The sequence below is a fragment of the Carassius carassius genome, chromosome 3 (genome assembly GCF_963082965.1).
Source record: "Carassius carassius chromosome 3, fCarCar2.1, whole genome shotgun sequence".
Lineage (NCBI taxonomy): Eukaryota > Metazoa > Chordata > Actinopteri > Cypriniformes > Cyprinidae > Carassius > Carassius carassius.
The window spans coordinates 30,638,633-30,777,750 of record NC_081757.1 but is presented as its reverse complement, the minus strand read 5'-3'; the positions used below and the strand labels follow the sequence as shown (position 1 = coordinate 30,777,750).

At 38.4% G+C, this 139,118-nt stretch overlaps 1 protein-coding gene across 5 annotated transcripts; it reads right to left on the bottom strand.

Annotated features, from left to right (window-relative positions):
- Nucleotides 1–40,154: 40,154 nt before the first annotated feature.
- Nucleotides 40,155–129,401, bottom strand: LOC132124895 (nuclear factor 1 B-type-like). Of its 5 annotated transcripts, none has more exons than XM_059536049.1 (12): nucleotides 129,270–129,401; nucleotides 110,590–111,121; nucleotides 67,885–67,938; nucleotides 66,555–66,623; nucleotides 64,410–64,530; nucleotides 64,070–64,182; nucleotides 60,432–60,566; nucleotides 59,419–59,594; nucleotides 56,260–56,398; nucleotides 55,981–56,063; nucleotides 48,857–48,936; nucleotides 40,155–41,110 (listed from the first exon to the last, which is right to left on the bottom strand). In XM_059536049.1, the coding sequence occupies exons 1-12, from the start codon at nucleotides 129,363–129,365 to the stop codon at nucleotides 40,981–40,983; spliced, it is 1,728 nt and encodes a 575-aa protein (XP_059392032.1). In that variant the 5' UTR covers nucleotides 129,366–129,401; the 3' UTR covers nucleotides 40,155–40,980. The 5 variants fall into 5 exon arrangements, with proteins under 5 accessions (XP_059392032.1, XP_059392048.1, XP_059392040.1 ...); XM_059536065.1 differs by lacking the exon at nucleotides 129,270–129,401 and adding an exon at nucleotides 116,726–117,069; XM_059536057.1 differs by lacking the exon at nucleotides 129,270–129,401 and adding an exon at nucleotides 114,652–115,150.
- Between the last annotated feature and the right edge of the window lie 9,717 nt (nucleotides 129,402–139,118).

Here is a 139,118-nt window from a genome sequence, read left to right as displayed (position 1 = left end):
CTCCCAGACTTGAGCGAGTTCATGAGTGGACTCTAAGTGAAGTGATAAAGTGAAAGTGATGTGACATACAGCCAAGTATGATGATCCATACTCAGAATTTGTGCTCTGCATTTAACCCATCCAAAGTGCAAACACACAGTGGTGAACACACACCCGGAGCAGTGGGCAGCCATTTATGCTGTGGCGCCCGGGGAGCCGTTGGGGGTTCGATGCCTTGCTCAAGGGTTCTGAAGTCGTAGTATTGCCGGATCAAGACTCGAACCCACAACCCTAGGGTTAGGAGTCAAACTCTCTAACCACTAGGCCACAACTTAAGGGGTCACTCTTTGGAGTGTTACAAGCTCTTGGTGTATGAAGAAGATCTGTGAAGTTGCAAAGACTAAAGTCTCAAATCTAAAGAAATATTCTTTATTAAAGTTAAGAGTCAACCACACCCACCTAAAATGCCTCATTCTAACATGCCCCCACATGTCTATGTCACGATGTGGGAAGATTTGCATAACACCACCCAAATGTGCATGCAAAGAAAGAAGGCGTAACTTCATTGTTGCCATCGCCATGTTGCGAATATGGTGTGTGTTTCATTGTGAATGCAAACTACTTTGTTTGGCATTCCAAAAGTGGCTAAAAATATTCAGATGATCGCAGCACATTTTATGGAGGATGAGGACGATTTCCTGAACCAGTTGCCTACAATGCCAGTGTCTGTTTCTATAAAGTGTGGCAATTCCAACTTTGCAAGTACAGTCTGGCGCATCTGACTAACAGCCTGTAAGTACATTTCATATTTAAAGAATTTGCCACTGATGATCCAAACACAAGTTTTAAGCAGTGTAGAGTACTGCTTGTTGTTTGTTTTTTCTCAGATCACAGCTGCAGACATGGTTGTATGTTAACGTAGCATGATACACAACGCAACGTGTAAAAAGACAGTATAAGTCATTATCAGTAATTATGTCCCCACTGGATGCAACAAATGCCAGGTTTGTAATGGATTTTATTGGTTTTGTCTCGTCGCGCCGGGACACACGGCATGACAGTATAGTAAGGGGCAGAACATTTCCGTCACAAACTTGAGATATTCGGCCAATCACAAAGCACTGGATAGCTGGCCAATCAGACCACACTTCACTTTTCAGAATGATGAGCTTTGTAAAAAACCAACTCGTTTCAGAAAGGCGGGGCATAGAGGAGAAACAATAATGAACATTATGGGGAAAAAAACATGTTTTTTAACCTTATACTGCATAAACACATTGCATTACACCAAATACATGAAATTATTTTAGCAACTTCATATTATCCCTTTAAATCAGGGGTCTCAAACTCAATTTACCTGGGGGCCGCTGGAGGTAGAGTCTGGGTCAGGCTGTGTCGCATCAAGTATTTCACGATAAAGGAGCATAACTGATCCAAGCATCTCAATCTTTATTATTAACAGTTCTTCAACATTAACGTTTCTTCCAAACATGAACTGTTCCTCTGAATTTGAACATTCCTTTCTGAACGTTTTTTTTCATGAACATGAACGGTTCTTCGGAACATAGGCTTCTCTTGCCTACCTGGCAGCGCTTCCTCTCACACAGCTGAGACACATTTGGCTTGAGGGAGGAAACAGTTGAAACCCTCAGTATGGCTTGAAGATGCTTATCAGTAAGTCTGGACCTGTACTTTGACTTATTGAAGTTCATGGTGGAGAAGAGCTTTTCACATAGATAGGTGCTACCAAAAAGGCACATGGTCCGCTTGAACATCCTGGAGAGCTCAGAGAAGGTGGGTGGCAATTCTCTTAAAAACTGTCCAAGCTTGTCTGTGTTTCCACTCACATCCCTGAACTTGACTTTGAGTTCAGAATTGCACTGCAGGTCAATGAACTCATTGATGTCATTGATGACGTCTGATGTTATATTCCTTATACACAGCAACTTTCTCTGTACATATGCGACACGTAGGGGTGCCCCTGTGCTCAACAAAAAAATATTCAGTCTCCCACTTTCCTGAAATTGCCTGTGCTCGTCACCAACCTTTCTCTTCACAGCACATTTTGAGAGCGACATGACTGGAACTGGGTGATAGCATATATTTTCCGTTCACTTGGTGTCACACACGTTTCAACAAGTGATGGGTCGTTCACGAATGAACCGGCTGGTAGATGAATGTTGCGAGCTGGCTCGCATATCTGAAGAGTTGACTCTTTTTAAAAAAAATAATCATGTAATAAATGAAATAATTAGTTTTTTTTATTCTATTTAAAATAATATACTTATCGAAGAACAATAATACAAATAATTATATAGGCCTAAAGGTGCTATATAAGATCCAGCGTTGTCAACCAATTATACTGCATATACTCACACACACTTTATTCAATACAGTGGCTAAATTAACGAAACATAAAGCCTCAACAAGTGTTGACATTTCCCAACACCACAGCAGTAATGACTTTATGAACTACTTTACTTCTAAAATTGATACTATTAGAGATAAAATTGCAACCATTCAGCCGTCAGCTACAGTATCGCATCAGACAGTGCACTATAGACCCCCTCGGGAACAGTTCCACTCATTCTCTACTATAGGAGAGGAAGAATTGTATAAACTTGTTAAATCATTTAAACCAACAACATGTATGTTAGACCCTATACCATCTAAGCTCCTAAAAGAGGTGCTTCCTGAAATCATAGATACTCTTCTGACTATTATTAATTCCTCATTGTCATAAGGATATGTCCCCAAAACCTTCAAACTGGCTGTTATTAAGCCTCTCATCAAAAAACCACAGCTTGGACTTCCGGTTTCGACATGAGAGAGTAGTACACACTTCACGACGACTCTGTATATTTTTTTTATATAACTTCGTCAGAACATCTCTTTAATAATTGTTAACACTAATAAATTACAGTCCCGCATCCTGCAAACTACTAGCTGACTTTAGGATTCAGTTTATTCAGTTTTCTAAACATGCCGGGCAAATCTCGAAAAGCTCCAGACCAGGCCTTGACATCCCCCGACACCAATGTGGAGGAAACGCCTGAGAAAGACACTCCAAAGTCCGATAATTCAGCTATCCTCAATGCGATCTCCTCTCTTCGCGTGGAACTTCTTTTAATCAAATCTGACATTGGGGAAATTATTGACTCAAAAATCGAGCAGCTCGCTGTCACTATCCGAGGGGAATTGTCGACATTCAAAAACGAGGCCAACGCGGCAATTTCGGAGATTAAAGTTACGGTGGACGATCATGCCGCGAAATTAATGAGCCTGGAAAATCATGCTTCCACCTCCTCTGATACGATGGTTAAGATGGAACAAGATTTGGGAAAGCTAAAGCTTACAGTGGAGCAACTCACAGAAAAATGCACTGACCTCGAGAGCCGCAGCATAAGACAAAACATCCGCATATTGAACGTTAAAGAGGGTGCTGAATCCGGAGTTAAACCTAGAGATTTCGCTGCCCAACTCCTTGCTGAAGCCCTGTCACTAGACAAACCACCGCACATGGACCGCGCCCACCGAGCTCTACGTGCCCGTTCTGGAAGTGATGAACCACCACGGGCCTTCATCCTGCATTTGCATTACGTCCATGAGATGGAAGAAATAATGCAAAAAGCTGCAAGGTTGCAACAGATTTTCTTTAAAGGCCAAAGAGTTAACATTTTCCCAGACTATCCGCCTGCTGTGGTAAAGCGACGCGCACTCTTCAAACGTGCGAAGGAGTTGTTGAAGGATAAACCCGGAGTTAAGTACGGACTGCAATATCCAGCGAAACTGAGAGTCTCGCACAACGGCAAAGAGTATTTCTTCATCGACCCGGACAAAGCGGTCAAGTTTGCTGAACGTAACTTTGAAATTCCAGGACCAGTCTAAGGGATGCTGTTGGACTGATCAAGTAAGATCAACATAACGTAACTGACGAAAATGTATTGACTGTTTAAACTTTACATGAGGTTTATAAAACTCATGTCGTGTTATTTACATTGAGATGTTCACCTGAACTTTATTACGGAGTTGTGCTGATACGAGTTTTTTTTTCTGTGTGTGGAAGTTTAAGGTATGTTTCCATCTTGGAGGTATTTGTTAGGTTTTATTTGACTATCTCGGTTTATTCTTTGTCATTATATCCAATTTGTTTTGTAATTCCGTGTCGCGCCGCGAGTTCAGTAGTCGGTCAGATGACAGGATTAATGTTTGAGTTTTGGGGAATGGGGGGTGGGGGCCTGTTTAAAATGGTGCAAGGTACGAAACAAGCAGTGATGATGACTAGCCTGATTTTCAATCACGTAAAGAACAATGACTACTCAAAGTAACAGAAGGGGTCTCAAATTTACATCGTGGAATTTAAAAGGATTAAACCATCTGGTTAAGAGAAGCAAGATATTATCACATCTAAAATCTCTCTCCTCAGATATAATCTTTCTGCAGGAAACTCATCTCAAAGTGGACTCTAAAGACAAATTAAAATCCAGATGGATAGGACAGATCTATCAATCTAATTTTTTATATAAATCTAGGGGGGTAGCTATCTTATTACGAAAGGGGGTCCCATTTAAACAAAAAGCCCTGCGTACCGATCGGGACGGTCGTTATGTTATTCTATCTGGTGAGGTTTATGGCTTCCCGATTACGTTGATAAATGTATACGGCCCAAATTCTGATGAACCAGACTTTTTTAGAAAGGTATTTTCTCTTATTCCCAATATATCTCAAACAAATCTTGTTATAGGCGGGGACTTTAATTGTGTCCTTGACGCATATCTCGATAGATCATCGTTTAAAATTTCCCCGCAATCTAATTCAAGAATTTTTTTTTAATGCATTCATTAATAATTCTAATTTAGTAGACATATGGAGACTTATGCATCCAACCGAAAAAAATTATACATTTCATTCGCATGTACATAATGTATATACTCGTATTGATTATTTCTTGGTGGACAACAATCTTATCTCTAATATCCTAAATTCTAAAATTCATGATATACTGATTTCAGACCACGCCCCAGTTTCATTTGAAGCTGTCCTTGATCAAACATCTTCCATCTGCCCTCTATGGAGGATGGACCCTCAACTTATTGAAGACCCTAAGTTCATTGACTTCATGAGTTCACAACTGGAAATTTTTTTTGATAGCAACGATAAGCCAGAGACATCACCAGGACTGCTCTGGGAAACTTTAAAAGCTTATATAAGAGGTTGTGTTATATCATATCAGGGGTCCCGAAATAAACTATACAAAATGAAACTAATTGAATGAATTAGTTTCATTAATTCAATGAAAACGCACTAAACCCCTCACCAGATACTCATAAGAAAATTTTACAGTTAAGGTTTGAATACAATAAAATAGTCTCTACTAAAATAAATAAAACGTTTCATTTTGTCACACAGAAATACTTTGAATTTGGGGAGAAGCCCCAGAAATTATTAGCCAGACAATTACGAAAAATAGATAGTGAAAGAACAATTCATAAAATAAAGACAAAATGTGGGACACAGTGTATCGCAAATAAAGAGATAAACCAATGTTTTAAGGAATTTTACTCAAAGTTATACTCTTCAGAAACTGATTTGGACCCACAAACAATGGATGAATTTTTACGTAAATGTACTCTTCCCACTCTATCTCCAGATGATCGGGCATCTCTTAATAAAGATATCTCTTTAGAGGAATTGAAGAGCACAATAAACTCTTTAAAGAGCATGAAAACCCCTGGCCCAGACGGGTTACCAGCCGAACTATATAAAAAATTCAGCGACATCCTTACTCCTTATTTGCTTAAAACTTATCAGCAAGCACTAACAACTGGACTACCGCCGACTTTTTCTGAAGCCATTATCACAGTAATTTCTAAAAAAGGTAAAAATCCTGAAGAAGTTGAGGGATACAGACCTATCTCCCTTATTAATGTTGATCAAAAAATATTATCCAAGACACTTGCTAATAGACTTGGCAAATTAATTACCAAACTGGTTAACACAGATCAGAATGGATTTATCCCAGGAAGAAGTACTATACATAATACTAGACGCCTGTTTAATGTAATTTATCATCCCAAGGCAATCCGAGACAATTTGGTTGTAATCTCATTAGATGCCGAAAAGGCATTCGACCGAGTGGAGTGGCGTTATTTGTTTGCTATCCTTGAGAAATTTAATATGGGGGATGAGTTTATAAAATGGATTAAAATTTTGTACAGTAATCCATCAGCACGGGTTTTAACAAATAAAACAATATCGGACTCCTTCTATCTTCAAAGAGGAACCAGACAGGGCTGCCCCCTCTCACCCCTTTTGTTCGCTTTAATAGTAGAGCCCCTGGCAGAAACCATTCGATGTAACCCATGCATACATGGCTTTAACACTTCAAACACTGTTAACAAAATATCACTCATATCACACATACGCGGATGATATTTTGCTTTATATTACCCAACCTCAGGCGAGCCTTCCTGTTGTACTCGAAACTATTACTAACTCTGGCTTTAGAGTAAATTTTGAAAAAAGTGAACTCATGCCCATTGGTTTAAAGGATTTATCTGTAATACACTCCTCCCCATTTAAAGTTTCCACGGAAAAAATTACATATTTAGGAATAGTGGTTACTTTTTAATATAATTTACTCCTCAAAACTAATTTCAACCCCTTACTATCCAAGTTACAAACCTGTATACACTATTGGAAAACTCTCCCGATCTCCTTAATTGGCAGAATAAATGCGATAAAAATGATATTTCTACCTCAAATATTATATTTATTTCGTAATATTGCAATACTTTTGCCCAAGTCCTTCTTTAAACACCTTGATTCGATTGTTCTTCCTTTTCTATGGAACTACAATGGTCACAGAATAAAAAAAATACACCTTTGTAAACCTAAACATGAGGGGGGGTTGGCCCTTCCGGATTTTCGCCTTTATTATTGGGCCACTCACTTACAAGTTTTTGCACTATGGTTGGAACAGTCGGCTAATGCCCCAGAATGGCTTCAGATGGAGCGGGATTATTGCCATCCCTATGATCTTGGAGCAGTGCTGCTTTCTCCAGTGATATTAGGCCAAACTGTAGTTAATGGTTTAGTCATAAAAAGTCAGTTACGTATTTGGAGACAGATAAGAGATTACCAGTCAAGGACCTTTATTTGGATGGGGCGTTAGCTTCCTTTACGCAACTACAACAGAAATACAACTTTCCAAAAAATAATTTTTCAGATTTTTACAGATAAGGAATTACTTGAGTACACATAATGTCGCCCTGGATGAGGTCCGGCCCTCAATCAGTGATGATTGTCTCACTCAGTTTAGAGGAAATAAAAATCAGTTATCTTTAATTTATGGAAAGTTACAAGCAGCTACTTCTCCCTCTACAAGCCTGATTAGAGAGGAATGGGAACAAGAGATGGGGATTGGAATCTCGGAAGAGATTTGGCAGAATGGTTTAGAGGATATTGACAAACAATCGGTCAATACAAGATTATGCCTCATTTAATTTAAGGTCTTACATAGATTACATTTCTCAAAAAAGAAATTACATAGGATTTTTCCCAATGTCTCGCCTCTTTGTGACAAGTGCAAATCAGAAGATGCTGATTTAGCTCATAGTTTTATTTTCTGCCATAAAATACAGGGATTCTGGTGTGAGGTTTTTAAAATGCTTTCAGATGTACTTAATGTAAACTTGGAACCAGACCCAGTGCTCATTATATTAGGACATTCTAACCATATATATTCGTTGAACAGTGCTCAACAGAAATTTCTCAAATATTGTCTGATAACAGCCAAGAAACAGTTACTTCTGTTTTGGAAAAAGGTTTACCCTCCTGATGCTAAATTATGGCTTGAGGAATTGACGTCTACTCTACACCTGGAACGAACTAGATACCTTTGGAAAGGCAACATCGGACAACTCCACAAGATTTGGGACCCTTTCATCTGCTACCTTAATAGGAATGTTACTCCTTAATGCAATGTATTGTAGGCTGTCTTAAGTGCTGTGTATTAATGTCACGGGATTAGATATTAACAGGTGGGGGATGGGGTGTTGGTTATAGTTTTATTTGTTTTTATTATTTATATATATATTTTATTATTATTATTATTATTATTTATTTATTTATTTTTTTGCATATAAGAAAATTAATCCTGGAACCTGTAATTATTTCAAGGTCATTTGTTATTTGAATAAAAAACCCATTTGACAAAAAAAAAAAAAAAAAAACCACAGCTTGACCCCAGAGAACTAGTTAATTATAGACCAATCTCGAATCTCCCTTTTCTGTCCAAGATACTAGAAAAGGTGGTATCCTCACAAATATATTCCTTGTTAGAGAAAAATGGTATATGTGAGGATTTCCAGTCATGATTTAGACCGTATCATGGTACTGAGACTGCTCTCCTTCTATCATTTTTGCATTATTGACACTGTTTTCCTAATGAATGTTGTTCAGTTGCTTTGACGCAATGTATTTTGTTTAAAGCGCTATATAAATAAAGGTGACTTTGACTTTGACTTAGAGTTACAAATGATCTACTCTTATCATCTGATCGTGGGTGTATTTCTCTATTAGTTTTATTGGATCTTAGTGCTGCGTTTGACACAATTGACCACAACATTCTTTTGCATAGACTTGAACACTTTGTTGGCATTAATGGAAGTGCATTAGCATGGTTTAAATCGTACTTATATGACCGCCATCAATTCGTAGCAGTGAATGAAGATGTATCATATCGATCACAAGTGCAGTATGGAGTACCTCAAGTCTCAGTACTAGGGCCGCTACTCTTCACGCTTTATATGTTACCCTTGGGAAATATCATCAGGAAACATGGTGTTAGCTTTCACTGTTATGCTGATGACACTCAGCTCTATATTTCTTCACAGCCCGGTGAAACACACCAATTTGAAAAATTAATGGGATGCATAGTCGATATAAAAAACTGGATGACGAGTAATTTCTTACTGCTAAATTCTGAAAAAACAGAGGTGTTAATTATAGGACCTAAAAGCTCTGCTTGTAATAACCTAGAACACTGTCTTAGACTTGATGGTTGCTCTGTCAATTCTTCGTCATCAGTTAGGAACCTAGGTGTGCTATTTGATCGCAATCTTTCCTTAGAAAGCCACGTTTCTAGCATTTGTAAAACTGCATTTTTCCATCTCAAAAATATATCTAAATTACGGCCTATGCTCTCAATGTCAAATGCAGAAATGTTAATCCATGCGTTTATGACCTCAAGGTTAGATTATTGTAATGCTTTATTGGGTGGTCGTTCTGCACGCTTAGTAAACAAACTACAGCTAGTCCAAAATGCAGCAGCAAGAGTTCTTACTAGAACCAGGAAGTATGACCATATTAGCCCGGTCCTGTCAACACTGCACTAGCTCCCTATCAAACATCGTATAGATTTTAAAATATTGCTTATTACTTATAAAGCCCTGAATGGTTTAGCACCTCAGTATTTGAATGAGCTCCTTTTACATTATAATCCTCTATGTCCGCTACATTCTCAAAACTCAGGCAATTTGATAATACCTAGAATATTAAAATCAACTGCGGGCGGCAGATCCTTTTCCTATTTGGCGCCTAAACTCTGGAGTAACCTACCTAACATAGTTCAGGAGGCAGACACACTCTTGCAGTTTAAATCTAGATTAAAGACCCATCTCTTTAACCTGGCTTACACATAACATACTAATATGCTTTTAATATCCAAATCCGTTAAAGGATTTTTAGGCTGCATTAATTAGGTAAACCGGACCTGGAAACACTTCACATAAGTCCCTATGAACTTGCTACATCATTAGAAGAATGGCATCTACGCTAATATTTGTCTGTTTCTCTCTTATTCCAAGGTCACCGTAGCCACCAGATCCAGTCTGTATCCAGATCAGAGGGTCACTGCAGTCACCAGGATCCAGTACGTATCCAGACCAGATGGTGGATCAGCACCTAGAAAGGACCTCTACTGCCCTGAAAGACAGCGGAGACCAGGACAACTAGAGCCCCAGATACAGATCCCCTGTAAAGACCTTGTCTCAGAGGACCACCAGGACAAGACCACAGGAAACAGATGATTCTTCTGCACAATCTGACTTTGCTGCAGCCTGGAATTGAACTACTGGTTTCGTCTGGTCAGAGAAGAACTGGCCCCACAACTGAGCCTGGTTTCTCCCAAGGTTTTTTTCTCCATTCTGTCACCGATGGAGTTTCGGTTCCTTGCCGCTGTTGCCTCTGGCTTGCTTAGTTGGGGTCACTTCATCTACAGCGATATCGTTGACTTGATTGCAAATAAATGCACAGACACTATTTAACTGAACAGAGATGACATCACTGAATTCAATGATGAACTGCCTTTAACTGTCATTTTGCATTATTGACACACTGTTTTCCTAATGAATGTTGTTCAGTTGCTTTGACACAATGTATTTTGTTTAAAGCGCTATATAAATAAAGGTGACTTGACTTGACTTGACTCAGCCAACTCACACAAAGTGTAATTTCTGAATGCAAATATCTCATAAAATAAAAATAAGGTCAGCATTGTGTGTGTGTGTGTGTGCGTGCGCACATGTGTGTGCTAGTTATTATACATAACTAGTGACATGCATAACATGCATGCTGGTTATAACATGGAAGAGAGAAAAAGAGGGATCAGTTTAATTTATTTTTCTTTAATATGGGTTCTATTATGTTGTTCAGATTCAGATTGCATTTGTTTTGAATGTTGCTTCTATACATTAAAAAGTTGTAATTTAAATGCAAATGTTTAATAGGATTCTTTTTTCATAACAAATCAATGCATTTTTCAAGATTTTGTGAGACATTGTGAGTATGAGTTCATTTAATAATTTAATTAGAATTGTTTTCACACCTGTCATAGTCAAAGTCATAGTTAAAACATTTATTTTTTAAAGGGCCATTTGTGAGCTGAAAGAGCCGGGTCTTTTCAGCGAGCTGAGTCAAATGAGCCGGCTCACGAAAAAGAGCTGGAATGTCCAAGTACTTCGCGGTTGGCTTGACAACCGTTGACAATAAACGCCGCCGAAAGCTATCACAAGATCTATGGTAGCCCATAAATGATAACAAAATAAAATAAAAGTGCGGTGAGCGCGGCATATGCAACGACTCAGCAAAAAGGTGCGTTTCAGAATAACTTGCGGGCCGCACTAACACTACACTTTGATGTCAAGTGGGGGGGCCACAAAATATCATCCGCTAGTTTGAGACCCCTGCTTTAAATCCTTTCCCCTTTCACATATCAAGCCATTTTCAGATGCCTGTCTGTGTGACGTCACACAGACCGAGGCCCCTCCCATGATTGTTGATTGAAACTAGTGTTTTACCTACCCTGAGTGATCTGTTATAAGTCTGCCATTGTTTCGACTCCAGAGCTGGAGTAGACAAGAATGTCTCAGAATCTATTAAGGTGTTCTGTTGTAGGATGTAATAATGAACATAGCAGTCGTCATTTACTCCTGACATCTGAGCCACTGAAGTTGCAGTGGATTACCCTTGTTTTTGAAAAGGAATGCACCTCCCGATCTATCTAAATGTGTTTATGTTCACACAAATCATTCATGATCAAGCCTCACCTACAGAAGAAGTGAGTAGAAGGTTATTTTCTGTATCTTTGCAAATTGCCTTTCCTAATAGCGTGCTAGTTAGCAAGTCCCGCAGCTAAAGTAAATAGTTACATGAGAACCCCACCCCTTGTCAAAATCAGTTCTGTTTTCAGCAACTCATTTTAGTGCATTAAAATATTGCTTATTACTTATAAAGCCCTGAATGGTTTAGCACCTCAGTATTTGAATGAGCTCCTGTTACATTATAACCCTCCACATCCGCTACTTTCTCAAAACTCAGGCAATTTGATAATACCTAGAATATCAAAATCAACTGCGGGCGGCAGATCCTTTTCTTATTTGGCGCTTAAACTCTGGAATAACCTACCTAACATTGTTCGGGAGGCAGACACACTCTTGCAGTTTAAATCTAGATTAAAGACCCATCTCTTTAACCTGGCTTACACATAACATACTAATACGCTTTTAATATCCAAATCTGTTAAAGGATTGTTAGACTGCATTAATTAGGTAAACCGGAACCGGGAACACTTCCTATAACACCCAAAGTACTTGCTACATCATTAGAAGATTGGCATCTACGCTAATATTAGTCTGTTCCTCTCTTTTTCCAAGGTCACCGCAGCCACCAGATCCAGTTATTATCCAGATCAGAGGGTCACTGCAGTCACCCAGATCCAGTACGTATCCAGACCAGATGGATCAGCACCTAGAAAGGACTTCTACATCCCTAAAAGACAGCAGACACCAGGACAACTAGAGCCACCGATACAGATCCCCTGTAAAGACCTTGTTTCAGATGACCACCAGGACAAGATCACGGGAAACAGATGATTCTTCTGCACAATCTGACTGCAGCCTGGAATTGAACTGCTGGTTTCGTCTGGTCAGAGAAGAACTGGCCCCCCAACTGAGCCTGGTTTCTCCCAAGGTTTTTTTCTCCATTTTTATCACCGATGGAGTTTAGGTTCCTTGCCGCCGTCGCCTCTGGCTTGCTTAGATGGGGTCACTTCATCTACAGCCATATTGTTGACTTGATTGCAAATAAATGCAAAGACACTATTTAAACTGAACAGAGATGACATCACTGAATTCAATGATGAACTGCCTTTAACTGTCATTTTGCATTATTGACAACACTTTGTTTTCCTAATGAATGTTGTTCAGTTGCTTTGACGCAATGTATTTTGTTTAAAGCGCTTTATATATAAATAAAGGTGACTTGACTTGACCCTAAAGATTCATATCAACTTGTGGAAAATGGGCATCCGATTACCCCTTTAACCCTTTATATATACTAAACTGTATATGTGTATATTAGAATAGTTTAAGTGTTTAATAAATAAAGTCTTGGTTGTATTACAAAGGTTGTTCAATGTTTTGCTCATAAAAAAGTCCCTAATCATGACAATCAGAGGTACTGTCACGACTGACTCAAAGCCCTGACAAAAGATTTGAGGACATGGTCAGGTTGGTTTTAGCAGAGATATTTATTAACATAGATAAGAAGGCAAATAATCAAAATGTATTTCTGTCAGATCCATGATCAAACAAGGCATCAGGCAGATCCAAGTTTAAAGTAACAACAAAGTCCAAAATCCAAATGCAAACCATCTGAATCAAGCCAAGCGGAGCAAGCCCTCAGAGCAGCCACCTTGGAACAAACCAAGCCTAAGCTTTATAGAGGGCAGAACAGGTACAGATTGTTCACTTGATCCGAAAAACTGATGCAACCGGTTCTTGACTCATGAACGACTCAATGTTTAATTCATTATCTGGCTCGACTCGGTATTCATCTTCTGTTCTCTCTTCACAGCGGTTCAGTCAGTGTACTGTTTGAGTAAATGAATTACTCCAGGATATTGGTTTGTTTGAACTCAGAGGGAGTGTCAGCCACATTCAAAAAGTTAACAGCTTAAGTCATTTATGGATTAATGCGTATTGGAGATGCGAACCGTTTAAAACGATTCAGTTCAATTGGGTGAACTGGTTCAAAAAGATCCGGTTACATCGAATGATTCGTTCGCGAACCGGATAACACAAACTGCTTAGTTTTGAACTCTCTCATAACAGACACGGAAGAGAAGTGAAGTGACATACAACCAAGTATGGTGACCCATACTCAGAATTTGTGCTCTGCATTTAACCCATCCAAAGTGCACACACACAGAGCAGTGAACACACACACTGTGAACATACACCCGGAGCAGTGGGCAGCCATTTTTTGCTGCAGCGCCCGGGGAGCAGTTGGGGGTTCGATGCCTTGCTCAAGGGCACCTAAGTCGTGGTATTGTCAGCCCGAGATTCGAACCCACAACCCTACGGTTAGGAGTCAAACTCTCTAACCACTGTGTCCAGGTTCGGCCCTCCCTAATATCAGCTAAATAATGTGCTGTAAAATCTGTTTGTTGTTCATGACAACTCGGTTCTGTTGGCATGAGTGGTTTGTTTTCAGCCAATCACAAATGTTATGTGCAACACTCTAGAGCGCTAAATGGCTGATGGCACCACAAAAATGTGCACAGCCTCACACCCATCTTTTTGTTGAAAAACAACACTGCAGACCACATAACGGTCCAAATTTTAATCACTAACAAGCTTGCCCTATTTTTATTTATTTTTAAACATTTCATTGAATTTCACTAGCTTTATACTTCACTTGTTTTACGTCAAGAACATTGACCGAACACTAACATTGATGCATACATACAGTACAAACTTCTGGCATGAAACTCTAGATTGTGCAGTCCTATAGGTCTAACTCAATCTGAAATGTAATGTTATGCCCCTAACCATACTTTGATGCAAAATGAGACAAAAACAATAAAACATAATACCATGTTAGAAAGGTAAAACAACAAGCCCTACTCTTTATTGCTCAAAATTTGTGTTTGAATAATCAGTGGCTAATTTTAATATGTAACGTACTTACAGGCTGTGAGTCAAAAGTGCCAGACTGTCCTTGCAAAGTTGGAACTGCCCCTCTTTATAGATTTAGCCTTTGTGTGTAGACGGCATTGTAGGCTACTCTCCCAGGTTCAGGAAACAGTCCGTAAAATACGCTGTACACATCTGAATGCCTTTTTTCTTTGCGTGAACATTTGTGCAGTGTTATGCAAATCTTCTCACACAGTTACATAGACATGTGGGGGAGCGTATAAATGAGGTGTTTTAGGAAGGCATGGTCTTGTCTTAACTTTTATAAAGAACATTTCTTTGGGTTTGAGACTTTAGTCTTTGCAATTATAGGGGTCTTGTCTATGTACAAACAGCTTGTACCACTCCAAAGAGAAAGGAAAATGTCTCCAGGTTATGCATGTAACCATGGTTCCTTGAGGGAACTAGACACTGTGTCAAAATGCTTTGGGAACACCTTCAGCATGACGATGGTCTGAATTACATGTGTAATCCGTCCAATAGATGGGCTAAACATCATGAGCGGGGTGACGTAGTGACCAGGAAGCTTAAATGCATGTGCTGTGAAACCGGAGTCAGTTTCTAGAAATGAAGCAAGTGCTGGCAGAGAAGCTGGAAGTCTGGCTTTGAGATGCAGCGTCTCATTCTTCTTCAGGAACTCGAGCTGTGTCGAAATGCTTTGGGAACGAGAATGCCAATGCCGCCAGAATGAAATAATCTCTGCCTAGTGTGTGAAGGAGCACAGCTAGGGCGAGAGAAAAAAGAGCCTGGAGTGGTGTACATATCTGACATAGGTGAGGTTTGTGGACTGATGGGTAGAGAGACCCTCGACCCCCAAAGTTGAGGGGAGATCATAGGACTCAAACACAAAGAGGAGCATCCACTATTCACTGACTGAGGGACTGCTTGTAGCAGGAAGACCCCTCTTAGGCGACCATATCACACTAGCAGTTGGTTCACCCTTTCCACAGGGCAGATCTGTGGATGTAAGCATTTAAGCTTCTTTTGGTCAGGCTCCCCTAAGGGAGGAGGACTGATGGCCTGGGGTACGACAGCCAGAATCGGAGGTGGTTATTCAATATTTCACGATATTCCATGCGGAGGTGGAATATCGTGCCCTCTACCTGTGAGAAGATGTCCCTCCTGAGGGGAATCTCCCGTTAAGAGCTGTCAAGAAGGAAAATCAGGTTCAAGAACCATACTCAGCCTGACCAGAATGGGGCTACTAACAACAGATGGGCCCCGTCCCGGCTCACTCTCCAGAACTCCCGGGAGCAGAGTAATCAGGAGAAAAGCATACAGACGAAGCCTCTGCCAAGTCTGCACCATAGTGTCCAGTCCGAGAGGAGCTGGATGAGTCAGAGAAACCCAGAGTGCACAGTGCGATGTCATCTTAGTCACAAACAGGTCCACCTAAGCCTGGCCAAAATTTCTACACATCTGCTTCACCACCTTGGGAAGAAGCCTCCATTCCCGGGCCTCGGCCCCTTGATTCAACAGGATATCTGCTCCCATATTAAGATGCCCTGGGATGTAAACCGCTCTTAGGGAAAGGAGCTTTCCTTGGGCCCACACAAGGATCTGGTGCACCAGCTTGTTTGAAGGCTGTGAAAACAAGAACCAAGGTTTATTTCACATGTCTAAGGCACGTAGGCACCTCCACATGACCTTAAGCATGCAGAGTGGGTTTCCCTTCGGGGAGAACCCCTTGGTCTGAGGTCCCGTTGTAGGGGTCTCATGTATACCAGGTCAAAAGTAACTACATTGGACACAGCTGCCATCAGACCCAGCAGTGATAGGCCTTCTTTTACTCTCTTGACTGCTGACAAGATCGACTCGATCCAAACATGGGACAAACATGCCTGCATCGTGGTTGACCCACACCACAGATAAGTGATCCTCTGTAATGAAGAAAGCACACCTTTCTTGGCATTTAGTCTTAACCCCCAGCTCTTTCATGAAAGCAAGAATGACATCTCGATGTCAAACCGCCATCCACTCTAATTGAGCTAATGTCAACCAGTCATTGTTGTGGTTGAGTATGCGGATGCCCTGGAATCACGGAGGAGCCAGAGCAGCATCCACACACTTGGATCATCCACTAGATTGATCGTGCCAAACCAGTCCTGGGATTTTATCGGAGACATGACTTGTTTGAGTGCAAGCGTGCTGAACTTGGACTGAGTGGTTCAAATGATGCAGATCTAAAATAGGATGCCATCCTCCATACATTCTCAGAACAGTGAAGTACCGGCTGTGGAACCTGTGGACTCTGCTACTTGAGGAAGACCACATCGATGGCCTCTTTCCTCAAAAATGTAACTACTTCTGTTCCATGGCCAGAACCTGCTTGGGACCCACCATAGTGGGGATGATCCTGTTAAACTGAGATGGTGGAGAACTGGATTCTATAGACTCACTCTACAGAATGCAGGACCCAGTGTACAGTGTATCTCAAGACTGACCTCTGTTGTAACTGAGAGCAGCTAGCTCGTTGCCCTGAAGCAGCACACTGGCAGGGAACGGGCAAACTACAGTAGCTGCTCTAGAGACCTCCATGGAAGCAGCAAGCCTCTTAGTACTGCTATATTTCCGGGTGGTAATTGAAAGAAGCGCTCACAGGAGACCGCTGTGCCCTGGAACACTGGCAGGGTTGGCAGATCAATCTCCTGATTGCAGAGAGATGAGCTCTGTGTAATTCAGTTAATGAACTCCGCTCTACCCCAGAGGGGCCTGCCCTCCAAGGTCCTGAGCCACAGCATCAAGACTCTCATAGCTGAAGTCTCCTATTGAAAACGACAGCCCTCAGACCTGCGAAATCTGCTAGGAAGATTAGACCAGAGCCTGCTCGGGGGAAGACCCAATGAGGCATGCTTGGCGGGTGCTCCAACACCGCCAGGTGTCCTACTAAGGCAGCACTTCTCAATTCCAGTCCTCGCGCCCTACTGCTCTCCACATATTGTATGTCTCTCTTTGTTAACACACCTGATTCAGATAATCAGCTCGTTGGAAGTGAGCTCTATGCATGAACTGTGTTCCAACTGACATGGTCTCTACACAGTATTTACTGCTCCCTACTCCCTGAGCAGGGGAAATCTGTTGAAGTTTACTTCACTTCAGAACATTCATTCACGGATTGCGTTGCACAACGTCTGTCTGCACACACAGACAAGTGTGACATATACCTCTGTAAATCAATACAATTTAAATTCATGTCTCGCACACTTTAATGCACTTTGAATGGAACATATACGTTCGCTTTGAACTGGAATCATGGCGGAATATCCTTTGATGTCCTCTTCGCAGGGCACTTATGTTCGAACAGAACAAACGTCTGAAGCAATAAGAGAAATGTACAAAATGTGCAGAGCAGTGGGGCGTGAGGACTGGAATTGAGAACCATTGTACTAAGGGGAACAGTCTCTTGACACTGGCCCCTGGTGTAATTGAAGCTCTAGAGACCTCCGTGGAGGCGGCAAGCCTTTTAGTTCCACTACTTTTCTGGGCGGTTACTGAGAAAAGCTCCACTGGAGACCGCTGCACCTTGGAACATCAGCAGAGTTGGGAGATCAATCTTCTGAGGGCACTGAGGAGAGATGGGCACCATGTGATGTGCTGTACACTGCTCATCCCCAGAGGGGCTGGCCATCAAAATTTTTTTAAACAAAGACTTTCCAGCGCACATGCTTTTAAGCTTCCTGATCACTAAGTCACCCCACCCATAACATCTTGCCCATCCATTTGACTGAATACACATGTGATTCATCAAGTGGTCACACCGAAGGCATTCCCAAAGCATTTTGATGCAGCTCAAGTTCCTGAAGAGGAACTTGAAATCGCATCATATGACCCCTTTAAGAACTACATGGCCTTCAGATATTACAAAAAAATGTTATACATTAAATCATTAAGAGCCTGATGAACTGTTAAGGAGTAAGAAATAAACAGTATCAGTATAACAAACTGTTAAGATAGACTGACTTCCCATGGCATGTTGAATCAGAACATTCTGTCAAACTATAGCCTATACGTACCTAAATAATATATATATATATATATATATATATATAGAGAGAGAGAGAGAGAGAGAGAGAGAGAGAATGAGAGCTTTTAACAATACAGATTGTGTCAAAGCAACAGAACAGAATTAAATAGGAAAATAGTGTGTCAATAATGCAAAAAGGCAGTTCATCATTGAATTCAGTGATGTCATCATCCAGCTCAGTTCAGTTTAAATAGTATCTGTACAATCAAGTCGACAATATTGCTGGAAATTAAGTGTCCCCAACTAAGCAAGTCAGAGGTGACAATGAACGTAACCTCGAACATAACCTCGGTTCCCTGAGATACGGAATGAGTACTGCGAATGGGGAAAAGCTCCTTTTTTCCTTGATACTGAAGCCTTTTTTCAATAACACAGTGCAACTGCACTGCCATTGGTTTAATTTGTAAACTTTTTGAAACCAATGACAGCGCTGTGTAGCTGTGCAAACCTGTGGCAATGCAGCATGCCAAAGCCCACCAAAATGGGTGGGGCAAATGGCTATATAAGCAGGCAAATTGCCAGAGGAAATCAGGTCATACGACTGAAGCGATGACACTGAAGCCGCAGCCTCGTGGCACGGCATATAACGCAGTACTCGTTCCGTATCTCAGGGAACCAAGGTTACGTTTGTAACTGAGTACGTTCCCTTTCAATACTTCACTCATACTGCGTATGGGGAAGGAATTCAACCGCGCCTTGCCACGGTAGGGAACGACAAGACTTATCTTGAACACCTTGAGGTCCAGTGGATAAGTGAGAGGGCTGGAGCCATCAAACCCTTGACGCTACACTGCTAGAGGGAGCTATCTCCCTGGAGGTGACATGATGACGGAGTCTGATAGAGGCCCTCGTATCGAACCGAAAGAACCCGATGTTGCAAGGTCGGGATGTCCAGGTTATAGAATCTGACAAAAGTGGACAGCGAGGACCAGCCGGCATCCTCACAGATGTCCTTGATAGAGACACCACTAAACCAGGCCCACGAAGAGGCCATCCCTCTAGTGGAGTGGGCTCTTATTCCTATGGGGCACTCAAGGCCCATAGAGGAGTAACATAGAGCGATAGCGTCGACTATCCAACGTGAGAGGCATTGCTTTGAGACCGAAACCCCTTGGTGCGGCCACCAATGCAGACAAAAAGCTGGTCAGATTGCCTGAAAAGCTGTGACCGCTCAATGTATATCCTCAAAGCCCTCACTGGGCAGAGTAAATCCAGCTCTCGCTCACCTGACAATGGAGGCAGAGCTAAGAGGGAAATTACCTGTGCTCTGAGTAGCAATGAGGGCACTTTAGGGACGTAGCCATGAATGGGTTTTAAAATGACCTTCGAGTCATTGGGCCCAAACTCAAGGCATGCAGGGCTTACCGAGAGGGCCTGCAAATACCCAACACGCTTGACCGATGCTATAGCATGTAGCAGAGCATTTTTCAGCATTAGGGCCGAAGGTCAGTTGAGCAGCGGCTCAAAGGGAGGTCCTTTGAGTGCTCCAAGGACCGTGTGAAGGTCCCAAGTGGGAACGGTGAGAGGATATGGGGTTTCAACCACCTGGAACCTCTCAGGAAATGCACAATGAGGCTGTTTTGACCCACTGATTGTCCAGCGATAGGAGCATGAAATGCTGCGATGGCTGCTACGTACACCTTGAGCATGGAAGGTGTGAGACCCTTGTCTAGACGCTCTTGGAGAAATCACAGTATCTGAGATACGTCACACTCAACAGGGTCTTCGTTTTGTGCTGAGCACCAGTCAACGAAGACTGACCATTTCTGGGCGTAGAGGCATCTTGTAGACGGAGCTCTCGCCTGAGCAATGGTGTGTAGCATGTTCCCAGGGAGGCTTAGAGGCTCCCATTGAGGGACCATACATGCAGAGCCCAGAGTTCTGGCTGTGGATGCCAGATTGTCCTGTTCGCCTGAGAGAGGACTCTAAGTGGTTCAGGAGCATTGATCTGTGGTGGTCTAGCTCGGTTCGTGACTGGGCTAGAATGAGCCAGTCGTCGAGATAATTCAGAATGTGGATTCCCATCTGTTTCAGAGGGGAAAGCACCTCGTTCATGCACTTTGTGAAAGTGTGGGGAGCTAGAAACAGCCCGAAGGGAAGGACTGTATATTGGTAAGCCACACCCTCGAACACGAATCTCAAGAATCGTCTGTGATGGGGGCTATCTGGATGTGAAAGTAAGCGTCTTTCAGGTCCAGCGAGAAGAACCAGTCCTCGGGACAAATCTCCCTGAGGATCTGCTTCAATGTCAACATCCTGAACTTCCGTTTCATGAGGGAGAGGTTCAGGAGTCTAAGATGGGTCTGAGACCGTCATCTTTCTTGGGGACAAGGAAATAATGGCTGTAAAACCCAAAACTGCTTTCTGAGGGAGGAATTATTTCTATAGCTCCCTTCCTTATCAGCATCATCACTTCGGTGCAGAGGAACTGAGCGTCGTCCGGTTCTACCAAAGTGGGAATCACTTTGGTCTTCGGGCGAACTGCAGTGAGTAGCCGTGTTTTATTATCCCCAACACCTACTTGGACACTACGGGGATGGCCTGCCATGCCTCAGCCTGTGTGACAAGAGGCTGGATAGCGTCGGATGGCAGGCCGCTATTAGGGGCCTGAACACTGACGAGTGTGGAAGAGGAAAAACTCTGTCTTTTTTAAAATATGAAACATTTGTGTTCGTCATAATAGCGGCGCTTTGTGTGGACGCAACAACAGTGGGCCAAGGTCGCAAAGCAGGCAGGCGAGAGAGCTTCTGGGGTGGTCCGGCCGTGGCGGGACTTTGCCCCTCCCTCTTTCTTCCCCCACGATCAGAGATGAGCAGCCAAGGCCTCGTCCAGGGCTCATAGCCCTTCTCCTGAGAGCCGTCTACTGAGGTGAGAGCTGCAGAGGAAGTGCATAGGCGGGCCGAGTAGCGGGTGAACCATGACTTGGTGAGCTCGTCATGAACCTCAAGGCGTTCAGTCGGGATCCAGCAAAGTGAAGTCAATGTCAATGTCAATGTCACCTTTTATTTATATAGCGCTTTAAACAAAATACACTGCGTCAAAGCAACTGAACAACATTTATTAGGAAAACAGTGTCAATAATGCAAAAATGATAGTTAAATGCAGTTCATCATTGGATTCAGTTATGTCATCTCTGTTCAGTTAAATAGTGTATGTGCATTTATTTGCAATCAATTCAACGATATCGCTGTAGATGAAGTGTCCCCAACTAAGCAAGCCAGAGGCGACAGCGGCAAGGAACCGAAACTCCATCAGTGACAGAATGGAGAAAAAAACCTTGGGAGAAACCAGGCTCAGTTGGGGGGCCAGTTCTCCTCTGACCAGACGAAACCAGTAGTTCAATTCCAGGCTGCAGCAAAGTCAGATTGTGCAGAAGAATCATCTGTTTCCTGTGGTCTTGTCCTGGTGGTCCTCTGAGACAAGGTCTTTACAGGGGATCTGTATCTGGGGCTCTAGTTGTCCTGGTCTCCACTGTCTTTCAGGGATGTAGAGGTCCTTTCTAGGTGCTGATCCAGCATCTGGTCTGGATACGAACTGGATCCGGGTGACTGCAGTGACCCTCTGATCTGGACACAGACTGGATCTGGTGGCCACGGTGACCTCGGAACAAGAGAGAAACAGACAAATATTAGCGTAGATGCCATTCTTCTAATGATGTAGCAAGTACATAGGGTGTTATGGGAAGTGTTTCCGGTTCCGGTTTACCTAATTAATGCAGCCTAAAAATCCTTTAACGGATTTGGATAATAAAAGCATATTAGTATGTTATGTGTATGCCAGGTTAAAGAGATGGGTCTTTAATCTAGATTTAAACTGCAAGAGTGTGTCTGTCTCCCGAACAATGTTAGGTAGGTTATTCCAGAGTTTGGGCGCCAAATAGGAAAAGGATCTGCCGCCTGCAGTTGATTTTGATATTCTAGGTATTATCAAATTGCCTGAGTTTTGAGAACGTAGCGGACGTAGAGGATTATAACGTAAAAGGAGCTCATTCAAATACTGAGGTGCTAAACCATTCAGGGCTTTATAAGTAACAAGCAATATTTTAAAATCTATGCGATGCTTGATAGGGAGCCAGTGCAGTGTTGACAGGACCGGGCTAATATGGTCATATTTCCTGGTTCTAGTAAGAACTCTTGCTGCTGCATTTTGGACTAGCTGTAGTTTGTTTACTAAGCGTGCAGAACAACCACCCAATAAAGCATTACAATAATCTAACCTTGAGGTCATAAATGCATGGATTAACATTTCTGCATTTGACATTGAGAGCATAGGCCGTAATTTAAATATATTTTTGAGATGGAAAAATGCAGTTTTACAAATGCTAGAAACGTGGCTTTCTAAGGAAAGATTGCGATCAAATAGCACACCTAGGTTCCTAACTGATGACGAAGAATTGACAGAGCAACCATCAAGTCTTAGACAGTGTTCTAGGTTATTACAAGCAGAGTTTTTAGGTCCTATAATTAACACCTCTGTTTTTTCAGAATTTAGCAGTAAGAAATTACTCGTCATCCAGTTTTTTATATCGACTATGCAATCCATTAGTTTTTCAAATTGGTGTGTTTCACCGGGCTGCGAAGAAATATAGAGCTGAGTATCATCAGCATAACAGTGAAAGCTAACACCATGTTTCCTGATGATATCTCCCAAGGGTAACATATAAAGCGTGAAGAGTAGCGGCCCTAGTACTGAGCCTTGAGGTACTCCATACTGCACTTGTGATCGATAGGATACATCTTCATTCACTGCTACGAACTGGTGGCGGTCATATAAGTACGATTTAAACCATGCTAATGCACTTCCACTGATGCCAACAAAGTGTTCAAGTCTATGCAAAAGAATGTTGTGGTCAATTGTGTCAAACGCAGCACTAAGATCCAATAAAACTAATAGAGAGATACACCCACGATCAGATGATAAGAGCAGATAATTTGTAACTCTAACGAGAGCAGTCTCAGTACTATGATACGGTCTAAATCCTGACGGGAAATCCTCACATATACCATTTTTCTCTAAGAAGGAATATAATTGTGTGAATACCACCTTTTCTAGTATATTGGACAGAAAAGGGAGATTCGAGATTGGTCTATAATTAACTAGTTCTTTGGGGTCAAGTTGTGGTTTTTTGATGAGAGGCTTAATAACAGCCAGTTTGAAGGTTTTGGGGACATATCCTAATGACAATGAGGAATTAATAATAGTCAGAAGAGGATCTATGATTTCTGAAAGCACCTCTTTTAGGAGCTTAGATGGTATAGGGTCTAACATACATGTTGTTGGTTTAGATGGTTTAACAAGTTTATACAATTCTTCCTCTCCTATGGTAGAGAATGAGTGGAACTGTTCCTCAGGGGGTCTATAGTGCACTGTCTGATGTGATACTGTAGCTGACGGCTGAATGGTTGCAATTTTATCTCTAATAGTATCGATTTTAGAAGTAAAGTAGTTCATAAAGTCATTACTGCTGTGGTGTTGGGAAATGTCAACACTTGTTGAGACGTAGCTGAAGGAGTGAGATCTGATTTCCACTGGTGATTTGCCTGCTTTTATAGCCATTCGCGCTGCCCATTTTGGCGGGTTTTGGCGCACTGCATCGCCACAGGCTCGCGCATCTATGCAGCACTGCCATTGGTTTAAAAAAGTTTACAGATTAAACCAATGGCAGTGCAGTTGCACTGCGTTATTGAAAAAAGGCTTCAGTATCGAGGAAAAAAGGGGCTTTTCCCTATACGCAGTATGAGTGAAGTATCGGAAAGGGAACTCCATCTGTGACAGAATGGGAAATGGGTTCTAGTAACAACTCTAGCTGCTGCACTTTGGACTAGCTGGAGTTTGTTTATTAAGCATGCAGAACAACCACCCAATAAAGCATTACAATAATCTAACCTTGAGGTCATGAACGCATGAATGAATGTTTCTGCATTTGACATTGAGAGAATATGTCATAATTTAGATTTTTGAGATGCAAAAATGCAGTTTTACAAGTGCTAAAAATTTGTCTTTCAAAGGAAAGATTATATTGACTACGCCTTCCATTAATTTTTCAAACTGGTATGTTTCTCCGGGCCGGGAAGAAATATAAAGCTGAGTATCATTAACATAACAGTGAAAGCTAACACTGTTCTTCCTGATGATATCTCACAAGGGTAACATGCAAAGCATGAAAAGTAATGGCCCTCGTACTGAGCCTTGAGGTACTCCATATTGCACTTGTGATCAATATGATACCTCTTCATTCACTGCAACGAATTGATTGCAGTCAGATAAGTAAGATTTGAACCTTGTTAATGTATTTTCGCTAATGCCAGCAAAGTTTCAGCTATAATTTTCCACTGATCATTTACAAAAAAGTGCTTTCGTAGAAAGGGATCTGATACTCAATAAGCCAAGCTTTATCATTTGTTTATCCTCATTACATCTGTTTTTTTTTATTGTATATCAATTAAATTGTTACTCTTAAATTTGTTTGGACGCTTTTTGTATTTTCTAGTTTGGGGAACAAACACAATCTCTATAGTGTGATATCTACTGTAGGTGATAGTGTCTCTATGTGCTGAGAAGACTATGTGCCATATTTCTAGAGATAAGAGCGGCACCACCCCAGTAGGGATGAAAACCATCCCTTTTCAACAGGTCAGGTCTACCCCAAAAACTTGTCCAAATGTCTATAAAACCTATGTTATTCTGCGGGCACCACTAAGACATCCAGCCATTGAATGATGACAGTCTGCGATGTATCTCATCACCACGGTAAGCAGACAGGGAACCAGAGCATATTACAGTGTCTAATATCGCACTTGCAAGTTCACACACCTCTTTAATGTTATTTTTAGTGATCTCCAACTGGCGAAGTTGAACATCATTAGCGCCAGTGTAATAACAATCTTACTGAATTTATGTTTAGCATTAGCCAGCACATTTAAATTAGCCAAAATGTCAGGCGCTCTACAGTAAACAGTGGACCATATGGTGGCTGGTGACTCTATTTTAACGTTCCATACAATAGAATCACCCATGAGTAGAGCATTTTCATAAGGTTTTTCAGTGGGTGCGTCCCTGAGTGGGAAGAAGTCACCCAATTGCCCTGCTGCGTGGGCCCAGTTACCAGAACCAAACAATGTACAGGAATCCCTGAGCTAGTCACATCCAAAGCTGTATCTACAGCCCTCATATTCTTACTGTCCTCAATTAAAGTTTAGATGTGTGTCTCTAATTCTGAAACCTTCTCTATCAACCCAACTATTACCCTGCATTTATCACATGTGAATTTCTCATTGTTGACAGAGAGAGCTAAACTGTACATATATGGCAAGCTGTCCAAACAACAATAGCAGGAAAAGAAGCCATTACTCATTGTGATTGAAGAATGATTCTGACTTACCACTGTTGTTTGAAGAACTCATGAAAAACAGCAAGAGAGAGAAAAGAAACTAGGCAAAAGAAAAAAGAAAACGGTAATAGACGCTAATAGAATCACGGATGGAAACATGAACCGGCTAACGAATGTTATCACGCTGTAGGCCAGCTGCACTCAAGATTTAAAATTTAAATCAAATGGTCAGATTAGTCAAATTAGTTTGATAGATAATATCGGATATATGGTGGGAATTACATTTATATTTTATCACTTTAGACAACAGAGAGTGATAGTAAGAAAAGCAGGAGCTACAATCAAAAACCACTGTGCAGCACACAGACCTGAACCACACACAACGTGTGTGTGTGTGTGTGTGTGTGTGTGAGAGAGAGAGAGAGAGAGAGAGAGAGAGTGTGTGTATAAACAAGTCATTGTTAACAATGTGTTACTTTATTGCAGTTCTGTTATCAACCAACTTTGCATAGATGCTAGCACAAAATACAAAATACCCAGTACTCTCCTACAGGGGCGTCGCACCCGTCCACACTTTTCCCTGTGAGAGGGTTCAACACCCGCACGTTTTCTGCAGTTTTTCCGCAGTTTTGCACAAACGCCTTACTACAGTCGCTCCTCCATTTCTCTGGCCGCTCTGTGTCTGCGCTCGCTGCGGCTGCCTCCTCTCCCCCTCCCTCTCAAACATGACACCGGCTTTGAGTGTGACCGGCTGATGATTGGCTGTTCTGCCTTAAGTCCCGTCACTCTTGGGGTGTTATCGGTCAGCTCGTGCTGAGGAGGCGGGAACTTAGGCGGGAAGAGTTTGGGAAGATGTTCTGTTATCGTTTTGTTGACATGTCGAGTTTTTTCCGGTATTATAATTCTTTTTTAGACTAATGCTAATTGCTATTATTGGGATATTGTTCAGCAGCTAGCTAAATTCGGTTATGTAACGTTATGTGGCATGCAATGTATAACATAACTGTGATGAAGAAGGCAGGGAATTGACGAGGAGGGGGGACAAACTGCCATTGTTAAGCAGTGTATTTATGGGTTCATTGCCAGTGCAACTGATTTTGATATTTTGAGCATTGTTTGTTGATTAGCTGAATACTTTTGTGGATACTTACCTGTTGTGTTTGATTGTAACGTTACCTGTTGAGGAGAAAAAAATGAGAAATGATGACATTGTTTGCATACCTGTTGAAGAACTATGAAAGAAAAGTGTATATTATTTTAATGTTTAAAAACAGTAAATTGTTACATTATTTATACCACCAGAGAAAAAGCTTTGTGTGGGCGTTTTTTTTCTCCCCTTTTCTGATTTTTTTTTTTTAAATCTAGGATTATTTTTTTCCCAGCCAAACACTGCAAGCTTGAAATCCGGCACGGTGCCGGAGAACTTTAAGCCCTGCATTTTGTACCCCTCTGTCACTGTATTCATCGTTTTTATTGTTTATAAACAAACCACATCCATCCCCCACACTTTTGAAAAGCTTGCTACGCCCCTGCTCTCCTAAAACAGTTCACACTTCAACCCCCAATGTTCACACCAAATCTATGCCCTTGGATTTATGTATGCAATATGGGGATTATTTCATGTATGTTATTTGTGCAGCACAAGTTATTATTTCATGCTCACAGCAGCATGTTGTGGATGTATTAGCAAGTCTTGGTATTGCTTTCCCAAAGTAGCAGCAGCAATAGTGTAGCAGATCTATTCCACCAAGACCAACACCAATCCCTCCGAGAGTTGTCCTGACAGAACTAACATTGTAGAGTTACACTAAATACTATATATCATGAAATAACATTTACTGATCCATATTTTTGCTAGACTGCTGTTTTGTTTGTAAATTTGAATTAAATAATATTTACCTATTGATAGTTGCCTTAGTTAAACAAACTACTTATGTTAATGAATACATATCCAGGATGGATTACTGTTAATAACATTGCTGTTGTGAGACAAAATATTTCTTAAATTATACAATCTGTTTATTGTTTAAAAGTTTATTGATTACTTGATGATACACACTGGTTGCTAATAAAATGCAACATCCACAACAGCAAAATTTAATGTGCACTTCTGCCAAAATGGTCATCACGTCAGCATTACAATGATAAAAAGCAATCATCCGCTGCCTGCCTTGTACATCCTCCATATTTTTTCCCTAAAGATGCAGTGAGCCACAAAACCAGGACAATAAGCTTCCAGAGAATCACTGTTCTTCAGCACTGCAATAACAGACTCTGTGGTGACATCTGCTTTAACTTAGACCCAAACAGCCCAGCACTTAATAAACCAGCAGCAGTTTTGTATTGGGGATGAGAAAAAGAATGTGTGTTGGAAGGAGTGGGGGAGGAATTCCTTTTCCCTTCACCATGTGAACTGTCTTGAAGAAGATCTCTCAGATGTGGAAAAGAAGAGTGAGAGTCACAGTGCTGCTTCTTTTACATTTGTTAGTAGATGAGAATCTACAACAAATCAAAATAGCCAAAAAGCCCTAGACAAAAAGCCCTTTGCTACTCATCCCCTACACAAAAATAATTGAAAGATCAGCCATGTATTTCTGTTGTTGCAGTCACAAGCAGGTGGTTGTCTGGTTTTGGCTCTCACATACATTTGTTTTGGAGTTCTAAACTCAGCATTGACATTTCTGATCTAGGCTTATTTAGCCTGGCTAAGTGGCTAAGATGTACTGTAGCAAAATATGGTAATAACAGGATTTACCCAGGTTTAGTCAGTCTACTGATATTTGTACCACAATTTAACACCCAGAAAAGCCTGTCTTAACCATTTTTGTTTTGTTTTTTGTTACTAGTAGATTACATACTTGATTATTCTTGCCTCTGCTTGTTTGTGACCCTAACTTTATTTGTGCTACATTTTGTAGATTGGAGCAGTTCACTCCCATTGGCACTTTTATGGGATTGAGCTCTCACTCTGATTGCCTTGTTTAGTAAATCTGGCCCTTAAACTGAAAATATTGTGAATAAAAGTTTGGGGTGGGTTGATTTTATTCTTATGTTTTAAAAGAAGTCTCTTATTCGATCAATAGAGTAAAAGAGCAACATTGTAAAGCATCACTTTAATTTGAAATTATTAATTTATATGATTAATATTAAATTATTAACGTCTTATTAATAATTACTAATAATATATTTAAACATAATATATTATTATCAGTGTTGAAGGAAAATCATATGATAGCTCTAAATGACTAGTGGCACGACATAATGTGCCCAGAACTACTTTTTAAGAATTGTTTTGATAAAAAAAAAAAAAAAAAAATCTTTAAAAAATTCTTACTGACCCCAAACATTTGCTTGATTGATTAATTGATTGACTGACTGAATCAAGAACTCAAGAACACAGGTTTAAAGCCACATGATGGTGAAAAAAAATTATTATAGAATATTCATTTTTAGCAAACTACCTCATTAAAATAATTCCTTATAGACTTTGTATGTCTTCATGTCAAAATAATGTTTCGCTGAGAGGTACAGTGCAATCTGAAACTTTTCTGTTTTTGTAGTTTAGTCATTATTGGTAAGAAGCTTAATTTTTAATTGAAATCTTTTTCTTTTGGCAAGAAATCATAATCCTTTTGCACTGAGACATAAGCCATTTGCCAGCACACCCCAGCTGCCTGCTTTCCCCTTCCTTGTCATCACAATGATCCCTGTCCGGGTCCATTTAGAATGTGATTTATGAGCTAAGATGGCCGTTCTGATTTGCAACTGTAAATATAGCATGTACTGGGTTTTTGGGACTAAGTAAGTAGATTGGGCAGTGAACTGTAGAAATGTAACTGCACCACTGTGTATTTAATTTTGAATTTAATTAATGCTCTTTATTATAGGCCTACTAATGCTTTTAATTAAAGGGATAGTTCACCAAAATTTTAATTCTGTCATCATTTACTCACACTCATGTTGAACTAAACCTCTTTGACTCACTAAAATGTCCATATAATGGAAGTCAGTGATTCAGCTGAAAGCAAGGTCTCTGGGTTTTGGAAGAATGTGGGTTATAGTTAACTTACCTGATGTAATTTGTAGTTTGTGTGTAGTTTAATTTTCAGATAGAGACAAAGATGTTAGTAGCAACAAAACAAGGTGTGCATTTGGAAACTGCTCCCAATAGATGTATTAATTTTCAATTTTCACTGCAGATGTTGCTATACTTATAGACTATGGAGGTACTATAGACAGCCAACACAATTATCTGGTAAAAACCTCAAAATCTATCAATTTATATCAAATTTCTCTCCTCCTTGTGATTGCTATATTTATCCATTTTCAATGTGAATTATTCCCTAATCTGTTGTTCATTGCTCAGATGAAATCCCACAGAGATTTGGATCAACATAAGGCCCCTTGTATATATATATACAGTGGCTCATGACAGCTGCATAAGTGAATCTAGTCATTGGCATCGAGAGCAATACCCTTGCTCCACCAACAGCAAAATGTTTTAAACTGAGGCAATGGCATGTCTTAAGAATCATAAATCAAGGCCTTGATAATGTAATGTTATAGTAAAGTGGATTTTACAGTAAAGTGGCTCTGTTTATAAGTTACTAAACAGTTCAGGGATATACTTTTTAAAGGGGAGGGACAATTTGAATTAAGTGATAATTTGAGAACATCCTTCTTTCTTGTCACTTCGACCACTGCAGACAAGAGATCTGATCCAGATCCCGGCAGTAGATAATTACTGAGATCATCGTGAGGATGCACACTTCTTTCCGTGTCAGCATCTGCTGCCTTTCATCTGCAGATCACTCACTGTGCTACACCTTAAGCAGACACACACCATATAGAAATCCCCTTCCCAACAAAGCATCCCTGCTTGTTGCAGGAGAAACCCAAGGCTGTGTGAGAATAATGCTGTGGGAGTGGGTGAACTCTATTTAACAGGCAGTCACGGCTCAATATGAAGTTTGTTTGTTGCCTCCCTTGTCTGTGGCATATGCAAATCACCTGAGTTGGAGGGGTGCGTGTGTGTGTTTAGTGGTGTCGGTCTGTGGGAAAGTGAAGGAGCTAATCCTGAGTGTTTCACAGGGGAGGAGAGGACCATTCAGTCACCCGTCCCTCCTAAGAGCCCACCCCACCACTACAACTCACTGCATGTCACTTCTCAAGACAAGGACGTTGTGTTTTCTCTTTGTATCAAAGTCCCCTCTCACCCCACCCCCTGTACACACACAAACACATTAATGCTGAACACCTGTTTCTGTACACACACATCCCGCTGATGCAGAGACATGATAAAATCCCACGCTCCGATCTACCATGGACCCTTCACAAAACAGACAAGTTATTCAGCACATTAATGACTAAAATATTCAAGTTAATCTGGCATCAAATAGGTATCAAAAGTGTTGCACTGCAGTCTTATTTATTTCTGAAATAAATTCATAAGGCATTTCATGACTGATAGGCATATGTATAGGCATATTGATGATATATATATATATATATATATATATATATATATATATATATATATATACAGGCGTGCTATATTTTTTTCAGCCTGGTTCTCATAAGAGAACCTGGAGATTTGGTTTGGTCCTCACACTGCATGTAGCGTGACCCATTAAATGCAACTATAAAAAATGAATTAATAATAGTTATACTATTATTACACTTTATTTATTTAGTTTTTTTTTATTAAATATTAGTAAATAAACTAAATAATAGTGTGTGATAATATTATTAAAATGAAAAGCAGTCCTAGTATTAAATACAAATGCATTTATTTTATAGTAAATAAACTTAAGAATAAAATGCTAATATTTACTACTACTATTGTTTGCCTCTTTAAGAAGAATCGCTTTATGTATTCCCCAATTTTAAGTCGCTTTGGAAAAAAGTGTCTAAAAATAAATAAACAAAAGCGTTTTCATCATATTCAAACTTAAAATCAGCAGGCTTTTATTTTGGCGGGTTGCCGGCAAGTAAGTATACGCGCTTCCGGATTTAGCGCTGCTGATTAAAGAGCGTCAGTGGATGAATGTCACAGTTTTGTATTGTGCTTTGAAACGGTAGGTATAGCCTATATTTATGCTTTCATGTTGAAAATAAAACTTATATAGTACATTTTGTGATCTAAAATGGTAATTGTGCATTAACAAACTGTCAACCATGTCCGTAAGCAAATGTGCTGTCAGAACATATTTATATTACGCATTTTTTATTTTGGTCGCGCATGCAGACCTGCGGACCACTCATGTGCACCCCTGTATATATATATATATATATATATATATATATATATATATATATATATATATATATATATATATATATATATATATATATACACACACACACACAGATTCATATCCACTGATCAAGCAACTTCTCGATCAAAAATCAATCAAGATTTCTTGCATTGTATGTGACAAAAGCTAATTTTGCATAAAGCTAATTTTGAAAGGGGAGTTATCAACTTTATTTAAGTTATTAATTTTAATGCTTTGTTTAAAAAAGTTTTCAGTTTTTAAATGTCAAATGATTCTTCATAAATCATTCTAATATGCTGGTTTGGTGCTTAAATTACAGTCGTGGCCAAATGTTTTGAGAATTACATAAATATTGGAAATTGGAGAAGTTGCTGCTTAAGTTTTTATAATAGCAATTTGCATATACTCTAGAATGTTATGAAGAGTGATCAGATGAATTGCATAGTCCTTCTTTGCCATGAAAATTAACTTAATCCCAAAAAAAACTTTCCACTGCATTTCATTGCTGTCCTTAAAGGACCTGCTGAGATCATTTCAGTAATCATCTTGTTAACTCAGGTGAGAATGTTGACGAGCACAAGGCTGGAGATCATTATGTCAGGCTGACTGGGTTAGAATGGCAGACTTGACATGTTAAAAGGAGGGTGATGCTTGAAATCATTGTTCTTCCATTGTTAACCATGGTGACCTGCAAAGAAACGCGTGCAGCCATCATTGCATTTTTATAAAAATGGCTTCACAGGCAAGGATATTGTGGCTACTAAGATTGCACCTAAATCAACAATTTATAGGATCATCAAGAACTTCAAGGAAAGAGGTTCAATTCTTGTAAAGAAGACTTCAGGGCATCCAAAGAGGATTCAGCTGCGGGATCGGAGTGCCACCAGTGCAGAGCTTGCTCAGGAATGGCAGCAGGCAGGTGTGAGCGCATCTGCACGCACATTGAGGCGAAGACTTTTGGAAGATGGCCTGGTGTCAAGAAGGGCAGCAAAGAAGCCACTTCTCTCCAAAAAAAACATCAGGGACAAGATTGATCTTCTGCAGAAAGTATAGTGAATGGACTGCTGAGGACTGGGGCAAAGTCATATTCTCCGATGAAGCCCCTTTCCGATTGTTTGGGGCATCTGGAAAAAGGCTTGTGCGGAGAAGAAAAGGTGAGCGCTACCATCAGTCCTGTGTCATGCCAACAGTAAAGCATCCTGACACCATTCATGTGTTGGATTGCTTCTCATCCAAGGGAGTGGGCTCACTCACAATTCTGCCCAAAAAGACAGCCATGAATAAAGAATGGTACCAAAACACCCTCCAACAGCAACTTCTTCCAACAATCCAACAACAGTTTTGTGAAAAACAATGCATTTTCCAGCATGATGGAGGACCGTGCCATAAGGCAAAAGTGATAACTAAGTGGCTCGGGGACCAGAATGTTGAAATTTTGGGTCCATGGCCTGGGAACTCCCCAGATCTTAATTCCATTGAGAACTTGTGGTCAATCCTCAAGAGGCGGGTGGACAAACAAAAACCCACTAATTCTGACAAACTCCAAGAAGTGATTATGAAAGAATGGGTTGCTATCAGTCAGAATTTGGCCCAGAAGTTGATTGAGAGCATGCCCAGTCGAATTGCAGAGGTCCTGAAAAAGAAGGGCCAACACTGCAAATACTTACTCTTTGCATAAATGTCATGTAATTGTCGATAAAAGCCTTTGAAACGTATGAAGTGCTTGTAATTATATTTCAGTACATCACAGAAACAACTGAAACAAAGATCTAAAAGCAGTTTAGCAGCAAACTTTTTGAAAACTAATATTTATGTAATTCTCAAAACTTTTGGCCATGACTGTACATTCCTTATTGTTATCAATGTTGAAAAAAGTTGTTCTATATAGTTTGTTGTGGAAATTGTTATAGTTTTTTTTCTGGATTCTTTGATCATTAGAAAGTTCAAAAGAATGGCATTTATTTATTTGAAATTGTAAATGTGTATTGTTTTGTAACAATGTAAAAGTCTTCATCTTTTTTTATCAATTTAATGCATTCTTACAGCATAGGCTAATAATTAAATATGAAAATGATGTTGAGAATTAAGTTGACTTTAACAAACTGGAAGTTAGATTTAAAAAAAATAAATAAAAAAGAGGGAGAGAGAGACTGAGACTATCTCAAATGACAAGTCTTGGCAGTTTATGCACCTGGTCCCCTGGATGTCTTCATGGCCATTCTGTACCTTCAGTGTTTCATGACGGGACTACACGGAAAAACTTCAGCTGCCCCTCTCTCTGCAAAGCCAATCACCCAGAATTCTGCTGTGCCTATGCCCTACCAAAGATTATCGGTCATCAACATCATCAGATCACCAACAGCAGGCCTTGATATAAAAAAGAAGCCTTGGGAAATATGTAGGACACTCTGAGAGCCAGAACCCTACAGACTTCAGCCGCACTATTGAAGCCAGATGTTTACTTAACTGGCTAATTTTGATAAATGGTGTAATGGTAACCATTATGCATTGGGGTAATTTTATATCAGCACAGCACCACATTGTTTTTCTTTTGCAGCCAAACAAACTCTGTTTGTGCCCACGTCCAGGTGCTGGTTTTGACCTAATTGATAAGCAGACAGCAGGACCATGATTTTCATGTTCTTTCAACATGACATCCACCAAGGCCTAAACTGTCTTATTCTCAGGCCTCAGTGAACTATAGCATTAGAGATGCTGTGCTATGATACAAAGTGTACTTGGTGCTTATAGCTTATCTAGGGGACACAGTGGTGGGTATTAGCTGTTTTATTGGGTGTAATCAGTCTAGCTTTCGTGTGCACATCTTCCTATCCATAAAAACTTGAACACTGGTTAGTATATATACATATACTGTAGTCTTTGCCCAAAATACCAAGATTTGCCTGAGGCTTCCATTGAGTTGTTTGATGATTTGGTTTAAAGAAAACCACAGAAGGAATGATTTCAGTGTGATTATATTTCCCTCTTGGAGCAATGTGGGACATTTTATTTCACCTACAAACAATACTCTAGTTTCATATCTGGTCATTGATATATTACTTCTTCAAGAAAAACATACTGAAGCACAGCAATGAAAAAGCAATGAGTCCAAACAACAGTTGCTTTGTAGCAGAGCTCATTTTATTGTTTAAACAGTTTTGCATAGGAAATATATCCACTTCCAGTAATTGACTGCAGTAAAAACAGCTGCTAGCAGTATAGGCTGGATATAACAGTAACAATCACAAAAAAAGTCAAGTGTTATTTACACTCATTTGTAATCTTGTGGCATTTTTAGCCCCTGCAACAACTGCAACCAGCTCAAAGGCAAGGCAGTGCCTACTGTTCATAGCTGTGAAAATGGAAAGGCTTGAAATCAACTGAAAAAAAAAGGCCTTCACTATACAGCTTCTTGAAGGACACCTGTTTTTCTTAAACTGTGAGTAAAAGCACAAAACCTTGATAAAGTGATTCTATAATGTACATTCAGAACATACATCAATATTTGCATACAATGCTGTGTTTCCATAATCACTACTAATAACCGTTATGACTTTATAACATTTGTTGGTGTTAGTGTTGTTGACATGCTATAAACTCACCTACCATAATACCATTGAATTTGCAATGGGCATAAAAGTGTCACAAGACCCCATCCCCTTAAAAAAAAAACAACAACAACAAAAAAAAACTCTGCTGTGGAGCTGGCAATCTTTTTTTTTTTTTTTTTTTACCTGACATTTTTGTCATCAACTATTGTACTAAGTTTAGTCTAGGAAACACACTGCCAAACTATTACTGGATCTCTGTTAAATAGAGACTGGGGTTTACCATTTTACAAAATTATCCAAAATTGAACAAAGCACAAAAAAAAACGAAAAAAAAAAAAAAACCGAACGAAGACCCAACATTTTTAAATAAACACTAAAAAGCAGAAATGTTTGGGGGGTTAAAACATGGGAAGAGGAATCCCATAAATTCTGCTGACTGCATTTTTTGTATTCCCTAAAGAAATTTCCATGTTTTCATATTTACAATGGAAAGTCCACTGAGACTTTGAGCTGAAACAGGCACTGCTTGAAATATTTTTCTTTCTTTCTTTCTTTCCTTTCCTTTTTTTTTTTTTTTTTTTGGTAAACATTTCATAATATGCTGGTTTTTATATTACTGTTATGTCAATGATCACTCATGCTGTTGTAAATGCCCTAGAAATGGAAATATGAGAATAGATGTGGACCAAAATTTTGTCCTGTCATTTGCCTGCACTGACGCACAGAAGAGCTGAAAATACACATTGAATGAGTTCCACTGGTCCTCCTTGCATAAGTTACTTCCATGTGGCTTCTCATGAGCCATGACCTTGGCTTTTACAGCTTTACCAGGCCATTGCCTTACTGCTTTTAAAAACTGAATTCTGCAACAAAGACTATTTTCTAAAAGATCAGCCCTTTGAAAAAAGAAACTGCTCTATATCGCTACTATGGTGAGGGGAAGTGCTCCAAGCTACTTTGACAACATTCAGATCAACTAGATACAAACACTCAGGCTAATCAGAGCATCATCACTAGCTAGACGTAATCCAAACAACAAACAATGTGCCAATGAAAGGGGTAGTGGGAACTGCAGAAAGTGCAAATGCTCATCTGTTTTCCTCCCGTGATGGCAACATGAAAAAGACATCTGTTGGTCCACACAAAGGCTTCTTGGAGTACAGAGTCTGCCTGAAAAGTATGCAGCATTCATTCTAACATGTTTATCGCTGCCCATGGCAGACATATGTAAGCAGAATGGCAGAAAAATCTCTGTACATGGTCTGGTGGGTCAGCATCTATTGACGGGGAAAATAATGCACGTTTTATTTTGCACAAGACAGCAGAACAATCTGTGAAGTTGTGTAGCAACATTACCCTGGTACTTTTTTTTTTTTTTTGGGGGGGGGAACTCAAATCAGGTGACTTTATACTAAAGTGACTAGGAGTTCCCCAACGGATCAAAACAACAACAAAACAAAATTAAAAAAAGATAATTAAAAAAAATAATAATAATGACCCTACAAATTTTAACATTATTTATCTTTTCCTGTTTTCAATATCACATAATCACATCACACACACACACACTCTATGGCCACACTAACAAAACAACACTTCAAACATTTATGAAATGTCTCAAGGATCTAAGTTACTCAACACGAAAAACAACAAAAGACCTTCATCATTTTGTTTTAAACATTTACAGTCCAATACAGGAATTCACTCCACTTTATAAGTAAAAAAAAAAAAAAAAAAAGATTTACATATTCAACCTTTTTATGTACTGTATCGGACAGCTGTTGAGTTGTAACACGAATTTAAAGTCAAAACAGTATTGTATTTTTTAATGTTTTTGTGTTTCACTAAAAAATATGGACATCACTTAAATTCACGAATATATGTCAAATGTTTTTCTTTTTACAAACTGGGAAAGAGAAATTTACAGTGTACACACTTTTGTCAACAAGGAAGTAATTTCAATAGAAAGAGCCTCATGTACTCTCCTCTCGTAGTGTCAGAATCATCTTGAAACACACACTGACGTATCCATCTACAAACAGTGCACAAAGCTGCCAGAACAGATTTTCAACCCATACCGACTACTACTGAAAACTATTGCTATTGCCAATCTATTACAATGGCCATCAAGATGACCCCTACCTATGGCCTCCTTCACGGCTTACAGCATGAGAATGACTCTTTGACTCTGACACTCCCACCACTCCAGGAGGAAATGCACTTCAGTTGCACTGCCAAATTTTTGCAAATTAACAACAACAAAAAGCTGAAACAGTGCACATTGAATGGGGTGGCTTTTTTTCTAGCTTAATCACATACATGACAAAAAAAAAAAAAAAAAAAAATATCTCGGTGAAGGAGGAGAGATTCAGCTTGACTTGAGGTACCAGAAACAGACTGAATAGTGATTTAAGGCCTACAATTTAAAACCATAGTGATGAGGAATGTTATTATAAAGAGGCCATCTATTAATTGATGCTGGTAATGCCGTTAAGCAAAACGCCTGAGGTTTTTTTTTTTTTTTTCTGTTTTTTTTTGTTTAACTGAAAGACACTATGGGTGGATGATTGCCTGTATGCTGTAGGTGCAAAACCATTGTTATTTTTTTTTTATCCTTTTGATCCTTTTTTTGACCATAAGAGCATTAAGTTATTCCCTTTCACCTAATATTGAAAATAACAATATATAACTTGAGATAAATTTAAAAAATTGATTTTCCCCATGGGGGTATTTGTCTATGGACTATGATGTCAATAAGGCTGTAAATTTGAACACTTCAAAGGGAAGAATAAAAATCTGTGAAATTTACTGATTGTGACAGATCTAACACGCAGTAACTTGCGTGACATTGATTGTAGCGCATTTTATAACAAGTCACTTGTTTGTAAAAATTTAAGGCATTTACTTGGGAATTGCATATAGCTACATTGTTAACCGGACAAGGTGAACAGGGTAGGGAAGATATCTGATAATAAAAAAAGAAAAAAAAATGCCAGCATTTAACGCTTTACCCTAGTGTGCATAATTTCGCCAGTGATTGTCACTCTCAAGTCAAGCTGTCTCCCCTAAGAAAGTCATCTTCTTCTGAAGGTCAAACTAGCATCCCAGGTGGGAAGTTTGAAGGAGTTTGTTAGTCACAGTAGACAAATCAGTGACTTTGCAGCCATGTTAGACCAAATGGTGCCCTCTTTGCAGACATGCTTCAAAGTGTAGAAAAAATTCTTCCCCTTACAGAGAATACAAACAAACGCATCTCTCACGCACCTCTCTGCCTTTAGGTACACTCAAGGGGAAAAAAGACCTTGTCACATACTGCATAGAAAGCAGTTCCCACTTTGGTCAAATACCATTAAAAAAAAGGAGAGGAAAAAAAAGAAAGGAAAATAACAACATCATCAACAACAACATAGAAATAGAAATTAAATGTTTAAACTGTTTATTTCTGTACTAGCTTCTAATAATCTACATAGCTAAAAGCACTACCTATATAGGCAAAACTTGGTATTGCATAATTCTTATAAATCTGGACCCGCCCTCCCCAATAATGACTGGAAGATGGAAAAACAAACTACACATGATTCAAACAAAATAAAAAAATGACAACCACCAAAATACTGAGGAAAAAAAAGAAAATGATAATAATAATGCTGGTTGATTATAAACTTTAGAACGGTAACTATACAGCCTTGATACGCACTGTAAATGTGAGATAAAGTAGTAAATGAAGCTAAAAATCAATGTCACAATTTCATCCAGAGTACAAAATATTTCTTATCATAAAAATGTTACTTTTTTCCCCTAAAACGGTAATAAATGCAGCAAAAACAAGTGTAGTGATGTTTTCTATAGTCGAACGCAAGGCACGTAATGTGGACTATATATTTTCGTGCAAATTAAGATTATTGGAAAGATTAATTATATAAATATGTCTGATTGGAGAGGCAATGGCATTGCAAATGCCAGAAGCAATCATCGATTTCTGGGGACCGCGACAGTTGAAACTACCAAAGTGTGTTTGAAATAAGCACCTTGAGACCTTGCCTCAACCTGCAAGTTAGTGTTGAAATGTGTACAGCTTTACACATACACATCACCAGCCTGCAATCCTCTTGTTTTATCATGATATCAAATGTAAACAGTAGCTTTACAAGCCAACATCTGAATAAACATGCATACTAGATTGGTGAGTAATATGTAAAAAAAAAAAGCCATTTTATACACGCTGTGTGTTTGAGTCTTTTTTTCATCGACTTTATGTTTTAATCTTAATAAATAAATTTAAAAAAAAACTACCCGCATGTTTGGGTACGGCTCAAAGTAAGTGCTGTCTTGTTCGTGTTCAGTTATGCTCACGTACACGTTCACTGTCAATCCCACTTTCCTCTTCTACCCTCAGCTTTCCCTAGTGTCCCGAATCAAGGATGCAATTTTATTTTTTTATTGATTGAGGTTCACTTAAATTATTTTTTATTAAAATTTTTTGTTAAGTTAACATTTACTCCCCGTTCCTTTAGAGTCTTAGGGCAGACAGACTGTGATAGCTTCCCTTCAGTAAAATCATTTAAATTGCACTTGCCTCTTGTGAGATATTGACTTATTTTTCTCAAAATTGTTTTCGAAGTAAATTAAAAAAAGGGTAGTATTTCTTACCTAGTTATTCAGGCATTTTCTTTCCTTGAAGGAAAACAAAGTTTTTAGAGTTCTTAACTCTGGATAGGAAAATCCAACCTTTACCTTAAAAGAACATTAGTACAGGATTTACATGATTACATATTAAAAAGATTTTGCACCATGGGCAAATTAAATTCTGAGGGTAATATGAAAATAGAAACAGTGTTCATTGAAAATTGTTCCTATGGTTATGTAACGAATACGATGAGCCTTTGTTTGAAGATAGTTCATTTCAATTGCAGCCTGCTTTACAAACCATCCAATCAGCCAGCCCTTGTGTGATTGCCCCCTTCTAAATCATTTTGTAAAACTAGTAATCGTGACATGAGAACAAGAGAAACACTAACAAGAGAATGTCATGCATATACAGTAAGGCATCTAAAGTTTGTATGGTAAAGATCACAGTATCTCAGTTCAGGGACTTTCTTACACAATGACTGACTGGCGTGGAGTGGCTCATATCAGAAGAGAACACTTTGACCCAACTCACTCTACTGCACTATGCCAATGTTCTTGAGAGCCTGGGACAAAGGTTCATGTCGATTGTATAAGTGCTGCTTGCTGGTTTGTCCGAGGACCTGTATCTCCTGGGTCCAGTTTCAGGCCCCCTTTAATTGCTTGATTCTGCCTGGAGGAGGGGCTCACCAATGATGTTTATGCTGTAATTCTGGACATTTGTTGGCAGAATCGGAGTCCCGTTCGACACTTGGAATGGAATTAAGCTCGCCCAGGTACCAGGACTGCAGACACACAGGGGAAAGACAGATTATGAGGGTTATTAAAAAAGAAATCAAATATATTGCACAAGATAAATTCATTAGACTGATCACAACTAATCACAAACAATACTTACAGTATTTATTATAAATATATATTATAAATATATATTATAAATAGAGTTACAAAGTAACTCTAGATGCCTTACTGTGGGCATGACACATACATAGTTTTAAAATACAGTTACATTACTACATTAAATGTTTATTTATAGTTATCATTAAACATTAAATTAATTAAATCTGAAATGGTTAATGAAAAAGCCATGTCAAATCTATACTTTTTTTCCACCCTCTTTTGAAAAATACCCTTTTCCATTAAACACACACATGGACACACACACAAATAATATGAGTTCAGGATTGTGTCAGAGAACAGGATATCCCAGAGAAACAAAGCACCCATAATGCAAATGCATGGGGGAAGTTTCCCCAAGAACATGCTCCCATCTCAGCCCCCTGCAGCTGACACCCACTTTCAGATCAATAGGGTTAAGTCAGCGAGACTGTCTACAGAACTTTTCTATCTGCATTCAGCATGTTAACGACACAACAACATGAGACTGTTTATTGTGAGCCGTGGTGCGAATCTCGGCTGCAAAAGCACTAGGGTGGACAAACAGCATGTTGTTCCCTGGGGGGAGGACAGGGGAGCTGAATGGTGCGTACATGTGTCGAATAATTAGACAGGCCAGAATCCAGAGCCCTGGTATTCCCCCCTTCTTTACCCCAGCCCTGGTCTGAAATACCTGTCTCACCCAATCGCCTAACAAAATCTTTCTGCTCACAGATTACAGGCTGTACTCCTGCTCTGTCAACAGTGCCTGGTGCACATAGTCACCTCTTTGTCGTCGCCCTCCCCCACCAACCCCCCTACCCCCCACCATCCAACTGGTGTCTTTTTTGCCCCTGAAAAAGAAAAGGGACAGGCCTGGGGAGGGGTGGAGTGCGGTTGGCTGATTGAAGGAGAAGGAAGGAGACTGTTGTGTGCAAAGACTTTTCCCTGGGTTCATTGCTTTGGATGCAGGTGCAAAGCTTTGTGTGCTTTTCTTTGGGAGTTTGTTGTTTGTTTTCTGAGGGGGAGACAAGGGCTAAAACCAGTGGCTGGTGAAGGATAGGGACCCAGCGGATGTGGAACAGTGACTTTATTCTTCCTGAGGTAGCCCGGGGTTATACGGCTGACTGTCACCCTGAAAGCAGCTAAGGCTTCAGTCTGAGATTTACACAAATCACTTGCAGCCAATGCCTAAAATCTTGTTTAAATAACAGAGCTTCAAATTATGATTTCAGCGCACATTTTGTCAGACTTTAAGGAGAAAGAGTCACAAAGAGATTCACAAATTTGTATCAACGGAAACCAAATCAAATGTGGACTAAACTCTCTTTAAAAATGTTTAAATATATTACAACAAGGACTAACTGGGTTCTGTCTCTCTTCTTTCCTGCAGCCCCTCTGCTGTCCTAGCTTGCTAGAAATCATGCATCAGGAAACAAGAGATTAAGTGTTTTAGAGATGTGGCCAGAAGAGTCAGGCTCAAATCAGACTTAAATCACTGTTTGGATTTATGACTTGACTTGCTAAGTATTAAAGTACTTAAGGCTTGATTTTGACTTTGTTACAATTACATGTGACTTGAGCTGATGACTAGAGTCTCGTCATTTCCTATGAAAAAATCCAATGGCATTACAATTACGCACTGCATTTAAAAAACATATTTATATATATTATATTTTCCTCCAATTACTTCCAGACAGAAAAAATAAAGTAGTATGTAGCAGCTAGTGATATTAGTTATCAATAGCCTATATAGTAATGAAATTTTATATTTGCCATCACAGAAATAAATTACAACCTTTGTGAGATTAAGAGTTTTCTTTCTGTTAAAACTTTATGTTAAATATGTAGTATTTAATTTCTTTCTTTAATACAATTAATGTAATTTTTTTTTTTTACATATGATTTTTAATTTAATTATTTATTTATTTATTTATTGAAAGAATTCTGACTTTCGAATTTAAGAAGCTGGTTCATGTATAATCCCACAACACAACATAGTGGTCTCTTAGGCAGGGAAAGTTAGCACAAAGAAATAAAAGCATCCGGGAAAAGGATCACTAATAGGCCAGAAAAAAACAGACTACCACCCATCAAGCTTGTAAACTGTCTCATGCACTAGTGCCCTAAACTTTGCCTTTGCAGAGCATCAATAAACAGTGTCTGATGGATTGCCATGGAGTGGGATACTACCCCTTGTTTCCCAAGTTCAAGGTTCAGCCTGGTGTTACCTACTGTCTGGTTTCCCCGGCTACCAGACAAGCGCAGATGTGATGGGCCCCTTTCACATGGGAGAATGGTGTTATGTGGGATAAAAGGGAGAACAAACATCTTTCCTTCCTTATCAGATTCTTATTCTTCACGAATCACTTATTGGTCTCTCATCTCAAAAGTCCACCCTCCTGCAGGAGCAAAGCATGGGCCTGCTTCATTTTGGAATCAGACACTCAATTAGATTATCTAATGCCATTTTAATGGATTGCTGACCCAATTCCTACAGGATGGCAACAAGCAAGTCTGGCTTGAATTCAATTTGTGTTGAGCTGTGGACTGGCATGCATCACACTGCGACACTGCAGCTTTGCTAGTCCATGTAACTGACAAATCACATTTCCAATGTCAATGACCTGAAGTCATCTCTTCAGCTGCATTAGTCTTCATCTGAAATACACAGCACACATTCTGCCTTTGTTTTTTGCAGTTGAAAGAAACATGATAATTAGTCAACTTTTATTGAATATTTTAAATGTAACATCTGTGCATTTTTTTTCAATGCTCATTAAATGTTAGCCATAAAAAATAAATTAAAAAAATCTTAAAAGGATGAGCCACTGCTACGGAACATTTTTTCCCCTCGTACTCCGTGTGGTCTATTAGGAGGCCAGAAAGGGGGCTGGAAAGAAAGCAGGGGCCTGTAACCCTGATGCCTAGAGAAGGAAGTGAGAGTGTGTTCTGTGTGACTTTGCTTTTCCACAGAGCTACTGCAGTGAGGAAGTTGCTGAGCAAGTCATTTCCCACAGCAGAGACCTGGAGAGACTGCAAAAGTGGAAGAAAGAGGATATAGTTCAGGGACATATTGCTCACATTAAGCCCACCTTACACTAAAATTTGATCGCATATAGCAGAAGTGATTACTCTAAAAATGAATGGCTTTCCCTTAAAATCTCATAAATATGTGGCATGATATATGCTATAATATATGAATAACAAAATATATAGGCACAATATATTTGTGTGTGTGTGTATGGTATATATATTATATTATATATATTCCAAAAAAAGTAGTAGTAAAGTCAGTAGTAAATATCAGTTTACATTTCCAAACATTATTTTTTGCCACTAATTGTAATAATCCAGTATGATTTGTGTTTGCACAGGGAGTCGGACAATAGCCAGTGCTCCACACAGAGATCTGATCTCACCATCATTCAGTCTGTCTGGAATAACATGAAGAAACAGAACAAACTGAGACAGACTAAATCCAGAAGAACTCTGGCAATGTCTCCAAGACACTTCAAGAAACCTACCTGCAAAGCTACCCGAAAAACAATGTGCAAGTGCACCTAGGACAAAGCTTTTTTTAACGCATAGTGTGGTCACACCAAATGTTGATTTAATTTAGTTTAGTTAATAGAAGTTAATTTATACAAATCTATTTATGCCATTATTTTTGATGGCATCCTTATTTTACAGCATTTTTATACAAGTGCCTAAAACTTTGCACAGTACTGATGGTGATGACCTGCTTCAAGTCGAACAAGCCTAATGATTCAATGAACCATTCATAAAGAGCCATTTACTTCACTCCTGAAAGAATTTGAAAGCCATTTGAATGAATCAAATAAATGAATAAATGACTCGATGACATAGGACCCTATTTTAACGATCTAAATGCAAAGTGTAAAGCGCACTGCGCAGGTGCACTCAGGGCGTGTCCAAATCCACTTTTGCTATTTTAACTATAAATGTAAATATAAATATATATTTAGCCAAAAAAATCTTATGCATTGCAATCCTTCAATTGTTTTATATTTGGCTTGTTTGTGTGCTGCTGTGCGTCCCTGTGTTTAATAAGCAGCGTATACGCTCTTAAAATAACAAAGAAAAAACATTGCCCCAGAGTTTAGACCAGGTTTGAGCTGGTCTGTGGGGCAGTCTATTTTCAGCTCCTTAAAATAGTATTGCGCCAGCAATGCGCCTGGACACGCCTCTTTTTTAGACCAGCATGCCCATGGGCGCAAAAATGAGTGCAAATGCATTTGCTAATTAAGCGATGTGGTGCTGGATGGGAAAATGCGAATGGCGCCGGACTGAAACTAGCATATACTGCATGTTATAATGCTTACAGTGGGTTCCAACAGACATTCACCCTAAGCACACAATAAGTTATCACAAATTAGTTTTTTACTTTGGAGAGTGTAGACTGATATGGACAATATATATATATATATATATATATATATATATATATATATATATATATATATATATATATATATATATATATATATATATTTATTTAATTAGCCTAAGGCAGCAACATAAAATGTGTGAGCTCTGTAAAATGCATTATCTCTGAAGAAGGGATTCAAGAAATATTATTAGTATTATTAATATTATTTTTTTCTTTAATTGATCTTGATTTCAATTTAAAATTATTTTAGTGTTTTTAGGCATTTATTTAAAAAACAAACAAGATCAGTGCAAAGCTTTAATGCAGAAGGGCAGATGAGGTTATTAACCAGAGTAAACAGTCTTCACTGCCTCAGCTTTGAAAACCCAAGCTTAGCAGTGACCTTTGCAAATATGCAGCTCTCTCCTGTCAGTGAGCCTTAGACAGATGCTGCTGCACTAAAGCTGGAATTCTGCTCTTTCCCGGTAGTAATCATCTTTCTAACTTCCTGACTTTCAGGAAGGTAAGGATGTTAATCATTCATTTCTTTGATTAATGAACTCATCAACTGTTCTTCTTTTTAACTACAGTACAGGTGCTGGTCATATAATTAGAATATCATCAAAAAGTTGATTTATTTCACTAATTCCATTCAAAAAGTGAAACTTGTATATTATATTCATTCATTACACACACACTGATATATTTCAAGTGTTTATTTCATTTACATTTATGTTTATAACTGATAACTAAGGAAAATCCCAAATTCAGTATCTCAGAAAATTAGAATATTGTGAAAAGGTTCAATATTGAAGACACTTGGTGCCACACTCTAATCAGCTAATTAACTCAAAACACCTGCAAAGCCTTTAAATGGTCTTTTAGTCTAGTTCTGTAGGCTACACAATCATGGGGAAGACCGCTGACTTGACAGTTGTCAAAAAGATGACCATTGACACCTTGCACAAGGAGTGCAAGTCACAAAAGTTAATTGCAAAAGAGACTGGCTGTTCACAGAGCTCTGTGTACAAGCACATTAATAGAGAGGCGAAGGGAAGGAAAAGTTGTGGTAGAAAAAAAGTGTACAAGCAATGGGGATAACCACACCCTGGAAAGGATTGTGAAACAAAACCCATTAAAAAATGTGGGGGAGATTCACAAAGAGTGGACTGCAGCTGGTGTCAGTGCTTCAAGAACCACTATGCACAGACATATGCAAGACATGGGTTTCAGCTGTTGCATTCTTTGTGTCAAGCCACTCTTGAACAACAGACAGCGTCAGAAGCATCTAAAGACAAAAAAGACTGGACTGCTGCTGAGTTGTTCAAAGTTATGTTCTCTGATGAAAGTAAATTTTGCATTTCCAATTGGAAATCAGGGTCCCAGAGTCTGGAGGAAGAGAGGACAGGCACACAATCCACGTTGCATGAGGTCCAGTTTAAAGTTTCCACAGTCAGTGATGGTTTGCGGTGCCATGTCATCTGCTGGTGTTGGTCCACTGTGTTTTCTGAGGTCCAAGGTCAACGCAGCTGTATACCAGGAAGTTTTAGAGCACTTCATGCTTCTTGCTGCTGAGCAACTTTATGGAGATGCAGATTTCATTTTCCAACAGGACTTGGCACCTGCACACAGTGCCACAGTTACCGGTACCTGGTTTAAGGACCATCGTATCCCTGTTCTTAATTGGCCAGCAAACTTGCCTGACCTTAACCCCATAGAAAACCTATGGGGTATTGTGAAGAGGAAGATGCGATATGCCAGACCCAAGAATGCAGAAGAGCTGAAGGCCACTATCAGAGCAACCTGGGCTCTCATAACACCTGAGCAGTGCCACAGACGGATCGACTCCATGCCACGCTGCATTGCTGCAGTAATTCAGGCAAAAAGAATCATTCTTTTTATGTTGATACTTTTCAGTTGGGCAAGATTTCTAAAAATCCTTTCTTTGTATTGGCCTTATGTTATATTCTTATTTTCTGAGATACTGAATTTGGGATTTTCCTTAGTTGTCAGTTATAATCATCAAAATGTAAAGAAATAAACATTTGAAATATATCAGTCTGTGTGTAATGAATGAATATGATATACAAGTTTCACTTTTTGAATGGAATTAGTGAAATAAATAAACTTTTTGATGATATTCTAATTATATCACCAGCACCTGTACATAGATATATACTTTAGTTATAAAGAAGAACAGTTGATGAATATAGCCTGCTTCCAGAAGTCTGACAACAAATGTAAAGGAGGCTGACCAAGTGTGACTTTCCATTATATTTCCATTTCATTAATTCATTGATTCCATTGATTCCATTAATCATAAACAATATTGTCTATGATGGGCAGATGGAACATAAAGTGTCAGAAAGCAACTCTTGCCTCTGAGACCCATTTGTAACGAATGCTGTCTGTCACTAACAGTCAGTGAATGACAAAAGCATTTAAATAGTTTTATGATAGTTTTTAACACAGGATAAATTCATATCTTAGTGAAGTTATGTCTTATGACAATTTTGAAATCAGGATGACTGGCTATAGTCATCCAACCTCAGTAATTTTATCTAATTAGTTTATGTTAATATAGCTTTTGCTAAAATATTTTTTAGAAGTATTTGGTGAATAAATCAGAAGATTAAACTTAAAGATGGTTCTAGTGTGCTGTGTTTTAGCATGCTAACAATAACTGCTTTATGCAAGTATAGCAAAGCCATTGAAAAGCTGCATCTCTAAATGCATCCACATGTAGCACCTACAACCACCAAATCCACCAATTTCAGCGAATAATTCTCTCATGTTATTTCACTGTGAAGTTCCTATGAATTTGGCCGCAGATTGTTCATCCAGATGTTCACAGTCTTGAAACAGCGTGAAAAAGGTTTGTGAAGTTCTCTTTATGACACTTTGAGAAACCAAAGTTTAATGAAGGGCAAATGAGATGGACCTAAAACATTTGGAAATATAGTTAGAAGTCAAAATGCAAATAAGTACATTCAATTTTCTATCATGTCTGCACATCTTTATCTTATGACCTTAAACACGAATACATGAACAAAATTAATCACAAATACACTTCTGCTTTTGTCTGTATTTCTCTTTCTTTTTCTCTATTTCTTTTTTTTCTTTTTTTGTGATGAGTGCAAAAGCACAGAAAAGGGGGGCTCGATCTGGACAGGATTGGAAGTGGTTTTGGACAATTGCAGATATAGGTTGTACATGGTAATATTTAATGGAGAGGTGGGTTGAAAATAAAGGAAACGTTTACCTTTGCCAAGAAATCCCCAAAGCCTCCTCTGAGCCATATGACCTGATGTTTTGATTCACGGGCCAGTCACAAATCCTCAGCTGTCAATCAAACACCTCTCAGTCAGACAACTGGGCTAGCACAACGGCACTAACACACATTTAGCATGCAACAAGACCTGGAGCAAGACCTAAGCACATCTCAACATATATTCTTACATAAATCTGACGATAATCTTACATGAATAGATTAAGAAAACATCATCACTAATGTTCAGGATTAATAATTCTAAATTAGATCTTAAATCTTACGTCCTGGGCCTAATTTAAATTACAATTAGATTCCATTAAAGAAAGTTGCCATCAAAATGTCAAAAGTGTCATGCAATACCATTAGTGGTCTAATTATTAAACATCCTGGAAGCAAAAGAAGGGGTTAGTATACAAAAATGTGTGCTGGGTTACATGGAAGCTATTCATCTATCACAGAATGCACTGGAATGGGAGGAGGCACATGCACATGCAGTTACAATCACTTAATTGTTGTTAGAAATTGTCAAAGCAACCCGTTTTTCACTAAAGCATACCTTGAAACATTCTATGTGAGACTAATCTTGGTCAGTAGAGTCAGATTGTTTTTGGTCAAAATTGAATAAAACACCATTTTTTTTTTTTTTTTTAAGGGGAGACACTGTAGGCAAAAACAGTTTTTTCATGCACCTGTCAAGTCTTGTCTTTTCATAAAGTATTTTTTCAAACTAGTGGAAACAAAACATCCAAAAGACACTGTTAAGTGTTTCATTTACAGCACTTTCATCTATTTGTGTCGACAGATTTAAATTACAATACATAATTTTAATTATGTATTAATTAAATAATACATTTGTACATAATTGCCATTGTTTCAAAAAAAAAAATTTCTCCTACAATAAGCCTTAAATCTCTGTTTCAGTAGCACTTACACACACCAAACTTTACATTTTTATTCCTGTCCATATCCTAAATGTTTTTAAAGCGGGATTTGTTTGTTTATTATATACAATAGTTTAATTCCCCCAAAATTGTGAAAATATAGTGTTTTCAATCGGTTCTAAACATTTTCTGAATAGTGGAATTACTAAAATTAGATATCCAAAATTCCCTCTGTAAAAAGTTTTGACTCTAATATGTCAAAAAAAAAAAAAAGTAAAGAAGAATTTTGAAACCAACATCAACCTTTTTTTATATTTGTACTGGAAATGTATGTAAATGACTGCATATTTCATTAAATAAATACTAATTTGTATATCTAAACCTTAAAATGAACACTTGTAATACAAAAAATGTTTGCAATTATCAATGTATTCAATCAGCTGGTTGAGTAAGGTGATAACTATTAGTTGTTTTTTTTACCCTATTCACCTGCAGTATTTACACACAAGCATGCAACAAGCTGTATGCATGAAAGTGTGAGAAGCCATCCACAAAAAACAACATCAGAGTAAATCCTGACACTTAGTGGAACATTCCATTTGCTAATGCCACCCTGCCACATACAAAAGTGGCAAAAAAGCCTTCATCAGGTGCAGCCACTCTCTGAATATTCATTGGCACACTGTCAATAGCTCTTGCCATTCTTGGAAAGCACCTATACACTCCCAAATCAAATCTGTATTCTGTTGCAATAAAACTAGGAAGGTGAATTGATTTTCAAAGATCAATTCTCACCGAAGAGTTTTGGGTGGCACAAATAGCTGAATATTTATTCTGATAATCTGATATTTCCCTGGGTTAAAGAAACATAAATCAGGTGAACAACTCTTAACACTTAATAGGAACTTCAATTGTAGCTTAGGGTCCTGTCAAAAGTTATATATATATATATATATGTATATTATTTTCAGACGAAAAATTACTGAGCTACACCCGTTTGAATTCAACGAAGTCTACAAAGTCAGTTCTGAGAAAAATCATGTTGAAGTTTTCTGAAGGTTCCAAAGCAAAATCACCTAGCAATGCTGCATTTTTTCCTCCACTTCCTTTCTTAATATTAATTACTATATTAGTAATCACAGTATAGACATTTTTTTAATCTTTCTTATTAAAAATCAGAACAGATGCAAAACAACAACAGTAGAACAAATATAAGAAAGAAAGAAACAGGCCTAGTGCATTACTTTTTATTTATTTTACATATAAACAAAAGCATTCAAGAAAAACAAATAATTAAATTGTAAAAATCACTTTGTGTGTTCATCACAAATAAATTGATTATTAAAACTACAAAAGCAGCTCAATCAAGAGCAGTGATTTTTTATTTTTTTATTTTATTGTTAGATTAATGAGACAGATGGCCTATATAGTCCTACTCTACTGCATGGATCTAATATAATGTTACACATCAGATGTTTTCCCCAAACAGTTTATGATAACATATAATGTTTGCATTAAATACTGTAATTCTGTGTATACAGTGTGTATATTTATTGGTATCGCACACTAGCGGAAGCGCCTTTATGTGCATCATTCAAATGTCAGTCAGTTTCAGCGCATGAAGAGAGAAGAGAAAAGGGTACACCTCTCAGAAAACATACAAATAAAGACACTTTTAGATATTTAATTACTATTTGGGGCATTGGGATTGCTAGACGAGGGCTTCATTAAGTAATTTTGTGAAAAACCTGAAATTCAACAAAAATCTTTTTAATAAATAAAATAATTTTTCATTTGTATGTTAACTCAAAATTTGTCAGTGTGTGTTCCGAGAAATTTTGCAAGCACGAGTCACATTCATTATTTTATCAAAGAATTCTCTGACGGAGAGAATTAGATTCTATGAACTTAAACTTTTGAAAAAAGTTAAGTTCCATTAAAGCTTGATTTGTTCTAAAGAGTGAGTAATAGAAAAATATGTGAGGTATTTTCACATTGCTGTGTGCGGATATCCACCTCCGTCAGTACTGCCAACCCTACTTTAACAAACTCTAGTAATAAGCATGTGTGTGTATTAGAGAGAGAGAGAGAGAGAGAGAGAGAGAGAGAGAGCGCGCATTCTCGAGTGACCTGAAGCCAGAAAACAATGGCACTGGGGCAAAGTCTGAGGTCAGCTATCAGACTGTTTTGGTAGTGCACATTCCTTCATCCTGTTTTGGTCGACCTCACACATTGAAAAAACACTCACTCATACAATATGTGCTGAAAGGCTCCTAGATGTGTTGTATTGTGTGTATCCTCAGTGTACAATTTTACTGAGGATATTAAGAGTCGGAATTAAGAGGTGATTTCAGGTTTTCAGATTAGTTTGAACAGGTCCAAAACACAAACCACATATACACTAGAAAGTGTAAGAAAAACTAGAAAAAATGTTGCTTGTTAAAAAAATAAAATAAATTATATATTGCAAATATACCTTGAATTTTAACCTAAGCACAAGTGTGATGTTTCCGAATTCTCTTTAATTTTAGTAGCAGTCTCATCTTCAGTGGAACATCTAAAACGCCACACTGACACATAAAAGGCCATAGTCCTTTGGCATTAAATGCATAATAGGCTCTAGACTCGAGGTCGGTGGTGTTCTCATCACGGGTGCCATCTGTCACTGGCACCAGAATATCACAAAGGTACACCACGGCATAGCTAGCACCTTCACAGCTGTTAGTTGTGGCTGCTTTAGCATGTTTGCATCTAATAAAGCCAAATAAGATTGTGATCACTGGTTAGGGTGAGACGGAAGGGAAAGGCTGAAAGAGAAAGGAAAGAAGCCCTGGGGAAAGCAGCTAATGAAATCTTCTCCTCATTGGTGTTTTCACAAGCACAATACCTTAGGGGTATAAGTCTACAGCAGGTGCTGCTGGGTTATGTGCATGAATGCTCATCTGTCATTCTCCCCTGTGTGTTTGGGTTTGGAGTAAGTTGTGAATGAACTTGATTTAACAACAGTGCTATCATGATGTTCACACTATAAGGACATCTGTCAATAAATGATCTGCTATATGTCTGATGCATATATATATGCACATCTAGCTCTACGAACATCATACCACCAAATCATTAGACAAAACCCATGTCCATTCATTAACTGAACTTGCTATCTATATATCTTTACACTATTACATTAATACGCTGTATATTAATTTCTTTTTGAAGCCAAAAATAAATAAATAAATAAACACTGAAATATTGGTTGGAATGATATATCGGCACATTTTGCTTTATTAAATGATTAACTTCTATAACTTGATCATTTAGAGTAGTGAGTAATATCAAATTGGTATTTAAAATATGAACTTTAAGCAAGCAATATTTATTCTTCATACACATTTATGTTGATCAGCCAGTTGGTTCTAATTATGATCTGAAGCTGATATTCTAAAAATGGCCAAATATTGGCCTCTCATAAATTTGGGGTAATTATTTAAATTCAGAATTTTTTTTTGTAGGTCTCATCTGGCCTTAAATTTAATTCTGCATCCTACTTTCTATATATTGGTGTCAGCCTTTGAAAAGCCGAAGTCATCTGACCATTAATGCTTACTTTTTTAGGTACAATGAATACACAGCCACAGCTCTCTGCAACACTGTTGCTACTTTGGATTAATATTCTTAATGGCTTATCACAGGAAACTGTCCATTACTCTAGTGGCCACCATCCGAAAGCTGCCACTTCACTGTCTGAGCACCAAATCATACAGCGTCGCACATCATGTGTGCTGTGACAACAGACAACACAGTATGTGATGGAGAAACTTCTCAACTTCTCACATAGGGGATATAAGCATACAGATGGTTCTCATAAATGAAATAAGCTCAAACAGTTGCTATGAGACCAATAGGAGGAGTGATTATTTATGTATGGACACACCCGATTGATTTACTGACTCCAGTATATGGAGGCTAAAGACAAGGCATGAATGTTTATGTAATGGAGTCATTACAGTGATGGTGTGTTTGAGCATATACAGAGTCCCTCTCTATGCTAGAGGAGAAATACAGGGATAGAGAAAGGGAGAAAAAGAAAAAAAGGACAGAAAGGAATGTAAGAACAAAAAATGAGGAGAGAGAAATTTTTTTTTGATTTGAATGAACAGTCAGAGAATAAGAGGAGGCATTAAGCAACAGAGAGAAAGAAAGAAAGTGTCCCGCTGAGCGTCTGGAGCTTTCTCAGTTTCCAGACGGCCTAGCTGAGCTGTAGGCAACACCCTGCCCCACAGCATGCTGGGAAAGGAGCACTACAGGTCGGTAAGGTGACGCCACGGTGACGGCTGTAATCCATACACCCCACGTGTCACACCACACGCTCTGACAAAAGCCCAGCAGGGGAACACAGGTGTCAATACATCTCATAATATCCTATGATAAATCACCTAGAATAAAGGCTGCTGTGTACGGGAGACATTATTTACACAATGAAAGCGCCTGCTCTATGGCCGCAGGTTAACTCAGGTCGGGACTGGCTATACAATTCTCACTTTCAAGGACAAACAAAAGCTCCGGCTCATATAAACATGATGGATGGTTGATATATCATCCTGTCTACATCTGATCCCTCTCCTGTTTAAGTGAACTAGAGCTAAAACAAAAGGCATTAAGCAAGCCGTATGAGACACTACAGCAGATGCGATGCCTGTATGCGATACCTGCTAGAAGATATTTTAATCACTTATTCATCCAGCTTATGCACTAAATCGCTTTTATCAATGTCAGTTCCTCCTCCTATCCATCGCTTAGAACTTCTGCATTTTTAAAAAAGTCATTCTCAATCAAGAAAACAGGCTCATGTTTATGTATTTATTAAGTAAGGCCTGCAGCATTGTCGCTGTTGGTGAGCTGTGCATTTCTTGGCCCTATCCAAGGATGACAAACCAGAGAGCAATAAAAGTGAGCCTTGCCATTACTGTAACTGAGGAGCAGTGCAAGAGAAAACCACTAATTATGATGTCGCCGTGTGCAGATGAATTCAATTAGGGAAGGGTGGAAAATACTGGCCTCAGACCAGCCCTTTCATGCTGTAGAAGACTGTTGAATGCGCACAGACACACACACACACACACTATACTGTTACTCTTTTTACAATACTAAATGTTTTGCCAAAAAATACCATTTCAATAAACGCCTTATAAGCCAGGCCCGACATAAACCGAATCACTCAAGTTAAGTACTGCATTTAGCCGTATATCATTATGTCCATCTGAAGACAATGCTAGCTATTGTTCCACAGTAGTTTTAACACAGCAAGACAAGATAAATTTTATGCTGGAATGGGTCTCAAAGGAGGTGATCGCAATAAAAATTCAAGTTCAACAAACGTCCCTTGCTGTGTATAAATCCATCTATTACTTTATAACATAAACTAAATGGTTGAAAATGAAATGAAATCGGACTGTCTGAAACTACTTTATACTGAGTATAAGCATTATGTACTACGTATTATGTATGTCATTTCTACATTTCTACAGCAGCCCCAAAAAGTATTTTGGCACTTTGAACAATTTTTGGTTGTCAAATGATGGTGGAGAATGTCCATAGCTAATGTGAGGCACCTGTGATTACTCTGCCAGGACACCTGTGTGTACTTGAGGGCAAGTGACCTCATACATACACTAAAATCAGACTCACAGAAAGGAAAAAAAAAGTTGTGAGAAAATGTCTGGCATTATTTGTTGGTTTGCCATTTTGAATTTAGAAAGTATTTATATGGAAATACGTTATTAAAGGTTTAGTCTTAGCTTATTTCTGAGAATTTGGACTTTGTATGTATGAATTTATGGAAACCAACAGATTCCTGGTAAAAGTGACATTCACCCACACTTGCAAAAACCATAAGCCTCTAAACGTGACTTTGGTTACAGAGCAAGTGGAAAGACATGCTCAGTAACAGTGACTAACAGACAGACTCAGAATATGCTATATGTGCCCAGCAGACACAGATGATTAACAAATGCTGACACTAAACAAACCTTTAGACAGCAGGAGTTTCCTCCTCTTTATTTCTCAACAGCCCTGTATCTTTACAGGGCCACGACAGTGCCTAAACTTCATGACCAGATTATTTGATGGGCTGTCTGACCCCTGTTGGGAATACAGAACAGTTGGATGGGGATTTGAGAGAACAGGGGAAGGGACAGGGAGGATAAAAGAGAAAGCTAAAGGGGATGAGTCATGTCTCACCTGTTGCTGGTGAAGAAAGGCTGGGTCTCTGGAGCTCAGTCCCACAAAACGGTTGGCAGTGGGAGTGCCTGGAGCAGAATAACCTACATATACCACACATTTTCAATCAGTATTAAATATATTAATACAACTTGTGTTGACAAGTTGACAGTATTCAAAAGTTTGTGGTCTATATTTTTTTTAATTGAATTACAATTTCCACAAAAAGTATTTTCAAATGTGACAAGAAATGTTTCTCATAACATTTCTAACGTTAGTGCAGAAACGAGATTAACTAACCTTCTGAGGATGTGGTAATTGGCTTGGTGTCAGCCATTGAGAGAGACACTGGTCTGACAGCACCATGGTGGGGCGAGGGGGCCAGAACCGGCGTAAAGTGACCGGGCACTTTCCCCAGTACCTGGCCACTGCTGTTCGGCTGTGGCATTCAAAGAAAAAGCAGTCCGTTAACACACCAGGCCAAATGGTGTCATATTTTTAAATTAAGCTAATAATCATGTTAACACATTAATGCAATTTTTTGATGCTCTCCTATCTTCTGGCATAGGTGCTAGACAGCTGAATGTGCATTTTTCATGACTCATTCCAAGTTTATACAAATACCAGAAATAGAGGGGGTTGAGGGAACACAGGATGGAGAGGCAGACACAGAGTGAGCGTCTACCTCCTTCCACTCCTGACTGCAGGAGACAGACTCGACTGAATTCACATAGCGGGGCCCTAAGTTCAAAACTCAAACAGGCCTTTATGAAAGAGAATGGTGTCCATGGGGTTCCCCAATGTGAATAGAATGTTTAATTAGGGTGTAATATAATCTGCATTAAAGCAGGCATAAAAACATCCTGGCTCCCATCCACCCGATTATATGCCCCGTGTTATTTGCAGAGCGATCGCCCCCCACCTAAGCTCCGGACCCCGGCAACGGCAAATATTTACGACCTTTATCGTTCCCTGCAGTTTCTCCCGAGTAACAGTTCCAGCGCGCTATGACTCGTCCAGTCTATGAGCCCTTTGTTTACGGTTTGAGCGGTGGGGATATAAAACTCAGTAGTATCACGATCTTGCTTTAGTCACACAGTGAAAGAAGAAATCCCTCAGACAATCAGTGGCGTGTTTCCCGACAAGTCAAATTACAGCAGATATTTCTTACACTACTTTGATTATAATTACTAATAAATATATTTGTTTAAAAAAAAAATATTTTGGAGGAACAATGGGAGAGTGTTGTTTAATGTTGATACTAAAATGAAGTGAAGTGAAAAATGAAGTGAAGTGACATTCAGCCAAGTATGGTGACCCATACTCAGAATTTGTGCTCTGCATTTAACCCATCCGAAGTGCACACACACAGAGCAGTGAACACACACACACCCACTGTGAGCACACACCCGGAGCAGTGGGCAGCCATTTATGCTGCGGCACCCGGGGAGCAGTTGGGGGTTCGATGCCTTGCTCAAGGGCACCTAAGTCGTGGTATTGAAGGTGGTGAGAGAACTGTACATGCACTCCCCCCACCCACAATTCCTGCCGGCCCGGGACTCGAACCCACAACCCTTCGATTGGGAGTCCGATTCTCTAACCACCAGGCCACGACTTCCCTCTACAAGTAAATACAATAATTTTACTGAATTACCCATAATAAAGGAAAAATTGTGTGTTTTTTTTTTTTACATTCCACACTTTTTCATTCAAAATATGCATCAACTGCTTTCAAGCAACTGTAAGTATTAGGGGCCGTTCACATATCGCGTCTTTTGCACGCTCAAGTTCATTATTTCCAATGTAGGCGCGCGGTATGCACGCTCATAATGGAAGCGACGCGGTCGCGACGCGCACGCGGTGCGACGCACTCGTTTTTTCCAGGCGCGTCCGCACCGCATCGAGTTAAAAACATCTCAACTTTTCAGAATGCCGCAAGCGCACCGCGGGTCATGTGACAAGAACCAACTAATCACCTTCATCCTTTCCCGTAACAACTTTGAAAGTTCAGCCAAGATGAAGGAACAGCTGACCATAGCTATATATAGATTGCCATTTTGAAATACATTTAGTAGCAGAGCTACTGCAAGCGATTTTTAGTGCTGCAAATCCATTTATCCTTTGCTGAAATTTCCGCGTCTTCATAGTGAGAGCAGGTCATGGTTGCTTAGCAACAGCAGACGCCTCTGGAGCGCAACTGCCTGAGCGCTTTGGAAAGAAGGAGAAAGCGGCGCGCCTAGCGTTTTCCACGTGTTTTTAGGCGCGGTATGTGAACGGCCCCTTAACCATCCACAATATCATCCAAAATGAAAGCAGTTTAAATTTCCCCTTAACAAAATGTTTGGAGAGGCTTGGCCTTTTTTAAGATTTTGTGGAACCAATTAAGATGAGTGGGACAGTCTGAGTTGCTTGGAAGAGATGCAGAAAGTTCTTTAAAATGTGGCCTCACCACATGGCCTCACCTTCAATTAACAGGAATGAGGTAAAAGCTTGCATTTACTTTCTTGCTTGCTATTTCATTGCTACTTCATTATGAAGACATGGCCTATATAATAGTATTAAATGATTTAATAGCACAATAAATATACTAACTATTCAGAGTAGTTTTTTATGAATTCATACTTTAGGGAATCTCAACTCTAGTAAAACATTCAGTAACAGTAGTTTTCACAGAGTTGGAGACACATTGAATGCATGTGTGTTTGTGCTAATGCGCAGTGGCTGCCCTGGTTGGAGTGTTTATTGACTTGCTTTTGTTGTTGCATTTTTCCCCCTCTTTCTTTTCATTCCCCTTCACTTCATTTACGCCGTTGCTGGTAAACAGAGTCACCACAGCGATGGAGAGCCGTCGTTTGGCTCTACACTCGGCTCAGAGCTGATTTAGACAAGGCGCCGACAGAGAAAACCACTAATGATTTTGTGTTCGTTAGCTAAACTGGGTCAATTACTGTGCTGAAACAATGCAGCCTGTTAATCAAACTTGAGCTTGATGCAGTGGGAACAACCAAAGACACCAAGACAGAAAAGCAGCCAGAGGTAGAGGCAGAAAAAGAAGGAAATGGTGCTAAAGCACCTTTGTGTTTACAGCATGTGCTCTTACAATGAGGGTCTCATTAGTTTTACAGGGTAGAGCGGCTTTAGCTTGCAGTATGGTTAACACATGTGACAACACGATGATCATGATTGGAGAACATACGGCACACGTGACACAAGTATACTTTACATGTGAGTCTGCTCGTCTGAGGAAAAGGAGCATTTCAACTGAGATGTTAAACCAAAACCCTATTTTAACAGCTGGCATCTATTATGTTTTGTGGACAATGCACACACAGTCACAAGATTTAAAGGCTTGGTTCCAGTACAGATAAACTGTACTAATTATGTATGATTGCGTTAGGGTCGAGGTTAATGCACATGTACGTTAGTCTTTGTGCATGTACGTGAGCATTCACTACTTACCTGGCTGCTCTGTGGGCTGGACGGGTCGTAAGGCTGCATGTAGTTCTTGAGGGAGTCGGGTGGGTTGAGGTGCGGCGGGTAGCGGATGGCGCCATGAGAGATGTAGGGCGAGGGGGCCGGGGGAAGGATGGCAGGGGCCGAGAACTGCAGCGGAGGTGGACTCCTGGTGGAAATGACTGCACACAAAGTAAGAACAACTACTTTACTAACAGATACTAATTAGACATGTAAGCTCTATCGGAGGAAATTCTTCCCGCACCCAAAAAAGTGCAAGTTTGACAAAGTAGGAATATTTTGTTTCCATAAAAAAGAGGGGTTGTTAGACACCCTAGTCTGCAGAAAGTGCCGATCAACAGTTCTCAACAGTTCAAACTTCTTTTTGTATGCTTTCGTACAGTTGGTGACAAACTGTCTTTGCACCCCATATTTTGAGGGCTTTTCTTTTTTTTCTTTTTTTTTTGCCTTAGTGGCGGTATGATAATGATAAAAGCATTGATTACTGTACATACCTAATCCACATTCTTGTGTTGATCTAGCCCTTAAATACTTTCTGTTTTTGTAAGGAAGTAAAAAAGAAAGATAGAATATGAAATTTAAAAGAAAAATATGTTATTATTTGCTCACCCTTGTGTCGCTTTAAACCTGTATGAATTTTTTTCTTCTGTTCAACAATTATTTGAAGAATGTTTGTAACCCAGCAGATACTAATATCCATTCCATACTATAATGGCTACCAGCAACTGTTTGTTTACCAGCATCAAACTATCTTCATTTGCATTCAACAGAAATTCATACAGGTTAGGAACAACTTGAGGGTGAGTAAATTATGAATTTTCATTTTTGGGTGTACTGTCCCTTTAACACTAAGATAACATTAAAGTAAATTTCCCTACTCATACAGAAAATAGGAAATTCTAAGTAGTATTGTAAGGCAGAATAAGCATTCAGAATGTTGAGCAGAATGTGTTTGGATCAGGGAAAGATTGTGAGAAGTATTTTTAGAAAAGTTGTACCGCTATGGCCAACAGTGGTCAGTCCTGGGTGGTGGTGTTGGGGGAAGGTGCTGAGCCGAGGTGAAGAGTCTTGTGGGGATGTGGGGCTGAATAACGGCTTCTCTGGTTTCTTCATGGTGGGAGAGGACATGTCTGCTGAAAATAAAAAAAGACAGAGGAGGTCAGATATAAGCTACTTGCACAAAAGTTTAACAGTGTAGAAAATTAAATCTACAGAAAGAGCAGAAGTACACATTTTTTAAATTGACTTAAAAAAGAAAAGAAAAAAGCTGACTAAATCATAAAAATGACTGAACTGTGCACCCAAGTAAACAGTCAACAATTCCGACATGATTTCTTTTGACATTTTAATGTCTCATTATGCCGTTTCTCATTTGCGTTCCCTCTCTGTAGTGCAATACAGTGTAAAAGCTAGTCTCTAGTTTGATTGTGTAAGGAAAACATTGACTTCATATCAACTTCCAACAAGAGTCAAAAAAGACTCTTCATCAGCAGACAAGGAGGAGACATAGTGCTTGGCCTGTGTGTCTCTGGCACTCCTCCCTGACAATCATAGATGACATTAAAAAACAGAAAAGAAGGGGAGGCACACGCAGTCAAATCAGAATAATGAAATAACACAAACCGTTGGAGGGAGAAGAAAATCAAACCGTGAGCTAATGACATTTTAGTAAGCACTATTCATGACATCTTAGATTGTGTGTTTGGACATGCTCAGATGCTATATATTGAACTTCATAAATGCTCCATCTCTCTCACTCTCTCTCAGTCTCATTGTTGTGATAGCAGGAAAAAGGTAAATGATCTCACAAAAAAAAAATACAAAGGCATTGGAATGTAGGGGGATTCCATGTGCCTGTGTGTCCTTTCATGGTCCACAATTAACTTTTTACCACTACTACTTCTGACAAGTCAATTATGATTTAAATCAAAATTCAGCTGGCAGAAATTTTCCCACCAAATAGAATTTTGTAGTAGTTTTTATTTAATTATATTTTTAAAATATTTAAATAATTATATTTGAAAATGTATATTTAAAATAAATAAATAAAAAGAGTCATAAATACCCTGCTCCATGAATGATGATCATATAAAAAAAGAAAAACAATGTTTCCTAAAAATTATCTACAACTAAAATGCAGATAGGGCATTTTAACAAAGAGCCTGGATACACTGTTGGCTGTATATGGTTATGAAACCGTATGGATTCTATGGATTTTTTTTCCTCAACAAAATTTTGACAAAATTTTCTAGTCTCAACATGTTCAAATTCAACAAAGTTTTTGGGTACTATTTTTGTCACACCTGTAACAACAGAACATTGAAAAAAATGGTGCTCCATTAGGAGTGTATTTATGTGCGTTTTAAAAGAGAGGGAGGGGAGGAAAGAAGAAGAGAAGGAAGCTGGGAGGGATATAGAGAGAAAAAAAATTAGAAAAAAAAGAAAATTTGCTCTCTCAAAAACCTTCACAAAAAGCCTAAACAAACGTGTTTGTGGAGAAAAGTGATCGACAACACATCAGGAAAACTTACAACTCTGGAGAGAGTGAGAGCTTGACAACTGAATCAAGGTGGTGGTCCAATGACATTATGTTTTCGTGTTGATTTGATATGAAATCAGAAAGGTACATTACTGTTTCAGTGCGTTTGTATTTGTTTTTCTGTGCACATGAAGACTGGGTTTTGGCTGAGGTAGTTTCCTTCTGTCAAGGCCTCATATGGCTTTAATATTCATGCTTCGCTCCTTCTGATATGGGTTTTACAAAACAAACCACTTTCTCATGTGCTCTACCCTATTGCCGTCTTCACTCCTCCCATCTCTCACAACAGCTCACCAGAAAAACAATGGCAACAGAAAAAATACAAAAAATAAAACATAAAAAATAATACATAATTGAAATCACTTGAATAAATGAGTCAAATTAAAATAAAATAATTTTAAGTCACTGTTTTGGCAGATGAGTGAATCATTACAGCAATTGATTCAACTGAGTTTTTCAGTGTTTTCAACATAAACTTGAACACTGTAAGTTTGTATTGTATAACCTTTTATTTTATTTCCTTCATAATTAATCAAACTGCATGAACCTGTTAAATTGACAGCCCTAACAACTAAAGCCCTTAAAACAAGTGCACACAAGGAGGATAAGAAATAACATTTATTTAAGAATTAAAAACAGGGTGTCCTGTTTTCTGAAAAAAAACAAAGGAACTTGAATTAACTACAGGTAAAGAAAATAAATAAGTGCTTTCTGTATCTAGCACACACACTCTTACCTTACCCCTACCCCTAAACCTACCCCTTACAGAAAACTACTGGCAAAGAAAAGAAAAGAAAAGAAAAGAAAAGAAATGTTTTTTAAGCCATTTATTTAACATTCATCATAGATAATGTTTATGTTGTAGTACCCATGCCATAATACACATACAGAATTATGTTCTTAAAAACCATATACTACTAGAAAACAAACGTACTATACAAATACCATCTCTCTTGACCAAATGTTTCACAGGGAAAATTTGAAATATATTAAAACCTTCTTATAGCAATCCTTTGGCTAAATTCTAAATTGTCTACTATAAAACAAAAATTTAAAAAGGCGACTATGTAACTAATGGTGCAGACTCAGCATTAGAATAGCAGTTCTCTCTAACCACCCCCACAACCCCCTTGCCCCCTAAACCAGTTCCCATCTGGATCCGGTGTCTAAACTCAAAGGTCACAACCCTGCTCTGACCTTTGACACACCCAGTTTAGAGATTAGGTCAAGTTCAATAGCTGCCACACGCTAGACAAATCCCCTTTATGAAGGGGAAACATGGCTAATCAATTACCAACACATGCAGACAGAAAACCAGGCTTGTCTGATCTAAATCTAAAGGATTTGTTCTTACATATACATTAAAGTTTTTCAGAAATGAATAAAATGTCATATTGTTTACAATAGGCTTAAACTAAGCCTAAAAAATATTCATGTAAATGTAGCCATTAAATTATACAAGAATGGAACCATTCCAATTCTGACACACACATGCCCACACAAATCTTCTCCTCAATAAATGAAGGTTTCACTCAAAACATAAAACAGGACAAAGAGCATAGAAAACATAGAACCGTTGCTTTTTTTCTAGTTAGGTTTAACAGCAGCACACTGGAAAGTAGGACACAGAAAAGAAAATTCTTGTCTTAAATCCAAAATTTCTGGACACATTAGACTGGATTTAATGTTAAAAGTTGTTAAAGCTGATACTCCAGTGTGTAGTCACATACATTGTAAGTGACATTTTAAAGCAATGAAATTTTCAATGGTCATAATTTTTTGGAAATTATTATTTTTTTGCTTAAATGTTTTATAAGCATTCAGAAGAACAGGAGATGTTGTGTGAATGCCACATGTTTATGCTGACTGATGTTTTGTCCAATTTTGTATGTGGGGTTCACAAAGCACTGCATGAGTAAAGACCAGTTTATCAACATTACACTTTACCGAGAACTGAAAGGAGGGGAAAATCACACAGAAAACATCTTCATACAGAGGGGAGAGAGAGAGAGAGAGAGAGAAGGGGAGGGTTAAGAGAGAAACAGTGCTGAATAGCTCTAAGGAATAACTCTTGACTAAAAATGTTCTCTCTCTAACCTTGGTCTCTCTCATGCCAGGGTCTGCTGGCCGGTGAACTAGGGGACGGGTAGAAGTCTGGCCCAGTGGGACTAGTCTCCATACTGTCCTCTTGGATCGTCTTAGGCCGCTTGCTGCGGAGGACACAGTAACTTTTTTATGTGCGTCAAATTTTCACAGATATGATTTTTTAAAGAAACAATTATCTCTATAAAATAGTCTCTGTGATATTTTTTATTGCTGATCTTGGCAAAGTCTGGTTACAAAATCTTTCTTTACTGAAAATGGATCAAAATGACATGAAGACAAGGGGTTTAATTGTGCATGTGTTTATATGTGTTGTTTGAACAAGCATGCTAACCTGCCATGGGGGGATGAGAGGGACCGGTGTAAACTCACTCCTGAGTTCAGGTCTTGATAATATGGCTGACTTGGCATGTCAGCCATAGGGAAGTTCACTCCTGCACCCTGTGTGATAGGAGCTGGTGAGAAAAGAGAGAAAGAGAGAACAGTAGTGTGGGATAGGCCGAAATGTGGAGTATCTTACATCATACATTAGGCATGAAGAGTCAGTCAGCTAGAGCTAGAGCTCTTTACTGCTCTCGGTTAGATGCTGTTTTCAGGGTAACATTTGCATGAAAGCAAACCCAAACATGACTGTTGCTGTAACTCAAGCTAAGAGAGATGAGCCTGTAACAGAATGAAAGGAGCTGTAACAGTATGAAGTGTGTCAGAGATATCATATCTACAGAGAAACCACAAGAGCCAAAGCACCACTGAGTGGTCTAACCACTGCCACTAGCCTCTTTGTTTACATACAATAGCATGATAAAGCTAGCTTAATATTTTAAGAAAAGAGAGCTCAATACTATATTATGAATGGAACATATAATATGCATAAGTGATGTATTAGATGGCTAGTGTACACTATAGAATTGACAAATCATTAATTTGCATTATTTGTTTATTACAGCAGTGTTTTTTATGTCCAAGGGAGAACATGTGCTGATAATACCATGTTACCATAAGTTTCTCTAAATACAAATATTTGCCAACTACCAAAAAACGTTTTTTAAAATGTAAATATTAAGTAAACATATAAGAATGTACTATATACTATATAACCATCCATGAAAATAAAACACAATTACTTATTAAGATATCAATTATGATATCTTATCCATGCAAAACCAAAAACATTCTTACTGAATTAAAATCCAAGGTTTGTGTAACTGTTGGTGTAATTGTGTTAGTTTCATAATACATTTTTGTTTGTTTGTTTGTTTTTTCTCCTTTGCAGTAGATTGGGTAGGTAGCATCAAGTTTTAGCAGAATGTGTGTTCTCATGTATGACATGATATGGCCTGAGGGTCTGAGGTGAAAGAAACACATGTGAAATTACTGTCAGTCACTGCTGGCAATGAGCCCAGGACCTGCTGCCACCACATGAATGCAGTGAGCAGGTATCGCATTTGTACTTTAAATGAGCAATCACAACAATATGCAGAGTGTTCACTATAACCTTATCTGAACTGCATTAGAGGAGGACACAATAGTCACTACATTATCTATTTAAGACCTTAAGTGTGCAGTAAACTGTCTATTTGTTCAAGGAGATTTATTATTGTTTTTATTTTTTTTTGGTGGTACATACAGTATTCTCTAAGTCATATGGCTATAGTGATGTTAATGCATGAATGCCTTTCCAAACATCATAGAAGCCACATTGATAGTGGTGTGTGTGTGTGTGTGTGTTGTGTATGTGGGACAGATCGGAAGCGTTGTGTTACATTTAGGTGTGACATGGATCAGTTACAACGTCACTGAGTGCATTCACCCTTAGGGTGAATACAAGTGTCTTTGTGAGTGTGTGTGCCCTGATAACCCCTTTGGCAATTTGTTCAAATCTTGCTTAAGGGCAAAACTGTCCTCAGCCATTGGAGAAAGATTCATTCTGGAACATCTGTCATCGTCTTTGATGAAGGCAGGCATGTCGAGACATAAACTACTGCATGTTTGTGCACCAAAACTAGTGAACACACACACGCACACACACATACACACACACACACACACGACTCGCCAGACTGGATTTTCCACACATGTTCTGGGCAAGTCCCTCCCTTGCTAAATCAGGAATGCTTAGGCATAAAGCACGCTGGTTGTGTTGCTCTTTATGTTTACTTTAGCTATACTTGTGGGATGAAACTGTCAAAACAATCTGTAAATTTTACAGAAAATCCCTTTGAAGACACCATCCTTAAATAAATTGGTAGATTATGCAAAAACAAATATGATCATAAAATTGGTATCAATTTTGTTTTTATGCTTTTTCATACTTGTGAGTCATATTTTCATATAGTCAAAATTGTCAGCTTGTCAGTATGTGTTAAAATCAGTATGTGTGTGTTTGTGTGTCTGTGTGTGTGTGTGTGTGTGTGTGTGTGTGTGTGTGTGTGTGTGTGTGTGTGTGTGTGTGTGTGTGTAGAGAGAGAGAAAGACTTACTTCTGGATACTCTAACCAGCTCCGAAACACTAAAGACCCCTGATTTAACAAAGCTGTCTTCCAAGTAAACTGTGGGAGATAAAAGAATTTTCTTTAAACACATGTCCTTACTTAACACATACACATGAGGACATTTCAAATTCTGTGTATTTGGTAAGCAGGCATCTTAGTTTTCACAGATTAGATTAAACAAATAATCTTTTGTCCATATTGCCATTTAATTTTTTCTTTCATGAACACAACAACATTAACTGTGACTTGTAGTATGTACAGGCTAGATGGATTAGGTTCAGAGAAAGCCAACTAATACTTAACACTGCATTCCAGACTCATGTTTAAAAAAGACCAGCCCCACAGGGTCAGCCTCACAGAGCAAGCCAGGATGTCCAAGTCTTTCCCACAATGCACCGCAAAGCCCAATAGGAAGTGCAGTGAGGGCCAGGGTTTCCTTAGTAGCAGTACTAATTTGGTCTGAGTTGTGGCCCAAGAGCTTTATTTTACTTGGCAGGGGCAAACGCACAACCTACTCTTGAGGTAAAGAACTAATTACACTCTCCATTATTTTAACCGCCAAAAAAAAAGAAAGAAAGGAAAACACAGGTGAGTCCAAGGGAACCAACACAGGTTTAGCTGGCATGACAAATAAACACTGTTAGATGGGAACCGCTACTCACTCCAGATGCCATCAGAAAAACCTGCTCAAACTAAGATCTGACACGACTGGTGATGTCATGACATGGCTTGTTTTATATATATAAAATAGCAATTTTTGTTTTTCTTGTAAAAATCACAGACATTACATGGTGGCTTTGCAGTTGACTTTAATTTGTGCAGAGAACTAAGTATAATTATGGTCAAATCCAACATATTCTGATCAAATAAACCTGTTTCTCTGAAAGAGTTGACTGTGTGCATAGTTCACAGTTTAGCTGCAGTGAATCTGCTAAATATTCAGATTAAAAACATATTTGAAGAGTTTATTTGAGAACTCATTTGAAGGATTTGTTAATGGCAAATTTTGCAATATATGTTTTCTCAATACCCAGCAATAATATCACATCATGGTGTGTCTGGGGATTCCCCACCCCTAAAAAAAAAAATTAAAAAAAATAAAAAATGCACAATTTTAAAAATAGATTTTATATGACTGTGGTAACCAAAATGAAATAACGAATAATGAGACTGAAACAACCAGATGTCATGCAGGATGGTTTGCAGATTTTTCTGTATGAGGCCTTAATTGTTTTATGGTGTGTCATTATCAAGGGTACATCAGCACCTGGCAGTAGTTTACTGCAGAAGTGCATTTCGATATTTTGTGTTGACATACCTGGAGGGTTCTTGCCAGGCTCATTGTTGCTAGGACTTCCTGACTGTTGCAAGTCTGAAAACACAAATAAAGGTGGTGGATTAAAACACAAAATCCAGAATTATCAGTAGATCTACAGATGACAGTACTGCACTTGACTGTAATTTATCATCCACTTGCAGTGTTTTCTCATGTTTATCTCTATTGTTTTTTTAGGCGTTAACAAATCAGAAAAAAATCTATATTAGAGCAACAGAAATACATACTGTATAAAGAATAAATAAGGTCCAAAAACCACACTTAAAACTGGAATATTTTTCATTTAAACCTAGAAATAAAATAAAAAAATTGATTTTACTTTACAGATTTTACTTATATATATATAAAATATTTCAGATTCTGAACTAGATCACACTAACAAAATACACTCATTTGTGACACTGATCATGTGAATTTGCACAAATAGTTATGCTGGAGAACATGGTCATCAGGTTTTACATAAGTCTGTGGAGTTCGTTATAGCAGACAGCCGTTATATGGTTATTGCTGCCCCTTCGTTGAAAAGGAAACTACATTTACTAGGTCCCGACAGGACAGGCCAGATGTGTGCAGAAACATGCTTGTTTCTTTCAGTGAGGGAGAAAAAGAGACGAAAGGGGGAGGGAGAAAAGCAGAATGTAACAACAGGCAAAGGCAAAGCTGAAACGTTCCTCACAAAAGTAAAATGGAGACACACATGTACAACACTCGCCCCACCTTGTAGGGTGTGAGCAAAAGACGTGACTGGGGAGGAAAAGATGGAGAGGAATCCTGTCTGTTGCTGATGTGTGCTTTAAAGTTCACATGATTAATAATGTTACCTTACAGAACCTTTAGGAGGGTCCTCCCTTGATTCTATACTGCTAATGACACACCTCCAATGGAGCACATTCATTCAGTCTTTTCGGGAACTAATAATTTGCTTTTTTCATGATCACAATTGAAATTGAAAACTGAATGGTAGCAATAAAGCAAGAAGTATTTTCATGTTTTGACTGATATTACAATCTAAATTAAATTTAGGTAAATGTTAGATGACGAGATGAGCTTGTACAATTAATTATGAATTATTCAATATAAGTCAATATATATCAAGTATGGACTGATTCTATAATCATTAAAAAAGTACTATCAGTCAATATCTGATATGTTCCCAATACAATGCAGTGTGTTAACAACCTATCACAGAGGGGATCTTGTAATCTAAAGGAGACTGAAACTCTTTAGTTAAATGATCAACTCGACACTGGTATCAGCCAATGCAATCTCAAGATGCAAATATATTGGCTTGGCCAGTAAACACAAAATCCAAAAGAGAAAATTAGTTCCTTTTCTCCTTGAGCTCCTTTTCAGAAGTGAAAGTTGAAGGGGAGAGGTAAAGAAATAAAGAGAGAAATAAATCCCACCTCCTCAAAAATGCCTTCCATTAAAATCCCCATCAAACAGAGCTACAAATACGGAATGTTCTTGGCTTCAGCTCAACAATGACAAAGAAAGGAAGGTAACAACATACATTAATAAGAAAAAAAAGCTCAGAGAAATCTTCTCTTTTTTCTAGTGCATTTGTGAGAATTTTTAAGAGCTATTTCTGCATTAAGCTTCAATGTTTTTTGTTTGTTTGTTTGTTTGTTTGTTTGTTTGATTGATAAGGAGCAAGCTGATCTCTGATTGGTCAGAAGCGTTATAGTGAGACTATTGTGACAGTGCCCGTTCCTATGCCAACCCCCCAATTCACATACAAGTTCTACACCATTCATCAGTCTGCTTAAAGACATCTCCTACCATGCCGATGCCCCAAGAGAGAGAAAAAAATGGTGAAGGAATGGTTTGAATCTCTAAACACAAACATGCATAGATGTTGAGTGATTAAACAGAGAGCACAACAATGGAGCAGCTGGCACACACAGTTAAACAGCTCTGATCCAAATACACTGCTAGGACACACGATATAAACTAAATTAACCATGGTTCATTTCAGCAGAATATTCAATATTATATATATATATATATATATATATATATATCCCAGAAACACTCTAAGCTTCTCCAAGCACAACAACCCTTGGCACCCAAAAGGCCAGCCACTTGTTTAAACAAAAAAACTGTCCAAGGAGCGAACAAGGAAGAGAGAGGGCAGACTGAGGAGGGGAAATTAATATTTTCTTTCTTTGCACAGTAACCCACACACAAAAAAAAAAGTAAGGTACAATAGTATTTTTCTAAAGAAAATGTGAGCTGTTTGCCTGTGTTAAACTCTTCACCATGATGGGACGGTGCTCTGAATAGATTCCATGGTTTTCCAGTAGTCTATATTTGTTATTCAAAATGGAAAACTGGAACTAGGACTTTGAATATACAGTCTTATACTTGTTTATCATTTTGAATATGAGATAACATAGTTTAGGGACCAATTCTCACTTTTAACGTAGTTGCTTATTAGCATGAATGTTACTAGCATATTGGCTGTTTAATAGTATGTATAAAGCACATGCTTTATTCTGCATGACCTTATTTTAGCTCTCTTTATCCTTCCCCACAGTTAAACTAATAATAAATAAATAAAATAAAATAATAAGCAGCAAATTAGGCAAATTAATATTAGCTAATAATGAGAAATTGTTCCCTCAAAGTGTGCCCGAATATGAATCATGGTTGTCATTTAGTATTCACTTTATTCAGTATGTGCCGATTCATAGACCCTCAATGATTGCTTGACAACCATTGGTTTGGTGTCACCCTGGTAAAAAGCAATTTGAGCTCTCAATTCTGTCATTCTTACTCACCCGCATGACTTTTCAAACCTGTATAATTTTCTGTCCTTTGTGAAACATCTCGAACATCTCTTTTCTTTATCCAAACAATTTAAGTCAATGGATACCAAATAGTTTGGTTTATAATTTTCTTCAAAAATATATTTTGTGTTCAGCAAAGTCTATGCAAGGGAGGGTAAATGATAACAGAATTTATCTTCTTGGGTGAACTATCCCTTTAAAGTTATGGGTTTGTTGAACAGTCAAAAGTATTAATGACGCTTGCCTTGGCAACTTAAAATCTAAGATGAAGACATCTGATCTAGGATCATATCTACATGAATAGAAGCATGATGAGCTCATTGCAGATCATGTGAGCTTCATAAATACGATGCGTCAATGTATCTTTGTGCTACCTTATCTGTTGGATAGCATCCATACAGCTGTCACAATTACACCTTCTGCACTTTTTCCACCTGCAATGTAAGGTAATGTCATTATGCAGGATGAATACCTCCAATACCTGAATCTGGGATCTATGAACTCAAACCTGCAAGCACACACACTTACACTTGGCTCCGTTCCTGTGTAATCTAAGCAGTCTTTGTGCGTGGTTGAGAGCTATCACATACTTAAGCAACTTTTATTCAATGTATCACACCCCCAGCCCGCGCACGCAAACGCACTCGCAAACAGACCTGGCGTGTGCATACCGTCGACATTTCAGGAGGAGGCGTCTGGCAGCCATTTTAGAAAGCTGCACACATGTACTGTTCTGTTTGCCAAAGAAACCAGGCCTGAGCCAAGAACGCACGCTCTCTCTCTCCTCCTCTTACTCTATCCTGAGTCCGGAGCCAAGCAGAGGGAGGGAGAGCAAGAGAGAGAAAGAGAGAGAGAGAGACAGCAGAGGAGACTAAGAGGCAAAAATATTTCCTAATTATGGGCACTCCTGGCTGAAATTTTTGAACGGTACAGCTGCAATCTTGAAAATATTGTGTGTGAGTGAGTGACACCCAGTGTCTGAGAGTGTGTTTGTGTTCACTAGTCACTCAGCCACTCTTGTAACCTCACACTATGGCTGTGACATCAGTGCACATACAGCAAAAAGTGCCTATCTACATCTACAATGTGTATCTTTCTCTATCTGATACTATCCACTTTTTCCCTCTCTTCATTACGGCAATTGTTGATAAATCACAGCTCTTTATCAAAGTTTACTTTAACCCAAACACAGATATAGTGAGCAGCATGCCAGCTTTAGAGCTCTAGAGAGTGAATGGCAGATAAGACTTGTGCCAGCAGGCATTTTATCTGAAAGCACAACTATAGATGACCTGATGGTCATTTCATAGTGCAGTTAATGCCACCTCACTTCTGTAAATGTATGCAACCATTTAATTATCAAATCATTGCCTTGGAATTATGAGGTTCTATCTGACATTTTTTGTTAAAATTGAGTTATTCACATATTCTTATTCTGTGACAACTTAGAACATAAAACATAAATAATAGATAATTCTATCTACAGAAGTCTTTGAAAAACTTTGAAGCTCAATATCTCAAAACTGTCCAGAATGCCGACAGAACATTGTAATTCCAAGGTGGCAAAATATCAACCCTTAAGGAATATTATGCATGCTAAGCGTAATCTATATTAAATGCTTTTTGATTTATATAATGCAAAAATCGTAAATGCAAATAAATAAATTCTTGCTCTGTTCTGCAGGAATACTACACAACACACACTAGAATACATAACTGTTATTGGTCAAACAACTATTTTTTCCTTGTATAACGACCAATATATTTCTTATATTTCTTCTCACATAATAAAAAACTAAAACTTAATTTGATAACTGCATTGCTGCAATTTTGCTCAAAACTGCATTGCAGCATTGTTTTGTTTGTTTTAACAAACTTTTAAAAAATATAAATATATTACACAAATGTGAATAAAGAAATATATATTATACACTAGCATTCAAAAGTTTGTTAAGAGGGTTGGTAAGATGTTTAATTTCTTATGCTACCCAAGGGTGTAAACATTTATTCAATCAAAGATAAAATTAAAAACAGCAATACTGTGACGTTATTACAATAACAAAATAACTGTTTGCTATTTTGATACATTTTGAAATTAATTTATTCCTGTGATTACAAAGCTGAATTTCCTGCAGTCATTACTCCAGCCTTTAGTGTCACATGACTCTTTAGTATGCTGATTTGCTCTTAAAGAAATATTTCTTATTATTAGCACACTAATAAAACAAATAAATACCTTACTCCAAACTTTTAAGGGGTAATGTATATTATACAAATTAATATGAATTTAAATATTTCTTTAAATAGGCCTATTTAAAATTTTACTTAAAAAGTTAAGTAAATGTAAATATTTGTAAATGTAAATGTTTAGTGGGTTTCCTGTTTTTGAAAATCTTAAGGTCTATAATTGGACTGTTTTTAATATAGGCACTGATTAAATTACAGATTGGTTTTTCTCCTATCAAGTATCCTTTCACAAGGGTCTGAATGTCACACATCAGACTTTACACACACAGTCTGAAACATACACTGACCCTCTCTGAGACACAATCTGTCTACTCACACACACACACACACACAACACAGAAACGGTGTGAAAGTGGGACCAAAGCCCGAATGACAGACAAATACACCCCGCCTCCCCCCAGTTCTTACCAAAAAAAGAAAAGTTTATCACCAGCCACACATCCTCAGTTGGCCTCAGTTTGCCGCCCAAGTTCAAGCACTTGATTGCAGACATGAAGAGGAGAGGCTAAAGTCAGAATCTCCGGGGATGAATGAATGAGCAGAAAGAGAGAAAGGGGGTGGGAAAGAGAGACCGAGTTGAAAAGAAGAAACTAACAATAGTAGAGACGAGACGGGCTGTTAAATAGGAGTGGGGTGGATCATGCTAGGACAAACTAGACATAGAAAGAGATATGAGAGAGAGAGAGAGAGAGAGAGAGAGAGAGAGAGAGAGCAAAACTAAAACAAAAGATAAATTGTGTGCATGTAAGACTGCCTTCTGCGGCTCAAAAAAAGTACAAATAAAAGAAGTGTCTGGGAAAACAAGTCACTCAGGGCACCTTACACACACACACACATGTCCAACTTTGGGCACACGTATTCACAATAACACACTGTGTTAATAAAGACGTACAGCCATAAAGCGTACACAATGGCTGAGGTACACACTGGATCACGCAGAGAGCGCTGATGTACACATGTTCCCATGTCAGCACAACACTGAACCCAGGGTGGCTCATCCGTCACGTTCAAAATAACCAGACCACTGTGACAGCACTGTGTGTGTGTGTGTGTGTGTGTGTGTGTGTGTGCACTTTCCACATCAGTAACAAAGGAAGTCTACAACTGCTGCGTCTGGCCTTACAAACTTTAGTCACACTTTCTTTCCAAAGGGACATTAGTTCCTAGTCATAACACACATCACTAAATTGACAAGTGTAGTTTTGCTGGGAATTTTCCCAAGTGTTGTTTTCACATGCAATTTTTCCTGGTGAGCCACTGTACAACTGGGTCAGGCCACTGCGTAAAGTTGAGTCTTGAGTCAAACATTCTTTAATTTATCGTGCTCTGGCCAAAGACTATCTGGCTCAGTGAAGTGGCTCAAAAGGGCTCGTCAATGTCAAAATTATTGAAATAGCAAATCAAATCGAAGAAGGAAGGATTTACTGTTCACAGAAGCTGACCTGCACGGCACTTGAATGTGTATATGTTAATATAAGAGGGATATTAAACTGTCCCTCTAAAAGAGATGTGTAAAAATTCTTCTAAATAATTTACTATTTGTTATATACACCATTAAAGACAAATTATAATATAACTTATGCCAGTCATTCATTAATGTTAATGAAAAAAAAAATAGACAGCATTTTTATATCAGTTTTGAGTTATATTTTTATGTTAGTAAGTGTTGTTAAAATTTGCTCTGTGCTTAATGAGCTGGTGGGTTAATGGTGTGATGGACCGCTCTGTGCCAGAAACTCCAGGGCCACTTTTTAGACCCAGTCCGGCCCTGGTGTGCATGAAGTCGTGGGAGGCCACCATCGACCTGATCCATCCGTAGCTGTGGCAAATGTCCAAGCCTTTTTGTATCCATCAGACGTGAGGAAGAGAGGAGTGAAGAGAAAGAGGGAGGGAAGAATGGAGAGACTGAGACTATAGATTCAATTATGCATGCACATTTCCCCATTCATGGAGGCTTCTACGGACGAGGCCGGAGGAAGCAGAAGGGGGGAACCAATGACATTCTGCTGTACGTAGCTCATGTTGAGAGGAACACTAATGAGGTGACACTCAGTGGTTGGAGTCCAGCCAAAACAGTCCATTAACTACGCACAAGTAGTTAAGAGGAGGAGAGATGGCGAGGGGAATGGCTTGAGAAAAACGAAGGAGAAGAAAGACAGACTGAAAAAAAGAAGAGTTGTGAATGACATGACGGGAGGCCAATGCTTGCATGGAGTATGTTTATGATTAGTTGCAGTATAGTCTATGTGAAAATTTGTGCAAAACTACACATTCAAAGTCAGCTTCTTGACGTGCAGTAAAAGGGGTTTTAACCCGACAGTAAAAAATAATGTTACTAAAAATACTAAAAATTATAATAAAAACATAATAATGACTAAAATTATTAATTTTAACAATTAATAAAACTAATTAAATCAAAACTAAATTCATAAGAAACAATATATGACCTCACTTATCAACTAATCATTCATTGGATATCTAAGGTGACAACTGTGAAAACTAATAACGCTCCGTGCAAACCTGTAAACTAAGACAGACCTTTATGTCTTCTGTTTTCATCTCATGTTTACCTGGTTGGAAGAGTGCAAGCTAAGAACAAACATTTCTCTTTCAGAGAGTGTTGGCTTACACAGTGCAAGTCCTGGCAGGAATTAACCTTTCACGTATTACACAGGTCTCAGATTAATGTTTATTGTTCAAAACGCAACAAATCATCTAAAGCAATCGTTTATGTGTATTCTATCAGTTAAAAGCTCACCAGGCTGCTATTCTCAAAAATTTAAAATTAAAAGCCAAATTAGCATTGCTCACACATCTGTGCATGTATACTTGGACACTCACAGTGTGAGAAGAAATCCTGTTCAACCACTTTACTATGCTTCCACTGTCAGGACATGTCATAATAAGTGTATCTTTCTTCTACACAATGTGCAGTTACTCTCTTTAAAGCTATATTCACATGAACAAAATAAATGGCATGTTGAGGAATGATGAATCAGACAATGTTGAATTTATGAAGGAGCTCAATTACTCTACAATATAGAATGCACAGATTTTACTAGCAGTCTAGGTGACAACATTTGCATATTGTAGCAAAAACAAAGCAGGTTAGTCAGGATCTGCACCAGCATGCTTCAGGGGTTTCTGTGGTTTAAAACAACAATTAAAAGTGCATTCTTTAGATTTATAAAAAAAAATAAAAAAGAGTTATAAATACTGAGAAACACTTGAAGACAGGACACACATGTGGCTGAGAACAGACTGAAGTTGCAGCCCACATTGAAAATTGTATGCTAGTTCGCTAGTGATTGGCACCGATACTGCTTATTTATAAGCGCCTAGTAAATAAAGTGCAGAAATATTTTTTATTTATTGTTCATTTAAAATGTTATGTTACTTTACCAGTTAAAAAGGTATTGCCAATATTGAAGAACTAATTACAAGTGAAGAAAAGAATAATATATTGTTGAAGAAAATCAGTAAAGATTGTGTTTCAAATCCAGTTGTTCTGTACGAGTTCTATTGCATGTTCACTGACATTTAACATTCATTGACATTGCGTAAGGGGTTGTGGGCAATATCAGCATGCGTGGATTCACATCAATCTAAAATCTAAAATCCAGTGGAAAAGCATATCATCAGCATGCTTTTGACTTACAATTTTAACATGTTCCGGGTTGTGCTAAATCTAATCTTAGTAGATTTTATGATGCACAGTATGCAAACTGAGCTGCAGGATGGAAAAGCACACAGAACAGCATCCCTTCTGCAACTGAGTTTCCTTTAGCTAAAATTCATCACAGTGCCAACCTCAGCTGATAGCCAAGCTTCCGTTTGTGGTGAAGGCCAATAGGGTGTCAGCTCAAAAATGAGGAGGCGGGGCAATGTGCCAGCACAGTAGAGACATAGTACCCAAGTATGGCCTCACTCCAGCTGGGCCAGAGGCGACAGACAGCCACTGTTTAGCACCCATATACACACACAAACACACACGCAACCTAATTAGGATGTTGAGGGAATTATTGGATCATATAATGCCACATCTAAGGCAAGATCTTGGCCCGAAACAAAGAAGAAACAAAGCACACGCTCATTTAGACAGCTCCACTGGCACACGTTTCTGGAACAAGATGGGAGGAAACACTGAGTTTAATGTGTCATTACAAACATAAAAACTGACTCCCAACATAGCCAACAGATGTCTGAGCACTTTTATAGTGCTATGACACCACTAATTTCAGTGCACACAGAAAAAACCTCAGCCAGGGCTAAAATAGAGGCTGCAGGTGTCTCTCAGTGCAACAGCACTCTATTACCTGTAAACCACTCTTGACATTCAGTGCCCTGTTGTTACCTACATAAAATGCTGAATTATGAGTCCTTATGTCCCTAGTTTAGTCAGATAGTCCATTGATTAAGGGAAAACATGCTTCTGGTGTAAAGAAAGTATCTTAATAAGCCAATATAAGCTTAGGGATCGAATTAGAATCTAGAATTTTGTCGCTGTTAGTTGTGGCTTTAAAAGGTGAGTCCTTAACAATACGAAATCATGTCAGCTATTGTTTGAAGATTTTAATTTCTTCTGATAGTGGACCGCTAAGAACAGGATTGCGCACCCCTGCTATATGACCATTTCTGAAAAATGATACATATTCACGAATCAAATCTTTACAGCCACCTTTGGCATGAGGCCTAAGATGAGCCTGAGCTAAAATTAGCATGTAGCAAAATTTGATTTGAAAATTTGATATCTTTCAGTAGGTGTATTTGATATAAAATGAAGGAAACAACAGCCTGAAAATCCATCATAAGAACCAAATGTATTTTTAGCATATGGTCAACCAGTGACCTTAACCGATTTCTCAATTATTATTATTTTTTTTCTGGGACAGTTATGTAATTGAGCTTCTTGAGAAAGCTGTCATATTTAAAACAAAAAAGCTTCAGTTTACAATATTTCTTTCTGGCAAATGTAGCAAGTGCATGAAACAGCTTGCAAAGACAGAATGGTGTTCCCCTGACAAAGCCTTTCCTGTGAAGAATGTCAGAAAGCCAGCGGTTGATGATTAATACAACAAGCATAATAAACCAGGCTCTCTTTTCACTCTGGAGAGTGCACACGACCGCTGCAAGGTCAGCAAGCAGGCGATCGGCCAATTGACTGGTCTTGCTGCAGCAACTGTCCAACAGCCTCAAAGAACTCCGGCTAGCTCACCAGAATGGAGCGACGCAATTCCATAATTCATGTGGCAGGATCCCTCATCCCTGGCAGATGCTCATGCAGGCAAATCCTCCATGTGCTTCTTTGGCTTGCCGGGGTGGCCTTGGGCTTCAACAGTAACATGTGGTTTGGCTCCAGTGCTCAGTTTATATGGGCAATGGTAAAAAGAGGAACCACTAAATTAATTTCAGATTCTGTTGTTCTAAACCCATAAACAATTTTACACAAAGCCTGGCATTAAAGAATGGGGTCCTGGTGCAAAATGAGGAATGCTTCCAATCACAAAACTATTATACAAACAGCTCTTTCTTCATCCTTCTGTAACCTGCAAATCTCTACAAAAAAAAAAAAAGTAGTAAATGTCTCAACAAACATCTTATTAAAAGTATGGTCAGCAAGTTATTTGAGAGTGCCGTCGGAGAGAAAATAAAAAGAAACGTTTTTTTTTTTTCAATTTCCTCTGAATGCTGTCTTTCAGGTTTTATCAATTCTAAGCAAACATATATAGTACAAAGATAAAAGGAGGCATTGTAATGGCTTGTGAGAGGTTACAAGACCATCAAGCAAACAGTGTCCAACTTTTTAGTTAACTAGAATAAAAGTTACAGCAGGCATTCATGCACAGTGTGACAACGTCTACCCTCCCTCTCTTTAGGGGATGGAATGCAAAAGGCCTTTGTGTGCAGTTTTGTTTTTGGGGCAGGTTTCCAAAACACTAAGATGATGTAAAGAACAATGCCAAGCTGTCATGCAGATGAATTCTCCTTCACCTAAAAGGTGGCATTTCTTAACAAACCTCCTAGCAGACACCTCTCAGAGGGAAAGGAAGCTGAGGAACGCTTAAGAAAAAGGGGGAGACCTCAAAGCAGCATTAAGAGGCCTGAGATGTTAGTTCGTGGTTTTTGTTCACATGACCTCAAAAGGCAAGTTCACATGCTAATCACATAAGAGCTCTTTTGTGCAAACGTTGTAGCCTCTCCTTCATAAGAATGGAGTGGCGGATGGAACTCTTAGTCCCAACAGTCAACTTTTCCAAGAGCCAACTCAGGAATTTCCCGTCTCGCATTTTTTCTTCTTCTCCTGTTGTTTTTTCCCACTTCCTCTGTTCTTTGCGACTTTCTACTTGACCTAACGTAAGCAGACCTTTTTCTCTTAACAGCCAAACCTGTCACCTTCCGTTGTCCCAGTTTCTCTTTATTAGCAATGCCAATCAATGGGTCAAAGGTGACCACGTTGTCACACATCGGAAATGCCTTGCACTTCATGTAAACGACTCCGGAAGAAAAACAAGATGAAGGAGAGAGGGGTCTTCTTCTTTGTGTTTTGTGGGATTCAGAGGGAGGGGTCAAGGAAAGAAGTGAAGAAAAGGAAGTGGAGGGAAACAACCTGATGAGCTCACTGTACATGGTGTGATGTGATCTAGTTTTTCAACACAGAGCAACCACCCCTCCAACACAGCCCTGAAGATCGCCAGTGCACCAACACTTTGCCACTGTTCTAGACAACACACACATTGTTTCCATTCAGTTACCGCTGCACGTTGGGAGATCAGGGCTCAGGGGCACACTCTGTCATCAATTCACCTCAAGAAGAATTCTAATGGCCAGAACACTTTTAAGCTTTTTTACAGCCCAGGTATGCTACCATCACGTGCATTAATTATTATTGCCTTCAGCAATTTTCCATCGTCTGAGGAAAAACCCCAGCTACATTTTACTGCCTTTTTTCTGCCCTGTATGGCACTGCTGTAAACACATAAACGTTTGATCAGCTACCTTTTCATTCCATTACAGAGTAAAACTAACACATCAATGGATACATCATTGAAACTGTAATATAATTATACAATGCTATAAGTTACATGTGGTTCCCAGCATGTGGTTCAAAAGATCCCTCATTAACTTATCAAAATTGATTTTAAATTACAAATTAAATACACATTTATATGTGTGAATTCAAGATCCTATGCATGAATAACATTTTCCATATTATTGTACTCATTATTATTTTTTAAATGAACATCATGTTATTGACTCAAAAGGCAATGATAACAAATGCCTTCGCTCAGCACTTGGTGTTTATTTACTACATGTTCATAATTATTTCACCAAACCAGAAATGGACGTTTTACACAATCAGAAGCAAGTTCTATAACTCTTGATGTTCTTCTAACTGACATGTAAGAATGTACTGCCCACTTGATTCTAAATAATTAGCATGGCTTTTGCAAATATAACAAGACTGTAACCAGTGTAGGCAACAAGGGTCCATAAATTTGTTCTCCCCACAATAAATACTGTTGCTTTATAAAATTAGAAACGGATGCTCATGTGATACTCCCCTAGCGCTTCCCTGCAGAGGCTGTAAAACGTTATCTGTGCAGGGCCTAGACATGCCATTGCATCATGGGAACTGGAGGGGATATCAAAGAGCCACCATTGGATCTAACACAATAATCCACACTCTTGGCAACTTTTTGCATGTACGTAAGGCCCCCAGCCTTCAATATTGGACTTCTTTTTCCAAATGTTCCCTAGAAGTGAGGTCAATCTTGTTGCTGACACCAGTGGCAGGCGTCAGGCAGCAGGGCTTCGGCCACATTCCCAGGCGGTTGGCAGAGGTGCTGCAACATTTCCCATCCGTGGCCTAGGGCCGCAATCCAAGCCACTCGAGTTTGGCATGCCTCACCTGGAACAGCCCATGCCTCCATTCGTAAATATTTACTATGGCAAACCCGGGAGGCCATAGTGTCACATCACTAAAAGTACAGTAAAACAGATTCTCCACAAAGCAGATACAGAATCGAAATGCTGGGGGAAGGGCCTTTATGTAAGCTTGTTCATGCTGAGCACACAAAGAGCAGTGCATGCAAGGTGGGTTTTTTATCATTTGAAGGAATTATACAGATCGTATGTCACCATATGGAATTCCTTTTACACATAATGCATTTCCTTCATGGAGACAGTCTGTGAGAGGCCATATAGCATGTCTACAGGGAGCACTTTTTAGGACAGAGAAAAAACTCCAGTGACTTGCAATGCACGTGGGGTGGGGGCGGGGGCCTCCAGTAGGGGCGGTCTCTTCTCGCAGAAGAGAAATATGCCATATGCACTCGTTGAACTGGGGCCTGCGCTGGCTCCTCTCAAGGTTATTAGAAAATCCTGTACACCAAGTAGCCAGTGCAAAAACAAACAGTGCAGAAGCAAACTTAAAGAGAGTTCTGCCATGATCTGTGACTTGATGGGAACTTACTGAATAGCCCCACACAGTCAAACTAAAATTTCCATGATGATTTGAATAGAAGGAATTCACTTAGTTTGTCGTATCGGACGCCTCATAATGGCAGTGATTTGTCTCAGCCCCAGATAGCTGAGCTGCTGCCTTTGACACAGAACTTCCTTCCGCTTCAAAGCGGCTAGCGCCAGGGCCGAGCATCCGTTGCTGCACCCCTGGGCCCTCATTCACACAAAGGTAGGAAACGTCAGCCACAGCGGTTTGCATTGTGACCGGGTCTCTAAATCACATGCACTGCACTTCATGCAAGTTTCACAAGAGGAAATTATAAACACAACAGTGGCTTGTAAAGGTATCTGCCCACAGCCATTAGAGGACTCGGGAAAACCAGGCAACTAATTGAGTAACGACACAGCCTATTTCAGTGGCATCAAGTCACAGTGTGCTGTAAACAAAACCTGAACATCTGACAAAAATCTGTATAAAAAAAGATACTGTCAGGGCCAGGATGGGCAAATCAGTTCATTAAGGATTAATCATTGGTTAAAACAGGAACATGAAGTCTAAATAAAGGAATATGTCACAGTAGAAATCATTTGATAATATTTCCAGATTACTTGTATTGGTCACAGCAAAGTATATGAACTGCTGGGGGATTTCTGTCAGCCTGCTCTCATTAGGGGGTGGTTAACCTGTCAACATTTCTTCCGTGGTCTGAATAGAGCCATACCTCGATAGGCAGTAAATAAACAAGCAGCTAGATGAATTGGTTCCTTTGCATTAACAGACCATTAGCACCTCATAAAGAAGCTCTTTTCAGTTTTACTACAGATTAACCCCCGTCTTCATAAAACCAGGCCCAGGAACTCATCTGCCACAGGTATCTTAGACCTCACAGTGGGAAAGGGGCTCTGTGATATCAGCCTAAGGAATCTCTGGTCTCTCCAGACCCACAGACAAGGACATTCATGTTCACTCAATCATGGCTCATGCCATTTTACCATGTCATAAATTCTTGCATAGTGCAGAAAGATGGGGAAGTAAGAAACTTCAGGTAACTGGTTAAAAGGACTTCAGCTCATTTGGTTTTGTGAAAAGCACACAAGTGAAAGAAGCTCAGACAGTTTCAGGTGCTTTTAACAGAGACTGTAAGGTAGAAGATAAACTAGGTCATAAATATCATGACAAGGCACAACAACTTTCCAATACATAAAAGGAACCTCTGCTGCAACAGAAGCAAATACAGATTAGATATCACTGGAAGATGTTTACTCAAACTGTTCCGTTTCACAAGAGACTGTGGGTGACTGCTCCTTGGATTAGCTGTGGTTTTATTAGCCATCTTCTCTGGCTGCTCTTTGACAAATTTGTCATTCTTATTAAAATCTAATCTTGAGTGCTTCTGCTGAAAGAAAAGGGTTGAAACAAATGAAATAACTAAGCTTTATATATATATATATATATATATATATATATATATATATATATATAGTTTTAATCACTCTACTTGCAGGGCTGACTGATAATACACCACTATCACAACTTCCTGTACACAACCCTCCCAAATGTCTGAAGTGGGCAGGCTTAATGACAAACCAGCCAAATGTGATGGAACATTTCAGCAAGTATACGATTTGCTATCACCTTATTTAACCTTGCCATCTACGACTAAAGCTCAGTGGAAGACGTCCAGAGTGTTAACCCTTAGTGCACATGAGGTAAAATCCCTGAGCTGCTGTGTACTTGAATCAGCACTTCATAAAACACTGGCCTTGGTCATGGGAATAAGCGTTGAGTGCTTTAAAAGACCAAAAATACTTTAATTAAAAACACAGCTACAGGATTTGAGATAGTGACAATCAAATCTCTATCTTGCTCTTTTGAAGATTCCTTCTTTTTTTCTCTGTGTGTGTGTGTGTATGTGTGTGCAAATAACAGAATAATGACTTTAGCAGGTAAGTCACATCCCCCAGAGTACTTAACAGGTACTGAGTAGCCTCCAACGCTATACACATTGAAGTAAAGTGTTTTAAAGACTGGTGATATCTGACCTTTGACATATTAACTGTTTCCTTTCATGCTGAAAAGTGAGAATGGCAGCAATAACACTAAATGCTGACCTCACTGTGATCCTTCTGCTGGGCCTTATAATCATATGGCTTAACAGCACAGATAAAGTTGTTTTCTTCAACTAGTGCTGCTGCTATCAGCTATTGTAATGATTGATTATTTAATGAATGAGTCGAAGAAAAAATACTTCACTGACAAATCTGTCTCCTAAGTAGACTGTATAATCAAAAGTGGTTCAAAACTACACAAAAAATATTTATAGAACCTTAAACATCATCGTCTCAGTTTGATTATTGTTGAACTTGTTCTCTGTGTGGATACTAAACATAAAAGTTAGTTAACAGCCTCAAGACAAAACCAACTTTAATGTCTTACTACATTTGCATTAGGTTTTTGATTGCCATATCGTATATGATATAGAACAGCAATAGAAAGGTTTAAGGAAGGAAAGCACAGCCCCAACTTCGGTTTGCAGTGAAATCACTGTGCTCATAGTTAGTTAGGAAAGAGGGCCAAGGATAATATTAGGCTAGCATGCTAAGATAGGTGATACAACTAAGAGGTATTATGATTGGCAAAATATATCAAGGTAAATGACCACCCAATGGCTGGAGTAAACATTCAGGCAGTATATTACACTCAACTCAATGCTTTCCCTCAGTTAACCTGGAACAAGGAAATAAATTCCCCACTTCTCAAGGTTTTACATTGTCCTGTCTCTTTTCCTGTAACTCAGCTGCATCAAACAGTGTTTCCTTATGATATGACTTTATGTCACTTGATGTTAGGATGTCAATGGCAGTTTCACTTTTTACGAGTACGAGAAGGTGATAGAAGCCGTCCAGATAACACTAAGCTAATTCTTAAATGCTGTCAATCATGTCTAAGTAGGGCCAATTCTATTAGAGCATATGAAAGTCATGGTCCTAGACTCGGTTTACATTCTGTCTTAGTGGTTTCTACTACGTGGAAAGAGGATAAGCATCAGCCTGGCTTTATCTCTCCAGCAGCACTCTGTAGAAGACATAAACATTTGTATAATCAGGTCTTAGGGGCCTCTGTTGGAAAAGGGGTGAAGGCATGCCGTCAAGATGGGAGGTCATTACAGTATGTTATACTCCTTTGTTAATGAAGAGATGATGCTTTAAAATCTTTAAAACTCCTACTACCATTGCTTGCCCACAAACAACAAGCAGGCATTCATTTACGCCCTCTCCACAATAACCATATTTTTAATATGGTGACCAACTCGGACTGATAAAGCAGTGCGTACAAACAATGCTGCATAAAAAAATTCTGGAAGCCTCTTGAAGGGGTTGGGAGGGTGGGGTGAAAGAGCTCTCTGTAATACCTGGCAGATGACAGACATGTGTATGTGAGATATGTCTACTCATTAAACTGCAGCGACCAGCAAAGCTCCCAATGCCAAACATTTCACAGTGAAACTGCACAAGTGACTTTAAAAAGCATAAATGTCTTCCATGTGTATTATGGACATTCCAGTCAACCCAAAATAAAGTAATAGTTAAGTATTGCAACTACAATAGGGACTACATTTTACATAGGGGGACAGCTAACACTGCTTTCAAATAAGTTTTATTTGTTAACATTATACAACAATTTTGTGATTACTTCCAACACTTGGCCTACAGGCAATTTACAGCCATGCTGATATTCAGTAGAGCTGCCATCTTACTTGTGCAATGTTGTTTCATTATGTCATGCACATTTCACCTACAACAGATCATGTTTTGCCAGCATAAACACACATCTGACTGCCAACCAAATTCCTGAGTGTGTACATGCTGACTAACATAAGACAGCAACAGTGCCTCAAATGGGGCTAAACGAGTCACCATGTTCTCAATCATCTCATTACCAGCTGAGCGAACGCAGCCAAGAATCACATCACGCACACTGTAGTATATGTAATGCAATAACTTGAACTAATAAGTTCAGTACATGCTATTTTACATGCTGGGTCTTATTGGATATAGCTGATAAAAGACCACTATAGATCACTAAAATGGCAAATAAAACAGAATTCTTGTACAGTCAAAGTGATTCCTACACTCCTCTTTTTAAACAGAACCAGTGCCATGTCCTGTAAACATGAATAAGTGGACATTTGTTAGGTCAACGAGTCTTTAGTTCCTTGTCCCTCAAGGTACCAATAAAAAGAGAGAGAAAGAGGAAGAGAGAGAGAGAGAGTTGACAGAAAGAGTTAAACACTAGGAGTCTCTCAAGCTTGACAGTCATGTATACAGTGCAGCTTACAGCTATTCAGCAGGTGACTCTCAACCCTTTAGCCTGGTATGCAGCTTATTTCCTGATTACAAGTACATGCAAGTGAAGCTGTAAGAGAAAGAAAGGTTGAGTGAGATGGTGGGAGAGCAGTTAGTTCTTAGAAGATTTTAAATCCCACAATCTCCACTGGGATGTGGGTCCAGAAGTGTTGGTACTTGTGTTCCTTTAAAGCACTGAAAACTAGGCTAATGTATACTGCCACTAACCAAACGGATTAAAAATCTTCTAGGAACAAACACAAGCTTTCCAATAGGCTACTCAGTAGTCAAATATAGGTGTGTTCACTATTTTACAGATCAAAGGAAATCTTGTGAAGTTTGTCGAAGCAAAGCAATGTGAAAAACTAGTCAATTTCATAGTTTACTAGTTGGCTTAATAATCTTATTTGATGGAGTGGTATAATTAGGCTTGCTTTGGGTACAATCGGAATGAAACTGAATGCAAGAGGCTCTATACTGTAATTTATTGTTATTTTGTACTTTATTTTTTGTATAAAAAATACAACATTTGTGGTGAGATGTTAAAAACAGTGATCCAACGGTTGATCTTTGTACTATGAATATAATCACAACATACAGGACCAGAACATATGCTTGCTTTAACAACATGGGTACAATATCAGATTCTGTATTGCTCCAAAGTACCACCATGTTTTTCCCTGTCCTCATCTCTGCTTTCAATTTTAAGTCTGGAGAGCCATAATGGCCAGCGTGTTTTTGCGGTTGGTTGAAGCATATGGTGTGTGGTAGCATGTGGCTTCTATGCTCGGGTGAAAGGAGAAGATTGTGAGATTTATTTCTGTAAAGTTACAACAATAGTGCTGGTTTATATTAGTGTCTGATTTGAGTGGAATGGCCTCAGCCACCAGAACATGAGATGTATCCCTGGTGGAAGGGTCACACATCACTGAGCCACATGTTAAACATCATGTAATGGGGAATGATGATCTAGTAAAAAAAATAATTGCAAATTTCACTGAAGTTTAAAGATGTATTATTTAAAGTTGATGAAATGAAAGTAGTGACAGACTTTTCTTCTGTGAAAAATCAACAACAACAACAAAACAAATTGAAGAATTTGAACAAATTATTCTATCTATGCTTGTTCATTGGATGGCAGCAGATATGAGTGCAATCTGTCTTGGGCAAAAGGTCTGTTGTCAATTGTATAAAATAAATATCACTTTTCTCCCACTGTTTCTGTGACGTTAACTATCAACCATCTTTTATATACAAATACAAAGCTGCCACTTCCTATTTTTCAAAAAGAGCAAATGTATGAACTATCTGATCCCAACAGAGCTACTTTTACTCAAACTATAAGCAGTATAATTACTATGCTTAATATATAAAACATGTTTTCTGCACCACTTTTCACCTGTGTTCATGCTGTGCCTGGCTGCTTGTAGAGTTTTCAGTTTTCTTTTGTTTGGGTTCTCCCTTATCAATCCACCTCCTGAGTTAATCTCTCCTCACAAAGCTCTCCATTTTGTGTTCCTTTCTAGAGATACTGTTACATGCAGCCCAGACACAACTTTGCAGGGCTGGGGTGGGTTGAAGGAAGAGCGCAGGGCCGATTAGCGCACTTCCACCCTCCAGCAGTATGCGATACATGTGCACTCCGTTTACTCCCTCAGTGCGCGCTTTGTGCCGTACCACCGGAAGAGTGGGACGAGCAACCAGCCGGTGAGAGGAGATGATGTCATTTGGCGGGAATGCAGATGGCCGGATCAGTGAAACATGGAATCATACAGAGTGGACACAAGATCTTGTGACACTAAAATACTTCATATTTCTGTTCCATATATAGAGAAATGAGTTTGTAGTATACCTTGTAAAGCAGTCCAATAATGGTTTGTAGTAGGGCTGCACGATGTGTCGTTTAAGCATCGATATCGCGATGTACAAATCCACGATAGTCACATCGCAGGATGTGCGATGTAGGCTGTCGTAGTTGATCCGTTATTCATTAACTGCACGGGCCAGCTACTCCCCTGCCCTTGACGAATGTGATTCGCGAATTAATTGCACAGCTTAACCATCATAGAGTGAAAGTTTATAATTGACAGGACTGAAAACCACATGCAAGTTTAACAAGGCAGAGACAGAGAGAGCGCGCGGCGGCGCGAGAGAGACAGAGAGAGCGAGAGAGACAGAGAGAGAGAGAGCGCGCGCGCGAGAGACAGAGAGAGCGCGCGCAAGAGAGACAGACCGGGAGAGAGAGCGCGCGAGAGAGACAGAGAGAGCGCGCGCAAGAGAGACAGACAGGGAGAGAGAGCGCGCGCGAGAGACAGGGAGAGAGCGCGCGCGAGAGAGACAGACAGAGAGTACATTAGAAGTACCATCAGTTTATAGAAATGTATATGGATTTATTTTGCATGTAATTTTTTTTTCTTATGAATATATATGTATTTTTGTTTTGTTTGTTTCTATTCTGCTATGTACAATGCTTTAGGAATATGTACCTTTGTATGTCATGCCAATAAAGCAATATGAATTGAATTGAGAGAGAGAGAGAGACCGAGAGAGAGCAAGCCGTTTTCAAACAACACTAGCCTGTCTTGCTCTCTCTCCCTCGTGCATATTAATCAATTGACACGATGATGTCAATGTTTAAATCATTTAAAATGAGAATTTAAGTGTGCTCACCCCATTTTTGTTTGTAAGAAAAAATATCGCAATATATATCGCACAAAAATAAAATATCGCAATGTCATTTTTCCCAATATCGTGCAGCCCTAGTTTGTAGTATAAATGACCAGTGTTGACACGCATAATATCTTTATTTTTGATGTTATAAGAATTTACATTAGCAAATGCATTAATGTGAGTCAGAAGTGTCCACAAGCATTCATTTAATTTCCCACAAATGCAGCCCTCTGTATGTGTTCAGTTCTAGTAGATGGCTATCAGCTAGACGGAGGGGACTTATCTCAAACGCAATTGTGCTATGATCTTATCTGTCTTGTGTGTGTTGTTTATCATTGTTGACATGGAGGCTTGGAGTGGAGTGTGAGGGTTTTGGAGTTCCCCTGCACTGCTAATCTAGTGAAACGGCCAAGTGTGTGTGTGTGACAGTTGGATATGGGTTGTTTCGAGTAGCTTGAATTGACGCAACATTTAGTCACCCCCCTCACAAACCTTCCAGAGATCACATGCATGCTTTCTGGACAACCTTTCAGTTGACCACTGGCTTTAGGGTCATTCTGCGTGTGTCTTCATTCTTCTTTCTTGGAAAAAGGGAAGGGGGAAGAAAGGAGGAATTTTCTCATATGCAGAAAAGGGAGGGACAAGAGAGACCCCCACACAGCGAGCTGGTATGAAAGACAGCGCAAAAGAGTGAGTGAGAGAGGGAGAGCTGACAGGATCTTTTCCTCAGAGGAGAGGAGTGATAGGCCCTGTGTTTACACAGGTGTTTTACGAGCTTAGCAGATTGAGCCGTGCGTTCCACAGCATCTTACTATAAATAATGCAGTGCACATACACGTACCTCACATCCAAACCACAAACTGCACAAAACACAGAAAATAAATGTTTGACTTTCAAATAGAAAAATAATGGCCACTAAAAACTAAATGGCTATTGTCATTGGGCTCATGACAGCACTTATAAACTTTTAATTGTTGCTGAGGATGTATATTGTACAAGCAACTACATTAAAGAAAGAAGTGGCCCTTTTTTCCATATTGGGGCTTCTTTTCTTTGGCTTAGACAAAAAAGTTGTCTGTATTCACTGTCACTAGTATTCAACTGAGTAAACCAATGCATTATCAGCTGATAACACACACTAACCTTTGAACCTTTTGATATGTGGCATCTTTGAAGTTGCCACACCCAGTTTACACAATATACAGTATATACTGCTCATAAAGTGTGTAAGCGGTCTGTCAATGAATAGCAAAGTGTCTATGTCTAACCAGAGGTGTTTGAAACTCTGTGCTATTATATGTGTAGTGTATGTGGTCAAACTGAAGGAGAGTTATCTTGGCAGTCAGGCTTATGATCAGGGTTGATGGGGAGCATGCAAAGGGGGTGAGTGGAAATCATCCAATCAGCTTTCTGTACTGCTCAGTAAAAGCAGATTGCTCCAAAAACAAGTACCAAACCACCATGAAACCCACTATACAAACAACCATTGAGAGGCCTCTGAAAATGACTCATAATTAATCATAGTCAGCATTTTATTTTGAGCAATTTCTGGAACTCATTTTACTGTCTCCTTAGGATAAATCATGTTTGCTCCCTATCTGTAAAACTCTCAAGATAAGAGTATTGGATAAATTAATAATTGTACATTTTCAAGTTTAGAAGAACCATGCCAAACATTTGCGCAAACTGCATTAATACCATGCTATTTTATTGTAAAACATTAATGTATGCCTTTTTTTTTTATATCATATACTGTAAATATTGGGCTTTTAAGGTTTAATTATAAAAAGCTATAATCCACTACTTGACAGAGTTTCAGAGGAATTTCAAAGACTTTGTATGTTCCCGCCATTTTGTAGGCATGTCATTCGCTGATAGAAGCAGAACTCACCTCAGATTCAGTGGAATGCAGCTGTGGCTCCACCCATCATAGTTTTTCACCTCAACAAGCCGAAACTACAGCTGAGAGTAAACTCACTAAGGCAATTGCTCCAAACACTGCTCTGTTATGAGCCTGCATGGCAAACTACAATACATACTTTATACTTGAACTAGTATTTGTGTGTAAAATAAAGTGTTTGGAATGAGAGAATAAAAAATGTAGACTAGTGAGAAGATTCAACAGATATATGCCCTGTGTGCCCTCTTCATCCTTAACAAACCCAGGCTCACACACACATTTATAACACTGATCCCACCCCACACTCCATAATACACCTAACTGCCCTAATAGTTTATAACAGTAATAATGTATCTCACTGTGTTGAGTGTTACCTCACTTAAACACACTGCAAAATGTTGCTATGACACTCCCACAGACATTCTAAAAACTAGTACAAGATGTCTTGAAGACTGAAACCAATATCAGCACTAAAACTAAGCAAAGTTTTGGGAGTCAGCCACATGTAAATAATACTTAAGCATTGGTATTGATACAGACTCTCACATTTAATTCTGATTGGAAGATTTCAGTTACAGCGTAATTCGGCATACATATGAAAGGAATTTTCTCTTCGCTAATTTGTTAAAATATATAGGACATAGTTTCTTAAAAGAACTGGCTCGTAAGAATCTAGCTACACTGGTCATGTTGCATGCACTGCTTAAAAGAATCATGTGATTGTGTACTTAACTATTTTGGTCTTGTTGGTTTTTGAGTGTATCCAGAAGACATTTTTCTCTGCTTAAACCTCTCTTTATTTGTTCTGCACACCTATAAGTACCAGCAGGCCAACAGACAAGTGCCTGGCACTCAAGCTGTTTCAAATACACTCAGACACACACACACACACACACACCGACTGTAAACACTCTTTAAGGGGACATGAGGCCCTATGCAAACACAGCAAGCTTCTATTGAGCTCTCTATTGAGATGGCTGCTGAACAATAGCAGGCCAGAACGTCTATCCGCAGATGTGTGTGTGTGTGTGTGTGTGTGTGTGTGTGTGTGTCTGTGTGTTTTTTGCAGACTGTGTGAGTAAAATCCAATTATCAAGGCCACAGCATTAACATTCCTGCAGTCTGGCAGGTGACGGCAGAGTCTTTTCAGGCAGTAGGGCCACTACACCCCGACAAAAGCTGGCGATGAAGATGTATAGATGCAGAGCGGAGGTCCCGCGGGGGTGTGCTCACAAACACAAGGCCATTCTTAAGGAATTCATAGCTTTTGTTGGTGTAGTACAACAAGACTGTCTGTGTCATTTGACTACATGGCGGCTTACGGTGAGAGCTAGAGTTTCTTTGTGAAGACACTGCAGACTAGACAGGAGATAATTTTTGCACTGAAAAGTCAAATTCCATAAGAAAAATAATTTACTGTCAAACCGTAGTCAAGAAAAAAAATCAAATGAATGAGATCTTTAATGAGATCTCAACTGTGTCGCACAGACAGTAACAATATGAAATTTAGAGCAAATTAGCTGAAGTGTTCTGCTTCTCAAATTGTCTCTAGAGAACAAGAAAAACATAAACAATCAACAGACAATCAAGCAGACTGTGTTTTGATTTTTACCATAGATTTCTGCTATATGGAAATCAACTTAAGATAGTCACCACTGATAAGCTATTACTAAATATAATGTAGAAATTCAAACTTTCTGTAAAGCTGCTTTGCACCGATTTGCATCGTGAAAAGAGCTATACAAAAACTTGAACTGAATTGAATCACATTGTTTGGCTTCATTTGTTTTGCAAATAAATGTTTGCCTTAGTTAGTTATTTCAGGCTTAATTATTCATATTAAAATGTATTCTATTACTGTTACTTTTGCTGTCTATTCTATTGTACTATTATTTTTTTCATTTAATGGCACGGCACATATTTAGAGCTGCTCCAGTGCAGCGGCACAGTAATCATATGTGCTTCACTTTCTTTGCTATTGACATATCTGAACGAACTACAAACTTTTCAGCAATGCCTTTGAGAAAAAGATTACGCTTGAGAAGTGAAGAACACTAGACTGAGTGGATCAAGCAATCTTTGGAAATATCAAAATGAATATTTGATTTATTATTCAGTTGTAATATCTAAATTTACTTGCAGAGTTTTTTAGTTTAATGTTATTTAAATTGAATAGTACTGAATTTGAATATTAATTTATCTGCCATAACATGAAAGTAACTATATGTTTATTAGGTATACAGCACATCTCTACTAATTGTCTTGTTTGTTTTTCTTTGTATTTCTGTATGTATATAAATTCAATTCAATTCAATTTAACTTATGCATAACATTTCCTAAACTATGAAACAGACAACCTACCAGCGAAAACACTTAAGATATTATGAAATAAATTCACACTGATGACCCACTATATTAAGAGTCATTTTAAAATTTTCTCAAATCACAATCATGACTATACATACTGTGAATTATACTGAGGTTGCCACTGTGGGTGTGCATGACGGAGGACGTCACATGCTACATGCCAGTTGGTGTTCTGCTCTGAACTTAAGTATATATAAAAAGAGAAACACACATACACACTCCGTCAGCATGCTTGAGCTCTTAAAGAGATTTTGATGCCATAATAGCTGTAAAATCCTGTGATTTATTATATAACAGTGATGTAGCTGTTGAAACAGCCTTTCTCTCTCTCTCTCACACACACACACACACATTGTCTCACAGGGTGATCTGATCTCCTTGGGAGATGCCAGACGAGTGCAGCAGCAGAATGATTGGCGGTGGCCCTTTATACTTTGTGAATCCGCAGGTGCAGCAGATCCCTTACTGAGAAGAACGAGTGTGTGTGCATGTCGTCACAAAGGCCTGTGCTGTTCTGCTTGCTGCACTCACACATCAGCTCATCTGAGATCAGATCCTCCATTAAGAGCACCAGCCTTACCAACTTCAAGCCAAACCGCAACATTAAACAAAGCTGACTGTCCAAATCCCACAAGATAACTTAAGAGAAATAACAAGAACAAGAGCTTTCCTCTAAAGGAATAAAGAATAAAGATGTTGAGGAATAAAGAAATTGCACCTGGATGAAGCCAACACTCTGCATCAGTACTGTTCTCTTATGAAAAGGTGAATAAAATTAAAACATATGCCAGGAGATCCTTGTGTAAATGTTATTCAAAGACTTTAACTTAACCAATTCTATCCAACTGAATGGGATCACTTTTCAAAACACAAGCCAAAATACATTTTTTATGCTTTCTAGAGAAAAAATGTTGGTCATGTTTGCTTGTGTAAAACCCATTGCCACAATGCCAAGGTTGTTGTGGGTGATTGCCTGGCAGTTTTATGTGGTTGATAAGACATTCCAAGTGTCCTTTGATGCATTGCTAGGGAAATGCTAAGTGGTTTTTTGTTGGTTTGTTTGTTTGTTTTTACCAAGAAAAACATTATGTATATGAGCTATCTCTGATGGAAGGTAAATGTGTGTGTGTGTTGGAGGTATGTTAAGTATTTAAAAAATTTTAATACAGGGCAGTTGCTGGTGCTTTGTAGCAGCCATATCACCCTGCAGCCCAAAACTGATTGGCTTCACTCTGTCTCCTCTCCACCAGTAAGCTGGTGTTTGGTGGGCGTTCTGGCGCAATATGGCTGCTGTTGCATCATGTCGGTGGATGCTGCACACTGGTGGTGGTTGAAGAGATCACCCCATTCTATGTAAACCGCTTTGAGAGCCCAGAAAAGCGCTATATAAAGGTAAGGAATTATTATTATTATTATTATTCCAAAGGGCAATGTTCAAAACAATAACACCATCCATTAAAATATGACCCATCGAATAGGCCCAATGTTTATCCTAATCCTTTAGCAAAAGACTAAAAAGATGAAGGGTAATTTGTCTATTTAACACCCTGAACATGAAAGCTAGAATGAAAGTTCTGAATGAGTGAATCCTCTACTCTATTTGTGTGTGTGTGTGTGTGGGTGTGTGTGTGTGTGTGTGTGTTTGCTCTTGTTTTTGTGACATATCAGGACACAACTCTGTATAATGACATGGGTATGACACAGGTATTACAAGGAAAGGGTGACTTATGAGGACATAACCCATGCCCCCATTTTTCAAAACGCTTATAAATCATACAGAATGAGTTTTTTTGAGAAAGTAAAAATGCACAGTTTCCTGTGAGGGTTAGGGTTAGGTGTAGGGTTGGTGTAGGGCCATAGAAAATACAGTCTGTACAGTATAAAAACCATTACGCCTATGGGATGTCCCCACTTTTCACAAAAACACGTGTGTGTGTGTGTGTGTGTGTGTGTGTGTGTGTGTGCCTTGAGCATTGGGTTGGTCACTACTCTTGTCAGGGCTGGTTACAACTCCCCCACACTCTTCCAGATTTTCTCTCTCTCTTCAGTAAATCTGTAGCTTTGCCCGCAGCCAGAGGGACTGAGCTTAATTATTCTCGGATGCAGCATAGAAAAAAAGTCAAGCCCTTTTCACATTCAGGTTTTTCATTCATGCATTCTGGTACTACCCAGCCATTTCAAGCCTGGCACAGTGGAACACTTATATCAGGCTGTCATTCATTTTTTATTCTTTATTTACTTCTACAATACGCTCCTAAACCAACTTTCCATGCATGACCCCAATCACTCAAGGATCTTTATAAAAATTTGGCCCTCTCATCATACAGTTTACAAATGGTTCTTATGGATTTATTCCAAATCATAGTTAGCTGTCATTTAAGGGAGCGACCATAGGAAATGAAACTAAAGTAAGGGTTTTCAATGTTTACAAACAAAAAGCATTATATTTCAAATAACTTATAAATCCCTGTGTGCTTTATAGCTGTCCACAAAACATTTCAGGACCTTCACGGGTCTCTAGTTGAACCATGTAGGTAGGTAGCACACTTGGTTGTGGAACATAGCTAGTGTTTATTAAAGGGGTCATATGATGTGGTTTCAAGTTTTCCTTTCTCTTTGGAGTGTTACAAGCTGATTGTGAATAGATAAGTTCCCTAAAGTTGCAAAGGCTAAAGTCTCAAACCCAAAGAGATATTCTTCATAAAATTTAAGACTCGTCCACGCCTTCCTAAAAACACTTTATTTAAACATGCCCCCACATGTATATGTCACGATGTGAGAAGATTTGCATAACGCAACACCAAATGTTCATGCAAAGAAAGAAGTCGTTACTTTATTGTTGCTGCCACCACAGACGGCATGTTGTGAAGACGCTGTGTTTCACTGCAAAAGCGAAACTTCTTTGTTTGGCCTTCTAAAACAGGACACAACTAGAACTCAGTGGTTAAGTTGTATTTACAACACTGTTTTAGAACAGTTCAACCCAAATATTCAGATGTGTGCAACACATTTTATGGAGGACTGTTTCCTGATCCTGGGAGTAGACTACAAAGTTCTGTTCTGACTCACAGTCTGTAAGTACATTTACATATTTAAAGGATTTGCCACTGACTATTCAAACGCGAGTTTTGAGCAGTGTAGAGTAGCGCTTGTTGTTTGTCGTTTCTCCAATCACGAATGCAGACATGGTTTTATGTTTACACGGCACGATGCAACACAACGCATAAAAAAACAATATAAGTCATTAAAATCAGTAATTATGTCCCCACTGGATGCAACAAATGCCTTGTTTATAATGGGTTTTAATGTCAATGTCTTGTAGCGCCAGTCTTCTGACCAGGACACGGCATGACAGTATGATAAGGGGCATAACATTTCTGTCCCACGCTTGAAGCATTCAGTCAATCACAATGCAGTGGATAGCTGGCCAATCAGACCACACCTCGCTTTTCAGAACGATAAGCTTTGTAAAAATGTATGCATTTCAGAAAGGAGTGCCAAAGAGGAGAAACAATAATGTACTGTACAGTATGTGGAAAAAAAATGTTTAACCTTAAACCGCATAAACACATTTCATTACACCAAATACACAAAATAATGTTATTTTTAGCAACATCATAAGTGTGGCTTAAATATAAGCCAAAATATAAATTACTAACACTAAAGTGTTAGTACTGCTAAGGAAAGTGAGTGAAATTGTTGATCCTCTGTGGAATGGTGGGACATTGGAAGGGATTCATTTGAGTGGAGTTGAGCCGACAGTGACCACTGTAAGTTGTAACGTACACTTCATCATTACAAACCCAGTGGGAATGTAGCCCCTGACAAGGCACTTCCCGCCACACGTACACACAAGCAAGCCACAGCAGCTGTGTAAGTGTGCGTGCATGCACAAGCGTCTTTGGGCTACAATATAGTGACCTAAATACCTTAACTATTTCTATTCATAAACACTGTACATGTGCTAATGCTATATAATGCAAAAGCACACTTGACTGACCAACACAAAACCACATTTCATTGACCTAGACCCGCCAAGCTAATGTCAGCTCAATAAAAACACGTAAAGAACTTTAAGAAAGTTCTCCACACTCACACACATAAACATGCAGAGGTTTGCTAGGCCAGCGGGAGTAGGGGCAGGTTGGCAAGCTGTGGATTACAGTCTGACAGTGGCCCATTGTTAATTGAATGCCATGTGTGAAAGCTACAGAGAGATTAGTTTGTACAGCTGCTGCAATTTGTCATAACTGCCCTTAACAAGGCACACATGGTGGGTTGTGGTTCAAGCCACAAGAGTCTTGACTTTTTTCTGTTTTTTATACTGCCCAATAATTTACCATTAGCTAATTAAGATGTTTCAATACCAAAACACATCATTGTCCTTGAAGGACATTTTAATCTTTATTGCTAGGTTTTCTGAAAAGGTTTCCTTATTGTAGCTCCTCTCTAAGCAAGCAAAGTCAACTTTAGTTTTAACTTAGGATTTTTTTTAAACTAAATATTTTCAAAATCAACTTACCACAATTATCATTAGCATCTACTCGATCTTAGGGAAGCCCTGAATAATTAGGCTGGTTTTTGGGATCACCCGACCCCAACAGGACACATTTCTCAAGAATAGCTTACACAAGCTCTTGTGTACTTAAAGGTTCTTTTTTTTGTTTGTTTTTTTTTTTTTTTTTTTTTACAATCGACAGACAGACAGACAGATAGTATTTATGCTGTCTATTGCACAGGATATCTAGCTTTATCTTTGTCTTATCTTTATGTATAAGAAAGCAAAATAAATGTACAAATAATATTTCTGATTCAAATTAACATTATCACACACAAGCATACACTATTTAGAAATGAAAATGTATGAAAATGTAACAGTTGTGTATTTGTCAATGTAAGGGAAAGGCTAAATACAATACATCCTCTCTGGAGAACAATGGTCAACTTTCCTCTAATCCTTCTTAAAGCAGATTCAAAAGTTCAGAGTCTGTGTCTGAGCAAAGGTGGCATTGTTCTGGTGCTCGGAAAAAGACATTACAAAACATTGTAATGCATCCCCCACTGATGGCAAATGAATGAGCTGCAGGAAATTCCAGCTGGCAGTTATGGATTGGGATGTTTTCAGGTTCGGGGGTAAATGTGGTCAAGTGGGTATCAGGAAACTGAAGTGAAAAAAGTGAAGCCATGACTAGTTTCCAACCCAGTAATCAAAAAGCCTACTTTGACCTATAAAGTGTCCCCTTCCTGCATGCCTTTACTTTACAACCTATGACGTCATCATAATCTGTTTTATTGATCGTACACTGACATGGGTGAACAGTAAAAACACAATGTGTACGCCACTGAACCAGCATAGCTGTAGTAAGTATGCCTTTTCTGTCATGGCAAACCTTGTTGGACCGCATCATTACATTATTATTTTGGGAAAGAAACATAAAGTAAATGTGGGTTCAGGGCCTATGCACATGTAACAGCCTTAATTACAAACTTCCACATCTGAACTCGGGACCCAAATCTGAAGTGCCTGAACACAAAAATACACCGGCAGTACTGACAAATGCCATGGCGGAGCTGTGGTTATCAAGGCTGTACGCTCGATTTTGTCTAAATGCAGGCTTCAAGAACTGAAGTGTGGGCGAGCATGTGTGTTTCTGCATGTATGTGTGAGAGAGTATGCATGTGGGTGGGTACATGTTCTACTAAAGTCAGAGAGACACAACAGGGGAGAAGGAGAGAGGGGAAAAAACAGCAGCTAGATTCCTTGGCCAGCAGAAAGGCAGGCCAATTTGAGAAAAATTCCAGTAATCTGGAGCCAGTGCGTATATCCTTTCAGTGCAGGCTTTCATAATGAGGTACATACGTAGCCATTAAAGCCCTGCATTCATTAGCGGCCCCGTTACCGGCAGAGTGCGTTTAATCACAGCCTCCCAACTGCTAGTTCCGAATCGCTCTGCATTTAACACACCAACTTCCCAGAACCCTCTGCCCTGAACTGTCACTGGATAGGGCAAATTACAGGAACAGATTTCTGCAGAAACGAAGAGCTGAAAGCAGCAAGAAGTTTGCAATCAGTGACAGGTGGATACACACTGGGCCTGTCAAGATAAAACTATATTTTACTGCCAACACAATACTAAAATAAAATACTTTTATAATTAAGATAAATTATGAAATCTTTCTACAATCAAAATAACTGGAAATGTAGTGCAGTTAATTAGCTTAAAATACCTTTTACGTTTATAGAGAGTTAGTCACTCATTGCTCTTAATTTACCTTTGTTCTTCATTATTGAATGTTTACCTGACCCAAAAACCCAAAGTAAGGTTTAAGTAAAGCCCTGTTTCCACTGCAGGAACGTTCCCCAGGAACTAAGGACTTTGGGCCGGTACTCAGTGTGTTTTCACCGCAGGAACCACGATCTAAATAAAGTTTCAGATAAAAATCTGCCCCTCAAAAAGTCCCTGCTCACGAGGTACTTTTTCAAGGGTCTGGAACTTTCTGGGGTGGGACTTGCTGAACATGCTGATTGGCTGAGCAGCATTGTATTTCAGCCACCAAATATTTGCATAATATTTTAAAATATTACTGTTATTGTGTCACAATATGTAATGTTTATTTATAAAGACAGTGCCTATTTGAAAACGTGCTTCGCCAATTTTGGAGACGTGAGATCCATGCGATTAGCGGGCACTCAGTGCTACATAAGATATAATTTGTTTTGGGTGAATCTAACAGGTAATCTTTGGTCTTTATTCTATTAATCTATTAATATGTTAAAATGAAAAGAGGCAATAGCCTACTGTTTGATATAATATTTTGTTTCATTGTTATGTATGTACATTCCCCTAAACTACATTTCTGTGGCTATTAATGTGTTTACATGAAAACGAAAAGAGGCAGTGGTGTTTGTTATCATATTTTGCCTTATTGTAAATACAGTAAGGAAAATTGCAGTATCCAAGGCGAGCTGACTGTTTTCAAGTACACTGCTGTTTGCAGAATTACTGGACTTGCATCGTCCCGTCCCCGGGAGTTCACACTCCTGAGTCGAACTTGGGAAGTCCAAACTACTGAGGATGCAAGTCCGAAATTTACGTACTTAGTAATGAAAAACGAGCGAAGACCTACATCACCAGACTATTTGCCAAATCTTGTCTGTATTTTAGACAGACAGCAACTAGGTATAAAAAAGTTCCTGGGACAAACTGTTCAAGGTAATTTTGTTGGAAAAGCGTCTTAAGTAATACCAGGAAAGTTCCATACCAGTGTTCTCATTTAAATTGTTCATTTAAACTCTTGAAAAAAAGGAATGTGTTAAACATAGTAGTTTCACAGTGGAATCAAACTGGTATCATGAATTGTGAAATCTCACTGCCGACATTGTGGTATCACGCAAACACTTACACACAAAATATTTATGATCAAGTAATAAAGATTTGCTTAGAATAATTTATTTTATAGGACTATAATATGTCTGCTCACCTTTGTCGATTAACACTAAATTGCGGCTAATATTTTTTTCTGTGGGTGGATTACTAGTGAAATGAAAGAAACTCCCACAAACCTGTGCAAACCTGACTCAGAAATAAACCTTGTTTTAGCTTCACTCTCTGTACTATCAGGTCTATCAACTATCTTCTTGTTCTCTCCTGCTGTTTCTTTTTTACTAAAATCTGCCCTTATACAATGAAGCCATGTGAAAACAGGATGCTATTATCACTGGGGGAAAGCGGCTGGAAAAGCACATTTTTGACATCTATCTTTCCCATGATTACAGAGGGTTAGTTTTTATGTTGATCTACCTCACAGGATGCCCATACAGGACCCACTGGGCACTCAGCTACACAGAACTAGAGCACTCGTGTGACTGCACTTAAGGGACTAGAAATAACTGCAGGCGTGGACAGAAGTATACTTATTTTCTTTAGAAAAATTATAGTTTTACATTATCCGAAGAAAATGTGAGTGGTTCCTGCCCATGAAAAACCCAGGATGCTAGGGTGATGTACATAGTTTCCAAACAATTGCTATGCAGTTGCTAAGGTCTTCTGAGTGGATTTTACTCTATTTCTCTGAGGTTGATGAGGTGTTCTGGACCCTAGATATGGCTTGGGTCCCTTCTTTAAAGTAAATGAATACAGTTTTTTTTTCACATTTTTACCATCCAGGTGACAATTAATTTCCTGATTGTATAGAAAGGTTATTCTAGATGTAGGAATTCAATAAGCCCAGTAAAGAGTGTGTGACATATTGTGCTATGAATAATGCTTCTGGAGAAACTTTTAACCCCACACAAAGTTATTCATAATGTGTTTTACGTCTTGGGGGCCATCTTTTTGACAGACTTGACCCCATTGTGGCTTCCCAACTCTTCCACAATGTTACCTCTGGGTCGTCCGTCTCATTGCCGGGGGGTACTGTACCAGACACCACAAAAGAATAGATGGCCATCACTCTGAATCCTGTCTGCCATGAAAAGACCTCAACTGTGGGCCGAGGGGGGAGAAGTCACTGTCTCCCATGGCAACCTCCTCAATTGTCTCTGGCCTTCTCTGGCAGCTATTCATTGGGCCCGTCCCCTTAATGAAGGATGCCCATCAGTGTAGAGATGTGAAAGACACTGAATGTCCCACCACGGTGGAATCCAGACTCTCTCTCTCTTCATGTCTGTCTCGTGCCCTCTTCAGCTCCCCAGGTCTCAATATGAGTTTCTCTGCTACCTTCACTCTAAGCCCCCTCTGTCTTTCCCTTTTGTCTGGCCCTCTCTGGATGATCTCCATTGGCGCAGCTGCAAGATAAGCATGTTTGGTTAATGGCAAAGAGGAGATGAGGCCATTATGGAGTGGTGCTGGTCCAGTCTGGGGTTGGGGAAGACCCAGACACCCCATACAGTGATATACAGTAAGGGAGGATGGGGCCATCCGTCTTCATTTGGAGAGAAGGAAGGGTCAGTGTTGGTTCTCTTGTCAAGTGGGCCCCAGGGATAAGAAATGTATTCCGGGTTCTCATAAAGCCTCCGTCTGCACCGATGATGTGGAGATGTATGGAAGTGGCTTTGAGCAATGCAAGATAATTCTTTGTTTAAAAAAAAAAGCAGGAAAGTCTGTGACCCCTGAAAAGAGAGTTCATTTTCCAACATACTTTCCCATTTTTTCATGATAGTAGACTCTGGCATTTACGTCAACATTAATGATAGGCTGCACTTCCACCACTTTTGATAAAACATTCCAAAGGGAATATCCCTTCTCCCGACCACACACTCAGACACCCACTCGCACACTGGGTGAAGTTGCACCCACACTGCAGCACAGACCCTTCCACACTCCTCGCAACCATGGAGATTTATGTACACATTACAGTGTGTGAAAGAAGACAAGAGAGGTTATAGTGTGCTTGAGCCTGAGGGTATTCAGTCAACAAAGAGTCCCAGAGATAGCGTACACAAAAACAGTCTCCAACACACACATCAACTGTTTATAAAATCTAGCAGCACCTTAGACGGAAATTGTGTGGTGAGGGAGAAAGAAAGAAAGAAAGAAAGAAAGAAAGAAAGAAAGAAAGAAAGAAAGAAAGAAAGAAAGAAAGAAAGAAAGAAAGAAAGAAAGAAAACAAAGCAAAACAAAACAAAGCAAAATAAATCTAAATCAAAAGAATTCATTAGTTTTTTCCCTGAACCTATTTCTTCAAAAGCAACTTATTACTTAAAAGAAGTAATAAGGAGTAATAAGACAACAGAAACATGAAGAAGAAGAAAACAAAAGGATAAACAACAAAGGAAGAACTCAAGTAAGAATTTATTACAAAAAACAAAAGCAAAGAATGAAAGGTAAAAATAAGAAATGCAAGAAGAAAGAAAGAAATAAATAAAGAAAGAAAGAAAGAAAGGCAATAAGGCAGAAGAGAAACAAAGTGCAAAGCAAGAGACACCATGACCGAAAGGAAAGTAAGAGAAAACAAATGAAATGGTGGGGGGAGATTTCCTTTGCGGCAGCATGTGGAGTAACAGTACACCACTGAATTGAACCAACAGGGAGGGGGAGAAATCAATAAGGGAGGCCAGAGAGCTGGAGGGAGCTCTAAATGGATTAGACTAAGGGAATGTGTTCGATAGGTTATGGCTTTTGCGTGAGGTAGTCACCGCGGGCCATGCAGAATACTAATCAGTGCTGCAGTCTCTGCTTCAGAGACCTCACTGCATGCTCAGCACAAACACACAGCAACCTCATCCCCCTCTCAGCTCCCGCTCTGAGATCATAGAAGAATCAGTAGATTTGTACAGCAGATTTATCTGCAGTATTGTTGTGGATTCCAAAGTTTTCCAGCAACATTCTTGAGATGCTTACATCATAAACTCGTCCCAAGCGATGCGATCGGATGGCCTCGTACCATTGGGCTGCTTGGAGTGGAAGGGGATCAAGTTCCTTCAAAAGAAAACCAAATGGATGGCGTAGGTTAAATAAGGCCAGTGTCTTTATCTCTGCTTTGGTATTCAACAGCCTGCATGAGCTGCTCTACGCATATGCCACCATAAAAATGTAGCTTACATACTTTGAAATGAACTAGTAGCTAAAGAAAAGGGTGTTTCTGGAATAAAAACCTGTTTAATCCACCTTTTAGTACAGATTTCTCAAGCGAGAATAAACAGGCATGCAAAGAAATGTGTGTTTTAGTCAATCAGGCTCTTTAATCAGAGCAAACTCAGCAGAAAAGAACTCACAACACCCACAGGCCACTAAGATTATCGTCTGAATTAAAGTCGTAGTGGCAAATCCTTTCACTGCTACTCCACCACTACCCCCCTTCTTCCTTCTCTTTCCCTCTTTATGTTTAATGTGGCGGTACACCAGTATACTAAAACATCAAACAGAAGCTACTGCCTTTCATTTCCACAACTGAAACCAAGTCGTGCGTTGTAGTTCTTTTTTGAAAGCAAAGCACCAACAAATGCGTGGTTCAGAGGAGAAACCGAGAGCAAGGGAGAGAAAAAGAGGGAGTGGAAAAAGAGACCATCTGTACTGATTTTTGGGAGCGAGTCAGTAGCTGCGGGCCATCAAGTGGATGTGCTGAACACTTTTTTTGTCTCTCTCAAAAAGGACAAACTCTTGACTGCCTCTGCCACAAGGACCCACTGGAAACAATCAGCAAATAAATAAATAAATAAATGACTAGACAAAAACAAATGCTGTGGCCCTGTTGCATTCCATACACTCGTAGTTCTCTTTTCTACAAGTTTTGGCTAGGAACTCAAATTGTCAATTGGTTTGTGTGTTTGTGTGTGTGTGTGTGTGTGTGTTGTCCCAGCCACCTGCCCCTTCTTACTATTACAGCACACTGGAGTTTATATTGCATCTGCAAACATTGCCAATGGGAACGATGTGTCACATGGATGTAAAGGAAAAATACAAAGGTTTACAAAAGCGCACTGAGAATAGGGATGGTAATTGTAAAGACGTTAACAGCTCCAGTTAATTCCATTAATGATTTATTAGTTCTTGTAAAAGTAAATGTTTCTGAAAAAGAAAAGAAAAATAAATACAATTCCACAGTCAAATTGTAAGATAATAATAATAAAAAAAAACATTTCATTCAGTTCTCACAAAAGGTGCATTTAAACAGCCTTTTTAAAGGCGCCATCAATACTTGTCAATACTGTCCTTTACTAAATATTATACAGCCAAAAATACGGTAACATATTTTATTCATTTATTTTTATAAATTATTATTTAGGATGTGCACTTTTTACTACACACTGTTATATGAACAAGCAGGAAGATTTAAGTCTCTCAAACGTTTGACTCAATAAAAAAAACTGACTCATAAGAATTGTTTATTCAGGAATGGGACTACAGTCGTGACCAAAAGGTTTGAAAATTACATAAATATTGGAAATTGGAAAAGTTGCTGCTTAAGTTTTTATAATAGCAATTTGCATATATTCTAGAATGTTATGAAGAGTGATCAGATGAATTGCATAGTCCTTCTTTGCCATGAAAATTAACTTAATCCCAAAAAAACCTTTCCACTGCATTTCATTGCTGTCATTAAAGGACCAGTTGAGATCATTTCAGTAATCGTCTTGTTAACTCAGGTGAGAATGTTGACGAGCACAAGGCTGGAGATCATTATGTCAGGCTGATTGGATTAGAATGGCAGACTTGACAAGTTAAAAGGAGGGTGATGCTTGAAATCATTGTTCTTCCATTGTTAACCATGGTGACCAGCAAAGAAACGTGTGCAGCCATCATTGCGTTGCATAAAAATGGCTTCACAGGCAAGGATATTGTGGCTACTAAGATTGCACCTAAATCAACAATTTATAGGATCATCAAGAACTTCAAGGAAAGAGGTTCAATTCTTGTAAAGAAGGCTTCAGGGCATCCAAGAAAGTCCAGTAAGTGCCAGGATCGTCTCCTAAAGAGGATTCAGCTGCGGGATCGGAGTGCCACCAGTGCAGAGCTTGCTCAGGAATGGCAGCAGGCAGGTGTGAGCGCATCTGCACGCACAGTGAGGCGAAGACTTTTGGAAGATGGCCTGGTGTCAAGAAGGGCAGCAAAGAAGCCACTTCTCTCCAAAAAAAACATCAGGGACAGATTGATCTTCTGCAGAAAGTATAGTGAATGGACTGCTGAGGACTGGGGCAAAGTCATATTCTCCGATGAAGCCCCTTTCCGATTGTTTGGGGCATCTGGAAAAAGACTTGTCCGGAGAAGAAAAGGAGAGCGCTACCATCAGTCCTGTGTCATGCCAACAGTAAGGCATCCTGACACAATGTGTGGGGTTGCTTCTCATCCAAGGGAGTAGGCTCACTCACAATTCTGCCCAAAAAACACAGCCATGAATAAAGAATGGTACCAAAACACCCTCCAACAGCAACTTCTTCCAACAATCCAACAACAGTTTGGTGAAGAACAATGCATTTTCCAGCATGATGGAGCACCGTGCCATAAGGCAAAAGTGATAACTAAGTGGCTCGGGGACCAGAATGTTGAAATTTTGGGTCCATGGCCTGGAAACTCCCCAGATCTTAATCCCATTGAGAACTTGTGGTCAATCCTCAAGAGAAGGGTGGACAAACAAAAACCCACTAATTCTGACAAACTCCAAGAAGTGATTATGAAAGAATGGGTTGCTATCAGTTAGGATTTGGCCCAGAAGTTGATTGAGAGCATGCCCAGTCGAATTGCAGAGGTCCTGAAAAAGAAGGGCCAACACTGCAAATACTGACTCTTTGCATAAATGTCATGTAATTGTCGATAAAAGCCTTTGAAACATATGAAGTGCTTGTAATTATATTTCAGTACAGTAAAATTACACAGACTGTCCAGCGCTCCTTCAGAGTTTTCTCTAGTGCCCTTAATCAGGAAGAAAAATCATATAACTTTCCATGTATGTGGACATCAGGGACAAAGTGAATTATATATGAGGAGACAGACAGCAAGAAAAAAGTGAAAAGTGGAGAAACCAAAATCAGTACTTAGTCACCGACAGGGATGATGACCTCTAGGTCATGTGGCTAGTCCTGACCCTGCCGTATACTCAGCCAGCTGGAAAACTAGGCGCAAACAGCTCTTCTACAGCGAGCACACACACAGCTAATAAAGGCCCAATAGGGAACTCAGTGTGTTTGTATGTTGGGGGTTCTGGCAAGTTGAGGGAGTTTGATGAATGACCAGCTCCTCTCAAGGAGTTGGCAACCGCTTCACTGACGCAGGCATCCAAATGTCATGAGCAAGCTGGGGGTCCAGGTGCCCCCTGAAATGACCCCCTGGCCTTCCCCCACGTGCTGCAGGCCGCCACCTTGTTTTCAAAGATCTTTTGTGGTCAATTAAACTTCACGTGACACCTTCCGCATCTTTAGCGAGGTCTTGACACCAGGGGCAAAAGCTATGTCCTGCAGTTGTAAAACAAGACCTCTTTAACATGCTAGAACAAATGAGAAATAATCCAGCCGACACCAGAAAAGCAGCCAATAAAACACTGCTTACTTCCCAAGCAAACGAATAACACTGGGTTAAAAACAACCCATTTTGGGTTGTTATTAAGCCAAGGGCTGGGTAGATTTACCTAGCAAATTGGGCTGTTTATTTAACTCAGCATATTGGGTTTATTCACTTTTTACTATATTACTTATATCTTATTTTTTACTTCATACACTAAATAATGTTTACAGATTAACTTAAATCATGTAAACTTTTCTAAAATACTCCACAAAACCACTGGTTTGCATGATAACTTCCTTTATTTTACTTTATTTATAATTTACAGGATTTTTATATCATTTTTAATAGGCTATACATATTGCCTATATTTAAACTCATTTAACAAACATTAGAAGAAAATTTTAACATTAAACAGAAGTTATTTACGTGTAATTGACCAGTCTCTGTTATTCTGTTTCCACCATAACGGGGCTGGTCCTCTTGCCCGAGATGGAGTCGTGTTAGGTGTGGAAATGCTAACATTAATGGACCACCGCCCTGCGTTTCACTCTAGCTGAAACATGCTGTGACTCCATAACCTGCCAATAAACAAACAATAAACAGCTCTGAGGATGTTTTAACATCCAATGTATTATATTCAGTATCTTTATGAATAAAATTGTTTATTTTATGCAAAGCATCAGACTTTTCCATCACGCGAAAAGACCGCAACACTCATTAAAGGTGATTCGCACCTGTATGTTGCTCTGCATAAAATTGAACGACATACAGCACAGTAATGATTTTATAGATAAAATAAAATGTACACAAACCTGTATTTTACCGATGAATGCATCAATTCGATGGCGTTTAGAACTGCTCTCTTGTGTAGAGAAGACGCAAAATCGCTGCAATAAATAACTCAACCACTGGGTTATGTCTAACCCAGGAGCTGCAAAACTACCATAACACTGAAAAAAACCAACCCAAAAAATGCTAAAAAATAAAATAAATAGGGTTTTTTAGAGTGTAAACATTGGGGAGTTTGGGGCAGGAAATCACAGCACCTTCACACTGTTATTGATACATTGAGCTCTTGTGATTGTGTAACACCTTCTAGTTGTTGAGTAATGCTTGCTGCGCCTGCACAAAACATAACAGTTTGTTTTTGGTGTTCAATAACTGGAAATCGTAAGAAAAAGAAAAATCTACATATTAAATGTTAATTAATTTTCTTTAATTTAGCTTTACAAAAGGACAGTTAGGTGTTTGAAACAAACCAACTGCCAGACCAATGTAAATATTTATTAGAGGCTTGAACCAGCACTTAATTTACACTGGCATTTTTGAGGTTTTGTGTAATGTCATATGTTTAGGATAGTGTAAACAGTGAGATAAAGGTTGTGAACATATTCCAGCATGGGATGAAAAATAAATAGCCTGAGTTAAAATGAAAAAATGCTTGTTTGATATAAACCAGCTGGTCCCTTTTCAAATCTATTTCTGCCTAGTCACTGTTCTACTATAAAAGTCTGTACAGTGTAAAATTCAACAGACTCAAAAACATTCATGAAACAAGTCATCATCATACAACACAAGCTATTAGGATTCTTTCCCTGTCTAAAGGGAGGGCTAGTTATGATTTGAGTTCTGAAGTGAAAAGGGCATCACTTCACATAAACAGGTTTGATTTGCAGGGGCCAACGTGGGCAATCATAAAAAAAAAACAGATTCAATATTTCTTCTCCTCATTACTTTCTCATTTGCAAGCAATTCAAATAATCAAAAATGAATTCTGCTGAACTGTTTTCACAGAGAATAACTGATCTGGATAATGTTAGAATTATTTCACAAGAGAAAGGAGCTGAACAGCACTCGTAAAAGCGCAGGCACAATGGCATGGCCAGACTTGGTGAAGTGCAGAGGCAGGGCATGGCACGATGCCCAACAACAAGCCTGCTGCCCCTCATTCCTGTCCTCTCAAACACCTTTTCAATGGGTATTCAGCTGGGCATTTACTAAGGAGCTATCACAAATGCAGGCGAGTCAGACTAAACCCAAGGCAAACCAATTGATGTCCATAGAGATACCAGGTGCTGTGGATAGCAGTTAAAACACCTTAAAAATTAAACCAGAACACAAAATCAATTACAAATTGTACACAAACAACAGTAGCTGTGTTGTACTGTAAAAATATGTACAATCATTCAGTGAAAATGTAAAACAGTTTATGTAATAGCACATGGTTTGCACTGCAGTCACCTTACGAAGGACCTTTCGCTGGCATATAGACATGAAGAACACAATTTACTTTTTCAGTTCACAGCCTGGGACCACAACCACAATTTCCTTTGTGATGGGGGTAAAGATTTCCCTTTTGTTTTACATTCGGTTTTATTTTGCTGGATTTTATACATGTGAATAATGTCAACTGCTATTCCACTGTCATCAGGAAACTTTCCTTCTTGCCCACTGCATTGCGGATGCCAACTAACGAATCAAAGGCATGCAGCAAGCAGACAAAGAGGGTTTGATACCAAATCCTCAGTTGCTGGCACTCTCCCTACCACTCTCCTGGCACAACGCTAACAAAATGGCTGCCCTGGGTGCACTGGCACAATGTGAGAGCATTGTCTAGAGATGGGTGCTGGATACTAGAGGCAAAACATGCCGCAATGCCATGGTTAAGTCCTTAACAGAGAACCCAATAATCATTTGCTGACACTAATTTACTTGATTAGTTTTTTTCCATACTATTCTTTTTTTTATTATAAAAAGGTCAGCAGCAAGTGATTATGTTACACAAACGGGTATAATTATATATATATATATATATATATATATATATATATATATATATATATATATATATATATATATATATATATATACCCGTTTGTGTAACATAATCACTTGCTGCTGCTGACTGATTTTATAAATGTTAGTCATTAAAGATATTTCAGATATTTTCTTTTATAAACAATAGTAGAGGCTATTGTCTATTTAGTGCATGAGAGATTTAGGTTGCCATGTGAATGCCAACATGCGAACGCACACCATCTTACAAAGACACAAAAGAGATTCTGATGCCAACCATGATGCCAGTGGCAACCATTATTGTCCCTCCACTCTGCCTTCTGCTTACCCTGGCACTTCAGTTTCACAAAATGGAGGTGCCGTGGCTGACGATAAACCAACTCTTTGTGACAACATTCAGATTCACAAAAGAAACACTTTGATATTATTAAAATAACAAAATATCGATAACGTTGAAATTCTTCTGAAACAGAAAACCACTTAAAGTTTAAATACAAGGGATAGTTTAAGAGGCAGCATTCCTCATTTAAAAATCATTTTGGATAAAAGTGCATGTTAAATGAATACATGTGAAGGTACATGTAAGTGTGCTGACTTAATTTTCCCTTTACTTTGCGAAAAATAAACAAGTACTCAAACAAAAGAAGAAAAACAAGAGAGTTAAATAACTGTAAAAAATTAAAATTAAAAATTAAAATTACCAGAACAAATCTCGCTGGAAACTTGACAATAAAAACAATTTTAGAAAATGTTAAAAACACAAAAAATATTTCTATTAGAAAGTTATTGTGTAATTGTGCCATTTGCAGAAATTCTCCACCTTAGGAAATGTGATCATATTTAGCATATATTTATATAATGTGGGACATTTATGTTTATATGAATTATGCTGAAATATTTGTCACTTTTATATACCAACAAATTTGTGAAATGTAAAATCTTTTAATGCAACCATTTTAATACTATTTAAATGTACCAAATTAGATATTTTTGAAACTTTCTTTGCATGCAACACAAGAAATATTTGCCCTTAGTCTTATGTACATAACAACTGGAAATTACATTCAATTGCATTCATTTAATGTCTCTACACCCTTCACTCTGCTAGTTAAGAGAAGCACCTAAATTCAATAAATGTCATTTCCTAACCTCTCGTCAGACTTACCTTGGTCCTGGACGTAGTATGCCAGAAACAAATCCAGCTCTTTCACCGAGACAGTGATGTGGTGGGGCTGGACGCAAAGTGCCGGGTTGGTGCAATGCGGAGACTTGACTAGTCGCTCCCCATCTGTGCTCTCCAGCGGAATACCTTTAAACAGGATGACCATCACTAGGTCCAGCCGCCACACTTTATCAGCCTGCCTCAGGCAGTCGATTCGGCGGATCTTGCCCTTCTGATCAGGGTTGGAGAGAACGCAGCATGGGTGCTTCTTGCCTGTTACACTAAGCACAAAGTCCTCCCGGTACTCCTGCCGGATGTCTTTGCGTAGCTTGGCCAGGAGACGGGATGCCCACTTCTGTTTGATTTCAGGCTTCTCGCTGAGCAACTCATCTTTCACGGCCCGTTCCTCATCCTTGGACATTCGCTTTTCGTGCTTCTTGAAGTACTTGCGCTTTCGCGCCTGTAGGTTGAACCAGGTGTAGGCTATGGCACGGACATGAGGAAGCAGTGCCTCGATGAAGGGATGAAACTCATCCTGAGAAGAGAGAGGGAGGGAAAAAGAAGAAAAATTGAGCAGGAGCAGAAGTGACCTTTTGGCATGGGTTCCCGTTTGAATTAGCCAACAGCCTGTGCAGCCAGAAACGAAAGAGGGAAAAAAGCTGTTTAGAAATAATTTCAGATAAAAATCATTTATAAGTAAAGAAAAGTTAAACAAATGGCCATTAAATGGTCCAGAAAATGTATTAAACAGAGTTACAGTTACAAATACCAGTACCAAATATATTTTTCTAACTCTAGCATTCCATTTCCTGCTTTTAAAGAACTTTTAAGCACTAAAGTTATTTAAAAATTAGATTTTAAAGCATCAACATGACACGTTAATCTACCATCTCCACTGCGATTGCAGGCAGTGCTGGCCTGCCTGCAGGTGTCGAAGGTACGCTGAAAAAGGATGCCACTGTTTACTGCGTCTGCCCGCGCCGTGCCAGCGAAGAGCAGACAGTTCCAGAATCACCAATCACTCTCTCCCCTTCTCTCTCTCTAACCCCCTTCTCTCACTCGCTCGCTCTCCTTCTCCAGCCAAACTCAAAGCACCAGTCCGTGTGTTGGCACAGGAGAGCATGCATCCCCCATACTTCCAGATCTCTTATCAAAGCGCCCTGCATTCCTGAAACAGCCCCTTCCACAGAGCCCTGCAGAACCTCTTAGAATCCTGGAAAAACAAGTCACTAAATGCCTTAGACAAGGACAACTCTGGGCACGATTATTCACCTTCATCTTTTACTCTTATATATGAGGAGGTGTTTACGGTTCTCAGGAATCACTTATTTTGTTAGCATTAATGTACCACAATTATTCGAAGGACCTCCAAAATTAAACCAAGACGTACAATGAAAATAGCATCATGGCACAAAAGTTACATTCTTTGGGCCTCACATCTATTTGAGTAAGTGTGGCATTAAAATGCCAAACCAAAACCAAAGTGGCCTGACTCCTCAAACACGCGGTAGTTAATTCACACTTGCCTTATTCAGCGTAAGGCTTTTTGTCTTCATATGCCTCAACTTGTTATATAGCTTTACACTACAAACTGAGCAAACACAGTTGCCAATTTTACAGACCATCGAGTAACATTTGCTCTGTTTTTTTCCACATATATAATCTCGTCATCATCTCAGCAAAAGAAAATGCTTTCATATTACCAAGCAATTTCAATCATGTTTAAAAATATAAAACAGAACAGGATAACTTTTCACACTAAACACCGAAAGACAAATACCACGTTATATTTTTAATGCAAGAATAACAGATTATTATTTCACAGTCAAAATTTCCATAAACATTGTAAATTCTTATTAAAGGAAAAGAAGGTTTAAGAGGTAAAAAGACAATGAGAGCTACGAGTGAGAATCTCAACACAATGAAAAAGAGAAGACCACCTTTATGCACACACTCTGCAAATTTTTCTATATTTTTTCCACTGCCACATCGAAATATGAACAAGGACAGCAGTGAATGGATCTAAGAAGAGTTAAACCACATATTGTTCTGTGTGCAGGCGGGCGGCAGCTCTTTGGGAAACCACAACCAGCACACCACTGCCTGTATTTCAGTTACAGCCCCACACACATAGCCCACACTTAACCACTGTATAAATACATACAAACTACACAACTTTGAAATGTATTTGAAATCTATCACACGACAATGTGCAATAGTGTGTGTTGCTCAAGAAAAAATGTAATTCGTTGAAGAGTGTGAGTTTTCACACTATCAGGTGTAGTCCTGGAATGTATAAAAACTCAAATACATTCAAAGTGCTAATTTCCTAACAAATCAGATCAGACATAATATTTAAAGATAGTTTATTATTATTATTATTATTATTATTTTTATTACAGCTAACTTAATATGTATGTGTATATATATGTGTGTGTGTGTGTGTGTGTGTGTGTGTGTGTGTGTGTGTGTGTGTGTGTGTGTGTGTGTGTGTGTGTGTGTACAAATCTGTTGTAAATCCGTAGTTTGTTATGAAAATTCTATTACAACCAAATGCACACTGCAGTGTCCACTCAACAAAAAAATATATACAGTCAAATAACAATACAGGAAATATGCAAAAAGATCTTCATTCAATCAGTTTTGTTCTATTATAAATGTAATGACAAGAAAAAAAATATTTGACTGCAAAGAAGCCATTACTATTTTATTACTATTTTTGTCATATTGCATTTAAATACGTTACTAAGGCCTTGCAAGATCACATATCCCAACGATGTAACATTAAAATCATAGTAAATGTAATGTGGAATTAAAACATTACATTATCTGTTGTCATAGTAGTTGTTATGCAAACTTATCTCATATCAGCATGTTAAGAAATTACTTGAAGAGAAAAAAAATCACACGGATTTTAAAAGTGTAACACGAGGTTGTGGGCTGCGCAGGCTAGAGGTCCTCTGTACTCACCATATCTCAGTCAATCACTCTCTGATGCCAAGGAAAATATAAACAGTAAAACTGTGTCAGCCAAAGCCAGCGGGCTCTGTCCAAACGCTGAATCAACCTTATCGTTGTTTTAATCTTAATTCACTCTATGAGAGGATCTCCCAGCAAGTTTTCTTTAGTTGAAAGTAAGGCTAAACAGTGAACTCTTCAAAGGTTAATTCAAATGCACTGTCCTAACCTCGCGTGTGAAATTAACAGCTGAGATGAACAGTATTGAGATATCTCCCTGTTGTTCACCTCATATTAAGTTATATTAAGTTGCTTTGTTCAATCAAGTTAATTTCTATAGCAACATAAATTGAGTAATTTACGGATGACATCAAATTAGATCAAGTTTATGTGAACACTGGTCTGTTCAGAGATTATTAAGGTAAACATAAACATCTCGCTCCAATATGCGCATTGTATCATATCAACCGATCTTTAGGCTACATCAAACTGAATGTCTGGTTGGATACTTTAAATAAAACTGATTTAAATTTAAAATCTACTGCACTCATAAAATAGTTCTTCAATATTTCTTCAAAGAAACCTCTTATCCAAAACGATGTCTCGCTGTGTAAATTGGTTATATGGCTCTGTAAAGTAAAAAAAAAAAGAAGAAGGGAAAAAAAAGAAAGAAAGTTATTGTACATTAACCTATAGGTTTTTCAGATTAGGGACTGGTTTGGGGGAATTTACAGTACCAGTAGGCCGTAGATGGTTTTCAAGAACTAGAGAGTAAATGTTCTTAACTGAATTTAAAAAGGTTCTTCAGAACGGCTTCTTATTTCGTTCTAATTTGAATCTTATGTTTAGGACTGTTAGTAAAAGGTTGCAGACAGGCTATGTTTCAAAGCATCGATCTTCATAAATGCCTTTTGTAAGACACGATGACGAAAAAGTTGTTGAAGTACGATACTTCAAAAGACAAGAGGGAAGTGTAGCCTACAATAAATGCGCATATAGACAGTAACTGAAGCAGCTCTTCAATTAACCAAAGCACAGTGAATAATATGTAGCCTATAAAAAAAAGTATCAGAAATCACCCACAGAGTGATAATTCAAATAATATACCTGTGTGAGACAAATCGGCGAATACATCGTAGATCGGCGCTGTTATTCAAAGTCCTGAAGGGTATCACAGATGATTGATATTATCGCTTCATTCTTCAGAGCCCGTACTGCTCCGTGCACGTTTGACTAAGACTAAGATATCCTCATTTAAAAAAACACGCTCTTATCCGGCACCAGAGAACAACTGGAGGTCCCACACAGCATTTAACCGATCCTGACCGCTGTTTAAGAGCACAAAAGATTGTAAACGGATTGAATCTAGACGCATCCACAGCGCTTGAGATGAACCCGCCGCGGAGCAAAAAGCAACCGGAATCTCAGAGTTGAGTTTTAAAGAGGAATCTTAAAAAATAGGCCTATATCGCACGTGCAATAAGAAAACTTGAAGGCTCCTAATTTCTGATCATGTGTTTGCTTTTCAAACTTGATATACTATGGGCCGGTAACACCCTCTAGTCTGCTGGAGCCTAACAAATCAGTCTGAAGATTTTTTTTTTCGCCTTTAATTACACAGTCATACTCCTCCTCTTCCAGCAAGCGCATATCCCATATTTCCAGCCCACCTCGACTGCACCTCCATGACACTGACAAAGATTTAAGCAATTTCCCACTTTTGATACAAGTGTCATATTATTTTTCGTGGCAAGCACTTCAGACAGGCATGTAGAACTATGAAACACGATAAAGCACAGCGTGCGAGCACAATACAGTATGTAAAGGTTTTTGCTAGTTTCTTCCATTATAAATTAAAACAATTTAGGCCATTTATATCTGTTAACAATAAAGAAACAACAAATACATAAAACTTATTCATTAGTCTTATTTTGAATCCATATGGCCTATTGCTTTAGTTTGCTATAGGCTATTTGAATTTGAATTATAAATATGCATTTGACTTTGATTAGCTACATTTTACAGGTCATTGTCTTAATAAAAATAAAAATAAATTGCTTATGCCTATATGATCAAATCATATCAGGGCAAAGAAAGAATGTAATTGTTGACTACTTTGCGACTTTGGTTTAAGTTTACTTTCACTATCACCTATTACAAACCAATACAGAGATAAAGCATGACTTTTATAACATCAAACCTCTTTTATTACATCATACGCTTGGAAATGCACGGATTATTACAGATGCAAATGCAAGTTTGGGCCTGCAGCGTTCGCAAAGGAAGTCGAAATTGAATAGGCTATATGAATTATATCACAAATGTCCACTGTGGTGTCAGTGCGATTTAAAAGTGCTACTACATAACAACAGTTTAGTTTTGGGAGAAAGGAGAAACGTCTGTAGTGCAATGTTTCTATTACATATTCCAGTGCGAGATGAGCGCATGCAGGGCCAGTTTTTTTTTTTTGCTGGACAGATAATGATTCCTTTCGCTTTACATCGGCATCTTGTGTCAAAGTCAAAGCCAAAGCCCACCCCCTCCGTCCAACTCATAAGTCCAAAACGTTCCACAATGACTTTATGAAGAAGACTGAATCAATAACTGAAATGTAACACAATGGACCGCAACAAAAGAGCAACGCAACAAACTCCAAACATGTTAATGATAAAACAATGGATCGGTTTGCGGACGTAAACTATTCTGAAGACAAACATCGACGTGTAGCCTAGATAACGCAACGTTTCTTAGATATGAAGTATCATTTGTCAAAAGAAAACAGTTGATATAATGTAAAAAAAAAAATGTTTTTTACGTAAAACAGTGTGGGATAAGAATTTAAATGACAGGACAACAGTGTGAGTAAACATCAACACGATTGTCCAGGTATTCGCGCTGCTGCTCTGTGCCAGAAGTGCACTGCTATTCGGGAGAGAGTTTTAGCGAACATAGGATGCATGCCAAAACTCGGCTTCTGACACAATGATATGACCCACATGGGACGTTTGCCAACAAACAATCCAACATTACTATCATTTTGTTTTCAGTTTTAACGTGTCTTGTTCATTTCAACTGTTAAACGTAATGCTATTGCCCTTTTGAGGTTACATACGCGTAAAACAGCAACTCGAGAAAAATATTCACAAACGTTAATAAGACAGTGTTTTCCATCGTAACGTACCATTGCACTGTATTGCATGGAATTGAAGGGGGTTCCTGGAGGCCAGATGAAACTGAAGCCGGTACGCTCACATGTCTCAAGTTCGAAAAAAAATTGTGCTTTTAATTTCTCTCTCTCTCTCTCGCTTTTCGTTTCACGTTGTAGTGCTTACAAAAATGAACACCGGAAGAGAATTCTTGGCAGACAGGCGGCAAAATCAACTCAGCGAGCACCTCTAATATTTTTTTTATCTTCCTTCCTCTGCAAGTCAGTCTTTTTGGATAGCTTTTGGTGGTTAAGTTGAACGCGGTCCAGAATAGGCTGAGTTTTTGGAAGTGGGTAGGTCTGTGCCTTCACTTTCTCTGCCGTCGCTGTTGCTTGCAGGCAGCAGCCAAACGTAGCTGCGCATTTGGAATTACATCCTTGTTGCTGATTGGTTGGCGCGCCGGCGGAGCCCCGCTCTGCGTTCCATGCCCTAGGCCCCTCACTTCCGCTCGACAGGCAGTGTCACTATTTGCATATTAATACTGACCAAGTCCCATCAAACCGAGACCGAGAGGACTTTAGACTAGTGGCTAAAGATAGGTCAAATTCCTGTGTGAATTTTGGCATTGGGGATTAAGAATTCCTTGTGGACCGACATGAAAGCAAATGTATTTGGCTACTACTAAATCAATTCGTATTAAAAATAGAAAATAAAAGAAAAGAAATATGTAAGAAATATATGTATATATATATATATATATATATATATATATATATATATATATATATATATATATATATATATATATATATATATATATATATACACACACACACACACACATATATATATGTGTGTGTGTGTGTGTGTGTATATATATATATTACGCAAACATTAAGATTTTCTATAAAATCTAGTGTCAAATAAAGACACCACTGTTCGGGAGCACAATGATGGCACTGATCCAGCCCACCAGAACACCAGAGCGCAGCACACACACACACACACACACACACACACACACACACGCACACGCACATACACACACACGCCAGTCCAACAAGGATGAAACGCACATTTGAGCGTGTTTATCGATGTCACCAAATCATGCGACAGAAGTAAGCCTATTAAAACGGAGTAAGGATTATAGGCTACATGTCACTACGTATATAAAAATAGCAATAATGGCATATAACAGAAAACTCAAACAACACATATTTATTATTAGCTAGTTATTTTGACAAATTGTATTTTTATATATGAGCCATAAGACATGCAATTAATGTGTTTATCTTAAACAAAATAATTTTCAGATCATTGAGTCTTTAATTTAGGTCAATTGTTACAAAATCAATCGATAAATATCACTTATATTAAACACTAGGCTAATATGACAAATTGTTTAATCGTTCGGTAGGCTAGGACTTTTTTTAATTTCAACGATTTCAACAGAAGAAATTGCATCAAGTTATGGTTCTGTTGTAGCTATATAATGTATTTTTTATCTGTCAGATATACGAACTTTTAAAACTCTTTCACCTACAATAAAGCGTGCCGATCCGAGCACCCAACACTGTCGTTTGGGGACATCCTTGCTCTCACTTCGGAAAGTTCGTTTTGGTTGTGAGACTGTAGGCTACTCGTGCCTCACCAAATGAACCTGTCAAGATAAACTATTTTTACAAAATAAATAGTTTATTCAGGTTTACATCGTCACACTTGTAGCTAAAACACACGGCTTGTTTGAGCATTATCGAGTAGGTGGAGTGTCATACGAAATGAAGCGAAAGGGCTCCAAATCCTTAGACGTAAACTTTGGCAAGCTCACTTGTGAGCGGAGGACATGAAACCACTATTAACGTATAGAAACACAGATGTCCAGCTGAAGAGTTGAGTTAATTCTGCTCCCTTGTGTCTGTCAAGTTTCAAATGAGTTTAGAAATGTGTCGCGTGCGCACAGCGAGCCTCGGTACTGCCTCCGTAAGTTCACTTCATTTCATGAACAGAGGTACTCTATTCTCTTGCATCGAGATATCCAACGCCAAACTTTCCTAGTCATTAATTCTCGTTTTACTTGTGCAGTACGTAGGCTATGTACAGCGAAAGGATCAGTGGGTCGGGTCGGCTGTATTAAGATGATATTTCGTTTCAAATGTCTCAAATTCTAAATATTTTAGACCATGGTGTAAAGAAAAGCAGGGACTTAACGATTAAAAAGTGTTTTCATGTTTCATAGCAGTAGGCTAATTCGTCAAGTCTTACAAGTGAATATTACTCTATGCTACATCACTGTATTCACTGTTTTAAAAATATCTTTGCCTTGCAACGTGCAAATTGATTTCTAAAGCTGACAAATAGTGGAGTGGCGAAATGTTTTTAGGCTTTTGACCTTAGGCTTTTGAATAAATAGCTTTTGCCACTCCTTTTTGTGTCTATCTTACCATAAATCAGTTAACTGGACAGCCAAGGGACATACGACCGTCTAAAAAGAGCTTGAAGTCTACCCATAGCTCATTGCTGTCTGTGCTTTTCTACGTCTCCGTTATACGTTATAGTTTTTCCGCAAACTATGTTAAAAAGTGTATTATTATTATGGTTATTATTATGATAAGAAACTGATAGGCTACCAGCCCATCACTTCCATTCAAACCTTTCACTCTGAGACCCAGAAGCGCATTTTTAACATGTTTTAGTGAAATTTTTAAATTTATTATATAATTAATGTAACGTGTATTATAGTGCTTTGAATCGTTTGAGCCCGACTTGACAATCAATTATTAAATATATATAATTGCCTAACTACAATCTATATATATATGAATTAGATTACACGTCAAGTCATACATGGTAGTGGATTTATTTTTAATTTTTTATGTAGACTAGATAAAAAGACAATGAAAAGACTATGCACATTTATTGTTTTTAATAACACTACCTCTCTAACCAAGCAACTTTTCAAATGCCGTCTTGGGTTTGGATGTCCGTTTTGTGTTAAAGAAATTGTATTAGCCTATGTGTTTCTTTGCGGCCACTTTGACCAACTTAAAACTGCAGCTATAGCCTATTTGTAGCTTAACATTTTTATAATTATGCTCAAGTTAGATGAACATGAATATAGGTCTACGTATGAATATGAAATTGATAAAAACGTTTTTATTTTATTTATTCTAATATTTCAGTCTGCTTTTCAGGGGAAAATAGCCTAAATCAAATATGCTAACTTTTTTTAACAAGAATTATTGTATGGTCATGTATTGTCTATTCAGTTTTCAATAAATCCATACTATAATGTCATATTACATTACAGGCCATCCTGTCAGGGTGTCCCCCGTCTGTGACCCGAGACGCTGGGGTTCAGCCCCCGCGACCCTAAAGAGGATATAGCGTTTTGGAAAATGGATGGATGGATTTTACATATTTCGTGTAGTTCTGCTTCACAATTGGAATCTTTGTGAATTGCTAAATCTAAAACAGTTGTGCCTATTATAGGCTACTATTATTGTGTTTTAGGCTATTGTAATATGTAGTTTTGTAATATAAATGGTCTTTGCTCTTAAGTGGCCTGAATACATCCAATGCATTTTCATATGGCGCCAACAAGGCCATATTTGTATCAGCGGGCCTAGATTGCAAGCAGGTGATGTTAAACAAACTAGAATATACGAGAGACTTAGGTGAATAACACATTCGCAAGGTGCATTTTGGTCCTTTACAAAAGAACAAACGTAGACTGCATCATGTTCTAACATAGGTTATAGGATACCAGTGACACGCTCTGCTGTCTTCGAGTCCCCTTTATTTGCTAGTTACAAAAAAACACATCTTCTTATGGCTTAGAAACCTGCAACCTAACTTGGACATCAAATGACAGTTTTGACTATTAACTAATGCACACACAAATGTCCTTTAATCACTTTAATTCTGCAGCTTTATATTTAAACAACAGGACCACAGAATGAGAATGCCCACAGATTAGCCACTTAAAACCAGATGTGAATTATTAGCCTACATATATATAAAAACACTTAGAGCCATGATGTTTAATATATATATATATATATATATTGTTGTTGCGCTGCCACAGTAATGGTAAAAACTTAGATATGTGATAATGAAGCTGCTTGGAATATTGTTCCCTTTCGTAGCTCGCTATGATCGTAGAGAGGTTAGTACTCTGCGGTGTGGCCGCAGCAACGCCGGTTCGAAACCGGATCACGGCAATGAACGTTAAAGAGCAGCTTTTGTATTGTTACTTGATTTAATGTGATAGAAAAAAAGAAGCGGCAGAATGTTTGGAACAGCCAATTAGTTAATATGCTGTTCAAAAATGGTGAATTACTCGGAGTGTCGGTAGCATAAGTAAGCTGACATTAAGCATTTAACCTTAACAGAAAAAATATATATTATATAGATATTATACAAAAAAATTTGGTTAGAATAAAATCTTTGCTCTTTGTTGATCAATTTAATATGAAGATTTAATAATCTTCAATATACCGTTTTCTGAGTCAGAATGTGCGGCACCAGCACCTCTTGGGTGTACTCTTTCAGAGGTTATGAGGCGGAGTGTACGCACAGCGCAGTTTCCATTCAGCCCACAAGAATGCGATAGGGAACAGGCTGTTGGCGAAGCGTGGGCCGTGATCGTATAGGGGTTAGTACACTGCGTTGTGGCCGCAGCAACCCCAGTTCGAATCCGGGTCACGTGGCAAACGTTCCTCTGTCAGGCCGCTATTTTGAGTGGCAAAATTATATGTTCATATATTTTGAAAATACTAAAGTAAAAACTAAATCGTCTGCAAGTGTGATATTGTAGTCTATCATATACTGTCTTTTTACACTTTAAAACCTCTCTTTAATTGAAATATTTACTTTAAATTAATGTTCTTGTAACTCAAAAATAGGCTATAAATATAGCCTGTATTTTGCCGTCTACAGTGACGACAGATAGGATAAAACCATAACCAACATCTGACTGACCTGTATGTTTTTTGGATGTTTAAAGACACCCTCGGTTTTTAATATGTAGCTACGCACCAGACGATTTAGGCACCAGAGGGCAGCAAACGACCATGACATGAAACCACTGCTACAAATGGATCGTTAGGAAACTTGGCAGAGATAAATACTGATTATTTACCTCACTGTGTCCAGTAGAGATTACCGCACCTCTAGTAATTCTAGACAAGGATATTTCTGACTGTTGGATGGTAGAGACTACTAAAACTGTAGCTAATGTTATTAATGAAAACACATCAACAACCAGTGTTTTAACAGTGTTGTCTTTACCATCAAAGGCTTGTCAACTAATTTCATTATTTTATTTTACAGATTCCCTTAGTGAAATGTAGCAAAATGCAATTAAAGTTAGAAACATATGTGTGTTGTTTTTGTTACAATGTCATTTTAGTTTTAATGTTAGTTTTCTTATTTCCTGTCTCTTTGCCCAATGACTCATCTTTAAAAGCAAAAAAAAAAAAAAAACTCAAACACTTACACATCAAAAACACAAAGACACACTCAAAGAGACGCAGAAGGAGCTCTTTTGCACCTGTTGACAACCATGAAAGACTGTCCTTGTTCCTTCGCTACTACGAACCAGCCACCAAGAACAAGAGCAACAACGAGATGCACGCTCAAATAAACAAGGAGAAAGCTTATAGTAAACATGGAATCCTGCCAAAACCACTGCGTCCCATTCACACTCACACACACACCCGTGCATGCATTGCAAATCCTTCAGCTACGAGAAAAAAGCAGCAGGCCTCCACAGAAGAGCCAGGCAAAACTGCTGTGTGCTTGCTTTCTCTCTCTATGTGCGTCTGTCTACCTCCTCACTTCAATAGGTCTTGATTGACAGGACAAGCATGCACCTATGTCGCATGAAATGTGCATCCCTGCAGGCCTTTGTCTGGTCTCAGAACACATGTTCCTGTAACAATGTGCATCTTCATTAGCCACAACTATAGAAGCATCATGGTCTGATATTTTATCTTTCATCTTCGCTAAAGGGGGTTTCCTCCACAAACAGTGGCATAAATACTGAAGTTGTTTTCGTAGGATCACATCACATTTAAAGTTTGTGTGTGAAGGGTATGTTGAAGGATATCAATAATATTAGCATGTGCAATGTTGAGTCCTATTGGACTAGGAATTAGAGAAATTAATAAGAAATTAGAGTAGAGACATCCCTGTAATAGTGATGGGAATCTGCCAGTTACAACAACTATAATATGTAACTGTATGACATGCATCAGCATGACAGTCCATTTACTTTCAAATGTTTGATTCTTCTGTCTGTGGATCTAATGACTGTGTACATTTGGAACAACCTGGTGGGTAAATGAAGGCAGATTTTTTTAGTTTGTGTGAAGAAAGACTTTTCTTTTTAACAGTAGTCTAGTTTTAATACTAGTAATTTAGTTCATATAAATAATTATTCTCATGCCACTATTTAGTGCTAATGCTGCAGGTAAACAACAAATCATATAATCATAATTTATCTGCAGGTCTCAGATTATTTCTGCTTGCAGGCATTTAGGGTGTAAGCAAGTCTGCATTGAATTAATTAAGGTTTTAAACACAAGCAACCATTTTTCTTTTTTCTTTTTCAAGAGGTTTTAAAAAGATAAAAACAGAGAAACAAGACAACGAGCAGTACAAAAATAAACAAGAAAATTGTTATAGCATGAACTCAGCCTTACTACACAATTATTATTGATGACCTTAATTCATAATCACAATTTATACTTAATTCTCCTATATTTAATTAGAACAGTTAATTTAAGTGGCCAGGTTACTTTAATACACACTATTCCTCCATGCAGCAGTTCTGGTCCTTGATGATTCCCTTTTTCCTCTCTCAAGGCTCCTTTCTTTCTAAACGTCCCCTCATCGACCCCCCAACTCTGTTTAGAACAAAGAGGCCTTTTGTTTCCTAATTGCCCAAAGCAGATCTTCCTCAGGCATGGCTACACATTGCTGTAACAGTTAAAGAACCCCTGGTCAATAATTCTCTTCAAAATGCTCTCCATCTGATCGCTCAAAGATAAGTCAACAGAAAGTAAGCTATTAATTTACGCCTTTTCACAGCTTTTTGAAAATAGTCTCACGTGTACACATAAGTGCCAGCTTTCCAAAAGTATTCAGTAAGTACCCAGGCTGAATCCGAATATGAATTCTTCATTACTATATAGTAGGCAAGAAAAGGTATGTAAAAAGAGCAGGATGTCCAAATTCACAGATGAGGAATTTAGAACCACATACTCTTACTACGTTTATCATATACCATAAGAGAGAAGTAAAACCTTTTTAATTTGATTATGAAGTTTGCCATGCATCACATGATTGTACGGGATTTATTTCCCTCATTAAAGATGCTAAGTACAGTCTTGTACCTTTGTCTGTTTATATATATATATGTATGTATATATATATATATATATACTTTTTAGGTGTCAAATCTAAGTTAGTAGTGTTTTGTTTTTCAATGCAACATTTAAACTTGTTGCTGGTAGGTTTGGTTCTTGATTTATATATGTTTAACAAAAACTTTGCAAAGTCCCTATGGGAAAAATACTTCTGGAACCAAGGCACCTGAAAAAGTGTGCAGGCACTGTTGCTCTCTGACGATGATAGGTCACATGACAACATGGTAAATGTAGTACATCTGGATTACATTCATACTATAGAACTTAAGTGCTATTCGGACAGGACTAGTTTTCTTTGTGATTTTAATCACATTGGAATCTGCCAAGTCTGTGTTTTTTATCTCACACATCTTCTGTAGCCTAAAAAATTCCAGAGTAAATTTCCTACTCTTTTTCGGCAAACTCAGTGGTCCTCTGAGAACTCTAGTCCTGATCCTCTAATGTGAATGTCTGCCATGTGTGTTTTTTACTAAACTGACCTACTGCTTGTGCACTAATCTTTCGGATGTTTTTAAATATAACTTTATGAAGAGCCAAATCACTTAAATTTCTAAGACTGAACATTTAAATATTAGCATCAGGTTATCTATATGTACAGATTTATCTGCTTAGTTACGTGGGATAACTATAAGCAGCCATTTCTATAAACTCATGTTAAGTTTATTCAAATAATATCTCTATAATAAATTATATAAACTCAAATGTCATTCAGAAAACTCTGGAAAGGTTGTTCAATCACATCCGAATGTAGGGCTATACTTTTTAAATGGCCTCAGAGTAATGAATTATTCAGCAGAAATAGCTACGATATTAATGGAATTGTGCTAACTGATATGACAGTTGTCTCAGACTTGTACTGACATCTATGGCTGCAATATCATGCAAAATAAATACTTTTTAGTACCACTGTCAATATATAAAGGCTCTACTCACAATCAGCTAATTTATTTCTCAAGAATAAGGGTCCAGTAAAAGCAGAGCTAAAGCAAGTAATATTCAGGTGGTCATGTGATCTTAAAATGGTGTTCTACATGGGGTGACCTGCTCCATGTAAAGTAAAACAGCAAAGGTATTTCAACTTTTTTTTTTTTTTCTCTGTATTAATCTGATGGGAGTTTGTCCTTTAGCTTTGGAAAGATTCTAAACAAATAACAAAATACAGCAACGGCAACAAGAACAATAATATTGCATTTATTGTCATTGAATATGTTTTACACATAATGACACAAACTTTAATATTAGAAGTATTATTAACAATAATATTAATCTTTATTATGGCAGTAGTGGTGGTAGAGTAATAGTGGTACTAGAGTTTGATAGTGAGATGAAGGTGGCAGAAGCTTTAAACATGCTGCTCTGATAATACACACTGCTGGCAGAGAGCAGTTAGAGGAAGTTGAGCTTGATCCCTACGATAATGATCAAACTAACCTGAGGTATGCCCAGCAGCCGGAATAATTAACACTGTGATTACAGAGCGAGTTTAGCTTCCAGACAAACAAAACATTTAGTTGTTAGATCAGTCTGAGGATTTGAGTCTAAACCAAAAGCACCAAGGTGACCTATCTAAAAAGTACAACGTCACTACTCTCATAATGTCAGCTGACACTAATCCCATGTGGTGATCGAGTTTCACGCTGGTCATCGAAGAGTTAAACCCTAAGCTCCTCATGACTCTTCTCTAATAGTAGTTAGAAGAATATAGATCACTGTTCTCCCAATTCTGAAAACAAAACATTTAGACAACCAAACAAAATAATATGTAGGCTTACTTACTGACAAAAGTATTTAACAAAATATTACATTAATGTAATAAATGAGGCTATTTAAAAATATTTATTATGCTATTTTAAATTAATTCATTATGACAAAACCATTGAATGAAGAGTGTTTCGTCCAGTTTATTAACACATCTTTTAAATGAATGATGCGGGCATCAAATACATTTTAACAATCATTGGTCGCCACCTACTGGTATCATGTAACAAAATCTAAATTTGAAGTGCAACATAGGTTCAAATATAATTTATTCAATTTGTACTACCGCAACATCTGAGGTTAATATGTCCTGACCAAAGTTTTATCCCAATACTTTCTTTATTGTTTAACGTTTGCAACAGAAATGTAGCCTAGACTACTATGTAAGTTGACTGTGAAGCTGTTTCAAACATAAAACTTACATGATGAGCTGCTCTCTCTGGATCAGCAGCTGCGCTAAAGCAGGTTTAATGTGACTGTCATTTCAAAGGTTAAATAGACATAGCATAATCATCATTTAGGAATAAGATGGCATGTGTTTTAATCAAGATCTCGATCTTATAAAGATTAATCATGCATGCATATGAGCCTATAGCCTATGTATTTTTGTAGCCTATATGTCATACCAAACTCAAAAGTAAACCTGGCCCAGGTCAGAAACAGCCCTGAGCATCAGAGCCCATGGTTAAAAAAATAAAAAATACCCAGAGCCCAGTGGTCATCCAATCAATATCATAAACATAGTTGTCACAGAATTTCCTCATTTATTTCTTCCCCTACTGCTAATCCTTTTAATTACTGCCTTTCTCAATGCTAATGTTATTCACGATTAGTTGGTATTATGCTAATCTTCGACCCACATTCGGCAGGAAAGCAGGAGCATCGTCTGAAGGCCAGATTGCTGGGAGGCTGGCATGCAGACTGACATCAGTCTCCCAGCTGCACAAAGCAAGCCAGACAGGGGGACTCTTAAAAAAAAAAAAAAAAAGACCCTTAATAAAATAATAATAATAATGGGGGACCGTAGTGTGTACCTTAATGAACGACTGTTGGCCACAGGGATTAGCGATAAATGCTGCTTTCCTCTCTTTCCAAGCCCACCCCAGCATCTGCTGACAGTTCTGACATTTTGAGCAAGTTTCTTACTCTTGAGTATCTGAGTGGTTCGTGTTTCAAAATAATCCATGTCTTTTTTTTTCTTTAGCCTATGTGAAACACAGAAAATAGAAATATTGTGTAATGTTCCAAATTCTTGATTGAACTCAGATATTTCACTGGACACTGTATAAAAAGGAAAGATCTCCCATCTGTCAATATTCAGTGGTAAACACATGGCATATTTATTTATTTATTTTATTTTTTATTAATGTATACAAATCTATTGTATAATATTCATGTATACAATAACATTTGTGACCCTGTTTGTGAAATCCAGGCTAAAGTATCAAAATCTAATTATGAGATAACGAGTTAACAAGCTTCAAAGTTTGATTTCAACCATTAATTTCACTATGATTTCAAACTTGGGCACAGCTTTTCTCAGTCAATATTAAAAATATCAAGGTTACATTTTCACAGAATGTTCTTTAAAAACAGTAAAAAAGAAAAAGAAAAGAAAAAAGGACTTCAGCTGGGTTTTCACAGCCAGGGTCACATTTATACTGGAAATGATTAACTATAAAGGCAGTGGCAGTGTTCCAGATTCAATTACTGCGTTTTTGTTTACTAATTTTCAGAAGAAAAAAATATACAAAATGCATATATATATATATATATATATATATATATATATATATATATATAAATTTAATAGTGCACACTAAAACACTTCACTAATGAGTGTGTAACCCTAACCCTATCTACAACCAGAAAAGACAAATGTTAACATTCCTTTTAAGCAAAGAACGATGGTCATTGCAAACATACTCAAATAAACACATCGAAATAATGTAACTTTAAATTATGGTAAACCTGGTCCTGGAGGCACCCCAACACTGCAGGTTTGGCATGTCTCAATAATCAAACACACCTGCAGTGTTGGGGTGCCTCCAGGACCAGGGTTTGGGAACCACTGCCTTATACAATTTAATTTTTCTTTGTTATTACATTTGTTGATGAGTCCCATAGACTCACAGACAAATGGCTCAGACAGAAGCCACAGTTTTGCACAAAATAAATGACTAATTACTTAATGACTATAACTGAAAACACAAAAGTGTTATATTGTATCCAAATAAGCAAAGCAAGTTCATAAAATCATTTTGGACTCCGTCTTTTGCAACAAAGATGATTCCTTTCTTAACACTGTTGTTTGCTATAAAATGTTTCTAATGGTAAATCATGCATATTTATAATAATAATAAAATTAAAAGTTTTAATTAAATCACTGATTTTGGAGCATCACTTTATACCTTAATTGATGTAACTGTCCTATTAAAAACACACTGATAAACTGTTAACTCACAAGATTGCTGGCAAAAGGAAAAAAGTATTTAACTAAAAAAAAAAATAATAATAATAATAATAGCATTCATAGTGGAATGAGAACTAGCAGAAGCTTCATTGAAAGCGACACTCAAACAAGAGGCTTTTGTCTGCCAAGAGGGAAAATAGACAAACACAGAGAAAAATGTCAACAAGTGCAGGGCAAGACCACATCTTGTACGACAGTGTTCATGAGTGGCATGAGCAAAACTAGTGGAGTAAGTCACGAAATCAACCGAGCAACATCAAAAACATCATCAGAAATCATCCGAGCAACGGCTGCAAGAGACATCAGACGGAATAACACTTCACTTCTTATACTTCTTCTTTTAATTTTCATCTGAAGTGGCCATGGATCATCTCCGATATACTCTCAAAATGCCCATAACAGCAATAATTGGGATTGACCCCTTGAACATGATTAAAGGTGAGTTATAAACTAAAATTAATATAGATCGCAATATGCAAAGAGAAGAGGAACCTTGACCTCCTGACACAGAGTTTAACACAGGGTCCTGACCTCACCTGACACCAGTGACATCTGTATACAACACACATTTAGCTAAATATAAACTCATTAGAAGACCGGGTATAAAGCAGGATTACACACAACCATATTCTAACATAAATGTAAAATAAATAAAAGTACAGCAGAAAACAAATGAATCAAATATATAAATACATACACATATTTGGTTTTACAAATCACAAAAATATTCTAAATAATTATGTAAATACTGCTAAATAACTTTTTCAAATGATAAAACAAAGATTTCAAATTCAAACAGGTACTATGCAAAACCTTTTCTCAAGACATGCTATGAATCGCACCAAAGGAGGAGTTACGTCACTCAAAAAATTGGTGGGAAAAAGCGTAGGAAAAAAATCCAAAAAGCACCAAACTTACCATCCACCAAGTCCTGGCTGTCATGTCATAACATAGCTGCCATTTGATGGAGCTGTCTGCCGTTTTCCCAGCCATTCTCCCGTCAGTAGCTTTCATCAGGAGCAGCTCAGGAGTAGATAACACACTAATCAAGCCTTCATCAGACGCCACTCTCTCAGCCCCATGTAGGCCAATCCTTATCACACTGCATTATGGGAGAAAAAAGTGCACGCACACACACACACACACACACGCAAGCAGCCCTGTGCTGCAGCAATGACTCCAGCCTCCAGTGCTGCCTATAATGACAGGATCAGGATCTGAATCCCTCACACACACACACACACACACACACACACAGAGAGAGAAAGCCCCCCACCTCGGCCAGGACTTTAATTTTTTAAGCTGCGCAGAACAGGAGCATACAACGTTTTTTTTGCATTTTCATTGGTTCTATATTGTTGATTATGGTTTTTGGACCCCCCCCCCCCCTATAAATACACACACACATTTTGGCCCCCTCCCCCATATGCTCTTCATGTTGATGAAGGGAGGCCCAAATGGGAATTATATTCCCCAAACAAAGACTGGGGAGTTTTATAGACATGAGAGCCGGGCACGGTTCAGATATCACAAGCTTACAGCAAATGAGGGAGAGAGAGACAGAGGGAGCAGGAAAGAGAGAAAGAAAGAGAGGCGCAAACACAAACAGGTATTCCAAGTCCACTCACTAACAAACCTGGCGTACTTCACCAAGCTTTGACCATCACTTTCTAAACATTATAGGAAAACTCTACCGATTCAGAAGAAGCAAGAGGATTTAAACATCTTCATTCACAGACAGATTGAAGAAACTAAAAATGCTCAATAGTTGATACTAAAAAAAAAATAATACAGTTGTTTCTGCAGTGTAGTAAAAATTAGTTACCTTTACATATTCTGAACTGAAACATGAGGCTGGTGTTGATAAAACATTTTCATCGGATGATTCTTTAAAAATGACCCTACGCATTTTAGAAGAGTTAATCATTCCGTCATGTTCTCAAGTATCACTGAAGCAATAACAAAATTGCTAATGTAGATGGTTTGTCAGAAAAAATAGTTAGCGCTTAAGTCAACAGTCAACAGAATTCATCCTTAAAAAAGAGAACTAGATTTTTTTGTTGTAATTATTTAATATATCAAATTGAGTGTATATAAAATAAACAATGAAGCAAGCTCTAAATTAATCTTTAAATTATTAGTTAAACATTTGACAGTTGTCATGAGTTTTAAGAATGAGTAATCTGATGCAACATGTAGGGATGAATCTTGAGATGGAGAAGACAATGGGTGTACTGTTGAAAAATCCAAATAGATGTAAAAGGATTGAAAGAATAGTGGAATAGTGAATGGTTTCTGTAGAGTTTGTTAATCTTAAGTTAATGCTTTTAAACCAGATTATAAGAAAGGTTCTATCTTAACATGGTTGAAAAATGTGTAAATATTTTTTGTTTTTGTATAATTATAATATTTCTATATTTATTCAAAATTTTATATATATTTATAATTTATATTCATATTCTAAAACTACTTAAGTTCTGTTTAACAATTTAAAACATTTTTAAAGACTTGGCAACAAATAAAATATATTAGTAAATATGACAATTATTTAGTTATTTTTAGATCACTCTGGATGGTTAACTTTTCAGTTCATAAATGAAATTTAAAATGTTCAAATGAACTTGATGGCAAAGAGCACACATTCAAAAATGTTTAACCTGAATGTGAAACCCCTTCATTTATTTACAGATTAGATGCTTTACAACTGTATCAGAACTGGTAATGATAACGGACAATTATGCTGCTCATCTTGGATCTAGATTCTGCATGAAACCCACAGCAATTCATGGACAGCTGAAGGTACACACCGCTGCGAAATCTGATGAGCCTCTAGATAGAAGGTTACAAATATTTAAGTAATCAGAATATTCTAGTAAAAAGTGGCTTTGTGGGGTGCAAAGGCATCAGCTAGCACATAATAATTGGCTTGCATTAATAGCATTAGCACAGCTTTGGTTGTTTAAAGCAATAAAAAGCAAACTTTGATTACATTAAGCAATTATAAGGAATCTCTAGACTAGCATCGGAAGGCTGAGAGATGTAAGCATCATCCAATGGATGCGTTGGAGCGACTGATTTACAGTTCTTATTCGATTCACACAACAATCTTATGTTTGAGCACTGTAAAGCAGGCTAACATTCCACTCCTTCAGAATTACATTTAATAAACATACATACAAACAAATGAAGCTCTAGTCATGCTTTTGACATTTGCAGATTTACGCATCAACCTGACTCTTTGCTGTGAGTAGTGGGATTTAACACTGAATGCCAGCTTTGTTCCATGTTTGGAACTCTCTTTGTAACCTATCCAGACCTTTTTCCCTCGGCAGCGCATTCCCAACCTCCACCTCCTCACAGAATGTTCCCGCCTGCAGCTGCTTCCCTCCACGTGAATTGTGGGATTGTGTGAGAACGTCCCGCGAGTCAGGGCACAGCGCGTCTGGCATTCAGGGGCCGAGGTGGCATTTCAGAAGCAGAAAAATACCTAGAGTGTTGTTTATCCTCCTCGCCTTTTGCATTGTGTCTTTCCATTCATTTCCGAAACCTTTCCCACATTTCCACATAGGGTCCCATGGAGATTATTCTCTTTTCTTACACTTACCTTATTACATAAAAAATCCAAAAAATAAATAAATAAATAATAATTCTGATCTAGCTCTTCCAATGTTAGAATTAGACGAATTATTCAAATAATTAGCAGAATAATAATAAACCAAAGTACAAGGTGGCTGATCCATAAAAAGGATGCTAACTGAAAGCAAACAGACTGAAGAAAGCAGAGAACAACTACACTGCTATAACATTTTTTGTTCACTGTCTTCTGAAAAGACATTCTTTTAACATTTCACTTGAATTTCTTCACCTGTTCCATATTGATTTTGACACTGCCTTGATTGGATTAGGATTACATTTTTAGACTATAGTTTTAATTGGATTTCTACTTACTTTCTGTCTAGTATTTGTAAGATTTATATGAAAAATCAATAGGCAAATCAATAATTTGAAAGGCTGGGAAGTGAAAAAAAAACAGCTGCTACAGACTTACTGTGTACTTAAATCTGTTTGTGCTATCTACTCAGTACAAATTGCAACTGTGACATATAGAGTTAAGTGCTTTTGTCAATAAATCTATGTTTTTAAATCTAATAATACTAATGCATTAAATATATTATTTATATCATTACTGTTGTCAATTCAGGATGAAAAAGATATGCCGAGTACTTCATAGTGCTTCTAAAAATGTCATGTATACCTAACAGTCAGATTTCTAATAGAGCAAATACAGCAGTCATGGCTAAGGGTCATTTAAGGTTTATTCATAGTTAAGGCTGAGCCATTGTCTGTTACTAATTAATGATAACCAATGTCCAGAGATGCTCTATAATCCCAGTCTAGCACTGTCCAAGAAACATTAGGATTATAATATCTTCAATAATATATGTCTAAAAGGGATATCATCCCAGATATCACTCCTCTAGATACCCTTTATTAGGTTCTATTCCCATAATTCTCTCTTTTGTTTAACCAGATGTCCACTCCTAGAACAATAACAGGTGGCCATTTGTTTAATTAGGCCAGTTTACTAAGCAGGCCAGACACATGGACAGGCATTAAATTTTAATTCAATATATATATATACTATAAGCATTCAATTACAACAATCAAGAGAGATATATTTTAAAGCAATTAACAGTGATTCTAATTGGTGAGGGTGTTAATAGATTTTTCAGGATGAAACAGGAATTTAATAAACAGTAAATAATGCAAGAAGAGAAAAGGATCTAAAAAAAAAAAAAAAAAAAAACATTAATTACAAAACCTATTACCATGATCTATTGGAGAGTCTAATTTGTTCACAAATGACCACCTGTTGCTCCACAGAAGAAATGATGCCTGCTTCAGGACAATGGAAAGAAATCATTGTTAATTTAATGACATTAAAACACACAAAACCAAATTAAGTGTCATTTCTGAAATAATCTATACATTTAAATCCAGTTGTCACCCATTTATGCAGAGTTTTTGTTTGATTTATTAAAATATTTCCCTGAGCTAAAAAAAAAAAAATTTCATCAAAAGTAAATTTCATCAAACGTGAAGTATTCAAATACTTTTTTTTGTCCAAAAAACTGCAAATTAGAAAGAATTAACAAAAAAAGTTGATAACAACAGATTTCAAAGTAAAGTAGCAATAAAGAACTGAAATATTAATTACAATAAAACAAAAGGAGACCAAGAAAAACAGAATAAGATAAGCTTTAATAGTTGAGGGTAGGGTTTGATTCTTCATCTTATGAAATTGTATATCAAATGCATAAATGTAATAAAAGGAGAACGCAAACAGCTTCCAACTAAATGAACCATAATAGAAAGTGATTTAGTCTCAGTGAAGATGGCCATAAACATGCTATGTTCCAGATTCATTTTGGCTGAGAAGAGCGACGCAGGCGAACACTTGCTCAGAGGTCATGACTCAGTCTCTCAGTGAGAGAGCGACATTAAAGAGTCCCAGCCAAGACTTTTTTTCCCTCTGGGATGAGGTGGTCCTGCCATCACACAGGCAATCTTTTAGGGTAATTCAAGGGAGGTACTATCTGCTGTCACTCAAGTGAAGAATGCTGAACACCAGGGAGCCAGTCAGTGCTGACAGGGGCCGTCATTCACACCACCACACAGTGCAGGACACACGCCGGGCCAATCAACAGAGGCCCCTACTGGGAATGGACAGCATCAGGGCGGGAGGCATCCAACCATGGCAGGGAGAGAGAGAGGGTGGGAGCGAGTGGGCGTGGGGCCTTCTGGGACAATGCCAGAGTTCGACAAGAGTTAATGGAAGCCACTAGACAACCACTAGGATTAGAGGTTAAGATATGGATTAGTTAAAGGCCTTGACGTTGAATCATGGAGCACAATGACTGAAAACATAATTCTCCCATTAAATGTGGAGTCCTGGAAAATATCATCCAGTTCTTATGAAATATAAAACAAATTGAGGCATTCAGCTAATTATGCACCTGAATAAACCAGAAAATGATCAAATTGCACAGAAAATAAAAAATGTCCACCCCAGGCAGAAGTTCAAACAAGGTGGGCAGAGGAAGGGGGTAAAGCTGGTTCTTACTGGCCCAGACGCCACCTTTCAGCAGGGCACAACACACACACACACACACGCACCCTGCACCGATTCATTGAATTGTTCTTTATCCGACACACCATCCAAAGCACTCTCTCTAAAAGACGTCTCCTCGCAACGGTCCCCTGTGCCGCAGTATTAGACTTGCCAGCCTAGAGGAAGTACATAAGGACCTCTTTGTTAGGTTACACTGGAGGGACATTGTGTAAAATACAGTGCCTGCCTAAGATAAAAGGCTTGCCTTTCCTCTCATCTGAGCTAAGTTTATCCTCCCTGAAGTCTCTCCTTTCTGCCCAGCAGACAAAGGGATGACTTTAGTTTTAGGACCAGCTACCTATCAATACATTCATCATTCTAGGAGAGGGAAATCATGGGGAATTTGCAAGTAATCTCTGAACGGGGGAGTGTCGTAAGCATGTATACTGAGCTAAACAAAGTACCTAAGACCAAACTTATCTAACGGATAATTGTGCTGCTTTTTTTTTTAGGGCACACAGCCCTTTTCTAAATGTCCCATTAGACATTACAGTTAAATTCTTTACAGGATTAGACTCTGCAAATTGAGTCTTGGCTATCAGGTGTAGAGCAGTTGGAAGCAGTAGTCAGCCCGTTAATGACTCAGGTAACAAAGTATTGGTATAACACTGAGCCGTGAATTGCAAGGACAACGGCAAACAGGAAACTCACTGTGCATTTCGACGGTAGACAGAAGATCCCGACAAACAGTTGGTCATGTTTATAAAGTCACAAGGCTGCTTCATTTAATTTTATTTTGTAATCAATAATTACAATAGGTTTGAATTTAGAATTTAAGAATTTAAATGAAAGAAATATACATTTGTTTATACCGCAATTAGTTTTAGTCCACCAATCTGTTCGGTCGAGTGGTGTTCCAGATGTGTCCACAGCACTGGGATCTCTTAAAAATAGAAGAAAGTCTACTGCCTACTCCCAACGCATGCAAATTACAATCTGAGTTTCTTCATCTTAAAAAATAAAAATAAATTAAGGTTGCTATTTTTACTTGCAATATTACAAAATAAAATAAAACAAATATTTGCAATAATGATTCATGTTGAAAACAGGTCCATTATAGCCCAAGTATTCTTAAAAGAAATGTATAATGATCTCTTTATTTTAAATGGACAAAAATATATTTATTCATATCTAGCACTTTGAAATATTTCTTGGTAAACTAATTATTGAAAACCTTTTCAGTGCACATAGTTCTAAATGAACTGGTTCTATGAAACTGCCAGAAAAATACACTTACAAGACTTATTCTGTGGCTAATGGACAAAATTTGTATTACAGCCTCCATGTTTAAGTTAAAATGGCTGATAGCTTAGAATTTGCTTTTAGTCCCCCTTGCATCAAAAATTTAGCATGAATGATTTGTTTTCCCTGTGTACCATTTTAGTTTTGGCCATCATGGCCTAAGAGCTGACATGCAAAAATTTGGTGCAGATCTGTCTCCAAAGATGCATACCAGTTTCCAAATTCACTGATTATATGGTTACAGCATTATTATGGATTTTCCGTGATAGTTCCCCAATATGTGCAAATTTTACATGACTCGGCATGCATCATTAGAATGTGTATCAAGCTTCATTAGGGTCGGACTCACAGACAAATTGTTTTAGTTTTTTTATACTGAAAATCGTGAAAGAATTTAAATTAGTCTGTGTGCCTGAGTATATGCACTCTCTCTGGTAAGTTTTTTGAGGGAAAACAAAGTTGTTATCAGCAAGAATTGGACCTTAAAATAAAGTGTGACCATGTCTACATTTTTTTTTATAATCCAAAATATGATATATACAATCCAGACATCTTAAACTGCCCATGTTGGCTCTGTCACATAACAAACAATTGGAGTGCTTAACTGCCACTCATAAATCATCTCCCATAGGTTCATGGGAAAATACTGTAAAGAGTTCATCAAAATGGTTCCTCCAGACTGTCTGTAAAACTAGGTCATCCATGTACTTTTTCTCCTATTGTTTTTTAAAAATACTATTTGGACATACAACTGTACTATATAGAAAGTAAGCTTTTGATTTATTTTTGATTACAAGCAAAAAAGGAAGCATATTTCTCTGTGACAGGAAGCGGAGATGAACTTGGAACTTACAGTGAAAGCCATTACAACTAAAACCATAATGCAAATATAGCTGAAACGATCCTTCAAACAATGCTGAAATACTGATGAGCAGCATAGAACAATATCATGTAAAAGCTGTGACTATTTTATTTGAAATAAATTTCCCTTGAATCCCATTCATGGCAGTACCAGTAGTCTGTCTCAACTAATAACTAGTCAACATTTTTAACGCAAATTTTAAAATGATACAGACTTTAAAGTCATTCATGTATATTTAAAAGGTTTTCATTAATCCTTTATTCATATTTCCATACCTTCATATTTAAAAGTACATTAAATACTAGCCTATCAAGGATCATATACTAGCTAATGAATCACACAAAAGTATCACTTACACAATGAAACATCACAATAAATATTCAGTGGAGTCAAAAGCAAACGTTATTGTAATGGTGTGATGTCAAAGCTCTTAAGAACACAGGTCTAATCCAGCAAACCTTGTGCACCACTGGTTAGAGAGATATTGGACATCAGTGCATCTGTGTTGCCAGGGCCTCCAAATGGAACCCCAAACTGGCACTTAACTGTCACTGTGACCGTGTGTGGAACAGTGCCTATCACCAGAGAGACCCTGGCACACACCAGGGCATGAGACACAGAGGCAGGCAGAGAGGGCACTGGGCATCTGGCCAGGCACATAGAGGGCTGCTGAGAGGCGAAGCAACACTGCCACCACCAATAAAATCTAGCCCTATAAGGAAACCTTCAAATGCCCAAATAAAGGTTATTTTGCAGATATATTAAAGCACCTCAAACTATTTCAAGCATCTTCAAAAGAAAAGAGAATAAACAGGTGTTTCTTGTAAATAAGGCAAATTTATTGTTTAACATTCTTCCTTTGTTGAGGCCAATTCAGGTGCAACTACAGAGAGTGCTCACTGTTTTCTTAGAGGTTTAAGGTTTGTCTTTGCCATAAACAGATTTGGACCAAGTGGGGAACTAGGTGACAACTCAAATCATGTCAATCATTAGATAAAGTAGACCAAGGTGTTCAAATGGCAGTTGCTCTAATCGCATTCGCAGGCCTAATTCACAAAGCTAATGGTTTAACTGTATCAAGAAAAGCTTTTGACGCAAAAGCCAAACAAGAAACTGTGGTGTTTCAACAGAATAAATCCAGCGTTAAAAAGCTTCTGTCCAGACTGCCAGTATGTGGGAGTGGATCTGGAAAGCGGATACGCTCAAGTGTACATGCACAATAATTGTTTAATAAAAGGTCAGTGGTTCACTACAAAGGAGATATGGAAAAGCATTTAATCGACTCTTTTAAGTGAAGAGAGGTTGTGTGGGGAAGAAATAGACATTAAGTGCTGTCAAAAGAGTAATCATGATAATCACATCCAAAATAAATGTTTTGGTTTAAACAAAATACTTTGCGTCAAAGCAACTGAACAACATTCATTAGGAAAACAGTGTTTCAATAATGCAAAATGACAGTTAAAGGCAGTTCATCACTGAATTCAGTTTAAATAGTGTCTGTGCATTCATTTGCAATCAAGTCAACGATATCGCTGTAAATGACATGACCCCAAATAAGCAAGCCAGAGGCGACAGCGGAAAGTAACCAAAACTCTATCGGTGACAGAATGGAGCAAAAAAAAAAAAAGGTCTTTAGAGGGGATCTGTATCTGGGGCTCTAGTTGTCCTGGTCTCCGCTGTCTTTCAGGGATGTAGAGGTCCTTTCTAGGTGCCGATCCACCATCTGGTCTGGATACGTACTGGATCCGGGACTGCAGTGACCCTCTGATCTGGACACAGACTGGATCTGGTGGCTACAGTGACCTCGGAACAAGAGAGAAACAGACTAATATTAGTGTAGATGCCATTCTTCTAATGATGTAGCAAGTACATAGGGTGTTATGGGAAGTGTCTCCGGTTCCGGTTTACCTAATTAATGCAGCCTAAAAATCCTTTAACGGATTTGGACATTAGAAGCATATTAGTGTGTTATGTGTAAGCCAGGATAAAGAGATGGGTCTTTAATCTAGATTTAAACTGCAAGAGTGTGTCTGCCTCCCGAACAATGTTAGGTAGGTTATTCCAATATACATTTCAGAAAAATAGGTTATGTTTAGATATTAAATATACTTATAAATGTTTTCAAAATATGTATTGTACGTGTGTGTATTCAAATATACATAAATATACACAGAACACATATATATTATGCAAACAAAAACTTATTTTGGACTCGATTAATCATGATTAATCTTTTGACAGGACTGAAAAATCTTCTGAAAGTGCACACTGAGCTTTAATTTTAGGGTATACCAATCAAAATTAGAGAAAAGTTTAAGGAATTACAGTCTTTTAATATGTACCTTAAAAGGATGCACTGGTGAGCTCAACTTGGAACTGTTATAAATCATAAAACATCCTCTGTGAAACATGGTGGACCAGTGTGATGACAGGGGCATGCATGGCTTCCAGTGGTACTGGGTTACTGGTGTTTATTGATGACGAGACAGAA

Bases quoted from the DNA above. Each gene is read 5' to 3' on its own strand.
- LOC132124895 (XM_059536049.1), bottom strand. From the start codon at position 129,365: ATGAAAGCTACTGACGGGAGAATGGCTGGGAAAACGGCAGACAGCTCC. The intron at 66,624-67,884 runs GTATGTCAACAC...TATCTCCCACAG, and splicing joins GCCTGGCAAGAACCCTCCAG to TTTACTTGGAAGACAGCTTT. The intron at 64,531-66,554 runs GTAAGTCTTTCT...TTTTCTCACCAG, and splicing joins GCTGGTTAGAGTATCCAGAA to CTCCTATCACACAGGGTGCA.